The sequence below is a fragment of the Dendrobates tinctorius genome, unplaced genomic scaffold (genome assembly GCF_039654945.1).
Source record: "Dendrobates tinctorius isolate UK_male_01 unplaced genomic scaffold, ASM3965494v1 ptg000021l, whole genome shotgun sequence".
Lineage (NCBI taxonomy): Eukaryota > Metazoa > Chordata > Amphibia > Anura > Dendrobatidae > Dendrobates > Dendrobates tinctorius.
The window spans coordinates 45,289,197-45,433,375 of record NW_027361689.1 but is presented as its reverse complement, the minus strand read 5'-3'; the positions used below and the strand labels follow the sequence as shown (position 1 = coordinate 45,433,375).

The window sequence follows — 144,179 nt, the reverse complement described above, 5'->3', positions numbered from 1 at the left end:
AGTGACTGGTGTGTTGTGCAGGCCAAATCGCTAGCAGCAGAAGCAGTTTTTTGGTCTTCTTCCCTGCCTAACGCTCTCCCTACAGAATCAGCAGCAACCTCTCCCTATACTGAGATCGGCAGAAGTAAGATGGCGGTCGGCGTGCACGCCCTTTTATACCCCCTGTGACGCCCACCAAAGCAAGCCAATCACTTGCATGCCCTTCTGATAGACGGTGGTGACCCATGCCTATCTCCTCACGTTGCCCACAGTGTCCGTGGATCCTGATTGGCTGAAAAAGAGCGCAAAACAAACTTTTGAAACGCGTCTTTGGCGCGTAAGTCGCCGACCTCGTGGCCGACCTCATCCTAGGGTCAGGTTTCGTTTCATGAAACCTGACTTTGCCAAAAGTCGGCGACTTTTGAATTTTTTCGACCCGTTTCGCTCAACTCTACGCAAGAGTACAGAAGGTCCCGAAACACCTCGTTAACGAACTCCTGGAAGACAGCTGGAGCATTGCAGAGACCAAACGGCATGACTAAATACTCATAATGACCATCACGGGTATTGAAGGCCGTCTTCCATTCGTCGCCTGCGCGAATCCGGATCAAATTGTAGGCTCCCCGCAGGTCCAGCTTCGTGAAGATTCGAGCCCCCCTCAGCCGGTCGAAGAGTTCTGGGATAAGTGGAAGTGGGTATCGATTCTTAACTGTAATATTGTTCAGGCCCCGGTAGTCGATACATGGTCTAAGAGATCCGTCTTTCTTCCGAACAAAGAAGAAGCCTGCACCTGCTGGGGACGAGGACTTTCGGATGAACCCCTTCGCCAAGTTCTCCCGGATGTATTCAGTCATGGCCGTGGTCTCTGCTGGAGATAAGGGATACGTCCTCCCCCTGGGCGGAGTGGCTCCGGGAAGCAAGTTGATAGGGCAGTCATAGGCCCGATGCGGAGGCAGAGACTCCGCTTCTTTTTTACTGAAAACGTCGGCGTACGCGTAGTACCGTGCGGGGAGACCCGTGAGATTGGCCGGCGTTGGCAGGAGACGAGGGTGGAGGACGGATTGCAAACAACGAGTGTGACAGGACTGACCCCAGCGGAGGATCTCCCCCGAGCGCCAGTCGACAACTGGCTCGTGCAGCCGAAGCCAGGGTAATCCGAGGAGGACAGCGTGAGACAATTTAGGCAGCACGTAGAAGGCTATCTTTTCAAAATGAAGCGCTCCAATTTGTAAGTCCACTTCGGTCGTGATCCTGGTAACGAGCCCGGGAAGGGGTGTTCCATCGACGGAGGTGATAGCCCGTGGGTCTTTTAGGATAACCACCGGAATCTGAAGTTGGTCCACCTCTTGCTGCCGGATGAAATTGCCAGCCGCACCCGAGTTCACATACGCCTCCACAGATCTGCGCTCCCGTCCTGAAACAATTAAAGCTGAAAGGGTAAGAGGCAAAGAGGAATTATGATCACCTAGGGAGGCCTCTCTTACCTGACCTAGGTGGAGGCGTTTCCCGGCCTCTCAGGACAAGTGCGGATGAAGTGATTAGCCCCTCCACAGTACAGGCAGAGCCCGTTTGTCATCCTCTCTCTGCGACGTTGCTCAGTCAACCTGACCCGATCTACCTGCATGGGCTCGGGGATGCTGCTAGTAGAGGGCGCTGCAGAGCGAGGAATGGGCGCTTGATATAGCCTGAAGGGTCTGCGTTCTCTAACCGATTCCCGCGAGCGCTCCAAGAATCGGAGGTCTATGCGTGTAGCCAGCGCTATAAGGTCCTCCAGAGAGGTGGGGGTATCCCGACCCGCTAGCTCGTCTTTAATCTTGCTGGAAAGGCCTCTCCAGAAGGCACCCACAAGTGCCTCATTATTCCATCCGAGTTCTGACGACAACGTCCGAAAACGGATGGCGTACTGCCCCACAGTAAGCGACCCTTGGCGGAGATTAAAGAGGGCTTCTGTGGTAGAAGCCAAGCGGCCGGGTTCGTCAAACACCTTACGAAATGTTTCCAGGAAGTTCTGGATACTCTCTACGACGGGATCATCCCTCTCCCATAGAGGGTTCACCCAGGACAGGGCTTCTCCCTCGAGGTGGGATACTATGAACGCCACCTTGGCGCGATCCGTGGGATATTGTTGGGGCAACAGCTCGAAGTGCAGTCTGCACTGGTTTAAAAAGCCCCGACAAAGTTTAGGATCTCCACCATATCTGGGAGGCTTACCCAGGCGGGGGGGGGCGGGGAGGAGACGGCGTCCCTGGGAGGGTTAGAGACGACCGCAGCGGACTGCAAGGCAAGCAGTCGGTCATCGATGGACGCCATATACCCCAAAATGTGGGACTGGGCATCGCACTGCTGCGCGAGCTCCTGCTGCAGGCTGGCTAGGAGGAGAGCATGCCCGGGGTCAGAGGTCTGCATAGCGGACAAACGGGTGTCCATGGACTTCATAAAAGACATGATTCGGGCCTGATTTTCACGCAGGAACAACAGTTCCTTCTGCGTGGCAGCCGTGGCACCGGCGGGGTCCATGGCCTGAGTGTACTGTGACGTTTTTCGAAAACGGACGTCCAAGAGTGGACCCTCTGGGTCGCGGATCTGGAGCCCCGGGGGTCGAGCGCTCCAGGTGAAGACCGACCCCTATACAGGGATCGTTTGGGGCAAGACTACCGAGGACAGAACCGCGACAGCCGGTACCAGGAGGGGCGGCTCAAGGACAAGAGGCGCCCGTAGGCAGGAGTACTGGACTGAGAGGTAGAGGACCTTAACAGGACTACAGGATGGGTAGACAGACAGGGAGCAGGTACTAGAGGGGAGAGGACCGGGAGGAAGCACACAAGGGGGTACCAGGAGGGAGAACAGGGCGGTCATGCAGGGTGCGAGAACACTGGGAACAAGGAAGCAGAGCCGGGGGCTGGAAGCCACGGGGAAGACAGACAGGACACAGGCGGCACTATAGGAACCGGAAAGGGGCCAAAGCGCAGCGTGGCGAGCACACAGCAACACTCAGGCGTCCTCTCAATAGAGAGCGCGCCAGAAATACCCTAGGGTCCGGAAGCGGGCGGTACGTGCCGCCCCCGGCGCCACCCCCCGTAGGCGGAAGAGGGGACGCTGGTGCGCGCGTGCGCCCTAAGGAAGGAGCGCGGTGCCGTCACAGGAGGGGAGGCAGAGCGTGGGAGCGCGCCGCGGCGAGGACGCCGGCAGGAGGAGGTGGCGGCGGTTGCCACTGGAGGAGGGGCGGGAGCGGGTGCAGCCGTGACCGCCGACATGACAGAGGCGGTGGTTGGGAAGGTGGAGCAATCGCTGCAGCTTCTGCATACGAATGGAGTGTACAGGCGACCAGCAGATGTGCGCGCACAGTCTTCGCACCTTCTGGAGCAGGGCTGTTAACTCCGGATAATTATTGAGGAAGCACTGCACCACCAGGTACAAGGTATGAGCCAAGCAAGGTATGTGGCTGAGTTTTGAAAGGGCTATGGCTGCCACAAAATTACGGCCGTTATCACTAACTACCTTGCCTGCCTCAAGATGTATACTGCCCAGCCATGACTCAGTTTGTCGCTTCAAGTACTCGGCCAGCACCTCGGCGGTGTGTCTGTCGCCCAAACATATCATCTGCAACACAGCCTGCTGATGCTTTCCACTAGCTGCTCGATAGGGGGACACCTCGTGTGCAACAGTGGCAGCTGCAGATGGAGTGCTTGTACAACTGCGCTCTGTGGACAAGCTTTCGCTTCTGGAGGAGGAGGGTCGAACGCCTACAGCCAACTGTTTCCTATACCGTGAACTAGGCATCACTGTCCCACCACCGCTGTCCCCTGTGGACCCTGCATCCACCACATTAACCCAGTGCGCAGTGATGGACACGTAACGGCCCTGGCCATGCCGACTGGACCATGCATCAGTTGTGAGGTGCACCTTTTCACTCACTGACTGCTTGAGTGCATGGACAATGCGGACTTTCACATGATGGTGGAGGGCTGGGATGGCTTTGTGAGAGAAGAAGTGGCGACTGGGTAGGTCATAGCGTGGTACTGCATAGGCCATGAGTTCGCGGAAAGCTGTGCTTTCCACCAACCGATAGGGCATCATCTCTAACGAGATTAGTTTGGCAATGTGGACGTTCAAACCCAGTGTACGCGGATGAGAGACTGAGTACTTTCTTGACCTACTCATAGTGTCTGGGAGGGTGAGCTGGACTTGAGAGCTGCATATGGTGGAACTAGCGGTGGACAGGGCGGACTGAGAGAGGGTTGATGATGGTGATGGAGTTGGTGTTCTTTCTGATGGCCTAGATTCAGTCCTTCATTGATATAACAGTGGGATTCCCTGACTGCTGTCGCCTTGCAACGACACCTCAACATTTGCTGCTGTGCTAACCGGTGGGCTAACAGTGGGGGAAACAATGCATCGTTGCTGACTACCTTTTTTGTGATCAGTTGCACATGTAGTACTTGAGGTTTGGTGTTGTGTCCACGCTTGCAAGTGCATGCTGGTTAAATGTCTAAGCATGCAACTGGTATTCAAATTTTTCAGATTTTTCCCTCGGCTAAAGGTCTTTGCGCACTTCTTACAGATAACCTTGGCCTGATCATGAGGATTTTGTTCAAAAAAGTGCCACACTGCACTCTTCCTACTTTGGCAGACATTTTGCGGCCTAGCACGCTGTGATATTTTTACCATCTGGACAAGCTGTCCAGCAACTCTTGATTTTTGGAACCTGTCTTTGGAGTGCTCCGGGCCTGCCAGATAACAGCTGTTGCGATGTCGATGTCTGCTGTGGATGCTCCTCCTCCTCATCTGAGCTATTGGAAGCAGCACCCTCTTCCCCCAATGGATGCCAAACTGGGTCAACAACTGGGTCATTCATCACCTCCTCTTCAATGTCATGTGCACCTTCCTCTGTGTCACCGTGTACGGTGGTATAGTATGCGGGAAGGGGCACCTGAGTCTCAGGGTCAGAATCTAGCTCTGTACACTGCGAGGACAATGTAGTGCTCTGAGTGAATGTACCAGCAGAATCATCTATCAGTGGCTGTGCATCAGTGCACTCCATGTCAGATTCATCTTGGCCTGGGTAATTCACCATTTTACTTGAAAATCCAGGCATGGTATGTGAAAACAGCTCCATGGAGTAATCAGTAGTATGGCCTGCATCATCCTTCAATCTTAGGGTGAAGGACACAAGGAAAGGTGTGGTTCATGAACATGAGCCTCCAATGACGACTCAGTGCTTTTATTTTTTACAACTTCAGAAGAGGAGGCGAGAGAGCTGGAGGCTGAGTCAGCAATGTAAGCCAAAACTTTTTCCTGAAGCTCTGGCTTTAAAAGCGGTTTGCCAACTCCTAGAAAACTAAGCCTTCGAGGCCTTGTGGAGCCAGACGATGACGCAGGCTCAACACCTCCTGCATTCGGTCCTACTTTGCTTTTGCCACTACCATCAGATCCACCACCAACACCATCATTACCAGCTGGCAACCCCCGCCCAATTCCACGGCTTCTTCCACCAGCCTTCCTCATTTTTGGTAGAAATGTAGACCAAATCCAGCAAACTATATAGTAATGTAAAACAAGGTACAAGGTGTCTATAGGACAGGGGAGATTTTGAATTTCTGCACACACTTGTGGACACTGGACACTTTTAGACTGTGTGAGGCCCACTGAATATCACAGCGCTATGTCACAGGCTCGATGTCGCAGGTGTGAAAAATGTCACTAGAGGATAACGGAGATTTTGAATATCTGCACACGCTTGTGGACACTTTTGGAATGTGTGAGGCCCACTGAATATCACAGCGCTATGTCACAGGCTCGATGTCGCAGGTGTGAAAAATCTGACTAGAGGATAACGGAGATTTTGAATTTCTGCACACACTTGTGGACACTGGACACTTTTGGATTGTGTGAGGCCCACTGAATATCACAACGCTATGTCACAGGCTCGATGTCGCAGGTGTGAAAAATGTCACTAGAGGATAACGGAGATTTTGAATTTCTGCACACACTTGTGGACACTGGACACTTTTGGATTGTGTGAGGCTCACTGAATATCACGGCGCTATGTCACAGGCTCGATGTCGCAGGTGTGAAAAATGTCACTAGAGGATAACGGAGATTTTGAATTTCAGCACACACTTTTGGACACTGGACACTTTTGGATTGTGTGAGGCCCAGTGAATATCACAGCGCTATGTCACAGGCTCGATGTCGCAGGTGTGAAAAATGTCACTAGAGGATAACGGAGATTTTGAATTTCTGCACACACTTGTGGACACTGGACACTTTTGGATTGTGTGAGGCCCACTGAATATCACATTGCTATGTCACAGGCTCGATGTCGCAGGTGTGAAAAATGTCACAAGAGGATAACGGAGATTTTGAATTTCTGCACACTTGTGGACACTGGACACTTTTGGATTGTGTGAGGCCCACAGAATATCACAGCGCTATGTCACAGGCTTAATGTCGCAGGTGTGAAAAATGTGACTAGAGGATAACGGAGATTTTGAATTTCAGCACACACTTGTGGACACTGGACACTTTTGGATTGTGTGAGGCCCAGTGAATATCACAGCGCTATGTCACAGGCAGAAATTGGCTAGTGTATGACAAACTACAAGGTGTATATAGAATTGGGCAGAATAGGAATCGCCCTAGAGTGTAGGTCTGTAAGAATGGAACAAGTCCTCGACTTATCCTCACAGAGCGACACACAGATTGCTTCACTGTGGCTGTGATAACAGCCGTTACACGGTACTATGTGAGGAGTGTGCACCGCTGTATGGTGTGAAAAAATGCACGCTCAGTACCTCACCAGGGCAAAAAAAAAAATTGGGATTGCTTTTAAAAAAGCAGTTTGCAGAGCAGTGGGTAAACAGCAATGCAGCCGTCAGGAAGCCTTAGAAGGCAGCCTAACAACCAAAACCGCTGATCAAGCAAAATATAGCCTCCACTTGCACTGCACACACAGTGACTGGTGTGTTGTACAGGCAAAATCGCTAGCAGCAGAAGCAGTTTTTGGTGTCTTCTTCCCTGCCTAACGCTCTCCCTACAAAATCATCAGCAGCAGCAGCTCTCCCTATTCTGAGATCAGCATGAGTAACAAGGCGGTCGGCGTGCACGCCCTTTTATACCCCCTGTGACGCCCACCAAAGCAAGCCAATCACTTGCATGCCCTTCTGAAAGATGGTGGTGACCCCTGCCTATGTCATCACATTGCCCACAGTGTCCGTGGATCCTGATTGGCTGAAAAAGAGCGCAAAACAAACTTTTGAAACGCGACTTTGGCGCTTAAGTCGCCGATCTCGTGGCCGACCTCATCCTAGGGTCGGGTTTCGTTTCATGAAACCCGACTTTGCCAAAAGTCGGCGACTTTTGAAATTTTTCGACCCGTTTCGCTCAGCTCTACTAGAAAGGTCAACTCCTGGACAAAAAATGTACACTTTTCCAATTTGACAAACAATTGATTCTCCCTGAGTCTCAGAAGAACAGTTTTCACATGTACCAAATGAGAGTGTTTGTCAGTCGAGTAGATCAAAATATCGTCCAGGTAAATAACAACATAGCGGCCAATCATGTCTGCAATAGTGTTGAGCATTCCGATACCGCAAATATCGGGCATCGACCGATATTCACTGTATCGGAATTCCGATACTGAGTTCCGATACTTTTAGCATATCAAATACCGGAATCGGAAGTTCCCATAATGCTATGAGCCAGTTTGATTTGATTCAGCCAATGACAATCCTCAGAAGTGTGGGCACATCCTGTTAGGCATGTAGGCATGTTAACTAATGGCATGGCTGTGATTGGCTGCTGAAATGATGTTATGAGGCACTATAAAAGTCGCCGCAGCCGCCATTTCTGGTTCACTCTGCTGTGAATTCAGTTAGGGACGGGCTGCTGTTCAAGACTGTGAGGGACAGTTAGAGATAGCGATTTTCACAATCATGGTGTGCTTTACCTAGGCTACATAGTCCACCACTGTCGCTTTCTTTTGCCTTGCAGCAGTGTTCACAGCTGTCTGCAAGGTCTGTGTTAGTGCAGCTCACGCTGAGTAGTGTGTCCTGCAGCCACGTCTGGTTGTAGGCCGCTCAGCGTGTGTCACTGCCTCATACATATTTTTCTTTTTTCGCTGCTCACTTTTCATTCTCCTATTAGTGTGCATCCATCCGTATCCACATACGTTGGTTGCAAATACCATAGGAGTAGACAGCGGAGCCTTTCTGCAGCCTTTCAGTGCTAGTGCATACTTATCTGCACTGTTTACGGCTGTCTGAGAGGTCTCTGTGTGTGAGTGCAGCTCACGCTGTAGTGTGTCCTACAGCTACGTCTGGTTGTAGGCCGCTCAGCGTGCGTCACTGCCTCACACATTTTTCTTTTATTGCAGCTCATTTTTCATTCTCCTATTAGTGTGCATCCATCCATATCCATCTACATTGGTTGGTTGCAAACACTATATAGGAGTAGATAAAGGAGCCTTTTTTCTGTCTTGTGCCCTTCAGCTGCAGCCAGATTAGTATTACCCTATTTTTTGGAGTCTCATCTTTTGCATTGTAGGTTACCTTCCTGCACTGTAATAGTATCACAAACTTTTTAGAGCTATCGCTTTCAAATCTTTGGTCACATCCTTTTAGTTTTTTTTGAAAAAAGCAAAACAAAATAAAGTTCACCAAACACTCCATTTGACAGTTGTGTGGGCCACATTAGCTTATATTAAAGTGTAGTCCACACACACACTTTATAAAATTAGTGTTTCTTATATCTGTTAGCAGCTGTTCAGGAATAAGCACACTAAGCCCCCCCTTTGTACTTTTCTGCCTATCTTTATTAGTCTACCAAGATGAAGAAGGCAGGGAGTAAGGCACGTGGGTGGGGAGTTTCAGCAGGGAGAGGACGTAGGGATTCTGCAGGGAGAGGACGTGGGGATTCTGTGCCTGCTGCGGGCACCAGTGAGTCAGCATCCCCCAGTTTTTCCAGGCAACAGTCCTTTATGTGCAGCTTTGTAGGACCTTGCCGTACCCCACTGCTGTGGGAGGAACAAATTGAAGCCATTGTCGGATGGATGGCAGCTAACGCATCGACTTCAATGACTTCCACGTCCTCTCAAGGCCAGAGCACTGAAGAGCAACCATCTGTCTCTTCACCACCTGCCAAAGTGTCCAGGCAGTCAGAGAGCCCTGGACAGGAGCCATCACAGTCTCTACTTCTGTTCTCTGAATCTGTTGGCTTGGAAAGAGGGGGCCAGCCAAGCAGCATTCAAGAATGTAATGAGGAAGGAGTATGCAGTGATGCGCAACTTCTTTGTCCCTCTGAATCTGAAGAGGCAGGTGGGCCAGTGCCTATGGTCAGCACACCTCAGTACGCATCAGATGATGACGAGACTCAGGTGCCACTTTCTGGTGCGTACAGTGCTGGCGAGACTACCCAGGAGAAGCAGGTGTTTGAAGAGGGGAGTGTAGATGATGAGGTCCTTGACCCATCATGGCGTGAGGAACAGGAAGGTGGTGGGAGCAGCTCTGAGGAAGAGATTCCCCGACCAAAACAGGAGGGAGAGGGAGGTGGCAGACTTGGTTGCCTGTAGCCTCCACTTCGGCACCCGTTAGGAGCATTCCTCTTCCAAAAGCCAAAACGGGCGCTCCCAAGACTTGCAGTGCATGGTCCTTTTTTGACACAGTTGCAGATGACATTTGCTTTGTCAAATGCAAGCTGTGTCATCAGAAAGTCAAAAGAGGGAAAAATGTCAGCAACCTCAATACCACAAATATGTGGAAACATGTGCAGACCAAGCACGAGCTGGAGTTACACAGACACACTGAAGACATAGGCCAACGTACAGCACCCACCTACCACCTCTTCAGCTCGTGTTGGGGCCTCTTCTTCCAGCTCAAAAACAGCTGGTTCGGCTTCTTCACAGTGTTGCCATGGAAGAACCTCTGGCACTGTTGTCCGGAGACCCAGTGACATTCCACCCACAGCACCACGTTCCCAGTCATCCTCACACTCCCAGGCCACTCTACAGCCATCGGTAGCACAGGCATGGGATAAAAGATGGCCATACTCGGCAAACCATACCCGAGCACAGGCTCTGAATGCTGGCATTGCCAAACTACTGGCCCTTGAAATGCTCTCATTCAGGCTGGTGGAGACTGACACCTTCCGGAACTTCATGGCATTGGCAGTCCCACAATACACCATGCCTAGCCGCTTTTATTTCAGCAGGCAAGCCGTCCCTGCCCTGCAAAGCATGTGGAGGGAAAAATAAAACATGCGCTACTAAACGCCGTCAGTAGCAAGGTCCACCTGACCACTGATACGTGGACAAGTAACCATGGACAGGGACGATATGTTTCCCTCACTGCCCAATGTTGTGGAGCCGGGTACAGATCTGGAGAGTGGCACTGTACGTGTTCTGCCAACTCCACGGATTGCAGGAATCCAGTCTGTACACATTGACTCCTCCTCCTACTCAAGTTCCTCAGAATCAGCGCTGCAGGAGCCTGTTACGACCGATATGAGCACAGCCATGGCCAAACATCAACAGGTCATACTGAAATTAATTTCTTTGGGGAATCGAAGCCACACAGCGCAGGAGCTCTGGAATGCCATCAAGCAGGAGAGCGACGTGTGGTTTCTGCCAGCGAATCTCCAGCCAGGCTTGGTAGTGTGTGACAATGGCCGAAATCTGGTGACAGCTCTGGGCCTAGGCAACCTCACTCACATCCCATGTCTGGCACATGTGCTGAACTTGGTCGTGCAGAGCTTTCTGAGGGACTATCCGGATCTTGATGCACTGCTGCATAAGGTCCGCATAGAGTGCGCTCACTTGCGGCGTTCCAGCATGGCAAGATCGCACCATGCAGCTGCGCAGCGCCGATTACGCCTTCCGGAATATCGCATCATATGTGACCTACCCACCAGATGGAATTCAACGTTACATATGTTGGAGCGGTTGTATGAGCAGCAGGCAGCAGTAATGGAGTACCAGCTGCATCAGGCACAAACAAGTCGCACTGTGCGCCGGTCACACTTCAGCACCACTGAGTGGACCTCTATGAAGGACATCTGCCTCGTTTTGCGTGCCTTCGATGATTCCACGCGGATGGCGAGTGCAGATGATGCACTAGTCAGCATGACTGTCCCCCTTATCTGCCTGCTTCAAAAAACACTGCAAGCACTAAGGGAGGAGGTTTTGGAAGAGGTGGAGGATGAGGAGTCACAAATGCCATCTGCTTCTGGACAGTCTGCGCTACGTGGTTCCTCAAAAAGGCCTAGGCAGGGGACACTTTGTGAGGAGGATGAGGAGGAGTCAATGGAAGAGGAAGACATCTCTCCAGAGGAGGGAGGTACACAATGCTCTAGTCAGTATGTACAGCGAGGGTGGGGTGATGCAGAGCAGGCAGAGATGACGCCTCAAGCAGAGGACAGCATTTCTTTGGCAGTTGGGAGTCTGCAGCATATGGTTGATTTCATGCTGCAGTGCCTGAGAAACGATCGCCGCATCGCCCACATTCTTGGGTGCACACCCTCCTAGATCCTCGCTACTGGGACAACTTACAAAGCCTCATACCACTGTTGAACCGGGAGCATAAAATGCGGGAGTATGAAGACACACTGGTGCAGTCCATCATGTTCTCCATTCCACCCGAGAGCAGTGCTGCTAGTGCTTTACAAAGCAGCTCTGTGCGTCACGGCAGTGGAGGAAGCTCTGCGCAAAGAGGGAGCAGAGGCAGCGCCTCAGCACAAGGCAAGACTAGTATGGCCCAAATGTGGCAAAGCTTTGTGTGTCCGCCACAAATGTCTACACCAACACAGTCGGCTCCAGTCAGCAGGAGGCAACGTTTCCGTCAGATGGTGACAGACTACATGTCTTGACCTGTCAGTGTACTCCCAGACGGCTCTTCCCCCTTCAAGTTTTGGGTCTCTAAGCTGGATACATGGCCAGAGCTTAGCCAGTATGCATTGGAGGTGCTGGCTTGCTCTGCTGCCAGTGTATTATCGGAACACTTCTTTAGTGCCGCAGGTGGTGTACTAACAGACCGTCGCACGAGACTATCCTCCGATAACGTTGACCGGCTTACTTTTCTGAAAATGAACAAGGCCTGGATCGCGCCAGAATTTGTCAGTCTTCTTCCAGAATAAATAATTGGCTGGCAACAGTATCCAGGTCTCCTGTTGTGTTCATGTTTCTACCACCTGAACTGTAATCCCTGGGCTTCAACACAGCCAGTTGTTGCTCAGAAGTGCCGTCTGCACAGAGAAAAACACTAGCTCCTGTGTTAGTGGGGTTCAGTAACGCCAGCTGCTCCCCTTCTGTGTGGATGGCAAAGTCTCCTGCTCCCTCCACATTCAAACTACTACTGATTTTTAACCGTGCTCCACTTAGGCCTCTTGCTCCACTGTCTCTAGTATTTCCCCTGGCCTCCAACCCTGCCAGTTTCTGCTCAGAAGTGGCGTCTGCACAATCCACACTTGTTCCTGTGTTACTGGGGCTCAGTCACGCCCGTTGAACCCCTGATGTGTGTCCGGCAATGTCTCCTGCTCTGTCCACATTCCCATTACTAGTAGTGGGAATGTGGACAGAGCAGGAGACATTGCCTGACACACATCAGGGGAACAGCTGACGTTACTGAACCCCAGTAACACAGGAACAAGTGTTGATTGTGCAGACGCCACTTCTGAGCAGCAACTGGCGGGGTTGGAGGCCAGAGGAAATACTAGAGACAGAGTGGAGCCAGAGGTCTAGTTGGAGCATGTTTAAAATCAGTAGTAGTCTACAACAGATATTAAACTTGATGAAATTAGGCCTCAGCCTGCACCCTGATTGACCCTGGGCTCCAACATCGCCAGTTGCTGCTCAGAAGTGTCTTTGGCACGGGTACTCCCTCCTGCCCATCCTGGTTCCAGCACGCCTGCTGTTTCCGGGGAGTGTCAACGTCACTTTGCCACCAATACGTTGTCCTGTCGTGTTGCGGTCGCGTTAGCCAAGTCTATGGTGCCTGCAGTTTAGGTGCTTCCTATGTGGGCTGTGGGTTCTGGTAATAAAGGCTGGTTCTGTAGTGCCAATAGGACAAGCACCCCCTGTAGGACTGTGGGCTTCGGTAACTGCGGCCTGCTCGCGGCCTTGCAACTTTGTTTATCATGGGTACCTTCTGTTACCCATCCGGGTTCCAGCACCGTCAGCTGGTTCTCGGCAGTGCCTTTGGACGAGGTGCCTCCTTCTTGGTATCCGAGTTCCAGCAACGTCTGCTGGTCCTTGGTAGTGCTTTGTAGCACAGGTACCTCCTGCTTAGAAACCGTGTTCCAGCACCGTCAGCTGGTCCACGGTTGTGTCATTGGCTCTTGTTCCTTCTGCTACCCATCCGGGTTCCAGCACCATCAGCTGGTTCTCGGCAGTGCCTTTGGCCGAGGTGCCTCCTTCTCGGTATCCGAGTTCCAGCAACGTCTGCTGGTCCTTGGTAGTGCTTTGTAGCACAGGTACCTCCTGCCTAGAAACTGTGTTCCAGCACCATCAGCTGGTCCACGGTTGCGCTATTGGCTCTTGTTCCTTCTGCTGCCATTCTGAGTTCCAGCACTGTCAGTTGGTTCTCGGTAGTTCCATTGACTCTTGTAGCTTCTGCTACCCATCCGGTTTCCAGCACCATCAGCTGGTTCTTGGCAGTGTCTTTGGCACGGGTACTCCCTCCTGCCCAGCACGCCTGCTGTTTCCGGGTAGTATCAACGTCACTTTGCCACCGACTCGTAGTCCGGTTGTGCTGCGGTCGGGTTAGCCGAGTCTATGATGCCTGCAGTTTAGGTGCTTGCTATGTGGGCTGCAGGTTCTGGTAATAAAGGCTGGTTCCGTAGTGCCAATAGGACAAGCACCCCCCGTAGGACTGTGGGTTTCGGTAGCTGCGGCCTGCTCGCGGCCTTGCTGCTTTTTCTTTATCATGGGTACCTTCGCACCGTTAGCTGGTTCTCGGCAGTGCCTTTGGCTGAGGTGCCTCCTTCTCGGTATCCGAGTTCCAGCAACGTCTGCTGGTCCTTGGTAGCGCTTTGCAGCACAGGTACCTCCTGCTTAGTAACCGTGTTCCAGCACCGTCAGCTGGTCCACGGTTGTGCCATTGGCTCTTGTTCCTTCTGCTGCCCCTCCGGGTTCCAGCACCGTCAGCTGGTCCTCGCTAGTTCTATTTGCTCTTGCAGCTTCTGCTACCCATCCGGGTTCCAGCACCGTCAGCTGGTTCTCGGCAGTGACTTTGGCCTTGGTGCCTCCTTCTCGGTATCCAAGTTCCAGCAACGCCTGCTGGTCCTTGGTAGTGCTTTGTAGCACAGGTACCTCCTGCTTAGTAACCGTGTTCCAGCACCGTCAGCTGGTCCTCGGTTGTGCCATTGGCTCTTGTTCCTTATGCTGCCCCTCAGGGTTCCAGCACCGTCAGCTGGTCCTCGCTAGTTCCATTTGCTCTTGTTCCTTCTGCCAACCATCTTGGTTCCAGTACCGTCAGCTGGTTCTCAGCAGTTCCTCAGCCTTCTTGTACCTGCTGCTACTTTTCCAAGTTCGAGCTTGTGGAAATGGTTTTTGGTTCTCACTCTGGAACTCCCTGATGACGACCCTGAAGACGACGACCCTGAATACCACACCGAAGAAGACCAAAAAGAAGACCCTGAAGAAGATGACCAAGAGGACAAAGAACATGTAGACAACCACCAAGATGCAGAACAACAAGAGACAGAAGACCAAGAAGCAGAAAAACCAAAAGAAGAACATTAAGCATAAGACTAAAAATCAGAGCAAATGATATTATCTAAATTATAAGCAGAAGAAGACTAAGCAGTGTATGGGGGTGAGTCCGTTCCTCCTCGTGGTGCCCCTGGAAAAGGCCTGCTGCTGCAGGCCAAACTGAACGCGGACAAATCCTGTTGTAAATCTTTTGTGACAGGCAGAACGGAAGGTGTAATCTTCAAACTTTTATAGGTAACAACTACAGGAATGCCTGTCACAAATAAGAATATGATGAAGAAGAAGAATAGGAAGAAGATGAAGACGTAGAATAATAGTTGAATAAGAAGAATATGAAAAATGTAAAAAAAAGAATAATGGGAAGAAGGTGAAGAAGAAGAAGATGAATAAGGTGAAGAAGAAGTTGATGAAAAAGATGCTGCTGCTGAGAATGATGAAGGAGAAAGTGTGCGAGAAGTAAAAAAGAAGGTGAAGAGCATGGAAGTAGTGAAACATACATATCTGACAAAATATAAAAGAGGTTAACATAATCAATATCTTTGTAACTCCAAACGTCTTTAAAAAAAAAAAAAAAAAAAAAAATCCTGCTATTCCATTTGATTGGGCTAAACCTCTATGTCTTTAATGTGTCCTACACCTCCCACAATACATTCTACATTATCATTAGTTGTTTTTCTTCATGTAGAATTAACCTACAAGGAAAGAAAGGGTTTTTTATTTTAATTCTGATATTTCTGTCCCATTGACTTGAATGGGACTTCCGGGATCGGAATTGGCCATACCCGATACTTTTTGGATATCGGCCGATCCAATCCGATCCGATATTTTTCAATATCGGATGGTATCACTCAATACTAGCCTGCAAACATCACATTGATGAAGTTCTGAAAAACTGCTGGTGCGTTAGCGAGACCAAACGGCATCACTAGGTTCTCAAATAACCCCTCAGTAGTGAGGAAAGCCGTTTTCCATTCATCCCCCTCTTTGATTCTTATCAAATTTTAAGCCCCCCCGAGATCCAATTTGGAAAACCATTTTGCCCCCGAGAGTTGGTTGCACAAATCTGGGATCAATGGTAAGGGATATGCATTTTTGACGGTAATCTTGTTGAGTTCTCGGAAGTCGAGGCAGGGGCGCAGGCCACCATCTTTCTTTTTGACAAAGAAAAATCCTGCTGCTATCGGAGAGACTGAAGGTCTAATATGCCCCTTACGAAGACTTTCCGTTATATAATCTTTCATAGTCAGACGCTCAGGTCCGGACAAATTAAATAAACGGGCTTGGGCAATTTGGACCCTGGGATCAGGTCAATTATGCAGTCGAATGACCTATGTGGGGGTAAAACCTCGGCCTCGCTTTTGGAGAACACGTCCTCAAACTCCTTCAGGTATTCCGGAATACCCTCCAGACAGACAGAAGACTCAGACAGGTTTTGTGGGTGAAACACAGATTTATAAGAGCAGTCAATACATTTTGGACCCCACATAACGATTACTCTTCTCTCCCAATCAATAACTGGGTTGAGCCGTTGGAGCCACGGCATACCCTTCGGGCAGATTGTCCATAACAAAATATCTCATCTCTTCAATATAGGAGGAACCCACATGTAAAATAAAATTGTTGGTAACATAACGAATCCCTGAACGGGTGAGAGGGGAAGAGTCAATAGCCACGATTTTCAGAGGGGTCTCCAACCTGACTGTCCCTATCTTGACCCTGGAGACAGTACTGGAACTGATCAAGTTAAGGGATGAACCGCAGTCCACCAAGGCTGTAGAAATAAAACAACAGTTGTCTACTACCAGTTCAACATTCAGCAAAAACTTAGAGCATGAGGAAAAAAGTACCTGAGGATCTGGGCAGCCTCCTCAATCACTTCCCAGACCTAGTAGTTTCCCGATGGCTTGGAAGTCGCAGGACAGGATGGGCAGTGTCTTCTCCAGTGTCCTGACTCCCCGCATTAAAAACACAATTGCTTTTCACGACGGTGCCTCCTCTCTTTCTCTCTGATCGAGGTGGTGCCAATTTCCATAGGCATAGGACTGGCCTCCACCTCTTTACTTCCAGAGAACAAGGAAGTTTCAGAATGTATCACTCCTCTGGCTCTCAGCCGGCGATCTATTCGCACCGCTTGGGTCATGGCTTCTTCCAGAGTATCAGCAGGTGGGTGCAGGGCCAGAGCGTCCTGAAGGTGTTCCGACAGGCCCCTACGAAATAGCCCCCTGAGAGCAGCATCATCCCAGGAGACCTCGGCCGACCGCCGTCGAAACTCTGAACAAAACAACTCCGCAGAGTGCCGACCCTAACGTGCACTCATCACCATGTCCTCCCCCAAGCGAACCCTGTCAGGCTCGTCATAAATGCAGCCCAAAGCCTCAAAAAAATGCATCCACAGTCATGCGCTCAGGGGCTGTAGGTGCTAGAGAAAATGCCAAGGCTTGTGGGGCACCCTGCAGCAACTACTCCTACCCTTTGGAATTCTCCCCTGGACGAACGAGGTCTCAGGGAAAAGAATAATTTACATCCCTGTCGAAAGGCCCTGAACTCCCTTTTGTCCCCAGAAAAGGAGTTGGGTAATTTAACCGGAGATTCTGGAGAAGAAAGGGACACATCCCTACTCTCGGGACCTATAGCCCCCTGTACAGTGTTGACCAGCTGTTGCTGGGTATGAGCCTTAGAACGTTGTTCCACATTTAATTTTTGGAACATCTGAGAAAGTTGTTTTACCTGCTCAGATAGAGCCTGCATAGGGTCCATGATTACAGCGGATCCAGCCACACAGACACCACCTTTTGTTCAGAGGGAGCAGAGGAAAAAAAAACTGTATTGGTCGTTTATCATATCAGGCTCCTGACAGCGCCGGCGTGCAGCCTCCGCTGAGCAGGGACTCACCCATACTGTAGGGGCCCCGGGGACAGGAATAGCCGGAAAGTACAGATGCACAGGACCTAAACTCTGAAGCTTTAGCAAGCAGGCACAGGACTTACGGTCATGTGACAGCAAGGGGCGGGGCTTAGCGTCCTGCTTGCAGAGATGGCAGAAAACTCAGAGTCGGGCAAAATGGAGGTCATAAACAGTACGGGCAAACGAGGTACAGAATAGTGAGTCAGAGAATAGCCAGGCGTAGCAGAGGGTCACACACGGGATGGAGGCAGAAGCACCAGAGGAGCGATCACAGGGAGGTCAGGACAAAGCCAGGGGTCATACATGGGACGGACACACAAGTACAAAATCAGAATCCAAGAGACGTAAACCGAGGCCAAACCAGATCATACACCAAACAATCATACCAGGACAGGCGAGAGCACAAATGGAGCACACTCAAACAAGGAGTATAAAAGACAGGGGAGGGTCCTCACCTGAAGCTATAAAAACCCTCCCCAGACCCAGAAGGAGGCTCTAACATTTAACCCCTACACCGCCTGCCGAGCATTCTGAATATACCATGACACCAGCAACACTAAGTCGAATGCTTTGCTGCCATGTGCCTAATAATGCTGGAGGTGGTCAGGCTGGTAGTTTTGCTACCCCTGCTGATGCTGGCATAGCAGGTGGTGCAAATGGCCTGTTTGGTATTATGGCAGTGTCTTTAAAAAGCAACCAGACTCAGGAAGACCTAACAGTTGTACTACCAACTTACATCATGTTGGTGTTACGAGTAGAGTAGAGCGAAACGGGTCAAAAAATTTCAAAAGTCGCCGACTTTTGGTAAAGTCGGGTTTCATGAAACGAAACCCGACCCTAGGGTGAGGTCGGCCACGAGCTCGGCGACTTTAGCACCAAAGTCGCGTTTCAAAAGTTTGTTTTCCGCCCTTTTTCAGCCAATCAGGATCCACTGACACTGTGGGCAACGTGATGACATAGGCAGGGGTCACCACCATCTTTGAGAAGGGCATGCAAGTGATTGGCTTGCTTTGGGGGGCGTCACAGGGGCTATAAAAGGGCATGCACGCCGACCGCCATGTTACTCATGCTGATCTCAGAATAGGGAGAGCTGCTACTGCTGCTACTGATTCTGTAGGGAGAGCATTAGGCAGGGAAGAAGACATCAAAAACTGCTTCTGCTAGTGATTTTGCCTGTACAACACACCAGTCACTGTGTGTGCAGTGCAAGTGGAGGCTGGTGGAGGCAAGTGGAGACTGGATCAGCTGAGTTGGTTGTTAGGCTGCCTTATAAGGCTTCCTGATAGCTGCATTGCTGTTTTCCCACTGCTCTGCAAACTGCTTTTTTATAAGCAATCCAATCTTTTTTTTTGTCCTGGTGAGGTACTGAGCGTGCATTTTTTCACACCATACAGCGGTGTACGCTCCTCATACAGTACCGTGTAACGGCTGTTATCACGGCCACAGTGAAGCTGTGTGTGACTCTGTAAGGATAAGTCAAGGACATGTTCCATTCTTACAGACCTCCACCTTCTAGTTTTGTCTGGTTTTCAAACAGGTAAGTATATCTGCTGTTTGATCACATTCAAAGCTATAGAGAGAAAGCGTGTCAGTCCGTATACTTAAAAAACACGGAGCTTGACAATTTTACGGACACCGGACAGCAGTGTACGTGCACGCTCCTCTCTCAGTACCGTGTAACGGCTGTTATCACGGCCACGGTGAAGCTATCTATGTGTGACTCTGTAAGGATAAGTCGAGGACTTGTTCCGTTCTTACAGACCTACACTCTAGGGATATTCCCATTCTGCCCAATTCTATATACACCTTGTAGTTTGTCATACACTAGCCAATTTCTGCCTGTGACATAGCGGTGTGATATTCACTGGGCCTCGCACAATCCAACAGTGTCCACAAGTGTGTTCAAAAATTCTACAGCTCCCCTTTCCTATAGTGACATTTTTCACACCTACGACATTGAGCCTGTGACATAGCAGTGTGATATTCACTGGGCCTCACACAATCCAACAGTGTCCACAAGTGTGTTCAGAAATTCTACATCTCCCCTGTCCTATATACACCTTGTACCTTGTTTTACATTACTATATAGTTTTTGGGATTTTGTGTACATTTTTCCAAAAATGAGGAAAGCTGGTGGAAGAGGCCGTGGAATTGGGCGGGGGTTGCCAGCTGGTAATGATGGTGTTGGTGGTGGATCTGATGGTAGTGGCAAAAGCAAAATAGGACCGAATGCAGGAGTTGTTGAGCCTGCGTCATCATCTGGCTCCACAAGGCCTCGAAGGCTTAGTTTTCTAGGAGTTGGCAAACCGCTTTTAAAGCCAGAGCTTCAGGAAAAAGTTTTGGCTTACATTGCTGACTCAGCCTCCAGCTCTATCGCCTCCTCTTCTGAAGTTGTAAAAAATAAAATCACTGAGTCGTCATTGGAGGCTTATGTTCATGAACCACACCTTTCCTTGTGTCCTTCACCCCAACCAAGATTGAAGGATGACGCAGGCCATACAACTGATTACTCCATGGAGCTGTTTTCACATACCATGCCTGGGTTATCAAGTGAAATGGTGAATTACCCAGGTCAAGATGAATCTGACATGGAGTGCACTGATGCACAGCCACTGATAGATGATTCTGCTGGTACATTCACTCAGAGCACTACATTGTCCTCGCTGTGTAATGAGCCAGATTCTGACCCTGATGAGACTCAGGTGCCCCTTCCCGCATACTATACCACCATACACGGTGACACAGAGGAAGGTGCACATGACATTGAAGAGGAGGTGATGGATGACCCAGTTGTTGACCCAGATTGGCATCCATTGGGGGAAGAGGGTGCTGCTTCCAATAGCTCAGATGAGGAGGAGGAGCATCCACAGCAGACATCGACATCGCAACAGCTGTTATCTGGCAGGCCCGGAGCACTCCAAAGACAGGTTCCAAAAATCAAAGGAGTTGCTGGACAGCTTGTCCAGATGGTCAAAATAGCACAGCGTGCTAGGCCGCAAAATGTCTTCCAAAGTAGGAAGAGTGCAGTGTGGCACTTTTTTGAACAAAATCCTCATGATCAGGCCAAGGTTATCTGTAAGAAGTGCGCAAAGACCTTTAGCCGAGGGAAAAATCTGAAAAATTTGAATACCAGTTGCATGCTTACACATTTAACCAGCATGCACTTGCAAGCGTGGACACAACACCAAACCTCAAGTACCACATGTGCAACTGATCACAAAAAAGGTAGTCAGCAACGATACATTGTTTCCCCCACTGTTAGCCCACCGGTTAGCACAGCAGCAAATGTTGAGGTGTCGTTGCAAGGCCACAGCAGTCAGGGAATCCCACTGTTATATCAACGAAGGACTGAATCTAGGCCATCAGAAAGAACACCAACTCCATCACCATCATCAACCCTCTCTCAGTCCGCCCTGTCCACCGCTAGTTCCACCATATGTAGCTCTCAAGTCCAGCTCACCCTCACAGAGACTATGAGTTGGTCAAGAAAGTACTCAGTCTCTCATCCGCGTACACTGAGCTTCAACGCCCACATTGCCAAACTAATCTCGTTAGAGATGATGCCCTATCGGTTGGTGGAAAGCGCAGCTTTCCGCGAACTCATGGCCTATGCAGTATCATGCTATGACCAACCCAGTTGCCACTTCTTCTCTTGCAAAGCCATCCCAGCCGTCCACCATCATGTGAAAGACCGCATTGTCCATGCACTCAAGCAGTCAGTGAGTGAAAAGTTGCACCTCACAACAGATGCATGGTCCAGTCAGCATGGCCAGGGCCGTTACGTGTCCATCACTGCGCACTGGGTAAATGTGGAGGATGCAGGGTCCACAGGGGACAGCGGTGGTGGGACAGTGCTGCCTAGCCCACGGTATAGGAAACAGTTGGTTGTAGGCGTTCGACCCGCCTCCTCTTCCTCCTCCTCCTCCAGAAGCGAAAGCTCATCCACAGAGCGCAGTCGTACGAGCACTCCATCTGCAGCTGCCACTGTTGCACACGAGGTGTCCCCCTATCGAGCAGCTAGTGGAAAGCGTCAGCAGGCTGTGTTGAAGATGATGTGTTTGGGCGACAGACACACCACGGAGGTGCTGGCCGAGTACTTTCAGCGACAAACTGAGTCGTGGCTGGGCAGTATACATCTTGAGGCAGGCAAGGTAGTTAGTGATAACGGCCGTAATTTTGTGGCAGCCATAGCCCTTTCAAAACTCAGCCACATACCTTGCTTGGCTCACACCTTGAACCTGGTGGTGCAGTGCTTCCTCAACAATTATCCAGAGTTAACAGCCCTGCTCCAGAAGGTGCGAAGACTGTGTGCGCACATCCGCCTGTCGCCTGTACACTCCATTCGTATGCAGAAACTGCAGCGATTGCTCCACCTTCCCAACCACCGCCTCATTATTGACATTGCAACAAGGTGGAACTCCACCCTGCACATGGTTGAGCGGCTGAGCGAACAGAGGCAGGCCATAATGCACTTGTGGGAGGATACACGGCCATGCACTTTGAGAGCAGACATGGAGTTGACAGGTGTGCAGTGGTCGAAGCTGAAAGACCTCTGTAAAGTCCTTCAGTGTTTTGAGGAATGCACACAGCTGGTAAGCACAGACGACGCCATCCTAAGCATGAGGATCCCACTTATGCGTCTGCTCATGCAAACTTTGACACACCTTAAGGAGCAGGCGTCTGCAGCCAATGTTGACGAGGAGGAAGAGGAGGAGGGAATCCTTGATGACATTCAGCCATTGTCTGTTTAGGGACCTCTCCTGGACGATGTGGAGGAAGAAGAGGAGGAGCAGGATGATAATGGGGATGATTACTTAGGGGAGGAGGATGCATCTCATGGGGCAAGTGAAAATGTTGGCGTGGCAAGGTCTGGTACAGGGGTTGTGCGTGACTGGAGGGATGTGGATTTGCCAGAAAGTGCTCCTCCAGCCAGCACTCGCAGTGCATCATTGACACCAGGAACATTGGCCCACATGTCAGATTATGCCTTGCAGATCCTAAAAAGGGACCCCAGCATTGCCAAAATGATGAACGATGACAACAACTGGTTGGCCAGCATCCTAGATCCACGCTATAAAGGCAAATTACAAAACATCATGCCACACGAGAACCTTGACCTAATATTGGCTAATAAACAAGCAACTCTGGTAAACCGGTTGGTTGAGGCATTCCCAGCACACAGCAGCGGTGATGGTTCTCACACGAGCCGTACGGGCCGGGGGCAGCTTGGCAGAGGTGTTCGTGGTGCACACAGCAGAAGTGGCGTTGGAGACAGGGGTTTCATGACAATGTTGTGGACTGATTTTTCAAGTACCGCTCACACAACTGGTAATACTGCATCGATGGAAAGTGACAGGAGACAGCAGTTGTCAACTATGGTTACAAACTACTTTTCCTCCCATGTCGATGTTCTCCCGCACAGGTCATTCCCCTTTGACTATTGGGCCGCTAAACTGGACACCTGGCTTGAATTGGCACAATATGCCTTACAGGAGCTCGCTTGCCCAGCTGCAAGTGTGCTATCGGAAAGAGTCTTCAGTGCAGCTGGATCAATCCTGACAGAAAAAAGGACCCGTCTGTCAACCCAAAATGTGGATGATCTAACCTTCATTAAAATGAACCATGCATGGGTTTCCAAGGATTTTGTCCCACCTTCCCTTGATGACACATAGGTTGCCAGAAAAATGGCTTGCTTTGGTACTCCTCCTATTCCGCGAACTTGACCTATTTCGCCTTTTGCAGCAGCTGAATGTCCCACATCAACATATGCCACTTTGTAAACCGCCCTAACTGGGCTGTCCCCCCCATGGCCGGGGTCACCACCTAGCGCATGAAACTGTGCGAGTGCCGTTGCCCTGGACAGGTGGGTAGGCCGACTCTTGGGTGCGGGCACTGGCACAGGGTCCCTCATAGTGCAATCAAGTGTCTGACGGTGGTGGTGCACACCTGCCGTCAGACACACCGCCGTACTATGAGGGGCCCAGTGCCAGTACCGACACCCACGAGTGTGCCCCCCTTGCTTGGGCAGGGCCCCAGCATTTGCAATGTTTACCTCTCCCTGCTCCTCCGCTGTGTAGTCTGGGCTGTCAAATCCTTCACTGGGAGTGACACTACAAATTGATTGAACTGAAAGATGATGGTTAAGATGTAGCTTTGCCCTGTCCTGCTGGCCGGGCTCTAGCTCCAGATGATCAATGGCTTGCATTTCTTATGGACGTCGACTCACAATGACATGCAGTGGTGGTTTATCATCAGCTTTCACAGTTTTCCTACTCACAAACGTGTGACATTCCGGCACACATTTTAAAATGTGCCCTCTCATGCCAATCAAATAGAATCGTTTACGGCCTGTGGCTTCTGTCTTTTGCACTCCAAAGTTACGTGACAGATCATGATAGCCAGTGAGCACCATGTTTACATCGCTCCCTGTGATAAAAATTTGATTGAGATGAGTAACAGTGATGGAATCAACGGAAGTGCGATACAGCAAGACTTTATTCACAAAAAAATGTTTTCACTGTCTCAACACACAAATTAATTGAGGGTCAGCATCGCCTATGAGAATTGTGACGGAAGTTTTTCCCGTGAATAGTAATTCCCAGATTACTGCAATCACTAGCCTTTATGTCAGTAATTGTATGCATCTCATTTCCTATTGTGGAGAGGCTGGACTGTATTACTGAGACAGAAATATATAGGAAGATTTAAAAATAACACCAAAAGTATATAGTTGTGTATGCCTCAAATGCATTTCATTTTTTCCACTTTTTAGATTGCTGTGTAATCCATACTGAGAACACGGAGATTTTACATGTTTAAACTATGCTAAATATACCTGCTATCCAGTGATAAAGTACCCTTTCTCAACTTTGTACAATCTGGTCAAATCCATACTGGGCCTGAGAACATCTGAGTCTGCCTCCTGATCTATAGACATATTTTTAATGTGTAAACTAGGCTACATATATACGTGTTATCCGGTGAAATTGTACCCTTTATCAACTTTCTACAATGTTGTTGAATCCATACTGGGCCTGAGAACGGCTGCCGAGTAGAGTTGAGCGACTTTTGCTTTTTTAGGGTCGCGTTTCGTTTCGTGAAACCCGACTTTTCCAAAAGTCGGATCGAGCAAGATCGTCCGATTATAGGGAAAAGTCGGGGTCGTCCCGAAACACGAAACCCAATGTAAGTCAATGGGGAATAAAAGTCGGCAGTGAGAGGAGGACAGGAAACACACCTACAGTGCCCATTTGAATGCCAAAAGCATCAATTCTTCTTACTTAAGCTTGTCAACCTTAATTAACTTCATAATACAAGTTACGCACTGAAAAATGGGGGTTATTTGGCTAAATTTGTGGGGGGGGAGGGCTGGCTGCAGGTTTTCATGTGCCCTGGGCGAAAGAGCGCCCCTTTAACACATACCACAACTCATCATGCTCCGATACGGCAGAGAAATAGCGGTATAGTACAATGAAAAATACCTCACTTTTTACATCTCATGACGAGGCCCATCTATTTCTCCATACAAAATCATTGGTCCCATATAATGTTTGAAACAGTATATGATGAGCTCCACATAATGCTACAGTATATGTTGGTCCCCATGGATGAAGCTCCACTGTCTTATGGGCCCAAATAATGCTCCAAACATAATGGGCCCCATTTCTAATGCTCTAGTGTATAATGGGCCCTGTAAATGCTGCTCCAGTGTCTGATGTCCACCTTTGGAATGTTCCAGTGTATGGTGGGCCCCATCTATCATTCTCCAGAGTATAGTGCTCCCCAAAAATTGCTGTCCCAACATAGAAAACAATCAAATAAGTCTCCTCGCTAGGGAATCCCTGTACTTGTCTGGACAGGTGCTGTAGCTTGCTTAATAGCTTGCCAGCCATTCTCACGCCCAGTATGGATTGCACGTGATTGCACAAAGGTTAGAAAGGGTACCGTATCCCTGGATAACATGTATGGATAGCGTACACATTCAAAATATATGTCTATACAGCATGAGGCAGGCTCAGACGGTGTTAGGCCCAGTATGGATTGCACGTCATTGCACAAAGGTTAGAAGGGGTACCGTATCCCCGGATAACATGTATGGATAGCGTACACATTCAAAATATATGTCTATACAGCATGAGGCAGGCTCAGACGGTGTTAGGCCCAGTATGGATTGCACGTCATTGCACAAAGGTTAGAAAGGGTACCGTATCCCCGGATAACATGTATGGATAGCGTACACATTCAAAATATATGTCTATACAGCATGAGGCAGGCTCAGACGGTGTTAGGCCCAGTATGGTTTGCACGTCATTGCACAAAGGTTAGAAAGGGTACCGTATCCCTGGATAACATGTACTGATAGCGTACACATTCAAAATATATGTCTATACAGCATGAGGCAGGCTCAGACGGTGTTAGGCCCAGTATGGATTGCATGTCATTGCACAAAGGTTAGAAGGGGTACCGTATCCCCGGATAACATGTATGGATAGCGTACACATTCAAAATATATGTCTATACAGCATGAGGCAGGCTCAGACGGTGTTAGGCCCAGTATGGATTGCAAGTCATTGCACAAAGGTTAGAAGGGGTACCGTATCCCCGGATAACATGTATGGATAGCGTACACATTCAAAATATATGTCTATACAGCATGAGGCAGGCTCAGACGGTGTTAGGCCCAGTATGGATTGCACGTCATTGCACAAAGGGTAGAAAGGGTACCGTATCCCTGGATAACATGTATGGATAGCGTACACATTCAAAATATATGTCTATACAGCATGAGGCAGGCTCAGACGGTGTTAGGCCCAGTATGGATTGCACGTCATTGCACAAAGGTTAGAAAGGGTACCGTATCCCTGGATAACATGTATGGATAGCGTACACATTCAAAATATATGTCTATACAGCATGAGGCAGGCTCAGACGGTGTTAGGCCCAGTATGGATTGCACGTCATTGCACAAAGGTTAGAAGGGGTACCGTATCCCCGGATAACATGTATGGATAGCGTACACATTCAAAATATATGTCTATACAGCATGAGGCAGGCTCAGACGGTGTTAGGCCCAGTATGGATTGCACGTCATTGCACAAAGGTTAGAAAGGGTACCGTATCCCCGGATAACATGTATGGATAGCGTACACATTCAAAATATATGTCTATACAGCATGAGGCAGGCTCAGACGGTGTTAGGCCCAGTATGGATTGCACGTCATTGCAGAAAGGTTAGAAGGGTACCGTATCCCCGGATAACATGTATGGATAGCGTACACATTCAAAATATATGTCTATACAGCATGAGGCAGGCTCAGACGGTGTTAGGCCCAGTATGGATTGCACGTCATTGCACAAAGGTTAGAAGGGGTACCGTATCCCCGGATAACATGTATGGATAGCGTACACATTCAAAATATATGTCTATACAGCTTGAGGCAGGCTCAGACGGTGTTAGGCCCAGTATGGATTGCACGTCATTGCACAAAGGTTAGAAGGGGTACCGTATCCCCGGATAACATGTATGGATAGCGTACACATTCAAAATATATGTCTATACAGCATGAGGCAGGCTCAGACGGTGTTAGGCCCAGTATGGATTGCACGTCATTGCACAAAGGTTAGAAAGGGTACCGTATCCCTGGATAACATGTATGGATAGCGTACACATTCAAAATATATATGTCTATACAGCATGAGGCAGGCTCAGACGGTGTTAGGCCCAGTATGGATTGCACGTCATTGCACAAAGGTTAGAAGGGGTACCGTATCCCCGGATAACATGTATGGATAGCGTACACATTCAAAATATATGTCTATACAGCATGAGGCAGGCTCAGACGGTGTTAGGCCCAGTATGGATTGCACGTCATTGCACAAAGGTTAGAAAGGGTACCGTATCCCCGGATAACATGTATGGATAGCGTACACATTCAAAATATATGTCTATACAGCATGAGGCAGGCTCAGACGGTGTTAGGCCCAGTATGAATTGCACGTCATTGCACAAAGGTTAGAAAGGGTACCGTATCCCTGGATAACATGTATGGATAGCGTACACATTCAAAATATATGTCTATACAGCATGAGGCAGGCTCAGACGGTGTTAGGCCCAGTATGGATTGCACGTCATTGCACAAAGGTTAGAAAGGGTACCGTATCCCCGGATAACATGTATGGATAGCGTACACATTCAAAATATATGTCTATACAGCATGAGGCAAGCTCAGATGGTGGTAGGCCCAGTATGGATTGCACGTCATTGCAGAAAGGTTAGAAGGGGTACCGTATCCCCGGATAACATGTATGGATAGCGTACACATTCAAAATATATGTCTATACAGCATGAGGCAGGCTCAGACGGTGTTAGGCCCAGTATGGATTGCACGTCATTGCACAAAGGTTAGAAAGGGTACCGTATCCCTGGATAACATGTATGGATAGCGTACACATTCAAAATATATGTCTATACAGCATGAGGCAGGCTCAGACGGTGTTAGGCCCAGTATGGATTGCACGTCATTGCACAAAGGTTAGAAGGGGTACCGTATCCCCGGATAACATGTATGGATAGCGTACACATTCAAAATATATGTCTATACAGCATGAGGCAGGCTCAGACGGTGTTAGGCCCAGTATGGATTGCACGTCATTGCAGAAAGGTTAGAAGGGGTACCGTATCCCCGGATAACATGTATGGATAGCGTACACATTCAAAATATATGTCTATACAGCATGAGGCAGGCTCAGACGGTGTTAGGCCCAGTATGGATTGCACGTCATTGCACAAAGGTTAGAAGGGGTACCGTATCCCCGGATAACATGTATGGATAGCGTACACATTCAAAATATATGTCTATACAGCATGAGGCAGGCTCAGACGGTGTTAGGCCCAGTATGGATTGCACGTCATTGCACAAAGGTTAGAAAGGGTACCGTATCCCCGGATAACATGTATGGATAGCGTACACATTCAAAATATATATGTCTATACAGCATGAGGCAGGCTCAGACGGTGTTAGGCCCAGTATGGATTGCACGTCATTGCACAAAGGTTAGAAGGGGTACCGTATCCCCGGATAACATGTATGGATAGCGTACACATTCAAAATATATGTCTATACAGCATGAGGCAGGCTCAGACGGTGTTAGGCCCAGTATGGATTGCACGTCATTGCAGAAAGGATAGAAGGGGTACCGTATCCCCGGATAACATGTATGGATAGCGTACACATTCAAAATATATGTCTATACAGCATGAGGCAGGCTCAGACGGTGTTAGGCCCAGTATGGATTGCACGTCATTGCACAAAGGTTAGAAGGGGTACCGTATCCCCGGATAACATGTATGGATAGTGTACACATTCAAAATATATGTCTATACAGCATGAGGCAGGCTCAGACGGTGTTAGGCCCAGTATGGATTGCACGTCATTGCACAAAGGTTAGAAGGGGTACCGTATCCCCGGATAACATGTATGGATAGCGTACACATTCAAAATATATGTCTATACAGCATGAGGCAGGCTAAGACGGTGTTAGGCCCAGTATGGATTGCACGTCATTGCACAAAGGTTAGAAAGGGTACCGTATCCCCGGATAACATGTATGGATAGCGTACACATTCAAAATATATGTCTATACAGCATGAGGCAGGCTCAGACGGTGTTAGGCCCAGTATGGATTGCACGTCATTGCACAAAGGTTAGAAGGGGTACCGTATCCCCGGATAACATGTATGGATAGCGTACACATTCAAAATATATGTCTATACAGCATGAGGCAGGCTCAGACGGTGTTAGGCCCAGTATGGATTGCACGTCATTGCAGAAAGGTTAGAAGGGGTACCGTATCCCCGGATAACATGTATGGATAGCGTACACATTCAAAATATATGTCTATACAGCATGAGGCAGGCTCAGATGGTGTTAGGCCCAGTATGGATTGCACGTCATTGCACAAAGGTTAGAAGGGGTACCGTATCCCCGGATAACATGTATGGATAGCGTACACATTCAAAATATATGTCTATACAGCATGAGGCAGGCTCAGACGGTGTTAGGCCCAGTATGGATTGCACGTCATTGCACAAAGGTTAGAAAGGGTACCGTATCCCCGGATAACATGTATGGATAGCGTACACATTCAAAATATATGTCTATACAGCATGAGGCAGGCTCAGACGGTGTTAGGCCCAGTATGGATTGCACGTCATTGCACAAAGGTTAGAAAGGGTACCGTATCCCTGGATAACATGTATGGATAGCGTACACATTCAAAATATATGTCTATACAGCATGAGGTAGGCTCAGACGGTGTTAGGCCCAGTATGGATTGCACGTCATTGCACAAAGGTTAGAAGGGGTACCGTATCCCCGGATAACATGTATGGATAGCGTACACATTCAAAATATATGTCTATACAGCATGAGACAGGCTCAGACGGTGTCAGGCACAGTATGGATTTGACGGCCCAGATTACACAGCGGAGGAGCAGGGAGAGGTAAAGATTGCAAATGCTGGGGCCCTGGCCAAGCAAGGGGGGCACACTCGTGGGCGTCGGTACTGGCACTGGGCCCCTCATAGTACAGCGGTGTGTCTGACGGCGGGTGTGCACCACCACCGTCAGAGACACTTGATTGCACTATGAGGGACCCTGTGCCAGTGCCCGCGCCCAAGAGTCTGCCTACCCACCTGTCCAGGGCAACGGCACTCGCACGGTGTCGTGCGCTAGGTGGTGACCCCGGCCATGGGGGGGGAGGCAGCACAGTTAGGGAGTTTTAGAAAGTGGCATATGTTGATGTTGGACATTCAACTGATGCAAAAGGCGAAATAGGTGAAGTACCAGGAAGAGGTGGACCAAAGCAAGCCATTTTTCTGTCACCCTATGTGTCATCAGGGGAAGGTGGGACAAAATCCTTGGAAACCCATGAGTGGTTCATTTTAATGAAGGTTAGATCATCCACATTTTGGGTAGACAGACGGGTCCTTTTTTCTGTCAGGATTGATCCAGCTGCACTGAAGACTCTTTCCGATAGCACACTTGCAGCTGGGCAAGCGAGCTCCTGTAAGCCATATTGGGCCAATTCAGGCCAGGTGTCCAGTTTAGCGGCCCAATAGTCAAAGGGGAATGACCTGTGTGGGAGAACATCGATAAGGGAGGAAAAGTAGTTTGTAACCATAGTTGACAACTGCTGTCTCCTGTCACTTTCCATCGATGCAGTATTACCAGTTGTGTGAGCGGTATTTGAAAAATCAGTCCACAACATTGTCATGAAACCCCTGTCTCCAACGCCACTTCTGCTGTGTGCACCACGAACACCTCGTGTGAGAACCATCACCGCTACTGTGTGCTGGGAATGCCTCAAGCAACCGATTTACGAGAGTTGCTTGTTTACTAGCCAATATTAGGTCAAGGTTCTCCTGTGGCATGATGTTTTGTAATTTGCCTTTATAGCGTGGATCCAGGATGCTGGCCAACCAGTAGTCGTCATCGTTCATCATTTTGGCAATGCGGGGGTCCCTTTTTAGGATCCGCAAGGCATAATCTGACATGTGGGCCAATGTTCCCGGTGTCAATGATGCACTGCGAGTGCTGGGTGGAGGAGCACTTTCTGGCAAATCCACATCCCTCCAGTCACGCACAAACCCTGTACCAGACCTTGCCACGCCAACATTTTCACTTGCCCCACGAGATGCATCCTCCTCCCCTAAGTAATCATCCCCATCATTCTCCTCCTCCTCCTCCTCTTCTTCCTCCACCTCGTCCAGGAGAGGTCCCTGAGCAGACAATGGCTGAATGTCATCAAGGATTCCCTCCTCCTCTTCCTCCTCATCAACATTGGCTGCAGACGCCTGCTCCTTAAGGTGCGTCAAAGTTTGCATGAGCAGACGCATAAGTGGGATGCTCATGCTTAGGATGGCGTCGTCTGCGCTTACCAGCCGTGTGCATTCCTCAAAACACTGAAGGACTTTACAAAGGTCTTTCAGCTTCGACCACTGCACGCCTGTCAACTCCATGTCTGCTCTCAAAGTGCCTGGCCGTGTATCCTCCCACAAATGCATTATGGCCTGCCTCTGCTCGCACAGCCGCTCCACCATGTGCAGGGTGGAGTTCCACCTTGTTGCAATGTCGATAATGAGGCGGTGGTTGGGAAGGTGGAGCAATCGCTGCAGCTTCTGCATACGAACGGAGTGTACAGGCGACCGGCGGATGTGCGCGCACAGTCTTCGCACCTTCTGGAGCAGGGCTGTTAACTCCGGATAATTTTTGAGGAAGCACTGCACCACCAGGTTCAAGGTGTGAGCCAAGCAAGGTATGTGGCTGAGTTTTGAAAGGGCTATGGCTGCCACAAAATTACGGCCGTTATCACTAACTACCTTGCCTGCCTCAAGATGTACACTGCCCAGCCATGACTCAGTTTGTCGCTTCAAGTACTCGGCCAGCACCTCGGCGGTGTGTCTGTCGCCCAAACACATCATCTGCAACACAGCCTGCTGACGCTTTCCACTAGCTGCTCGATAGGGGGACACATCGTGTGCAACAGTGGCAGCTGCAGATGGAGTGCTCGTACGACTGCGCTCTGTGGACGAGCTGTCGCTTCTGGAGGAGGAGGAGGAGGAGGAGGGTCGAACGCCTACAGCCAACTGTTTCCTAGACCGTGGGCTAGGCAGCACTGTCCCACCACCGCTGTCCCCTGTGGACCCTGCATCCACCACATTAACCCAGTGCGCAGTGATGGACACGTAACGGCCCTGGCCATGCCGACTGGACCATGCATCAGTTGTGAGGTGCACCTTTCCGCTCACTGACTGCTTGAGTGCATGGACAATGCGGTCTTTCACATGATGGTGGAGGGCTGGGATGGCTTTGCGAGAGAAGAAGTGGCGACTGGGTAGGTCATAGCGTGGTACTGCATAGGCCATGAGTTCGCGGAAAGCTGTGCTTTCCACCAACCGAAAGGGCATCATCTCAAACGAGATTAGTTTGGCAATGTGGGCGTTCAAACCCAGTGTACGCGGATGAGAGACTGAGTACTTTCTTGACCTACTCATAGTGTCTTGGAGGGTGAGCTGGACTTGAGCGCTGCATATGGTGGAAGTAGCGGTGGACAGGGCGGACTGAGAGAGGGTTGATGATGGTGATGGAGTTGGTGTTCTTTCTGATGGCCTAGAATCAGTCTTTCGTTGATATAACAGTGGGATTCCCTGACTGCTGTGGCCTTGCAACGACACCTCAACATTTGCTGCTGTGCTAACCGGTGTGCTTACAGTGGGGGAAACAATGTAGCATTGCTGACTACCTTCGTTGTGATCAGTTGCACATGTGGCACTTGAGGTTTGGTGTTGTGTCCACGCTTGCAAGTGCATGCTGGTTAAATGTCTAAGCATGCAACTGGTATTCAAATTTTTCAGATTTTTCCCTCGGCTAAAGGTCTTTGCGCACTTCTTACAGATAACCTTGGCCTGATCATGAGGATTTTGTTCAAAAAACTGCCACACTGCACTCTTCCTACTTTGGCAGACATTTTGCGGCCTAGCACGCTGTGATCATTTGACCCTCTGGACAAGCTGTCCAGCAACTCTTTTGATGCTTGGAACCTGTCTTTGGAGTGCTCCGGGCCTGCCAGATAACAGCTGTTGCGATGTCGATGTCTGCTGTGGATGCTCCTCATCTGAGCTATTGGAAGCAGCACCCTCTTCCCCCAATGGATGCCAATCTGGGTCAACAACTGGGTCATCCATCACCTTTTCTTCTATGTCATGTGCACCTTTCTCTGTGTCACCGTGTATGGTGGTATAGTGTGCGGGAAGGGGCACCTGAGTCTCATCAGGGTCAAAATCTGGCTCTGTACACTGCGAGGACAATGTAGTGCTCTGAGTGAATGTACCAGCAGAATCATCCATCAGCGGCTGTGCATCAGTGCACTCCATGTCAGATTCATCTTGGCCTGGGTAATTCACCATTTGACTTGATAATCCAGGCATGGTATGTGAAAACAGCTCCATGGAGTAATCAGTAGTATGGCCTGCGTCATCCATCAATCTTGGTTGGGGTGAAGGACACAAGGAAAGGTGTGGTTCATGAACATGAGCCTCCAATGACGACTCAGTGCTTTTACTTTTTACAACTGAAGAAGAGGAGGCGATAGAGCTGGAGGCTGAGTCAGCAATGTAAGACAAAACTTTTTCCTGATGCTCTGCCTTTAAAAGCGGTTTGCCAACTCCTAGAAAACTAAGCGTTCGAGGCCTTATGTAGACAGACGATGACGCAGGGTCAGCACCTCCTGCATTCGGTCCTATTTTGCTCTTGCCACTACCATCAGATCCACCACCAACACCATCATTACCAGCTGCCAACCCCCGCCCAATTCCACGGCCTCTTCCACCAGCCTTCCTCATTTTTGGTAAAAATGTAGACAAAATCCAACAAACTATATAGTAATGTAAAACAAGGTACAAGGTGTCTATAGGACAGGGGAGTTTTAGAATTTCTGCACACACTTGTGGACAGTGGACACTTGTGGATTGTGTGCGGCCCACTGATATCTGAGCGCTATGTGACACGCTCGATGGCACAGCTGCCTGTGACCAAAGTGACGAGAGGATAATGGAGATTTTGAATCTCTGCGTACACTTGTGGACAGTGGACACTTGTGGATTGTGTGGGGCCCACTGATATCTGAGCGCTATGTGACACGCTCGATGGCACAGCTGCCTGTGACCAAAGTGACGAGAGGATAATGGAGATTTTGAATCTCTGCGTACACTTGTGGACAGTGGACACTTGTGGATTGTGTGCGGCCCACTGATATCTGAGCGCTATGTGACACACTCGATGGCACAGCTGCCTGTGACCAAAGTGACGAGAGGATAATGGAGATTTTGAATCTCTGCGTACACTTTTGGACACTGGACACTTGTGGATTGTGTGCGGCCCACTGATATCTGAGCGCTATGTGACACGCTCGATGGCACAGCTGCCTGTGACCAAAGTGACGAGAGGATAATGGAGATTTTGAATCTCTGCGTACACTTTTGGACACTGGACACTTGTGGATTGTGTGCGGCCCACTGATATCTGAGCGCTATGTGACACGCTCGATGGCACAGCTGCCTGTGACCAAAGTGACGAGAGGATAATGGAGATTTTGAATCTCTGCGTACACTTTTGGACACTGGACACTTGTGGATTGTGTGCGGCCCACTGATATCTGAGCGCTATGTGACACGCTCGATGGCACAGCTGCCTGTGACCAAAGTGACGAGAGGATAATGGAGATTTTGAATCTCTGCGTACACTTGTGGACAGTGGACACTTGTGGATTGTGTGCGGCCCACTGATATCTGAGCGCTATGTGACACGCTTGATGGCACAGCTGCCTGTGACCAAAGTGACGAGAGGATAATGGAGATTTTGAATCTCTGCGTACACTTGTGGACAGTGGACACTTGTGGATTGTGTGCGGCCCACTGATATCTGAGCGCTATGTGACACGCTCGATGGCACAGCTGCCTGTGACCAAAGTGACGAGAGGATAATGGAGATTTTGAATCTCTGCGTACACTTTTGGACACAGGACACTTGTGGATTGTGTGCGGCCCACTGATATCTGAGCGCTATGTGACACGCTCGATGGCACAGCTGCCTGTGACCAAAGTGACGAGAGGATAATGGAGATTTTGAATCTCTGCGTACACTTGTGGACAGTGGACACTTGTGGATTGTGTGCGGCCCACTGATATCTGAGCGCTATGTGACACGCTCGATGGCACAGCTGCCTGTGACCAAAGTGACGAGAGGATAATGGAGATTTTGAATCTCTGCGTACACTTTTGGACACTGGACACTTGTGGATTGTGTGCGGCCCACTGATATCTGAGCGCTATGTGACACGCTCGATGGCACAGCTGCCTGTGACCAAAGTGACGAGAGGATAATGGAGATTTTGAATCTCTGCGTACACTTGTGGACAGTGGACACTTGTGGATTGTGTGCGGCCCACTGATATCTGAGCGCTATGTGACACGCTCGATGGCACAGCTGCCTGTGACCAAAGTGACGAGAGGATAATGGAGATTTTGAATCTCTGCGTACACTTGTGGACAGTGGACACTTGTGGATTGTGTGCGGCCCACTGATATCTGAGCGCTATGTGACACGCTCGATGGCACAGCTGCCTGTGACCAAAGTGACGAGAGGATAATGGAGATTTTGAATCTCTGCGTACACTTTTGGACACTGGACACTTGTGGATTGTGTGCGGCCCACTGATATCTGAGCGCTATGTGACACGCTCGATGGCACAGCTGCCTGTGACCAAAGTGACGAGAGGATAAGGGAGATTGGATTGCTTTTAAAAAAGCAGTTTGCAGAGCAGTGGGTAAACAGCAATGCCAGCGTGTCAGGAAGCCTTAGAAGGCAGCCCAACAACCAACACCACTGATACACCACAATATAGCCTCCCCTTGCACTGCACACACAGTGACTTGTGTGTTGTGCAGGCCAAATCGCTAGCAGCAGAAGCAGTTTTTTTGTCTTCTTCCCTGCCTAACGCTCTCCCTACAGAATCAGCAGCAACCTCTCCCTATACTAAGATCGGCAGAAGTAAGATGGCGGTCGGCGTGCACCCCCTTTTATACCCCCTGTGACGCCCACCAAAGCAAGCCAATCACTTGCATGCCCTTCTGAAAGATGGTGGTGACCCGTGCCTATGTCATCACGTTGCCCACAGTGTCCGTGGATCCTGATTGGCTGAAAAAGAGCGCAAAACAAACTTTTGAAACGCGACTTTGGCGCGTAAGTCGCCGACCTCGTGGCCGACCTCATCCTAGGGTCGGGTTTCGTTTCATGAAACCCGACTTTGCCAAAAGTCGGCGACTTTTGAATTTTTTCGACCCGTTTCGCTCAACTCTACTGCCGAGCTGTTAAGCAAGCTACAGCACCTGTGGCTTGGACACGTAATTTTTTCAGGAATGACGGTTAGGCCTAACTCCGGAATTGCGGTTGACCTGAACTTACTGGGAAATCATCATTCGCGGGGAATAATCTGACTCCCAGATCCCCATCACTAACGGAGTTCAGCAGGTTATCTGCACCTGTAAGCGACAAAAGCTGGTCCTTTCAGTGTAGCGTTGCTCGATCTCACATGACAGAGCCTCGCTTATCCCTCTAGTAAGCTTGACGCATACTGCGGGGGCATGCCGGAGTCTCGGTTGTTAACGGAATAAAGCTGAGAAATCGCTAGCACAACTACAAACACACATACCACACCACACACAGAATCGACAAAGCTTTCAAAGTGTGCATCTTTTCTTTAGGTGGCATGGTTGTGGTTTCCCGGGTGGAGTCCAATTAAGCCACATGCTCCACTCCTGGTGGGGCCTTTTTGGACATTCCTTTAAGGTCGAGCTTTGCAATCATACTGCCCCCGGAAACCAAAAACTTTGCCTTCATGGACGCTGCTTGGAGGTTCGTGGGAATAACGCCGCCTGATCAGCAGTCGGCATATGGGTCGCCCTCCCAGGGCTGTGGGGTACTCGGTACCGGGCCGGTGTCAGTGGGATGTGTCACAGCAGCGGTGACCCGGACGGTGGTCCTGGGCGCCCATGTAAACGGTGTGGTATAATGGTAAAGAGTTTATATAGATAGTTTGACACCACCTGTGGTGTTCGGCAACATAGATGTTAGGCCGACGCTGCATGCAGATCCTCTGGGACTGATGGTGTTGTGCAGCAAAGATGGTGAAGCTCCCCACAGGTGGAGCTGGAGTCCCAGGGAAGTGTAGATGTAGTGATGGGGGAAAGGCACAGGTGGTGTAGGTGCTGGTACCCAAATGTAGCGGTGCTGGAATGACTGTAGGACACCAGAGCGTGCAATTCCAAAGCTTTACTCACAGTCTGCAGGTTACACAGATGTCTGCCTCCGTGCTGTGTCCTCCGGGTCAGGACCTCAGCCAACCACCGGGACCAGAATGGTAAGCTCCCTTCCAACACTCCGCCAACATGTACCTTCCTGAACGTCTCCTTTCTAGCGCTTGTGGGGGAAGCACTCACAGGACCGTGGTTCACTGAAGCGCCTCCTGTCTAACAGATGTTCCTCAGACTTTACTTGTATGGCAGACAGCTGTAGCTTTTTCCTTCTGGCTCCCACACGTCGATGCTGGGGCCTCCGAGCTTTAGTTGGGTACAGAGCATTTATAGCTGCTACTTCCCCCGGTTTCTGCTGCAGGAACATCAGTGTCCCTACAAACTCGGAGACCGGAATCCGGACCATGCGCTCCAGCTAGGAGTGAGCCTTAACTCTGCTCATCCTCCAGCTCCCCTTCTCACGTCCACACACTTCCCCTTCCCTGCACAGAGTGCCCTAACTTACCTCCTCCTGACCACAGAGAGCAGCTCCTCAGCAGTCAGGTTCAGAGGTCTCCCTGCTAGCCTGGAGTGGGAAATGTGTTGTGTGTTGGTTTCACTGCTAGAGAGATCCTTCGTTGCTCCCAAGCTTGACAACACACTCCCTAGGAGGAAGGTAATGCCACAGTGGCGACCGTACTCTTGGGGACGCCACAAGTGCACTGAGGCCCAGCAACTGCTGGATGTTGCTGCTGGTATATTGACCCAGACCACTACATTCCCCTCGCACTCTACTGTGCCAGAATCTGACCCAGAGGAAACTCAGGTTCCCCTTCCCACATGCTATACCACCTTACACGGTGACAAAGAGGAAGGTGCAGATGAAAGTGCAGGTTCCTTGAGCAGGTGGGGGGGCATACTCATGGGCGATGGCACTGGCACAGGGCACCGCATAGTATGCAAAAGTTTCTCTGCCGGTGGGAGGGCCTAAACAGCCAAGTGCAGTGAGATGGAAGATGGGGGACGACAAGGAGTTCAGCGTAGTGCAGGGATTCCCTAGCAAGGAGACTTATGTAATTGTTTTCAATGTTGGGACAGCAATTTTTGGGAGCACTATACTCTAGTGAATGATATATGGGGCCCACCATACACTGGAGCATTCCAAAGGTGGACATCTATCACTGGAGCAGCATTTACAGGGCCCATTATTCACTAGAGCAGTAGAAATGGGGCCCATTATATATGGAGCATTATTTCGGCCCATAAGACAGTGGAGCTTCATCCATTGGGACCAACATATACTATAGCATTATGTGGAGCTCATCATATACGGTTTGAAACATTATATGGGATCAATGATTCCATATGGAGAAATATATGGGCCTCATTACTCTGTATAGCGCACTAAGCGCTGGCCATAATACTGTATGGAGTTATATACTGTCCGTTTTTGGAGGTATTGGAGAATTTAAAATGGATATCAGTCATGAGATGTAAGAAGTGAAGTATTTTTCATTGTACTATACTGCTATTTCTCTGCCGTATCGGAGCATCATGAGTTGTGGTATGTGTTAAAGGAGCGCTCTTTGGCCCTGGGCCCACGAAAACCTGGAGCCAGCCCTTCCCCCCCACAACTGTAGCCAAATAACCCCCATTTTTCAGTGCGTAACTAGTATTATGAAGTAAATTAAGGTTGACAAGCTTAAGTAATAAGAATTGATGCTTTTGGCATTCAAATGGTCACTGTAGGTGTGTTTCCTGTCCTCCTCTCACTGCCGACTTTAATTCCCCATTGACTTACATTGGGTTTCGAGTTTCGTTCGGACCCCTGACTTTTCCCTATAGTCGGCCGATTTTGCTCGACCCGACTTTTGGAAAAGTCGGGTTTCATGAAACGAAACTCGACCCTAAAAAAACAAAAGTCGCTCAACTCTAGTTACGAGGAATGGTTGCCCACCTTCTGTCTGCGGCCACCAAACTGCTTCTTCCTGCCTGTTGGTGGTGCTACTCCTCCCTCCCTTTGTGTGCTTCTGTCAACGCTCTGCATGTCCTCCTGCCAGGTTGGGTCAGTTATTATAGCATCCACCACCTAGTCTTCCACTTCAGCACCCTGCCTGACTTTCTGGCAATTGTGACTCATTATCCACCTCTTGTGACATGTTCCCACTGTCGCCTTCCTGTGACCGTGGCTGCTCAAATATTTGGCCATCGCTACATGCGATCTCATATTGCCCCACTTCAAGTGGACTGGGCGAGAGGACCTCATCTATAAATGGAAAAGTAAACAGCTCTTCGGAGTGCCAAACTGTAGGATCAGTTGTCTCCAGGCACTCAGCATGGTGGGAGGAAGGAGAATCAGGGTGAGGATTATGCGGTCCAGACTCACAGCTACTCAGACTTGACCATGTGGAAGACAGGGTGGTAGTAGTAGTGGCAAAGTGACTGGAAGCATTATCTGCTATCCAATCAACAACCTTTTGACAATGCTCTGGCTTCAATAATGCTGTCCTGCGGTCCCCTAGTAGTTCGGACAGGAAGGTCGGGTGAGAAGATGTGGTTATTTATTGTAGCACAATTTCAGCTTGCCCACAGCCTCGGTCTCTACATGCACCATCACCATCATGTCCATTTTACCGTCCCTTGCCACACACTTTGCCTATTTTAAATAGACTACAATATTTTCCATGTTCACTGCAAATAGCTGAATTTGGAGTAAACTTATATGTGATCCGTGTCCGGGAAAGCCACACTTTAAAATATCTGGCCTGTAGGTAACATTTTTTTTTTCAACAAACCGGTGTCAATAACTAGGCTAAGACACAGGAAAGACAGTTGAATGGAGACCTCAAATTCCACAATTTGTAACCCACAGAGAGATGAGGAGTGTCACGCAGATCCTACACTGTAAAATATGTGGCCTGTATTTTTTTTTATTTACAGGAAAATAGTGTTAATAATTGGAGTAACACACAGCAAAAACAATTGAATGGAAGCCACAAATGTCACAATTTGCAGCCCACAGATAGATGAGGCGAGTGACGGAGATACCACATTTTCAAATATCTGGCCTGTATTATTTATTTTTTTTTATCTAGTAACATTGTGTCAATAAGTAGGCTAATACACAATAAAAACAATTCTATGGAGGCTTGAAATGGCACAATTTTGACCGCAATGGTATACGATCCCTATGGCGAACAAAACCCCGTGGAAAATAATCGGCCCTGTAGCAAATTTTTTTTTGGCAGCTAAGTAATTTTTTGGGCAGCAAAATGGTGTCAAGAAATTGTATAAGACATTCCAAAAAAATCTTACAGTAACACAAAAATGGCAAAATTTTCTGCACACTCTGGTTGTATTCTGCAGTGTCAACAACCAAACGCAGAAAAAAAACTGTGTTCTGGACTGTTTTTGAATAAAATAATCAGGATTAAGATGCAAAAAAAAATATTCCTGGCCACTGATACCTGGGGCTATGTACATACGGTCAATATGTGTAATAGGCAGCTGCAGCAGACAGTAATGGAATGAACCTCTTGATGTATGCAATGAAGTATGCCACATACAATGCCTGCCTGACCAGCAGTGATATCTATATACCCACATACACTCCCTGCCTACCTAGCGAGTCAATCTAAATACCCGTAATCTATATACCCCTGATTTAGCTGGATTTGTGTATTCAATTAAGGTATACCCACAGTAATTGTATACCCCACCTATTCTGTCCCTATCGCTGCAGCAATTCACCTTACACTGGTGATTCTGGAGCTGACCGAGACGCGCAGGGTGGCACCAGGTCTAATATAGACCTGATGATGCTATGAGGCCAGCCAATCACTGTAATGCCACCACCAACATGGCTGCAGCATTACAGTGCATGGCAGACAATCCCTGCATGTTGATTGGTGCTCTAAAGAGAGTCAAACATGCAGGGCGGGGACCCAATCTCCCACCAAATAATCCCGGAAATGCTCGGTGCTCACCGAGCACCGCGAGTATAACAATGCTTGGGCGAGTACCAAGCATTACCGAATATGCTCGCTCATCACTACTGGTCACTAAACGGCAGTTTGCAATTTTCACTCAGTAACATCCATTGCTGCCTGTTTATGGAAAACACCCATGGAGTCAAAATCATCACAACATCTGTAGATATATTCCCAAAGGGTCACTTGAGAAGGGATCTGCTTTTCTAGCAATTAGGGGCTCTTTATATGGATTTCGCAAACTATTCTAGGAAAATCTGAGCTCCAGGAGACAGATAGCGCTCCATACCTCCCGAGTCTCTCTGTATGGCAAAGTAGTGCTTACTGTAAAGCAACATATTGGTCATTGCCACGTTTACCTGAAATTTTGGGACAAATTCTAGTGTCGGTTTTACCCATTTCCCAGTGTGAAAATTTAAAACTTGGGGCTAGCACAACCTTGATGGTAAAAATGTAAATTATTTTTTCTTCAATGCCCAATGGTGTAAAAGTCTGTAACATACCTGTGGTATCAATATAATCACTTCACTCCTAGATTAATTCATTGAGAGGTTTACTTGGTAAATTTGGGTCACTTATGGAGGATTCTGCTGTTTTGGCACCTCAGGGGCTCTGCCAATGTAACATGGCACCCTCAAACAAGTGCAGAAAAATCTGCACTGCAATATGGCGCTACACCCCATTTGAGCTTTGCACTGTGTTAGGCGTCGAATTTCTCCTACTGCACAAGTGGAGTCTCGAGCCATGTCTTCTGCGGTCTCCCATTCTTCTGCAGCCACAGAGGTCCTAGCATCTTGCCCAGGCTAATGCTAGGTATCTGGTTGCTCCTCCAGGCTCAGCTTTTCTACCATGCATGAGTCAACGGAAAGCAGACGCTCCTGGGACTAAGTCCTGCTTTTCTCCTACTGAGCATGCCCGTGGGACGACCTCTCATTGGAGGTCAGAGGTCACATGCTCAGGTCCTGTTGCTGCTCCGATTGGACCACCAGAAAGGTCTCGGAAGCCTGCAACTATAAAAGCTAAGCATGGCCACCTGGCCATGCGCTATTATAGAGAAATATATTGACCATGTGGAGTGAGTGTTGTAAGCATGTATGAATGTGTCTGGTGAATGACTCATTATGAAACACCTACCCTTGGTACGCATGTGTTGTGTAGCCTAGCCTGCTAGCACCCAGGCTGAGGTCCAGGTAGAGGCAGAGTCAGAGACTGGCATCAACATCCACCGGTGGCTTTGTCTGTACGCCACGGTGCACGTAGTCTGCACTCCTCGGTGGTCAGCATTCATTAGAGGCTTCTGCAGGTGCGACACCGCACACTCGGTAGGTCTAGAGGGATTCAGACCTCGTGTGTTATGATTGAGTCACCGTAGGAGGCAAAAATAGAAATGCTAGCTAAGTCCAAAAAATCAGAGAAGTTGGCAGCTATCGGATTGCAGACCCCTGAACCTATCAACACAACTAGCAGTAGCCGTGGGGGGCTCCTACGATGCCCTAGGCCCCTCGATCACAGCCGGAGGACTACATAGCCTAAAGACAGAAAGGGAAGTCTAAACTGCCCCAGAGCAGACCCCAAAGCAAAAGGCAGCCCCCACATATAATGACGGTGAAGCGAGAAGAAAGAACAAAACACAGACAGAAAGATAGACTGAGCAAAGATGGGGCCCACGCTAGCTTAGATAGGAAAGGACAGGAAGGCTGCTGTCTGCAATCCATGAAAAACCCTATGAAAATAAGAGACAACCAACTGACAGTAAAAAAGGCCCTGAAGACGCTAGGCTTCCAAAAAAGCTATGTCAGTACTCAGGAATATTCTGAAGACAGAGCAACAGGCAAAAGGAGATTCAGCTCACCCCAGCAGGGAATGGCAGAATCCAGAAAAGCAAGGAAAACAAAACACTAATGCAAAAAGGCAAAGCAGAAATCTTAGCTTTAGATGAGCAGGAATCAGACTGGTTTCCTAGAAGTCCACAGAGAAATCACCCGCAGGCCAGAAGGGCGTCGGCAGCCTTATATCTAGTCATTAACTCCACTCAGCCAGTCATCATCATCAGCCCCAGGTGTTTGACAATCAGGCTCACTACCTTTCTTCACCAGAAGAGGGAGTTCCTCGGGCCTCAGTAGTGAAGGGGAAAATGAACTCACAACACTCGTGTCCTTGGGGCTGAGTTCTGTGACCATAAACTGAGCGCTCTCTTGCCGAGTGCTGTGAGTTTTAACAGGCTCCGGCATTTATGTTCCTCGGTACTGCGGCTCTGTGATGAAAGAGTCCGCTACTGTTCACACCGGGTGACGTTAACCCATGTGTGACCTTTTGTATATCGCTATATACATCCGCCATTGCAAAGCAGCAGTTTACCACCTCTGCACAGTGGACCCGGGCTGCGAACACACCTTACTATCATTTTATTATTTAGAGCGCTCCACCAGCCCTAACAGACTGTGCCTCAAAAGGATTTTTTTAAGACCACTTACGAGGTACAAATGTATTCAGCAGAAATTGCGCAACAAACTTTGGGGTCCATTTTCTCCTTTTGCCCTTGTGAAAATACAAAATTTGTAGCTAAAAAAAGATTTTTGTGGGAAAAATGTGAATTTTTTTTATTTTCACGGCTTAACGTTATGAACTTCTGTGACGCACTTGGGGGTTCAAGGTGGTCAATACACAAGTAGATAAGCTCCCTAGGGGTCTAGTTTCCAAAATGGTGTCATTTATTGGGGTTTTCTACTGTTTTGGAACATCAGGGGCTCTTCAAACGCGACATGGCATCCGTCAATTATTCCTGAAAATTTTGCATTCAAAAAGTCAAATGGTGCTCCTTCCCTTCTTAGCCCTGCCATGCACAGATGTATTCCCCCACATATGGGGCATCGATGTACTCAGGAGAAATTGCACAATAAATTTTATGGAGAAGTTTCTCTGTCTTGTTACCCTTATGAAAATGCAAAATTTGGAGCTGAAAAAGATTTATCTGGGAAAAATTTGATTTTTTTTATTTTCACAGCTTAACGATAAATATGATAAGTTCCTTGGGGGGGTCTAGTTTTCAAAATGGGGTCACTTGTGGGGGGTTCCACAGTTTAGGTACATCAGGGGCTCTGCAAATGTAACATGATGCTTGCAGACCATTCCATCAAAGTCAGCATTTCATAATATCAGTATTTCCCTTCCGAGCCCCGATGTGTGCCCACATATGTGGTAGAAGTGTACTCAGGACAAACTGTACATCAACTTTTGGGGTCCAATTTATCCTGTTACCCTTGTGAAAAAAAAATTGCAGGCCAAATATCTTTTTTTTAGGAAAAAAAATGATTTTTTATTTTCACAGCTCCGCGTTATAAACTGTTGTGAAGCACTTGGGGGTTCAAAGTGCTCACTATGCATCTATTTAAGTTCCTTAGGGGGTCTAGTTTCCAAAATGGGGTCATTTGTGGGGGAGCTCCAATGTTTAGGCACACAGGGGCTCTCCAAACACGACATGGTGTCCGCTAACGATTAGAGGTAATTTTCACTTCAAAAAGTCAAATGGCGCTCCTTCCCTTCTGAGCCCTGTTGTGCACCCAAACAGTGGTTCCTCCCCACATATTGGGTACCAGCGTACTCAGGACAAACTGGACAACAACTTTTGTGGTCCAATTTCTCCTGTTAGCCATGTGAAAATAAAAAATAGCGTGGTAAAAAATCATTTTTGAGGAAAAAAAAATGTTTTTTATTTTCACTGATCTGTGTTATAAACTTTTGTGAAGCACTTGGGGGTTCAAAGTGCTCAATACACATCTAGATAAGTTCCATAAGGGGTCTAGTTTCCAAAATGGTGTCATTTGTTGAGCAATTCCACTGTTTAGGCACATCAGGAGCTCTCCAAACACGACATGGCAACCGCTAATTATTTGTCATGGTTCCACCCCTCAGGGTGTCTGGGATGCAGTTACTGACAGCTCAGCCGTCCAATCTGGTACAGGGGTGTGCTGAAGCTGTCAGTGTGTTGATTGACAGCTCGACTAGCCAATCTGTGAATGGGAGGTGTTGGCTATCTCAGGTGTTCACTATGCCGGGTAATTGCAATGCCTACTTAACTGAGCAGCTTCTCCCAGACCACTGCCAGATGTACATTCATCTTGTGAGGTTTGTGTGCGCGCCTGTGCATTGTGTTCTGTTTGATCTGTTTCCTGACTTTGGATTTCGTTCTGACCATCTGCCTGTTTAACCCCTTCAGTTCTGATCTGTTAACCTCCCGGTACTCTGACCTTGGAATGTTACCTGACTACGCTTTTATCTCTTCCTTCTGTTTATGACATACCCTCCTGGCTTCTGACATTGGACTCCTTGACCACTCTGACTTGACCGTGAGAAGTGACTAGTGTCACATTATTCCAGCAAATTTTAAATTCAAAAAATCAGATGGTGCTCCTTCCCTTCACAGCTCTGCCATGTGCCTATAGAGTAGATTTCCCCCACATATGGGGTATCAACATGCTCAGGAGACATTGCACAACAAAATGTTTAGTCCATTTTCTCCTTTTACCCTTGCAAAAGTAAAAAAAAAAAAAAAAAAAAAAAAGGTCTAAAGGAAAAAAGTAAAATATTTTTCTTTCCACACTTGAAAAACTCCTGTTAAGCACCTGAAGGGTTAATAAACTTCTTGAATGTGGTTTTGAGTACCTTGAGGGGTGCAGTTTTTAGAATAGTGTCACTTTTGGGTATTTTCTGTCATATAGGCCCCTCAAAATTCCTTCAAATGTGAGGTGATGCCTAAAACAAAAAAATGGTTTTGTTGTAAAAATGAAAAATCGCTGGTCAAATTTAACCTTTATAACGTTCTAACAAAAAAAATTGTTTCCAAAATTGTGCTGATGTAAAATAGATGTGGGAAATGTTATTTATTAACTATTTTGTGTGATATGACTCTCTGATTTAAGGGCATAAAAATTAAGTTTGAAAATTGCAAAATTTGCCAAATTTCCAATTTTCACAAATAAATGGAAGTCCTATTGAAGAAATTTTACCAATAACCTGAAGTACAATATGTCATGAGAAAACAATCTCTGAATCACCAGGCTCTATTGACGCATTCCAGAGAACCACTGTGATCGCCTTACTGCGATCTTTGGGAGGCAGAAGGAACAAATCCACGAAAGGTGAAGAATTGGTTTTATCTTTTACACCGTTCCTCATGCGGTATTAGTGATTTGGCGACTTTACTTTTTGGGTTGGTACGACTACAAAGATACCAGATTTATCCTTTTGTGTTTTTTAGCTTCTGTCACACACTAAAAGACACTTTTTGTAAATAACCTTTGCATTGCCGTATTTTGAGAGCTATAATTTTTCCATATTTCGGCCGACAATCATGTGCAGGCTTGATTTTTGCGAGAAGAGCTGATGTTTTTATTGGTACCATTTTCCGGCACATAACACTTTTTTTTTTTTTTTTTTTTTTTTTTATCGCTTTCTATTCCAATTTTTGTGGCAGCACAATGAACAAAAACCAGCAATACAGGAAGTGTGATAAAATTGGTAAGGCAGCTTTATTCTTTGGGTCACTATGATTACAGCGATTAAAGATTATTTTTGCATCACTTTATTCTGAGAGCAATAACTTTTATTTTTCCTCTGATGGAGCTGTATGGCGGCTTGATTTTTGCGGAACAAAGAGCTTTCAGTGATACTATTTTTATTGCCATTCACTTTTTGATCGCGTCTTCCACATTTTCCAAGCAGTTTGGTGATATCACTTGGAAAAAGTATAATTTGCTACTTTTTTTTTTAATTTTTTTTTTTTTTTTATTTACAGCGTTCACTGAAGGGGTTAACTAGGGTGACACTTTTATGGACGCGGCGATACCAAACGTGTGTTTTTGTTTATTACATTTTTTTTACATAAGTGTATTAGGGGAATTTCTTAATTTTTTTACTTTTCTTTTTTTTTTAAATTTTTTACCTTGTCCCTTTATGGGATTTTCACTTTCATTGCAGGTATAATACATTGCAATGCTCCAATGTATTATGCCTATGCTGAAAGCTGCTCAGACCATGCTGTGAGCATGGTCTCAAAGGCTTTCCGTAGTTGGATGACCTGGAGGTTGTCATGACTGAGATGAAGCCCCGCAATGAAATCATGGGGACACCAAGCAGAAGGCAGAGGGAGCCCCCGACCCTCTGCCTCCCCCCCCTGAACGCCGAGATCGTGCTCAATCATAGCAGTCAGGGGGTTACCAGCCAGAGGCGTCACGGCCGCTCCTTGCTATTAGTGCAGGAAGCTCAGCCACTGGCAGTGCTGAGCTCCGGCACTCACCAGGTGGGAGATGCTGAAATTTCAGCATCTCCTGCCTGATCATCCTGTGATTGGTCAGTCAATCACAGCGCTCTGGGTTCAGGGACTGACTGCAATGGTCCCCGCACCTCTTGCCGTGCCTGTCAGCTGTCTGACAGCTGTCGGCACTGAACTGTCACTGCGTGTTTGCAATGCTGTGACAGTTTAAATGCATGACGTGCTTAGCTGGTCATTATGCGGGAACTTGCATCCTGCCATGATGGGCTATGGACGTTAAGGGGCTAAACCCTAACTGATTTGGTAGGTGGGAATATAGGAAGCAGCCATCTCATTGTTTCAATATACCCCAATATATGAACGTTACTTGAATAAGCTGGGAATGAAAACTAATGTAATGTGACCAGTCTAATATACCGGGAAACGGATACCGGTACAACTGTGTAATGTACTAAAGAACGGAGGTCCTCAATATCTGATACTATGTGGAAATCAGCCTTCTCCACTTTCTTATCATTGACCTGTTTCCCATAGATTAGCTATAGAACCCTTACCACTTACTTTGTCTCTACTCCTTTTTAATGACCTCAGGTATTGTTGGCAATGGAGGGGTGTTTGAGTACATTTATAGCCTTAATTATTTAATTATCTTATCTCAGATTACACTTGAAAGGTGAAAACCGTGATCACAATGGACACAGGGTGTAATCCTTCACATGGAGATCACTGCTCAGGACAATGGATGCAGTATCGGAGCCTGGTGTACATGCAACATTCGCTTTGCACCTGGGTCACCTGCAGGCACTGGTCTTGTCACAATTCCTGACCAACAGCCTAATTATCACTAGTTCCTCTCATTAGATGTCATCCATTTGCTTCATATTTTCAGCATTCATAATTCCGTTACCCCGTCCATATTCCTAGCTTTCATTAACTACATATTGCAAAGTATTCATTCCAGCTCTATAATGCAAATGCGATTGGTCACTTCACTGCAGCACTTCGACCATCTAACAGTCAGTGATATGCACATGTGTGCCGTTCCATGGAATATGCACATCCTTAAAGAAGTTCTCCTTCCATGAAAGTTTCTATATATTTAATATATTGCAATCATATTATGTAGCACCGTGTACTTACAATTGCTTATTTTTCCTTTCTACCCAGTAAATTCTTCTCTTTTCTCTGCTCTTTGTGGAAACAGAATGTATCTTTTCACTGCATGAGTCATTCCTCTCTTCAATTCCTGATCCAGCCGCTATGCTCGTCCCTGGTGCCAAGGATATTGCATTCAATTATGAATCATATAAGGAAAATTGATTTCCTGCTTCTACATAGAGCTTAGCATTGAGCTAGTTAATTGTTAATCACATGATGTCATAGGCCTAATGAAAAGGAGAAGAATTAACTATGTAAAAAGGCAAAATGAGCAATAAGTGCTATATAATATGATGACTGCAATATATTAACAGGATACAATCTTTGATAGGAGTTCAAGTTAATAATTTGTAAAAGTACCATTTGAATTGATGACCGATTTTAAGTCATTCTTGGATAGGAGTCTATGAGCATGGCAGATCTAGAATTGGTGATCTTTGCCCACTGTTCTTTTCAGTAGCTCCACATCCGTCAAATTGTGAGAACATCTCCTGTGTTCAGGACTCAGATCTGTGGTCTTGCTGTGACTTTAATTTGCTTCTGATGGGAGAATTCTTTTTTAAAGTCATTGTATTGAACTCTCAGCTCAACTGTATAAAACAAATCAAACTCAGAAAGGTACATTAGATTGTTGTAAAGTCAACATATACAGGACAACTTCATTCAATAGAAAACCATAAATATCATCTGTATAATTATAAAATCAATATTGTAATATCTGTATATCTCCAGCTCAGACCCAACTTCTGTTCAGCATCAGCGATCAGAACTTTGAAAACATATTGGCTCGGATCAGAAGACAGTTGGAGCCTGAGTGTTAGAGGTGTAGGAGGTCATAAGAGATGCACACCATCCACCCCATACTTTAGTAAATTTTTGTGGACATCCTCTATTTTTGTATACCAAACTTTCCTAGAGAATTGTAATATTAATTCAATTCTTACATTGGGGAAAGGGAGGGGTTCTATCCCCCATCCACTTGAGGGCTATCACCTTCTTTGCTAGGAAGAGGGTTTTCTTTAGAAATATACAAATATGACAGGTCCATAAGGACTCTAAGATACCCCAGAAACAGACCTGTGATGGGTATTCCCAAGATGTCTTCCAGCTATTCTGTCACCTCTCCCCAGAACAAAACAAAGGTGAGTGTATCCCCATGCCATGTGGCAAAAGTCTGTGCAAGATAATTTGCACCAATAAGAGCTAGAGTGGCAATGCCTACCCACTTTCTGAAGCCTTTTAGAGGGTAAATAAGATTGGTGTAAGAAGTATAACTGTATCATTTTGTTATTGATCGCAGGAGACACATGAATTAGATATTCCATTGCCTCCTCCCAATCCTCAATTTACATGAGGAAGCCTAGTTCTCCACATCTCTTCAACAGAGTTGTTTTCAGGTTACCTTTGCGCTTAGTAAGTGTGTGTGTGTGTATAACATGCTGAGAATAACATTTTTGAGGTGTAGATGACAAGAGCGAGCCAATGATCGGATATAGGGAGTCTATGAAATATCTGAATCAAGTATAACCCCAAGACAGTGGGCATGTTGCTGGGGGAGTAATGGTAGAACCACACACAAAAATTACAATATCAGTCATAGGTAGGTTATTAGAGGGTGGAAACACGAGTTCAGTTTCAGTTGGAGGGAGGACATGTCAGTGATAGCAGTAAGACAATCACTGGTGACTTGTAGTAATGCAGGTGTGATGTCCAGAGACTGTGTATAATTGGGTGTCATCAGCGTAGAGATGGTACTGAAAACCAAATCTATTGATCACTTTTGCTTTTGTGACTGTTTCAAGGACAGAGTGAGTGATGTGGAAATTTATATGGGTAGATATACCCTTGTGCATGCTATGGCCTGTCCTAATTAGACAGTCTTATTGATCGCTCAAAGGAAAAGAGGAAGCTACACTTGGTTAGCAAGAACTAATTCCAGCAGTACTCTGGAAGCTTTATTCACATTCATGGTTTATCACTACGTACAGAAAGGAGTGGTTATTCTTTAAGATAAAGACTTTACTTCTTATCTAATTGGCCAGTTTAAATACATTAACATATATGGGCGTCCGACCTAAGGTGACTTAAGAATCAGATGATATACTGCCCTTTGTATTCCAATATCAGCAAGACTCCAGTATCGGCTTGGACCATCTGGCTTAAACTTCCTCTTCTGTGTGTGTATCTGAGACAAATGTCACAAGGCAATGCTATCATGAGATGACTGGGTAGCAGGTCAATTTCCACCAACTAGTTTTAAGGTTCAAAACTGTAAATATGTATGTGTGCATATGAGTATATGTGTATATAGCCTATAGCAGGCAAGTGAGATCTAAATGAAATACATATACATATATATTTCCATAACAATCCCCCCTTAAATATCACTTGCCCAAAGCGCTGCAACTCTTTTATGCTGCCAGTGGACTGACATATGCCTAGTGCATACATCCTCCTCTGTACAGACTTTCGTAAATGGGCGGTCAGGAGAGTTAGGAGTACATTTCCTGCCACATATGCTCAAATTATTATTTGAAATAACTGGCCAGATCGTCAGTTCTGAAGTCGGAGGTTGAGGCCTGTACTCTTGGATTGATGATGGAATGAAAAGTGTCAAAAAGGTGTTTAGGATTGTTGGATAGTGAGGTTATTAGGGTGTTGAAATAGGTTTGTCTGGGGAGGTGAAGAGCAGAGTTATGTTATAATTATATACTTATAATGGATGAAATCTTCTGCTAGACTGTATTTTCTCCTCAAATGATCAGCGCACCAGAAGCACTACTGTAGGAAGTGTTTGCAGCATGTGCCAGGGTTGTCACAGTCTATGCAGTGTTCTATGTGTACACTGTGCAGCTTCATTCATGGCACTCTGTAATGTATCATTATAATGTTTCAGTGTCAAGTCAGGACAGGAGAAAGAGATTGGAGTCACTGATGACTTCAAATTCTTCATAAGTTTGTGCACTTATTTCTAGAAGTGTGGGTGTCTTGAGCGAGGGTGACAGTTCTTGATAGAGAATGAAAGAAGTTTGTTGTGAGAGAGGGGAGTTAGTCAAGTCATGCACTGAGCAAAGCCAGGAGAGGACCAGGTCCAGCATATTTCCATCTTCATGTGTGGGAGAGTTAGTGAGCTGTGAGAGAATGAAGGAGGTTGGCAATAAAAGGTTAGTGGAAGAGGGGATCATCAATGGGGATGTTAAAATCTCCCAAGATGAGGGTGGGCACTTCACAGGATAGAAAATGTGGAGGCCAGGTGGCAAAGTGATCCTGGACCTCTTAGTTCCTGAGGACGGTACACAACTGCCACTTGAAGGGAGAAGGGGCTTTAGAGTCTGACAGTGTGGACCTCAAAAGAAGGGAAGATAAGTGAGGGTACTTGGGTGATAACCCGAAAAGTACATTTGGTTTAATTGGAGCAGATCAACACCTCCCCCTTGTCTGCTCTCAGGTCTGGGGGTATGAGAAAAATGTAGGCCACCATATGAACGAGCAGCAGCTGTAGTGGTGTCTGACTGGTGCATTCAGGTTTCATTAAGAGCCAGACGGTTAAGAGAATCATAAAAGAAGTCTCGGATGTGGGAGAGTTTGTTACATGCAGAGCATGAATTTCAGAGGGCACAGTTAAATGTGACTGAAGACATGCAGGGAATATTAATGAGATTTGTAGGGTTTCTGAGTGTAGTCGGAGAGGGGTTCAAATAACTTTTACAAGAAGGGCCAGGGTTGGGAGAGGTATCCTCTTCAACAAGGATGAAGGAGTGAGCAGATGGTTAAGTGATTTGTTAGTATCTTGTGTTGTATGGTGGTATTGAATGGATCTGTGCAGTTTAGGATTGTGAAAATAGCATTAGTGCTGTACATAGGAGAGGGTCAGATATGGATGGAGCGCAAAGAGTTTGTGTAAGGAAGGTGGATGTGAGTGAATGCAGTAGACACACTATTAATAATACAAATACATATGGTGAATATTTGTTGCAATGCAAATGATTTGAAGTAGGTTTCTTTGACTGTCTTAACTGTCTCCTGCCCTGTCCAACTGCCATGTTTAACAGCCAGTCACTTTGAAAAAATGCACTTGGAATTAAATATGTATAAATGCCCTGTTCATGAATGCTTCTCCAAAGCTCTGTCTGAATATATAGGAATTTTGTTCTTAGATCTATAACTAATGTGACTCATTAACAATCAATTGTTAAGACAGCAGGAGACAAATGCAGAGATAAACAAGTTTGCAGACCAACATGGATCATAAAACTCTGAGCAAGTGAGATGACCTTACAGCATCAGAGAACAGCTCAGTAAGATATGATATGAGGTGTGGCAAAGAAGACCCAAGAAAACATACTCAAAAGGAAGGAAAGAAAATTTCTAAAACAATCCACAGGGAGGAGACTGGAGCAAAGAGACGGACAACACCTCAACAAACCTGGGAAACACAAATTCGCCAGAAGACTCGCTACACTCATCAGGAGAGCGTTAAACTAGAAGAAGAGGGGATAGGAAGAAAAACGTTAGACACGAACATGAAACCAGATATTATACTGATGAATGATATGAGGTGTGTGCAAAGAAGATCCAAGACAACATACTCAGAAGGGAGGTAAGAAAATTTCTATAACAATCAACAGGGAGGAGATGGGAACAAAGCAAAATCCTCTAAACTACATACTTGCAAATGCCAGAAGCCTGGCAAACAAGATGGAAGAACTAGAAACAGAAATATCTACAGGTAACTGACATAGTGGGAATAACCCAGACATGGTTAGATGAAAGCTATGACTGGACAGTTAACTTACAGGGTTTGTCTGTTTAGAAAGAATCACAAAAATCTGAGAGGAGAAAGGGTTTTGTCTTTATGTAAACTCTAAATTCCACGTTAAGGGAGGATATAGGCAAAGGGAATGAGGATGTCAAGTCCTTATGGGTTGAAATACATGGATGGAAAAATAATAAAATTCACATTGAGGTCTGTTACAAACCCACAAATATAACAGAAATCATGGAAAGTCTACTACTAAGGCAGATGAAGCTGCAACCCATAATGAGGTCCTTGTTATGAGGAACTTTACCTGGATATTAACTGGGAAACCGAGACCTGTGAAACCCATAAAGGCAAAAGGTTTCTGCTAATAACCAAGGAAAATCATTTTTCTAAATAGGTGCAGAATCCAACCAGAGGAGCAGCACTTTTAGATCTAATAGACTTGACAGAATTACAAATCTGCAGGTCATCGGGCATCTAGGAAATAGCGACCACAATATTGTACAGTTTCACCTGTCTTTCGTTAGGGGGACTTGAAAAGGAGTCACAAAAACACTGAACTTTAGGAAGGCTAAGTTTGACCAGCTTAGAGATGCCCTTAATCTGGCTTACTGGGACAATGTCCTCAGAAATAAGAATACAGATAACAAATGGGAAATGTTTAAGAACAACCTAGACACTGTAAGCGGTTTATACCTTGTGGGAATAAAAGGACAAGAGAGAGAAAAACCCAATGTGGCTAAACAAAGTAGTAAGAGGGGCAATTAACAGTAAAAAGAAAGCATTTAAACTACTAAAGCAGGATAGCACCGTTGAAGCGGTAAAAAACTAAAGGGAGAAAAATACTTTATCTAAAAAATCTAATTAAAGCTGCCAAAAAGAGTAAAACTAATCCCAAACTGTTCTTCCACTATATCAATAGTAAAAAAAATCATTTGTGAAAGTGTAGGCCCCTTAAAAAATTGTAAGGAAAGTATGTTAGTAGATGACGAGGAAAAAGCTAATATATTAAACACCTTCTCCACAGTATTTACGGTGGAAAATGAAATTCTAGGTGAAATGCAGAGAGACAAAGAAAACCCTACATTAAGGGTCACCAATCTAACCCAAGAAGAGGTGCGAAACCGGCTAAATAAGATTAAAATAGATAAATTTCCGGGTCCGGATGGCATACACCCATGAGTACTAAGAACTATGTAATGTAATAGACAAGCCATTATTTCTTATATTTAGGGACTCTATAGTGATGGGGTCTGTTCCACAGGACTGGCGCATAGCAAATACAGTACCAATGCTCTAAAAGTGAACCTGGAAATTATCGGCCAGTAAAGGACACTTTACATTTAGCGATGCACCAGTGATCCCGACCACGATACGACCTGGTCAGGATCGCTGGTGCATCGCTAAATGGTCGCTAGTAAGCTGCCAAACAGGCAGATCTCACTAGCGATGCAGCAGTGGTCGCTCTTACCTTTCAGATGCGGCAAGGGTGACAGGCTTCCGCCTTTGTCCATGGCTCGCTCATCGGCGCCAGCAGGAAGCAGACTATGAGAAATGGACCAGGCCAATCTCGCGCGATCAGCGATAACCAGCAGGGGAGCCGGTCGGAAGTAAGTATCACATGTAGCGATATCGCTAGCAATATTGCTGCTGCGTCACAAAATCGGTGACGCTTTAGCGATATCGCTATGTGTAAAACTCCCTTAAGTCTAACCTCTGCTGTTGGTAAAATATTTGAATGGTTTCTGAGAGATGTTGTTCTAGGTTATCTCAATGAGAATAACTGTTTAACTACTTATCAGCAAGGGTTTATTAGGAATCGCTCCTGTCAAACCAATATAATCAGTTTTTATGAAGAGGTAAGCTATAGATGGGACCAAGGTGAGTCATTGAACATGATATATCTTGATTTCTTTTCCAAAGTGTTTGATACCGTGCCACACAAGGCTGGTACACAAAATGAGAATGCTGAGTCTGAGGGAAAATGTAAGTAACTGGCTTAGTGATAAATATACCATTTATAACCACCCTCTGCTTTCTAACTGGGTCGCTATGACAAGTGGGATACAACAGGGGGTCAGTGTTGGGACCTATTCTCCAAAATATTTATTAACAATCTGGTAGAAAGCTTGCACAGTGAAATATCGATATTTGCCGATGATACCAAACTATGTAAGGCCAGTTTCACATTAGCGTTTGGCTGGTCTGCAAATGGCTGCATACTTCCTCCCTTAAGCTCCACCTATGCTCTGCCTACTTCTGCATGTGTCCTGTGCACCTATCTTTAACACTGGGTATGTAGGGACATGCAGGACGCATGCTGAAGTAGGCAGAGCTTAAGGGAAGAAGTACACAGACCAGCCAAATGCTAATGTGAACCCAGCCTCAAGCAGTCAATACAAGAGAAGATGGTATTCGGCTACAGATGGATCTGGATAAGTTGGGAACTTGGGCCGAAAGGTGGCAGATGCAGTTTAACAATGACAAATGTAAGGTTATACACATGGGAAGAAGGAATCAATATCACCATTACACACTGAACAGGGAAACCACTGGGTAAATCTGACATGGAGAAGGACTTGGGTATCCTAGTTAATGATAAACTTACCTGGAGCAGTCAGTGCCAGGCAGCGGCTGCCAAGGCAAACCATATCATGGGGTGCATTAAAAGAGGTCTGGGATGCACTTGATGAGAGCATTATACTGCCTCTGCACAAATCCCTGGTTAGACCGCACATGGAGTACTGTGTACAGTTTGGGGCATCGTTGCTCAGGAAGGATATAATGGAACTAGAGCGGGTACAAAGGAGGGCAAAAAAATTAATAAAGGTTATGGGGGAACTACAATACCCAGAGAGATTAGCAAAATTAGGATTATTTAGTCTAGCAGATAGATGACTGAGGGGCGATCTAATAACCCATGTATAAAGCATATAAGGGGACAATGCATATGTCTCCGAGTTTCTGTTTATACCAAAGAATGACACGGTCACAAGGGGGCATTCTCTGCGTTTGGAGGAGAGAAGAGTTTTTTACTAACATAGAAGAGGATTCTTTATTGTTAGGGCAGTGAGAATCTGCAATTCCTTTCCTGAGGAGGTGGTGATGGTGAACTCAGTCAAGGGGTTCAAGAGGCCTGGATGTCTTCCTGGAGCGTAACAATATTGTATCTTAGTTATTAGGTTATTTAGAAGGACGTAGATCTGGGGATTAATTCTGACAGAATATAGGCTGAAATGGATGGACAAATGTGTTTTTTTTGGCCTTCCTAACTATGTTACTAATGAAATATATACCATTAAAACATGCTTCCATAGAAGGAAAAGAGGTTGCAGACTTTAACTTATCTGGTAAGCATCTATGCGGAGTTGCATTCTAAACTGACACTAAAGGGGGTTTTACACATAGCGATATCGCTATAACGTCACCGATTTTGTGACGTGCTAGCGATATCGCTATGTGTGATACTTGCCTCCGACCGGCTGTCCATCGCTGATCGCGCGAGAATGTCCGGCTCCATTTCTTGTCGGGCGCTTCCTGCTGAGCTTCATGCTGGTGCCGATGAGCGACGTGTGGAGGCGGGCGGGAGGACGTCAGGATCGCTGTGTGAAAGGTGAGTATCGTGCACTGCGTCGCTGCTGCATCGCTGTGAGATCTGCCTGTGTGACAGCTCACTAGCGATCATTTAGCGATGCACCAGCGATCCTGACCGGGTTGGATTGCTGGTCGGCTCACTGGTGCATCTCTAAATGTAAAGGGGCCTTAAGGCTCTGGATGTTGTCTAACTGGATTTTAAAAACACATTCAATATGATGCCACATAAAAGGTGGGTATATAAAGTGACAACTATGGTTCTAGGGGAAAATGTGTAATTCAATTAACTTTGTTATACAAAACAGAGGGTTATTAATGGTATACAGTCTCAGTGGTTCACAGAAAACAGTGGGGATTTCACAGGGGTCAGTATTGGGCCAGATTCTTTCTAAAATATTTAATTACCTTGTGGAGATAGAGTAGAATATCAATATCTGCAGGTGATACTAAACTCTGCAGGTAATCAACAGAGGAAAATAATTTCATATTGCATAGAGACTTTTGGAAGCTGGAGGCTTGGGCTGAGAAATTGTACACTAAACTTTAGTAGCCAATGTCAGAAAGCTGCTGCAAAGCAAATGTAATCATGGGCTGTATATAAAGAGGCATTGATGCTCATGATGGAAACATTGTTTTGCTCTATACAAGTCACTAACTGAACTAGAGTGGGCGCAGAAGAGCAATCAATGTTATTAAAGGGAACCTGTCAGCAGGATTTTGCTCAGTAAGCTACAGACAGTGTCAGGTTGGCGCCATTATAATGACTAAAATGATACCTGGGTTGATGAAATCCGCCTTGGGGCTGTTGTTGAATCTTTATTGGTAGTTTTCAGTTAATGTGATTCTTGTGCTTCAGGATGGCATGTGGGTGGGGCTTTGTGGTGCTCTGCTTATATATTCATCCTTATGGGCCTATGACAGGTCAATGATCCTGCTGTCACGTTCAGGATGGGAAAGTCCAGCGGACAGCACAAAGTACACAAACAACTGGATGGAAAAGGAGAGGAAGGCCCTAACAGTAGGGAACGAATGTTGGGGCACCTCCTAACAATCTTAGCCTCTCTCTCAGCTCCCCTAACGCACTATGCGTGTCCTTCCCTCCGCCGCCATCATGTGCCTAGTCCTAAGCTGTTACCTGACTATACACTGGCTAGTGCACTGGCCAGCAAGGACGCTAGTGTTAGCATTTGCCTTTTGAATTGTTTTTTTTTTTTTTCTTTTGTTTGTTTTTTTTTCTTACTTCCTATAGATGAACTTGTTAGGTTATAGGTTGAGCAATATAAAATGGGTAAGGAAAAAAATTTGAAGAAAGAAATATAACTTTTACTGACGCACATGTTAAACTAATTCATTTAAGTACTCTTATTAAATAAATTACACTGTAACTTGACCATAAATGAAGGTAAAGCTGCCTGACCTCTTGTAGTATCCTAATTTAATGAATGTAGTTAAATGCCCGGACAAAAAAAAAATGGTGTCTGGTTTTTTTTTTTTGTTTTTTTTTTTTTTTTTTATCAATTAATTGCTGCCGGATCCATTTCAATAGATTACAGAGATTGTGCTGCAGAAAACAATGTTAGCTATTAAAGCTGTCTGAAGCACAGGACCGGTGACCGTGATAGCTGAACCTTATTGCCGACAGGTAACAGGGATATTTAATTTTTGGTAAATAATAACGGATCACCGAGCAAATGCTGAGAGAATAATGTATACTCACACAATGAACGAGTCGGTATGGAGCGCACTCAGTAGTGAATGCAAATATTCATCCGTTTGGATAGCAAAGCTGACGAAATAATTATAAGAAATTAGATTTGAGAAAATATCTGAAAAATGGCGAGGTGCTAATGAGGGAATCTGTATACTCACAGGTTCATGCAGAAATCCATGAAAAAGGGAGATCTCCCTGAAAAAAGTGCTGAGTACTGATTTTGACAGAGCAGCTAGAACCAGGGTGCTTGCTGGCTATGCGCTTTTTCAGTAAAGAAGCAGAGTGCTTTAGTTACGCACCGCATTTAGCCTCAGATGAGATCATTTATAATGGTCACCATCATCTATCTAGCGCATCTATCTAGCGCACACCACCAGTGTCTCCATCAATTGAGTCGATACCGCTTTTGAACCCCTGGTTGCTACTCCTGCTCATACCGGAGTAAGTGTCCTACATGCGAGTTGGCGTCTATATCACTAACGAGGGCAATATACCATATATACTCGTGTACAAGCAGAGATTTTCAGCCCATTTTTTGGGGCTGAAAGTCCCCCTCTCAGCTTATACACGGGTCATATACCTGGGGGTCAGCAGGGGAGGGGGAGCAGGGGTGTCAGATCATACTTACCTGTTACTCATGCGCATATTCATGTGTAATGAGCGGTACCACTTGACCGCTAAAGGGAGACAGTGGAGAAGCGAGGCTGCAGAGACCGCAGCAGGATGGGTGAGTATAGCGATATTCACCTGTCCCCGGTCCATCGCTGCTCACCGCTGTCTCTGCTGCATCCTGTGTCAGTGACGATTAGGCAGCAGGGGGCGCGGTGACGTGATTAGTGCGCGCCGGCCTTCTGCTGGCTGAACAGTCACTGACACAAGAAACGGCAGACAGCGGCGATGGACCCAGGAGAGGCGAGTATGGCTTTTTTTTTTTTTTTTTTTTTTTTTTTTTTTTTTTGCAGCATATGGGGGCATATTATATGGGCGCATATTCTATGGGGAAGCATATGGGGTCTTATTCTATGGAGCAGCATATGGGGGCATATTCTATGGGGCAGCATATGGGGGGGCATAAACTATGGAGAAGCATATGGGGGCATAGTCTATGGATTCCACCCTCAGCTTATACACGAGTCAATACGTTTTCCCAGTGTTTTTTGTGGCAAAATTAGGGGGGTCGGCTTATACATGAGTATATACGGGTACTCTCCAACCAGCATCTTTCTGTTATTCCCTAAAGCACTCAGCTTCTTTATTGAAAAAGTGTATAGCCAGCAAGCACCCTGGTTTTAGCTGCTCTGTCAAAATCCGTACTCGGCACTATATTCAGGGAGATCTCCCTTTTTCATGGATTTCTGCATGAACCAGTGAGTATACAGATACCTCATTAACATCTTGCCATTTTTCAGATATTTTCTCAAATCTAATATAATTTCTTCGCCAGAAGACTTGTCACACTCATCAGGAGGGCTTTAATCTAGAAGAAGAGGGGATGGGAGGAAAAACAGCAGACAAGAACATGCAGCAGTAGGACAAACTAATCAAGGATACTAGATGTGATAAAGAGGACCAAAGACAGGGTACTCACAAGGAAGCTAAGAAAAATGAAGCAAAAATTCTTTCCTGCATGCTGACCAAAGCAAGAAGCCTGACCAATAAGATTGAAGATCTGGAGTTGGTAATGTATGAGGAAAAATACGACATAGTAGGAATAACTGAGACATGGTTAGACGACAGCTATGACTGGGCGGCTAAGGCTAGTTTCACATTTGCGTTTAAGGCCACAGCGGCGGCCTGCACACGGCCGCTGCTAAGCCCCACCCCCTGCAGTGCCTCCACCAGTAGCTCCGCCTACGGACGCATGACGCTGCATGTGTCCCCTATCTTTAGCACTGGGGATGCAGGCCGTGCACAGGTATGCATTTGGCGGAGCATGCATCCTTTTGACGATGCGCCGACCAGCGCCAAACGCAACAGGTTGCAATTTGGTGCGCTCGGCGCAGCATCAAAAGGACGCATGCGCCGCCAAACGCATACCTGCGCACGGCCTGCATCCCCAGTGCTAAAGATAGGGGACGCATGCATCCATAGGCGGAGCTACCGGCAGAGGCGCAGCAGGGGGCTGGGCTAAGCGGCGGCCGTGTGCAGCCCAACGCTGTGGCCGTAAACGCTAATGTGAAACTAGCCTAACTTGCAAGGATATGATTTGTTTAGGAGGGATCGTAAAAAAAGGAAAGGGGGTGGAGTCTATATATAAAGTCCACTTTAAAGCCCACACTAAGAGAAGATCTACAAGAGGGAAATGAAGAGGTGGAATCTCTATGGGTGGAGATACAAGGAGAGAAAAATAATAAAATCCTCATAAGGGTTTGTTATAAGCCACCAAATATAACAGAAACCACTGAAAATGTATTATTGAAACAGACAAAGCAGCAAATCACAATGAGGTGATTATTATGGGGGACTTCAACTACCCCGACATAGACTGGGAAACTGAAACCTGCGTATCTCAGAAAGGAAACCAATTTCTGTCAGTGACCAAGGATAATTATCTGTCACAACTTGTGCAGGGCCCAACTAGAGGGACAGCCCTTCTGGACTTAATTTTAAGCAACAGGCCAGATAGAATAACAGAAGTACAAGTCGATGGGCACCTAGGGAACAGTGACCACAATATAATACAATTCCACTTGTCCTTCAGTAAGGTGCCCTGGAAGGGGGTAACAAAAACGCTGAATTTCAGGAAAGCAAAGTTTGATCAGCTTAGAGAGGACCTTCGCCGAATTGATTGGGACAATGTCCTCAAAAATAGGAGCACAGAAAATAAATGGGAAATATTTAAATCAATTTTACACACCCACTGCGAGCTAGCCATACCGTACAGAAATAAAAGGGCTAGGAACAGGAGAACACCAATGTGGCTAAATAATCATGTAAAAAGGGCAATAAATAACAAGAACAAGGTATTTAGGAAGCTAAAACAAGAAGGCAATGAAGAAGCATTAAAAAGTTATAGAGAAAATAAAATAAAATGTGTTTAAAAAAAAAAAACCTTAGCAAAAGTGGAAACTGAGAGACGCATTGCTAAGGAAAGTAAAACAAACCCCAAACTATTCTTTAATTATATAAATAGTAAAAAGATTAAAATTGATGGTGTCAGCCCTTTAAAGAACAATGAGGGTGAAATCATAGAGAGCGATGTGGGAAAAGCAAATGTTTTAAATACTTTTTTTCTCAACAGTGTTCACACAGGAAAAGGATTTGCCGGGGGAAATGCAGAGTGATAATGTAAACTCCCCATTAAGTATTACCTGCCTAACCCAGGAAGAAGTGCAGAACCGCCTTAGATTAAAATTGACAAATCACCAGGCCCTGATGGCATTCACCCTCGGGTATTAAGGGAGTTAAGTAATGTGATAGACAGGCCTCTATTCCTTATATTTAAAGACTCTATAGAAACGGGGTCTGTTCCTTTTGTCAGATATTATTCTTAAATAAACTGGTGCTTCCAAGAAATACATACCAAAACCGAAGAAAAAATTGGAAGCTTAAATACCATAAAAAATGGATTTTATTTAGTGCATACAACAATGCAAATCTTTTTACATTTTTTCATCATGAAAAGTAGATTTTTATTTAGTATAATAAATGCAACAATGCCAATAACAAGCGGGGAAACACCAATACAAAAAAATTGCTGCAAAAAAGTCCTATGGTATAGATAGAAAATGCATGCCTTGCATAAGTGCATATACATACATATAGCGGCCAAAAAAGGGGAACAATGTTTAAAGTATAAAATGCGAGAAAGCATCGTAACAAAGTCTTCAAAAAGATGGCCTAAAAAAACCAAATCATTGTAGCAAAGATTTCTACTAATAGAATAATATGTAAAATGCTAGTGCAAATATTAGAAAGGAAATCTACTGATAGGGCAATGTCAACACAGTAATTATAGAAAGAAAGGTAAACTGTCTGTGTAACAATGAACCATTTTCAGACAGATAAGTCTGTTACAAGGATAATTCCATGGTTCTTAAAGCATAATACTAAATCACTGTGTTAGCATTGCCCAAAGTTGTGCAAATACCTGAGACACAAAGTCCCATTAGCATGTATAAATGCTACAAGGAAACAGTAATTATGCAAAAGGTGCTCATGTAAAGAATCTATGTCTTTACCTGCTAGCAGCAACCACCCCAACGCACGTTTCGCACTTGATTTTATGCAGGGGATTGTTATTGGCATTGTTGCATTTATTATACTAAATAAAATCTACTTTTTATGACGAAAAAATGTAAAGATTTGCATTGTTGTATGCACTAAATAAAATCCATTTTTTATGGTAATTAAGCTTCCAATTTTTTCTTCGGTTTTTGTCTGTTGCTTTTGATTGGCGACAAGCAAATGTGGTTCCAATATTCAAAAAGGGGTGTAAAAGGGAACCTGGAAACTATAGGCCGGTAAGCTTAACATCTGTTGTGGGTAAAATTTTTGAAGGGTTTCTAAGGGATACCATTATGGAATATCTCATTGTTAATAAATGTTTAACTCCATATCAACATGGATTTATGAAGGATCGCTCCTGTCAAACTAACCTGATCAGCTTCTATGAGGCTGTAAGCTCTCAAATGGACCAAGGAGAATCATTGGATGTCATTTATCTCTACTTCTCTAAAGCATTTGACACTGTCCCACATAAAAGATTGGTAAGTTAGATGAGAAAGCTTGGGCTAGGGGAAAATGTGTGTAGATGGGTAGGTAGCTGGCTTAGTGATAGAAAACAAAGAGTGGTTATTAATGGTGCATACTCAGATTGGGCCAGGGTTACTAGAGGGGGACCACAGGGTTCTGTATTGGGGCCCCCTACTATTTAATATATTTATGAATGATCTAGTGGATGGCTTACACAGTAAAATATCAGTATTTGCAGATGATACAAAACTATGTAATGTAGTTAACACAAAGGAGGACAGTTTGCAACTACAGACAGATTTGAGTAAATTGGAGAATTGGGCTGAAAAGTGGCAAATGAGGTTTAACACAGATAAGTGTAAGGTTATGCACATGGGAAGGAGAAACAGATGCTACAATTACTTACTAAATGGGAAACTGCTGGGGAAATCAGACATGGAAAAAGACTTGGGCATCTTAGTCAATAAGAAGCTAAATTGTAGTGCCCAGTGTCAGGCAGCTGCCACCAAAGCAAATAGGGTCATGGGATGCATTATAAGAGGTCTGGGGACACGAGATGAAAGCATAATTCTCCCTCTGTACAAATCACTCGTCAACCACACCTGGAGTATTGTGTGCATTTTTGGACGCCGGTGCTCAAGAAAGACATTACTGAACTTGAAAGGAAATTAGGCCAAAAAAAGTGCAACAATTTTTATGTATTAACCAAGCTCAGGTATAGCATAAAGTAACCTGACCCTGATACAAAATACACTAATCAAAAAAAAAAAATAAAGGGAACACTTAAACAGAATATAACTTCAAGTAAATCAAACTTCTGTGAAATCAAACTGTCCACTTAGGAAGCAACACTGTTTGACAATCAATTTCTCATGCTGTTGTGCAAATGGAATAGACAACAGATGGAAATTGTGTGCAAATATCAAGACACCCTCAATAAAGGAGTGGTTCTGCCGGTGGGGACCACAGTCCACATCTCAGTACCAGTGCTTTCTGGCTGATGTTTTAGTCACTTTTGAATGTTGATTGTGCTTTCACACTCGTGGTAGCATGAGACGGACTCTACAACCCAGAGAAGTGGCTCAGGTAGTGCAGCTCATCCAGGATCGCACATCAATGCAAGCTTTGGCAAGAAGGTGTCATGTCGGACACTGTTCGCACCAGGGTGTCCGGCAGACAGCGGTAATACCCCATCCTACCACATGGTTCTCAGCGGCGCTGGTTGGTCTTCTGATCCGGCTTGGATTGGGTTAACCAGGCTGTCATTCTGGCTGAGGGCTTAGCCACGCCCTCTGTCTTTAAATTGCTCTGTGTGACTATGGGCATCGCCGACTATAGCTCTTGCCTTGTGCTAAGCGATACCGGTCTGGAGTGGTGGTCTAAGGAGCATACGGTTGCTGGTGTAGTATATTCCATTGTTGCCATTTTGCCTCCCTGTGTTGTATTATTTGGTTGCCCTTGCACATTACTGTATTCCCCTGTGTGTACGCGGTGTGGTGCATTTCTGTTATCCCTGTCCATACTTATTTGTGGGGTCTGGTGCTTGGTCTCCTCACTGGGTGGAGGGTGGTGGGTTCAGCTTAGGGCTGGACAGGAGACAAGGACAGGGTGGAGGCCCAGGCAGGCACTCCTTCAGTGAAAACCCTGGGTTGAGGGATAGACAGGGTTTCCCCTAGTCTGAGGGACACCGCAGGGGCCCCGGGGTTTCAGCCTAAAGTTACCTAGGCTTCCCATGACAGTCGGCCCAAAAAAAAAAAAAAAATTATTTACCATGGATCCTATAGTCTCCATAACCAAGCAGCTGGAGGCTCTCTCCATACAGGTCACTGAACTGAGGGGGGCGGTCCAGCAACAAGGCCTCTCAGTTCCTGCTGTGCAAACTGAGGCAGCAGTCAGGGCAGCTGAACCCAAGTTGCCTCTCCCTGAACGATTTTCTGGTGATCGCTGTAAGTTCGTTGTATTTTGTGAATCCTGCAAATTGTATTTTCGCATGCGTCCACTCTCCTCAGGAAATGAGGCTCAGCGTGTGGGCTTGGTAGTTTCCTTGCTGGGTGACCCACAAGCATGGGCGTTTTCACTACCTTCTGATTCACCTGCATTTGAGTCCGTAGACTTTTTTTTTTTTTTTTTTCTGCTCTGGGTTTAATCTGACGATCCTGTTGACTGGCGTTAGCCGAATCTAAAATACGCTCTCTACTCCAGGGTGAGCGACTGGCGGAGGATTACTGTACTGAATTTCGTCGCTGGCCTGTGGACACGCAATGGAATGACCCTGCACTAAGGAGTCAATTTTTGCATGGGGTTTCTGAAAGGGTTAAACAAGCTCTGCTAATGTATGAGACTCCCGCTTCTCTGGAGGCTGCTATGGTGCTTGTAGTACGCATTGATCTCCGTTTTCGTCAGAGGTCGCAGGAGACATTGCCTGTGGGGGGAGAGGCAGTCTCTGGTTAGGTCGCCTCAGGTGAATCCGTGGAACCTATGCAGATCGCTGGTATATCACATACACATAATAACAAGCATAAACGTCCCTTGCCCAGAAAGCAAGGGGTCTGTCTTTTTTGTGGCAAAAAAGGACATTTTATTAATGCTTGCCCCCTGGTACCTAAGACATGCCGGCGGAAAACTGCTAGGCTCAGAGGGTTTGGAGGAGTCTAGTCTGAGCCTTTGCATATCCTCCGTGGTGATCTCCCAGTGTATGCTCCCTGCCAAGGTAGTTATCGGGGGGCCAAGAGCTGTCAATTACTGTATTTGTAGATAGTGGTTCAGCCGCTAATCTCATTGATGAAAAGTTTGCGCGTACTGCGGGATTTAAGGTGGTGACGCTGCCTAATCCTCTCCGGGTGGTTACCATCAATGCCTCCCCTCTCTCACAAGGGGAGATAAAAGAGTTTGTGGCTGATTGTAAAACTCCACATTGGGGTCCTACACTCTGAGCAGGTAACATGTAAGGTGCTCAGTAATTTACCTGCTCAGGTAGTTCTGGTGTTTCCATGGTTGTCTATACACAATCCGGTGATTGATTGGAAAACCCAGGACATAATTCAGAGGAGCAGATACTGCCAGGAGAGTTGTCTGGCCACGTGTATCTCCGCTGTGACTCCTAGCATCCCGGAGCCACTGCTGGACTTTGCTGATGTATTTTCTGAAAGAGGTTGTTCAGAGCTGCCACCGCACCGACCCTATGACTGTGCTATTAGGTTAAAACCGGGGGCCAAGTTACCAAAAGCCAGGATGTTTAATATCTCAGGTCCTGAGAGGCAAGCTCTCAAAGAATACATTGCAGAAAGTCTAAGCAAAGGGCACATCAGGCCTTCACCTCCACTGGCGGCGGGGTTCTTTGTCAAGAAGAAAGATGGCAGATTACGCCCGTGTCTGGATTTCAGGGAACTCAACCAGATTACGGTTCGTGACCCCTACCCGATGCCACTGATACCCGATTTGTTCAACCAGGTGTCTGGTGCCAAATGGTTTTCCAAGCTTGACCTCAGGGGGGCGTACAATCTCATAAGAGTCCGTCAAGGGGATGAATGGAAGATGGCATTTAATACCCCTGAGGGTCATTTTGAGAATTTGGTGATGCCATTTGGGTTGACGAGCATGCCAGCAGTATTTCAACATTTCATAAATGATGTCTTTTCTCATCTCTTGGGGAAATTTGTTATTATATACCTTGATGACATTCTTATTTACTCACGCGACCGTGATGCACACATAGAGCATGTTAGGCAGGTGTTGCAGTTGCTCAGGGAAAACAAGCTCTCTGCCAAGCTTGAGAAATGTGTATTTGTCGTCCAAGAATTACCTTTTTTGGGTTATGTAATTTCCGCCTCAGGGTTTAAAATGGACACCGCTTAGGTGCAAGCGGTGCTGCAGTGGGATCGGCCTGATAATCTCAAGGCGCTTCAGCGATTCCTGGGCTTTTCAAACTATTATAGGAAATTTATTAAGAATTTTTCTATGATTGCTAAGCCGCTCACCGACATGACTAAAAAAAGGTGCCAATTTTTCTGACTGGTCTGAGGCTGCTGTGCGTGCATTTAAATTCCTCAAAAACAGTTTTGCTTCAGCTCCCATCCTGGTTCAGCCTGATGTCTCGCTACCATTTACCGTGGAGGTGGATGCATCTGAGGTTGGAGTGGGGGCGGTACTGTCTCAGGGTCCATCCTTGGGCGAATTGCATCCGTGTGCCTACTTCTCCAAGAAACTGTCGCCGGCCGAGCGTAATTACGATATTGGTAACAGGGAATTGTTGGCCATCAAGTTGGCATTTGAGGAATGGCGACACTACTTGGAGGGGGCTGTCCATCAGGTTACTGTTATAACAGACCATAAGAATCTGCTTTATTTAGAGTCTGCTAAACGCCTGTCCCCCAGACAGGCTCGCTGGGCGTTATTCTTCACCCGGTTCAATTTTTTTTGTGACATACCGACCAGGTTCTAAGAATACTAAGGCGGACGCCTTATCCAGATGTTTTCCGGGTGGAGAGCCACTTGAGGATCCGGTGCCTATCCTCCAAAAGGGAGTTGTGGTCTCGGCTCTCACGACAGAGGTTGAGGCAGAGATTGCTGATGCCCAGGAGGCGGTACCGCCGGATCTGCCTCCTAATAAATCATTTGTGCCACTACACCTACGCTTAAAAGTGTTAGGGGAACATCACGATACTGTCCTGGCGGGTCACCCAGGAGTTAAGGGCACTCTGGAACTTGTATCGCGTCGTTTTTGGTGGCCCAAAATCCGGCAGGACGTGGCCTCATATGTGTCAGCCTGTACCACGTGCGCACGGGCCAAGACACCACGCTCCCGTCCTGCTGGCACATTGCATCCTCTGTGTGCCCAGTAAGCCATGGACTGAGAGTTCCATGGATTTCATTACAGATTTGCCCTCCTCGGCTGGGAACACGGTCATTCTGGTAATAGTTGATCGGTTCTCAAAAATGTCGCATTTCGTTGCTTTGCCATCTTTGCCCAATGCGAAGACCCTTGCTCAGGTATTCGTGAGGTGGTCAGACTTCATGGTGTCCCGTCTGACATTGTATCTGATAGAGGTACACAATTTGCTGCAAAATTTTGGAAAGCTTTTTGTTCACGCCTAGGGATTAAATTGTCTCATTCATCGGCTTTCCATCCTCAGTCGAATGGGCAGACTGAGCGTATGAACCAAAACCTGGAACAATACTTATGGTGTTTTGTGTCTGACAATCAGGAAGAGTGGTCGGCGTTTCTTCCTCTGGCTGAATTCGCGATAAACAATCATTATCAGGAATCATCTGGGGAATCCCCTTTCTTTTGTGTTTATGGTCAACATCCCCAATTCTGTACCTTGCGCCAAGAGATCTCTGCGGGCGTCCCTGAGGAGCACCAGTTGGGAGCACAATTGTCATCCGTTTGGAGGAGAGTAAAGCAGCGCTTGCTGAATGTAGGTTCTAGGTATAAACGTGTGGCTGACGGTAGACGTGTGGGTGATTGGGTGTGGTTGTCTACAAGGAACATCAAACTCAAAATACCATCGCTTAAGTTGGGGCCCAGGTTCATTGGTCCATTTAGGATCTCCGCAATTATCAACCCTGTGGCTTTTCGTTTAGAGTTACCTGCCGTATACAAGATACAAAATGTGTTTCACAAGGCGTTACTTAAGAAAGTCGTGGGTGCTGTTGATGATTCTCCCGTGCCACCACCTCCCATCTTGGTGGATGGCACGTTGGAGTTTGAGGTGTCCAAGGTGGTTGACTCTCGGGTAGTGCGTCGCACTCTACAGTACCTGGTCCACTGGGGTGGCTATGGTCCTGAGGATAGGACTTGGGTGCCGGCCTCGGACATACATGCGGACCGACTGATTACAGTGTTTCATCACCGCCATCCGGACAAGCCGGGTCCTCGACATTGTGAGGTTCCTGGGGTCCCTCGTAGAAGGCGGGGTACTGTCATGTCGGACACAGTTCACACCAGGGTGTCCGGCAGACAGCGGTAATACCCCATCCTACCACATGGTTCTCAGCGGCGCTGGTTGGTCTTCTGATCCGGCTTGGATTGGGTTAACCAGGCTGTCATTCTGGCTGAGGGCTTAGCCACGCCCTCTGTCTTTAAATTGCTCTGTGTGACTATGGGCATCGCCGACTATAGCTCTTGCCTTGTGCTAAGCGATACCGGTCTGGAGTGGTGGTCTAAGGAGCATACGGTTGCTGGTGTAGTATATTCCATTGTTGCCATTTTGCCTCCCTGTGTTGTATTATTTGGTTGCCCTTGCACATTACTGTATTCCCCTGTGTGTACGCGGTGTGGTGCATTTCTGTTATCCCTGTCCATATTTGTGGGGTCTGGTGTTTGGTCTGCTCACTGGGTGGAGGGTGGTGGGTTCAGCTTAGGGCTGGACAGGAGACAAGGACAGGGTGGAGGCCCAGGCAGGCACACCTTCAGTGTAAACCCTGGGTTGAGGGATAGACAGGGTTTCCCCTAGTCTGAGGGACACCGCAGGGGCCCCGGGGTTTCAGCCTAAAGTTACCTAGGCTTCCCATGACAGGTTTGCTGTGTCTGTCAGCATAGTGTCCAGAGGCTGGAGATGCTGCCAGGAGGCAGACCAGTACACCTCGAGACATGGAGGGGGCCGTAGCAGGGCAACAACTCAGCAGCAGGACCGCTACCTCAGCCTTTGTGCAAGGAGGAACAGGAGGAGCACTGTCAGAACCCTGAAAAATGACCTCCAGCAGGCCACAAATGTGCATGTGTCTGCACAAACTGTTAGAAACAGACTCCATGAGGATGGTCTGAGTGCCTGACGTCCACAGATGGGGTTTGTGCTCACAGCCCAACACCGTGCAGACCGCTTGGCATTTGCCACAGAACACCAAGATTGGTAAATTCGCCGCTGGCGCCCTGTGCTCTTCACAGGTGAAAGCAGGTTCACACTGAGCACATGTGACAGTCTGGAGACGCCGTGGCGAGTCATCTGCTGCCTGCAACATCCTTCAGCATGACCGGTTTGCCAGTGGGTCAGTAATGGTGTGGAGTGGCATTTCTTTGGAGGGCCGCACAGCCCTCTATGTGCTCACCAGAGGTAGCCTGACTGCTTTAGGTACTGAGATGAGATCCTCAGACCCACTTTGAGACCATATTCTGGTGCGGTTGACCCTGGGTTCCTCCTAATGCAGGACAATGCCAGACCTCATGTGGCTGGAGTGTGTCAGCAGTTCCTGCAAGGTGAAGGCATTGACCCTATGGACTGGCCCTCCCATTCCCCAGACCTGAATCCGGTTAAACACATCTGGGACATCTTGTCTCGCTCAATCCATCAATGTCACGTTACACCACAGGCTGTCCAGGAGTTGGCAGATGCTTTAGTCAAGGTCTGGGAGGAGATCCTTCATGACAAAATCCACCGACTCATCAGGAGCATGCCCAGGTGTTGTAGGGGAGTCAAACAGGCACGTGGAGGCCACACTCACTACTGGGCATCATTTCCTTGTCTTGAGGCATTTCCTCTGAAGTTGGATCAGCCTGTAATTTGATTTTCCACTTTGATTTTGAGTATCCTTCAAAATCCAGACCTCCATGGGATATTAATTTTGATTTACATTGAACATTTTTGTTTTCTTGTTCTCAACGCATGCCACTATGTAATGAATAAAGATTTGCAGTGGCAATATTTCATTCAGTAATATCTATGATGTGATATCTTGGTGTTCCCTTTATTTTTGAGCAGTGTAAATAGCAAGAACATAGCAGTGCTAGAAGTAGCACCTAAGGGCTAAGTTCAGACATGATGGAAGGACCCCCCCTCAGGCACCTTATGTGATTCCTGAATATATAATTAGAGTAATCAGCATGTAAGGAAGGGGTCAGAGAACCATCACAACCACCTATGGTGAAGGGTCTGATCTCATCCTCTGGAGGGGTTTATATATAGCAACTATTCAGCATCTGTTACAGGTGTCTCAGCTGTCACTAAATACAAAATACAAGACCATGGAGCTGATGAACGTGGCCTTCTTGTGGGGTTTGACTGGCCAGGTTCTCCCCAGACTAAGTCATAATCCACTTGCTCGTTTTCCCTATGACTTTGGGGTGCTAGAACTTATGCAATGCTTGTACATACCACATTGAAATGCTTGGGTCCATGCTGGGATCAATTTCTGAAAAGTCTTCAACTTTCTTCTAAGAATTAATGGTCACTTTTTTGCTTCTTCTCACAGAGGTATGAACCTCGTATTCTAGGTAAGTTCTCCACATTTTCAGAATATTAATGTCAATGTATAATATCTCCCACAGATGAAGATATGAATTTGTAATTTACCTAGACTATGTATGTGTGCACCCTTCTCAGAAATTCCTTCTGAGACCACCACTTTAAGATAAGATAATTGTCTAGACCTTTAGATGGCACATCATGATCTGCATAGCCAATGTTATTGGAAGACATGGGATGCCATGCTCGTAATTTGTCTTCATGCATACAGAAATCATGTGGATAATTTAATTCAGGTTGCCAGTCTAGTAGAAAGGGGGCTCCTTAAAAAATGGGAGCCTTTTATAAAAAAAAAAAAAAAAAAAAAAAAAATATTCCTGAAAACCTAACTAATTTGTGCTTATGACCAGATCTGCTCCTCGATATGCGGTACATTACTGGTACATTTCTATATTTGGCAAGAAATATTCACCTTATCAGATGGTGATCCCGCATCTATACAGACTCATTACATTATCCTGTCTTCATAGAGATGGCGCCTTGTCCTCATGTCTTTTATCTCTACAGATGACCGTACCTCCGGCACAGACCGCACTGTATTTGAAGTCATCCAGGCTGCAAAGATTCACTTTTCAAAAAGTTGACTTTTTGCTTCTGTTTTCCGAGGAGGCTCAAAAAGTGTAATTTGCAAGATGCAGAGATATGTAACTAGTCCTCAGTAGATTTAGAGATCATTAAAAATAGATTGCACAATATTGAATGGGCTTCTCATAAAGATCCCTCTTTTCTGAAACCTCAACAATTGTGCCGAGCTGTGGCTGGTCATCGATTTCCCCCTGCAGTGGCCATTGTAGGTAAAATATAGTATTGCATGGCAGTAATTCAAATATATGGACCGGTCCTCCTCCTTAATATCTCTTTAGTCTAGTTCATTAAGCAGGTAAGTTGTCTATGTTTGGTATAATGACTAAGGAGAGGCTTAGATTTTGTGCTACATCTCGATGGAGACATATTTGGCTGGTGGAACAGGAGACAAATGGAAGAGAGTATGACTTTAAATTCAGACTGCATAGCTTGTATAACCATAGAGACACTGTTACTATTTATTTATCAGCCTTTGGCTTGATCTTGAGCCATGTCAACTTGGTAGATGAAGGATATGGAGGAAGATCATTCTTGTGCAAGCCTAGATGGGTCTTCTCTGCTGTTATCTTGATAGTATTAAACCATCAGGTTGCTGGTCATAGAGACACATCAGTTTGTACATGAGCTGTATGCACAAAACTGTACTTTTTTTTTTTTTTTTCCATCAAGATCTATTGCAAAAACATCAGAAATAGTAATAAGTTACTATGTAATATCCATTTCTCCATCTTAGATGTTCGCGTTTTGCTGAAAGAAAGTGATGTAGCCTTTGTCATTAACCGTAATGCCAGAAAATTCACCTCATGCAAATGGGAGAAGAACGCCAATAGAGTCGTCCCAGTACCATATACCATAGCTCCACAGTACTGTAAGTGCCTCCTATTTGTTTTCTCATTGTCTCAAGTAACAAATGAATAATAATTTCCATGACTATTATTGGACTATCTCTAGGATAGTCAGTTACCAAAGTCACAGCAGTGCCTACTATATTATGTACTCAGACAGCACCATCCATACAGTTGTGGCTGTAGCTGGTACTGCAGTTAAATGCAATTCCTATCCAAGTGAAGGGCATGTAGTTGCAGTACCAGACAGTCACATCTGCATATACTGTATAGTGCCATGACTGGGAAAAGAGTGCATGTCACACCAAAAACAATCAGACGTTATTCACTGTTACACCAGACGTCCTTACCCGTGTGTGGCAAGAACTTGACTATCGTTTGGATGTGTGAAGGGCAACAAATGGAGCCCACATCAAACTGCACTGAATAGGTATGAAACTGGGAGAGGTTTTCTTCAATTCGGAGCAGATTTCACTTTTCTATCATCTCTTGCTGCTTTCCAGTGACTGGTCAAAAGTGCACCATGACTTTACGGATACACTGTATATCCCAAAATGTGCAATAAAGTCATCAATGACAAAAATAAAATGTCTTTTATTGGCAAGATAATGTAAGATCCAATATGTCTTGACATGTTAGGACTGAGTATTAACAGACATGTCTGTATATTCTTGATCAATAGGTTCTAGATCCTTCTTACCCAGAGAAATCATAGAATGTTAGAGTTGGAAGGGACCTCCTGGGTCATCTGGTCCAAACCCCTGCTTAAAGCAGGATTCACTAAATCATCCCAGACAGATGTCTGTCCAGCCTCTGTTTGAAGACTTTCATTGAAGGAGAATGTCTATATATACACTTTGAAAAAAAGGCCTTCGTGCCTCCTTGGCCACAGAGATTCCTATATATACTTGATAAACAGACCCTTAGTGTCTCATTGTCCAGGGACATGTCTTTGAATACTTGATAAAAAGAGGCTCTAGAACCTCAAAACGCATAGTATCTTTTGAGACTGTTTCTTCATGCCCATGAACAGGGCTGCCACTAGGAATTTCAGGGCCCCATACTGGTAAAATTTTCGGTGCCCCCTTGACTCTGCCCAGGCTCCACCCCAGCCCCGCCTCCACCCCTCAAACTGTCCAAAGTCCCACCGCTCTCTCTTGGAATAACTCCAATGTTTTGGCCAAAAAAAATTTAAGCCGCCACCATAACAGGGTAGACTCTTTTGGCCGAGCTCTATTCCACTGTAACCTATTAAATATTTGTTAAAATATGTGATACAATTTAGGTTTTTTCAATTTTTAAAATGACCAATAATATCACATACAAGGGAAAAATACCACCGCACCATGACCAGACCACATAGTGACCTATAATACCACACACGGAACAAATACCGCCAGACCATGACCAGACCACATATTACCACCACAGTGACTGAATACTACAATACTGATCAGTAATAAAAAAAAAAACAACACAATACTATCACCATAAGTGCCATTATACACAGGAGATCTGTACTTAGTATGCAGTGTCTGTGTACAGGTAATACAGTGATCAATGACATTATACACAGGGCCTCTATACAGTGTATAGTGTTGGTGTATAGGTGACAAACTAACTCACCAGTGACTTCTCTAGGTGAAGTCCTTAATCTTTGCTTTTCATCTTTCATGCAGCCATCACGTCTTCCAGCCAGGGCTCATCTCTGCAGGAAATAAGTTACCTAGAGCTCCGCTTGCAGAACATATTACTTATATTTCCCAACTTCTACATTACATGAAGGAAAAAAAGGCAACATAGTGTCACAATACACAGTAACAGGACCGCCCTCCCCCCCTTTAAAACAGTATACTAAAAAAATAAAATAAATACATCACTGCAGTAATAATAGCCCCCGTGTCTCTCATTCCTGGATTCAGCCATCCGTTCTCCCATCCCGCCCTCATAAGTATCCATTCTGCCCAATATGATCGCCCCATCTGTCTCCACCGTATCCATCCTGCCCCCAGTGTCTCCAGCCATGCCCCCATGTCTTTGATCCTGCCCCCTGTGTCTCCAATCATGCCCCGTATCTTATTCTGCCCCGTCCTGTGTCTTACTGTCACATTCTGCCCCTTCCTGTGCCTCACTGTCACATTCTGCCCCTGTGCCTCACATTCTGCCCCTTCCTGTGCCTCACTGTCACATTCTGCCCCCGTGCCTCACATTCTGCCCCTTCCTGTGTCTCACTGTCACATTCTGCCCCGTGTCCATTCAGCCCCCTCCTGTGTCTCACTGTCACATTCTGCCCCCATCGTGTCCAGCGTTCTGCCCCTGTACAGCATTCTGCCCCCATGTCTCAGTCTCCCCCAGGCCCCCCGGATTGCCGCTCTTAAAAATTAAAAAAATAAAATTCTTTTACCTGGCCGCTGTCCAGCGGCGGGCGACGCTCGCGCTCCCTCCACACTGCAGCGCGTCCCAGCCGGCGACTGACAGTGACGTCAGACGCCAGCGAGGTGCGTGCTGCAGCTGACATCAGCTGCCGGCCTCCTATTGGCTGGTGGCTGTTAACTATTGACGTGCGGGCCCGCATTGTCAATAGCGTTCAGCCGCGGCAACGCCGAGGGCCCGGTTTACCTACCGGTAGGGGCCCGATGACCAGAGGAGACCGGGCCTTATGCTCTCCTCTTCACCACACAACACTATTTGGATCCCCCAGACCCGTAAACTCCAGTATTTTTATTTTATATTCTATTAGAGGTAGTAGTTTTACTATTATGACACATTCTTATTTCACTCTAATACCATTTTGCATGCACACAGCAGTATTAGGACTCTATTTACGGCAGAACCATCATCAGCTTTCGCAATACAAATGGCATTTGTTGCCAAATAGATCTTACACTTGTTGAAACTACTTTACTTAATATGAAAAATCCAAGTCAGAATGGCTGTTTAATCCTTGGTTGAATAATAATAATTATTATTATTATATAGCGCTAACATATTCCGCAGCGCTTTACAGTTTGCACACATTTCATCACTGTCCCCGATGGGGCTCACAATCTAAATTCCCTATCAGTATGTCTTTGGGAGGAAACCGGAGTGCCCGGAGGAAACCCACGCAAACACGGGGAGAACATACAAACTCCTTGCAGATGTTGTCCTTGGTGGGATTCGAACCCAGGACCCCAGCGCTGCAAGGCTGCAGCGCTAACCACTGAGCCACCGTGCTGCCCTGTTAAGGTTAAACTCAGTTCTCACCCACGTAGCCTGTTTGAAGGCTCCTCAATGTCCCTCTTCCCAATCACGACTCACCTAGCCTGATAGACAGCTCCTCAGCATCCCTCTTGCCTGCTGCTGTGGAGATCTCCCACTTTTCTTTACAAGCTGCATAAGTCTGACTGGGTGGGCAGAGGCTGAACACTTTTGGACTCTTGAGCTCTTTCTAAAGCTGGACTCAAAGAAAAGCTCATTTTACTATTAGAATTTTTTTTTTTTTTGCCATTCTGACAGATTTTTAAAGCAGGCACACAAGTCTCCTCAGGCATAAGTGAACTATTTACTAATGTTTCCAATTTATATTGAAAAATCTGCTGACAAATCCACTTAAAGCACCCTTGCAATTGACCCTAAAGACATAAGGGCCATGAAAATGTCTGAAAAATAAAGAAATCCGGAAAAGCAGATATGCTGCGCTGCTGGCGTCTCAATAAATATACATGGCCAGAAAAAAACTTGATAGTAAAACGGGTAATGCGGTTTTATTAATGCATTTTGAAATATACTCAGTTCTTCATTAGGAGAACCACAAATCACAACCACACTTGTGGATCTCCTGATGAAAAAGTGAACGCATTTGGAAATACATTAATATAGATGTCCAGAAGAAAATTGATAGTTGAACAGGTAATACGTTATCAACGTGTTTCCAAGTACACTCACTACTTCATCAGGAGAAGCAGAAGTCACAACCATGGTTGTGGGTCTCCTGAAGAATAACTGAGCGCACTTGGAAACGCGTTGATAAAACCACTTTGCCTGTACTACTATTTCATTTATTGAGATGCTAGCAGTGCAGCATATCTGCTTTTCCATATTTAATCATTTTGTCACTAGATTTGCCAACCTATGTACCAGCAGCAGCTGGAACTCTTATCTCTGAGCACGTTTAGGAGTTTCCACATTTAGAAGTGCTCATTGTCTGGATAACACCTTATTTTGCGCTCATTTGCCATTTTGGTTTTACTCAAATTCTAAAAAAATCAGACTATTGCTTTAGATGCCTCTATAATGCAGAGTACCCATATAAGAGCACCAAGGGAACCAACCAGTAGGCGCTGTGTACACGGATCTTCCTGATTTTCCTGATTCTAAACTGACACTGAACTCTTCTCATCTTCAGCGGCTTCAGATGTATCTCTGATTAACAAAGCTCTGAAATAGTTTGAAGTGATGACCTATGTGCAGTTTGTGAACCGGAACTCGGAACCGGACTATCTTGGCATAGAACCTGGATTGGGGTAAGTACTAACATTCACTTAAAAGGGCATCTATAACTCATAAATGAATGTTAAATAGTTAATTTTCCCCTTTTGTAAATTGGACAAAGAACGACTCTTTCAATACAGTGGAGAAAATTGGTATTTGATACGATGACTATTTTGCAATTTTTCCACCTACAAAGAATGGAGAGGTCTGTAATTTTTATGGTAGTTACACTTCAACTGTGAGAGACTGAATCTAAAAAAAAAAAAAACAGAATTGCATGATTTTTTTAAATTAAATTGCATTTTATTGCATGAAATGAGTATTTTATACAATAGAAAAACAGAACTTTAAAGGTTTCTGTACCAAATATTGTTTGCAATTACAGAGGTCAGATGTTTCATGTAGTTCTTGACTATGGTTGCGCACACTGCAGCAGGGATTTTGGCCTACTCCTCCATGCAGTTCTCTATGGTAAGAAATGGTAAGACAGGATGTTGAGAAGGCCGAACTTTTTAAATTCCTATTTTGCATCTGTTTTCTCTCAGAAAGGAAATGTAACATCAAATGGTCTTCACTGTCCTATTAAGGGAATAGAAAAATCCAGGATATCTATAAACAGAAAGATAGTGAGGAAACGCTTAGCTAACCTAAATGAATTCAAGTCTCCAGGTCCAGATGAATTACACCCCAGAGTACTGAAGGAGATGGCAGAATAAATTTTTGAACCCCTCTCCATAATCTTTGAAAATTCTTGGAGAACAGGAGAAGTCCCAGAAGACTGGAGAAGAGCAAATGTTGTTCCTATCTTCAAAAAGGGGAAGAAGGTGGACCCAGGCAACTATAGGCCGGTGAGTGACTTCTATACCAGGAAAGATCTTTGAACAAATTATTAAACAACATGTATGTCAGTACCTGGATAAGAATGAAGTGATTAAACAGAGTCAGCATGGGTTTGTAACTAATAAGTCATGTCAGACTAACTTAATTTCCTTCTTTGATGGAATCACTGATTGGGTGGATCAAGGAAATGCTGTAGATATACTATATCTTGACTTCAGCAAAGCATTTGACAAAGTATCTCATACAATCCTTATTGAAAAAATGACTGAGTATGGAATGGACAAGGCAACTGTTAGGTGGATTCATAACTGGCTTAGTGATCGGACCCAAAGAGTGGTCGTAAATGGCTGCACATCCAGTTGGAAGAATGTCTCAAGTGGGGTACCACAGGGCTCTGTCCTGGGCCCTGTATTCAACATCTTTATCAACGATTTAGATGAAGAAATTGAGGGTAAACTGATTAAATTTGCTGATGACACAAAGCTAGGAGGGATAGCTAATACTAGAGAAGAGAGAGGATTCAAAAAGATATAAATAAACTGGAGAAGTGGGCAGCAACTAACAGAATGGTCTTTAACAGGGAAAAATGCAAAGTACTACATCTGGGCAATAAAAATGAAAAAGCATATACAGAATGGGAGGAATAGGGCTAAGCAACAGCACATGTGAAAAAGATTTGGGTATACTAATAGATCACAGACTGAATATGAGTCAACAGTGTGATGCAGCAGCAAAAAAGGCAAATGCAATTCTAGGATGTATTAACAGAAGCATACAGTCTAGATCACGTGAAGTCATTATTTCCCTCTACTCCTCTTTGGTCAGACCTCATCTGGAATATTGTGTCCAGTTTTGGGCACCACATTTTAAAAAGACATCAACAAACTGGAGCAAGTTCAGAAAAGAGCAACCAGAATGGTGACCGGTCTGCAAACCCTGTCTTATGAGAAAGGTTGCAGGATTTGGGATTGTTTAGTTTGCAAAAGAGAAGACTGAGAGGAGACTTAATAGCTGTCTACAAATATCTAAAGGGCTGTCACATTGTAGAAGGATCAACTTTATTCTCATTTGCACAAGGAAAGACTAGAAGCAATGGGATGAAACTGAATGGGAAGAGACACAGATTAGATATTAGAAAAAACTTTGACAAAGTGATCAATGAGTGGAACAAGCTGCCACGAGAAGTGGTGAGTTCTCCTTCAATGGAAGTCTTCAAACAGAGGCTGGACAGACATCTGACGGGGATGATTTAGCGAATCCTGCTTTGAGCAGGGGGTTGGAACAGATGGCCCAGGAGGTCCCTTCCAACTCTACGATTCTATGATATCTTTCAGGTTTTGGGGCAGTACCTGGGCAACATTGAGTTTCAGCTCCCACCAAAGATTTCCTGTTGGGGTCAGGTCTGGAGACTCACTAGGTCACTCCAGGACCTTGAAATGCTTTTTATGGAGCCATTCCTTAGTTGCCCTGGCTGTGTATTTCAGGTCATTGTCATGTTGGAAGACACTGCCATGACCCATCTCCAATGCTTTTACTGAGGGAGCTTGTTGGCCAAAATCACTCAATACATGACCCCATCCATCCTCCCTTCAATGCGGTGCAGTCATCCTGTCCTCTTTGCTGAAAAGCACTTTTTTTTTTTTTTTCCTTCGATCACAGCTGCGCGCTTACGTAGTCCTTTGAGAGCATGGGAACAGCAGCTGTATGACCGGCAGTGATGATTTTTACCACCGATCAGAAGCAATGTTTGACATTCTGTCATGTGCATGACAGCGCGGCAAATGCTATGTTCGGGCCCCCCATTCAAGTGAATAATGTCCGGGTATTATTCTGGTACTCAAACTTTTTGTAACAGTTCAGCCAAACCCGCCGGACCCAAAATCCAGGTGTCCACCTACAGTTGTGGCCAAAAGTATTGACACCCCTGCAATTCTGCCAGATAATACTCAGTTTTACTCTTCGCCACGACAGCACCCACTGGAGGTATCGGATCCGCCCATTTGGAACAGGAAACCCTACAGGAAAGATAAAAGGGGCGGTCCGCCTTTCCTCCTCAGTTTTGGTTTCCTGTTCCAAATGGAGCAGGATCCTGCAGGATCTTACCTGGCCCATGCATCCGCCTGTGCGGTCTCTTCGGGAACGGCAGGGGCTGCGGTCCGGAGGCAGCGTCGGGGGAGACTCCGTTTGACGGCTCCCCCCTCGTCTGGTGGCATAGTGGTAATGGCCGGGTCCGGGGAGGGCCGCCCGGTCTTACCAGGGAGCGCGCCGGTCTGGCATCCGGGAGATTTCCCCCCCCCCCCCATTCCCATCGGTGGGGGTATAGCGTGGATGGTGAGGCCATGTGCGCGCGAGCCGCGTGTGTTAATAGCGGTGGCGCGGGAGCAGGCCGGCGCCCGACGCTCCCATACCCCGGAAGTAATGGTTGAACTTCCGGGGTAAGATGGCGATGACGCGGCGCATGCGCCCTGTGACAGGGCGACTTCCGGGGCAACGATACAGATAAAACAGCGCTGCAACATTGGAACATGTCATCCCCCGCAGAGTCGCAAACCCCAGCAGGGGATTCAGCTGGGGGCAACTCCACCAGGGACCGCAGCGCCAGGACGGAGACTGCCCGCAGGAGCGAGGCAGCAGAAACCCGATCCAAACCGTCTCAGCCATCTGAACCGGTATTAAGCTTCACTGGGTGAGTGTGCAAAGCATATGCTCTACCTATTAAGCTAACCTCCTCCCCCCTCTCTTTACCTTTGACCTCCCGTTTCAGTCAAAGAAAAAAGGAAAAACAAAACATAAAGAATGCGCATTATGTTCAGAGCCTCTCCCTGACTCCTACCCCAAAAAACTCTGCAAACAATGCATGAAAGAGACCAGGCAGGGGCCGACGATATCTTCTCAGGATATCCGAGCCATAATTAGGGAGGAAATACAAGCCATCAACCGCGCCAGCACTCCCGCAGAGTCCAGGCATAGAAAACAGGTTATTGTTAGTTCAGAGTCAGAGGAAGAACAGGGGTTAAACTCAGGCTCCGCATCCACGTCCTCATCATCATCCTCGGAGGTGGAAGGACGCGCATGTTTTCCTCTGGACAGCGTAGATAACCTGGTAAAAGCGGTTAGGAATACTATGGGGTGTGAAGAGGAAAGGGGAGCCCAGACCGCGCAGGACATTATGTTTGCGGGATTGGCAGAAAAAAAGAGGAGATCATTTCCAGTAATACCGGCAATTAAAGATCTCATCAAAAGGGAATGGGAAAAACACGACCAGAGGGGTTTTCTCCCATCCGCTTCAAAACGGAAGTACCCGTTCACTGATGAAGATCTATTAAAATGGTCTAAAATACCAAAGGTGGACGCTGTCATATCCTCCACTTCCAAACAAACCTCGATCCCGGTCGAGGACGCAGGATTGTTAGCAGACCCATTGGACCGAAAGGCTGAATCCTCGCTCAAAAGGTCCTGGGAGTCCACCACCGGGGTATTCAAACCCGCAATAGCCAGCACATGTACTGCTAGGTCAATGCTGGTATGGCTAGATCAATTAGACCAGCAGATTGAGCAAAGAGTGTCAAGGGAGAAACTGCGTGCAGCCATCCCGTTGATAAGAGGGGCAGCTGCCTTTATGGCAGACGCTTCAGCGGACACCCTAAGACTTGCAGCAAGGTCGGCAGCCCTGGTGAATAACGCCAGACGCGCGCTTTGGATAAAAAGCTGGAAAGGGGATGCACAATCAAAATCCAAAATTAGTGCAACCCCATGCGAGGGTGAGTTCCTCTTCGGAAAAGCCTTAGACGAAATTCTCGCCAAGGCAAAAGAAAGAAAAAAGGCCTTCAGTGATTCTCCCATTCCGTTTTATAGGAAAACCTTTAAAAGACGGCCATTCGGGAGAAGAAGACAATCGGACAGAACGAGATGGGCCACGAAAGACGAAAAGCAGAAGGGTACCATCTTCAGAGGGCCAACATATAGGAGAGAAAAAAATTAAAAGTTTAGACCCACCGGTTGGGGGCAGATTAAAATTTTTTTTTACCAAATGGGAACAAATTACGTTAAACCCATGGATTTTGAATATAATCAAGGAAGGAATAAAGATTGAATTCCTTCGAATCCCCTATGAGTTCTTTGTTATAACTCGCCTTAATTCCTCACTTCAGCAAAAGGCTCTCGAAGACGAGATTCGAGTCCTGCTAGCTAAAAAAGTTTTAGTTGACGTCCCTGAGGAACAACAGGGTAGAGGCTTTTACTCTCCCCTGTTTTTGGTGTCTAAACCAGACGGTACATTTAGAACCATTATTAATTTAAAGAAGCTAAATTCATTTATAAAAAATTATAAGTTCAAAATGGAATCGATTAGATCCACTATAAAGCTTCTTTTCCCAAATTGCGTAATGGCAGGGATTGATTTAAAAGATGCTTATTATCATCTCCCTATACACAACAGATTCCAGAAATACCTAAGAGTCGCAGTGGAAGTCGAGGGCAGGATTCGTCATTTCCAATACGCGGCCATGCCCTTCGGGCTTTCCACGGCACCAAGAATATTTACCAAGGTGATGGCAGAAGTGATGGCCTACCTTCGCCAAAAGGACACACTAATTGTACCATATCTAGACGACTTCCTAGTAATTGGGAATTCAGTCAAACAATGTACTGAACGCGTGACTGACGCAGTCTCCTCTTTTCAGAGCCTTGGCTGGATCATCAATATCCAAAAGTCCAGACTCGATCCGCAATCTCTCCAGACATTTCTAGGATTTCAACTAGATTCCTTGACCCAGAGATGTCTACTACCCCAGGTAAAAATCATCCTCACAAAACAAAAAATACAAGCAGCTATAGATAAACCACGTGTATCCTTAAGAGGAGCAATGTCACTATTAGGATCACTAAATTCTTGCAGTCCGGTGGGCCCAGTACCATGTCCGTACACTACAACACCAGATCCTCCAGGAGGATAAGCGACATAGTGGTCGTTTACAGAGCAAAATAACCCTGTCACAAGAAGTCTTGACTTCCCTAGAGTGGTGGTTAGACGATGACCATTTATGTTCAGGAGTCCCATGGGTTATAGTTCCATCCTGTATTGTAACCACCGATGCCAGTCCCCAGGGCTGGGGAGCCCACATGGAGAATGGGTTTTATCAGGGAAGGTGGAGTAAAGAGGAATGTGATTACTCATCTAATTTAAAAGAACTGACTGCAGTGTTCTATGCTCTATACAACTTCCTTCCGCAGCTCCAACAGAAGCTTGTAAGGATCCTGTCGGACAATACCACCACAGTGGCATATATAAACAGACAAGGAGGAACTCGATCAGAGACTCTGATGTCTTCAGCGGCAAAAATTTTAAACTTAGCAGAAAACTATTTTTTGTCCCTCTCGGCCCTTCATATAAGAGGCGAGAGCAATCAAAAGGCAGACTTCCTAAGCCGTCACACTCTACGACAAGGAGAGTGGTGCCTCAATCGGAAGGTCTTCAGGGACATAGTAGCCGCATGGGGACAACCCAAGGTGGATCTTTTTGCCACAAGGGAGAACAGGCAAATAAAAACCTTTGCCTCCCTATCTCCGTCAGATCACCCAAACATACTGGACGCCTTTCTAGTTCCATGGAATTTCAACCTAGCGTATGCGTTCCCTCCATTGATCCTCCTACCTCAAGTAATTCGGAAGATCAGAGACGACAAAGCAAGAATAATCTTAATAGCACCGTTCTGGCCAAAAAGACCGTGGTTTTCGTGGCTGCAGATTATGTCGATAACAGATCCTTGGGTCCTTCCGACTGCCAATCTACTCTCCCAAGGCCCCTTTTTCCACCCTCAAGTGCTCAGCTTGCACTTGACGGCGTGGAATTTGAGAGGCAGTTATTGAGGACAAGAGGATTCTCGGAGTCCTTAATTGCTACACTACTACAAAGTAGAAAACAGTCCACGACCCAGATTTACATTAGAATATGGAAAAAATTTCTTCAATTCCATACAGTACCTCATACAACAGAAGTTCCGATAATCCCAATCTTGGAATTTCTGCAGAAGGGGAAAGACTTAGGCTTAGCAGTAAATACACTGAGAGTACAAATATCGGCATTAGGAGCACTATATGGCCATAATATAGCAGGCAACAAATGGATAACTCGTTTTATTACAGCATGTGAACGAATAACTCCAATCCACATACCCTCCGTCCCTACATGGGATCTAAATCTGGTCTTAGACGCCCTAACGGTAGACCCCTTTGAGCCGATCGACACAATACCCTTCAAATACTTAGCACTTAAAATGGCCCTCTTAGTATCACTAACCTCAGCTAGAAGAGTGGGTGATATTCAGGCCTTGTCAATAGATCCACCTTTTTTTTCAAGAATACCAAGACAGATTGGTATTAAAACCAGACCCTGCCTACCTGCCAAAAGTGGCAACAAAATACCATAGATCTCAGGAGATACTCCTCCCAACCTTCTATAAAAATCCCTCTACTCCGGAAGAGCAGAGGTTCCATACTCTGGACGTCAAAAGAACTGTCCTAAAATGTATTGAGAGGTCCAACAGTTGGAGGCAGAGTAGGGCCCTATTTGTTTCATTTCAGGGCTGTAAGAAGGGGTATGGAGTCACGAAGAGCACCATTTCCCGGTGGATCAGAGAGGCCATTCGTTTAGCCTACTCCGCAAAAAACGAAGATCCTCCAGGGAACATCAGGGCGCATTCCACCAGGGCAATGGCAACCTCTTGGGCGGAAAAGGGAGATGTTCCGATTGAAACTATATGTAAGGCGGCAGTTTGGTCATCCCCTTCTACCTTCTATAACCACTACAGACTTGATCTTTCATCAACCTCTGACTTAAGCTTTGGCAGGACTATCCTTGGCACGGTGGTCCCACCCAGGTGATGGTCTCTGGAATCTCTCCAGTGGGTGCTGTCGTGGCGAAGAGTAAAAAGCCGGATTACTTACCGGTAATGCTCTTTTAATGAGTCCACGACAGCACCCGTTCACTTCCCCCCCTAAAGATATCAATAGTTAAAGTATTACCAAATAATGGATAAGAAAGATGTTAAAATAAGAGAACATTGCCTAATCCTTGGCGGTCCTTCTGGTACTCTGAAACGTAAAACTGAGGAGGAAAGGCGGACCGCCCCTTTTATCTTTCCTGTAGGGTTTCCTGTTCCAAATGGGCGGATCCGATACCTCCAGTGGGTGCTGTCGTGGACTCATTAAAAGAGCATTACCGGTAAGTAATCCGGCTTTTCTTCCTGAAAATGATTGCAATACCCAAATTCTTTGTTATTATTATCTTCATTTAATTTGTCTTAAATGAAAAAACACAAAAAGAATTGACCTAAAGCCAAATTGGATATAATTCCACACCAAACATAAAAAAGAGGGTGGACAAAAGTATTGGTACTGGTAGAAAAATCATGTGATGCTTCTCTAATTTGTGTAATTAACAGCACCTGTAACTTACCTGTGGCACCTAACCAGTGTTGGCAATAAATAAATCACACTTGCAGCCAGTTGACATGGATTAAAGTTGACTCAACCTCTGTCCTGTGTCCTTGTGTGTACCACATTGAGCATGGAGAAAAGAAAGAAGACCAAAGAACTGTCTGAGGACTTGAGAAACCAAATTGTGAGGAAGCATGAGCAATCTCAAGGCTACAAGTCCATGTCCAAAGACCTGAATGTTCCTGTGTCTACCGTGCGCAGTGTCATCAAGAAGTTTAAAGCCCATGGCACTGTGGCTAACCTCCCTAGATGTGGACGGAAAAGAAAAATTGACAAGAGATTTCAACGCAAGATTGTGCGGATGTTGGATAAAGAACCTTGACTAACATCCAAACAAGTTCAAGCTGCCCTGCAGTCCGAGGGTACAACAGTGTCAACCCGTACTATCCATCAGCGTCTGAATGAAAAGGGACTGTATGGTAGGAGACCCAGGAAGACCCCCACTTCTTAACCCGAGACATAAAAAAAAAGGCCAGGCTGGAGTTTGCCAAAACTTACCTGAAAAAGCCTAAAACGTTTTAGAAGAATGTTCTCTGGTCAGATGAGACAAAAGTAGAGCTTTTTGGGCAAAGGCATCAACATAGAGTTTACAGGAGAAAAAAAGAGGCATTCAAAGAAAAGAACACTGTCCCTACAGTCAAACATGGCGGAGGTTCCCTGATGTTTTGGGGTTGCTTTGCTGCCTCTGGCACTGGACTGCTTGGCCATGTGCAAGGCATTATGAAGTCAGAAGACTACCAACATTTTCAGCATAATGTAGGGCCCAGTGTGAGAAAGCTGGGTCTCCCTCAGAGGTCATGGGTCTTCCAACAGGACAATGACCCAAAACACACATCAAAAAGCACTAGAAAATGGTTTGAGAGAAAGCACTGGAGACTTCTAAGGTGGCCAGCAATGAGTCCAGACCTGAATCCCATAGAGCACCTGTGGAGAGATCTAAAAATGGCAGTTTGTAGAAGGCACCCTTCAAATATCAGGGACCTGGAGCAGTTTGCCAAAGAAGAATGGTCTAAAATTCCAGCAGAGCATTGTAAGAAACTCATTGATTGTTACCGGAAGCGGTTGGTCGCAGTTATTTTGGCTAAAGGTTGTGCAACCAAGTATTAGGCTGAGGGTGCCAATACTTTTGTCTGGCCCATTTTTGGAGTTTTGTGTGAAATGATCAATGTTTTGCTTCATTATTTTGTGTTTTCATTTAAGACAAATTACATGAAGAGAATACCAAAGAATTTGTGTTTGCAATCGTTTTCAGGAAGAAACTGAGTATTGTCTGACAGAATTGCAGGGGTGTCAATACTTTTGGCCACAACTGTATCTATCCATGATAGCATATTGTGTTACTATTGGTAATGTACTGAACCCTCTATTGGGATGTTTAGCCTGACCATCTTGTTTTATCCTTCCATTCCACACATTGGTTTCACACAGAAAGTTCTCTTTTAACTGTAGTATTCTCTTCAAGCTTCTGACACTTCCTTAAAGCTCGTGTTAGCGCCATCTAGAGTCTCTTTATAATACTACAACCCCCCCTTTTTTTACATTGTTACCATGTTTTTATGATTTAATATATTTAATATTAAAACACTACTGCACTTTATTTCAAATTTTTTATTTCTTTTTTACAATCTGCATTATTTTTTTTTTAAATATAAGTGCCCTTAATCAATTTATTTATTTATTTATTTATTTATTTTTTTTTTTTTTAATCCGTTATTCAGGGTACATCTCTTTGGATTTACTCTTTATTCTGGAAGTGAATAGATTGATCTTAACATTGATCTGAAAAATCATACCCCATTCCTCACTAGTCACCATGGTCATGTGGATTAAAACACCATACAGATTGTATATAAACTCTTGCATTGCATGCTTGTATCATGCCCTGATGAAGTGAGCTTGGACAGCTCAGGAAACATGTAGGCACCAATAAATTTCCTTGAATTATACCTACAGTAGCGCAGTGTATCATTGCACCTTAAAGCCATCTTCACTTACTACTCCCAGAAAAGGGAGCCTTACTGGCCTTCATGAGCTACACCATAACGCAAGCTCAACACCTCCTGCCCTAGCTGCTATTGTGTTTTTGGCACTACCAGCAGATGCACCACCATCACTAACAGGAGGCCCCCAACACCCACATCCTCTTCCACCATACTTCCTCATGTTTTGAAAAATGGACCCAAAATACTAGCAGATATAAGGCACTGTATCAGAATCATACAGCTCTATACAGTCTAGGGATAACAGTAAATCTCCATATATATTTCATGAGGCACACAGACACTCACAGGCTCAGTATGGATTACACAATAAAATAAAAAGTTGAAAAAGGGTTCAATATCACCAGATACAAGGGGTGTGTGTGTGTGTGTGTGTGTGTGTGTATGTATATATATATATATATAGTATAGTGTAAACATTCTGAATATATTTCAGGAGGCAGACACAAACGCTCTCTGGCCCAGTAAGGATTGCACGAGAATATGAAAAGCTGTAAATGGGTAATGTAACACAAGCGTACAGCTGTATACAGTGTTGGGGTAATCTTAAATCTCCAAATATATTTCCGGAGTAACAGACAGACATTCACAGGCTCATTATGGATTACACCTTAATCTAAATAGCAAAAAAGGTTACTGTATCAGAAGCGTACTGCTGAAATCAGTGTTGGCCAAATTTGAAATCTCCGTATATATTTCCGGAGTCATGCTCACTCAGTCTGGGTTTGACCATAATAAAAGATGTTGTTAAAAAGGTACGGGATAACAAGATAGCATCCATATATATTTTAGGGTACAATAAAAATCTCCATATACATAGTCCCGTAGTCACTCTCAGGCACTTACTCAGTATGGATGTGACCGTAACACTAAATGTCGACTAAAGGTATTGTATAACAAGATACAAGCTGTATAGAGTAAAAATTGCTATCTCCGATTCACAGTCTATATAGAAGGCGGAAACCACACACGCTCACTCACTATGGATGATGCCTTAATAAAAAATTTTTGAACAAAGGTACTGTATCAGCACATACCAGGTATATCCAGTCTAGGGGTAATTGTAAATTTCCGTCTACACTTCCGGAGTCAGAGACACACTCACAGGCTCAGTGTGTATTACACCAGAATTTAAAAAGTAGAAAAAGGGAAAAGTGTTCGAGGCGTACACCAGTATACAGTGTTGTGGTACTTTTAAATCTTCGTATATATTTCAATCTCAGTAAGCCAGTCCAGACTCTCCGCTACTGCAAACTACATGGATAAAAGTACAGACGGAAATTCATGAGTTTGCAGAAATTTGGGAATTACTCATTGTGGGAAAACCTCCCGGTAGATGTTGCAAAGGCGATGCAGACCCTCAATTACTGTGCCTGTTGAGACAGCGAAAATGGTTCTTTGTGAAGAAAGGATAGCTTTATCGCAATAGCATGGATCACATCACCGTTACTCGTCTCCATCAAATTGTGATCACAGGGAGAGATGTAGACATGGTCCTCACTGCCTATCATGATGTGTCTGGGCATTTTGGAGGGCGAAAGACAGAAGCCACAGGCCGTAGGCGATTCTATTGGATTGGCATGAGAGTAGACATTAAAAAATGGTGGCAGGAATGTCACACGTCTGTGACTATCACAACAGTGAGGGGTGATCATAAAGCACCACTGCATCCGCTTGTAAGTTGATGTCCATTACAAATGGTATCCATTGATCATCTGAAGGTAGAGGCCAGCAGGACAGGCCATAGCTACATCTTAACAATCATCGATCAATACACCAATTTTCTAGTGGCTGTCCCTGTGAAGGATTTAACTGCTCAGACTACACAGCGGTGGAGCACAGAGAGGTAAGTATTGCAACTTGCAAGTGCTGTGGCCACGACCAAGCGGGGGGGCACATTCGTGGGCAATGGTACTGGCACAGGGGCCCTCATAGTACGCTGGTGTCTGACGGTGAGTGGGCCCCCGACTGTCAGACACTGAGTTGTACTATGAGGGGCCCTGTGCCAGTGCTGTCGGCCATCAGTGGGCCCATCCACCTGTTCAGAGCAACGGAACTTGCCCAGGTGTTGACCCCAGCCCTTGGGGGGGGGGGGGGGGCCCAGTTAGGGAGGCTTAAAAAATGGCATGTGCTTATGTGTAGGCTGGACATTCAGCAGCTGTAAATGGCGGAATTGGGCAAGTCAGAAGAAGAGGAGAACAAAAGCGAGGCAGTTTTCTGGCAACCTGTGTCATCAGGGGAAGGTGGGACAAAATCCTTGGAAACCCATGGTTCATTTTAACCCCTTCATGACCCAGCCTATTTTGACCATAATGACCTAGCCATTTTTTGCAATTCTGACCAGTGTCTCTTTATGAGGTAACTCAGGAACGCTTCAACGGATCCTAGCGATTCTGAGATTTTTTTTTCGTGACCTATTGGGCTTCATGTTAGTGATAAATTTAGGTCGATAATTTTTGTGTTTATTTGTGGAAAAAAATGGAAGTTTGGCGGAAATTTTGCAATTTTCAAATTTTGAATTTTTATTCTGTTTAAACCAGAGAGGTATGTGACAAAATAGCTACTAAATAACATTTTCCACATGTCTACTTTACATCAGCACAATTTTGGAAACATTTTTTTTTTGTTAGGGAGTTATAAGGGTTAAAATTTGACCAGCGATTTCTCATTTTTACAACATAAATTAACAAAACCATTTTTCCAGGACGTCCACCTGACAGCACCATGGAGGACGTCCTCCTCCTCCTTACAGGGACAGGAAAGCACACGAGAGGTTAAAAGGTCATGTCCCACCCCCTCTCCCTCAGTGTTTTTCCTGTCCCTGCACGGAGGGACACACGAGAACTTACCGGAGGGGCTCGGGGGGATCGTACGGCCAGTCCAAGCCTTCCCCTGTCAAGAGGTCCCGGGGCCGAAACTCTCCGATGGGGAGTCCCTCTGCTCCAAAGGCCAGGAGCAGGACGACGCTCCTGGAGGGAGCAGTTCCTCCCTATGGGAGGCTCTCGGCTCCAGGACTCACCGCCATAGCAGGCGAGGGTTGGCTCCCCGCAGGCGGCTGGCCGAGCGGGCACCGGCAGAAGGATGACGCAGTCGGCGCTGGGCTCCAGCAGCGCCATGACAGGTGGAGGTCGGGCCCCCGCAGGCGGCGGGACGAGCGCCCGCAGGATGGCTCCAACGACTACTAGGTCAGCGCCGGGAGATGGCTCCAACAGACCGCCATAGCAGGCGGGGGGCGGTTCCCTGCAAGCGGCCGGCTGATCGGGCACCAGGGATAGAAGCAGAGCGTGGTCGCGCGCAGGAGCAGCCGGGAGGAAGTGGAGGAGGCGGCCTATCGCGAGAGGTCGCGCGTCACATCCGGTGACGTCACACGCCGGTTTTGAATCCCGGGCGCGCTCTCCAGAGCTCCACAGCACTCTGCAGAATCGTGCCAGGATGGAAGGCAACGCTCCAGCAGGTGGAGGGGTAAGTGCGCATAGCGCAGACCACCCTCCCCCACCCATCCTCACAGCCCAGGTCTGAGTAGGTGCCCCTTCTGTATTAGGAGAAGGGAACCCTGGCAGAATCCCCCTCGGGGGTGAAGGACCCGGCAAAAGCCACCTCCAAAATTGGTCCGATGTCCCGTATGCAGGGTAAAGCTGCCAGACAACTATAACAAGACCTTATGCGGACCCTGTACCTCAAGGGTCATAGGCGAGGAACAGCCATCCCTTCTTGCCGAAATGAGATCCCTAATAAGGGAGGAAGTTCAGGCCTCTACAGCCAGCCTCACATGGCGCCAGTCCCCCAGCCCAGGACCAAGTCGCAAGCGTCCAAGATGGGAAGCAGACCCAGTGTCGGAAGCAAGCCCTAGCGAGGACTCCGACTTCTGGGATTCAGATCAGGAGGAAGAAGGAGAGATCCTGGGGGATAGACAGGATCAGAGCAGGAAGTACCTGTTCAGACTGGAGGACACGGACGAGTTGGTCCAGGCAGTCAGAAATACTATGCAGATAGAGGAAGTCCCTAAACCACAGTCCAGACAGGACTTAATGTTTGGAGGACTAGTGGCCCGGAAACAGGTAGTGTTCCCCGTAAGTGAACACATCAAAACAATGGTCCAGGAGGAGTGGAAAGAGGCAGAGCGTCGGTTGATACTCTCCCGAGACTTTAAAAATAGACTGCCTTTTGATCCCGAGGAAACACGGGCATGGGAGGAAGTCCCTAAAATAGATGTCCCAGTCGCCAAGGTTACCAAAAAGACTGCCATCCCTTTCGAGGACTCATCAGGTCTCCGAGACCCGATGGATAGGAAGGCGGACGTCTTGTTAAAGAGAACATGGGAGACGTCGGCGGCTCTTATTAGGGCCAACATATCAGCCACCTCGGTGGCCAGGTCTATGTTTTTGTGGATGGGGCAGTTGGAGGAACACCTAACCAACAAGACCCCTAGATCAGAGATCCTAGCATTACTTCCTCTCATGAAATCAGCCACGGCGTTCCTGTCGGATACGTCGGCTGAATCAGTAAGGTTTGCAGCCAGAAACGGCTCCCTCTCTAATGCGGCCCGGAGAGCAGTCTGGCTTAAATCCTGGTCGGGGTATAACTCTTCTAAAACAAAGCTGTGCGCCATCCCTTTCTCGGTCCTGAGGGTATTTGGTCCAGCCCTAGATAACATTCTAGAGCTAGTGTCCGATAAAAATAAAGGATTCCTGGAGGAAAAACCCAGGCGGCCCCAGTCCTTTCGGAGAGGCTCCTTCTCCAGGAGACACAGACTTCAGGGGTCGGGTAAGGGCTCCTTCAGCCAAGGTGGGAGGAACAGGGGTCCCTTATTCACAGCAACATCTAGATCGAGGAGGCAATGACGCCATAGGTATTGGGGGGAGCCTTCGCCACTTCGCAGCAAACTGGTCCCGAGTCACCCACAATCCGTGGGTCCTCAGAACCATCGCGGAAGGCTACAGTATAGAGCTTTATTCACCTCCCCCCGACAGATATATTGCCCCCACTGTCGTCCTGGAGGACTCCGCAATGTGGACGGATCTACAGGACATGGTAAACTCAAAAGGTCATAATACCAGGTCCCCCGACGGAAAGAGGCACTACTCTTCCCTGTTTTTGATCACAAAACCATCCGGCGAGGCCCGTACCATCATAAACTTGAAACCACTAAATTCCTGGGTCAGGTTCAAGAGATTCCGGATGGAATCTATCTGATCCGCAATCCTCCTAATAGACAGGGACGCCGTCATGTGCACCCTAGACCTAAAAAAGGCATACTACCAGGTCCCTATCCATCCCTCATCCCAGAGCCTACTAAGATTCGCGGTCAGTTTACCCGCACGGATCTGCCACTTCCAGTTCCAGTGTCTTCCATTCGGGTAGGCCTCAGCTCCCAGAATCTTAATCACCCAAAACTGGTGGTAGAGGTGGTGGCCTACCTGAGAGATCAGGGTATTGTGATCATTCCATTCCTGGACGACTTCCTACTGGTGGCAAGATCCAAAGAAGCTCTCATTCGAGACAGGATCCGAGCAAATACCGTATTGGAGTTCCTCGGCTGGGTGATCAATTGGGAGAAATCGGACCTCAGGCCAGACACTGGAAAAGTATTCCTCGGAGTCCTTCTAGACTCAGCCGACAGAATATCCTGGCTACCCGAGCAGAAGCAGAGGACTATTCAGGCCAGAACCAGAGACCTGTTGAGGCGTCAATGCTCCATAAGAGAGGCAATGGAGGTTTTGGGCCTCATGACAGCCTGCATCCAGTGTGTCCGATGGGCCCAATTCCACTCGAGATTATTACAGAGAGAGATCCTCGCAAAGTGGGACAGAAGTCAGGCGTCGCTAGACAAACCCCTAAGGCTGCCAGAACGAGTGAAGGAGTCCCTTCGGTGGTGGACACAGTCCAGAAACCTTCAAGTGGGCGTACAATGGACAACCTCTCCATACGTGGTAGTCACCACAGACGCCAGTGCGTGGGGATGGGGAGCCCACATAGAAGGGAAGATCTTCCAAGGGAAATGGCCAGTAGGCATCAGGACCAGATCCTCCAATTTCAGAGAGCTCTTCGTGGTCTGGGAAGCGTTGTGGAGAAACCAGTCGGTACTAAATCGTCACGTCCGCATATTATCCGACAATATAAAGGCAGTGGCATTCCTGAAGCACCAGGGAGGGACCAGACATCAACCACTACAGGCCCTAACGGAAAAAATATTCGCTTGGGCGGAACGAACAGTCCAATCTGTGACCGCAGTACACCTAGAAGGTTCTCAGAACGAAGTAGCCGACTACTTGAGCAGACAACGGATCCACTCGACAGAGTGGGAATTGAACGTAGAGATCTTCGACCATCTTTGTCAGCGTTGGGGGACCCACAGTATAGATCTTTTTGCAAGCCGAAAGAACTCGAAGGTCCCCAGATTCTACTCCCTGAATCCAGCGGACCACCCAGAAGGCGTAGACGCCCTGAGCCAGACTTGGAGCGAGTCCCTCTCTTATGCGTTCCCACCACTGGCTCTCATACCAGCAGTGCTCAGGAAGATACGCGAGAGTAATGTTGATCGTTCCATACTGGCCGAAGAGAAGCTGGTTTCCCCTTCTATGAGCCATGGCGGTGGGAAATCCAGCCGAACTACCCCCGTGGAAGGACATCATCCACCAGGGCCCGATCCACCACCCGAACCCAGCAAGACTCCACCTATCGGCTTGGATCCTGAGAGGGACATCCTGAAGGCAAAGGGATTGCCGGATCAGGTCATATCCACCCTACAGGCCAGTAGGAAACCGGTGACATCCGCAATCTATCGAAAGATATGGAAAAGATTCTGTCTGGAGGGTGGCAGGTCCGATCTTGTAGCAGGCACCCCTGACCTCCCTAGCATACTAAGCTTTTTGCAGGCAGGGTTTAATAAAGGCCTTAAGCCCAGCACTCTAAAGGTCCAGATTTCAGCCTTGATTACCAGTTAGCTTCGCATCCCTGGGTAATAAGATTTATAAGATTTTATAAGAGCCACACAGCACCTGCACCCCACAATTAGGCAGCTCACCCCGCCTTGGGGCCTAGGCCTGGTACTTGGGTTTCTCTGTACAGACCCCTACACTCTCGGTGAGAAAATAACCATCTCTGCTCTCACTCGTAAAACGGCCTTCCTAGTAGCCATTACCACGGCCAAAAGAATAGGGGAGATCCAGGCCCTGTCCACTAAGGACCCATATCACCAGATAAGAGATGACTGTATAATCTTAAGGTTAGACCCGGCATTTACCCCAAAGGTAGCCTCTCCAAAAAATCTAAACCAAGAGGTAGTGTTACCATCTTTCTGTGATAATCCCCGTAATCAAAAGGAGCAGCGTCTTCACTCGCTGGATGTGAGGCGCGCAGTTCTAGACTATCTAGAGGCCACCAATAGCTGGCGCATCGACCCAAACCTGTTCATCCTTTTTGGGGTAGAAATAAGGGGAAGAGGGCCTCTAAAGCGTCCATCGCGCGCTGGATTACCTCAGTAATCTCGGACGCTTACCAAGCTGAAGGCGCCAACCCGCCAGATTCCATTAAGGCCCACTCTAAGAGGGCGGTATCGGCCTCATGGGCTGAACGGGCGGGGGCGTCGGTTGATCAAATCTGTAGAGCAGCAACCTGGACCAGTCTTAATACATTCTGTAGGCACTACAAGCTTGATGTGTTAGCTGGTCAACAGACCGCATTCGGGAGAAAGGTTCTCCAGGCGGTAATCCCACCCTGAGGAGGTGCTTTGGTACTCTCCATGGTGCTGTCAGGTGGTCGTCCTGGAAAATAGGTATTAGACCTACCGGTAATGGTTTCCAGGAGTCCATCCTGACAGCACGGGTAGTTCCCTCCCGGTTGTGTTATACTATGTATTATGTTATGTCATATGCTGTAATATGATTGTTTCATTAAACTGTTACTAGAATCATCCACCTTGTGGTACTTTTTAAATCACTGAGGGAGAGGGGGTGGGACATGACCTTTTAACCTCTCGTGTGCTTTCCTGTCCCTGTAAGGAGGAGGAGGACGTCCTCCATGGTGCTGTCAGGATGGACTCCTGGAAACATCATTACCGGTAGGTCTAATACTTATTTTTTTTTTTTAGGGACCACCTCACACTTGAAGTCACTTTGAGGTGTCTATATGGCAGAAAATACCAAAAAGTGACACCATTCTAAAAACTGCACCCATCAAGCTACTCAAAACTACATTCAAGAAGATTATTAACCCTTCAGGTGTTTCACAGGAACTAAAGCAACGTGGAAAGAAAAAATGGACATTTTAATTTTTACAACACAAATTTTATTTTAGCAACAATTTTTTTCATTTTCACATGGGCAACAGGAAAAATTGGATCCTAAAATTTGTTGGGCAATTTCTGCTGAGTACACCGATGCCTCATATGTGGTCATAAACCACTGTTTGGGCACATGGCAGGGTTCAGAAGGGAAGGAGCGCTATTTGACTTTTTGAATGGAAAATTAGCTCCAATCGTTATCGGACACCATGTCGCGATTGGAGAGCCCCTGTGTGCCTAAACAGTGAAATTCCCCCACAAGTAACACCATTTTGGAAACTAGACCCCTTATGGAACTTATCTAGATGTGTGAAAAGCACTTTGAACCCCCAGGTGCTTCACAGAAGTTTATAACGCAGAGCAGTGAAAATAAAAAAATCATTTTTTTTCCTCAAAAATGATTTTTTTAGCACGCTATCTTTTATTTTCACAAGGGTAACAGGAGAAATTGGACCACAAAAGTTGTTGTGCAATTTTTTTCTGAGTACACCGATACCCCAAATGTGGGGGGGAACCAATGTTTGGGCGCACGGCAGGGCTCAGAAGGGAAGTAGCGCCATTTGACTTCTTGAAATGAAAATTACCTCTAATCGTTAGCGGACACCATGTCGTGTTTGGAGAGCCCCTGTGTGCCTAAACATTGGAGCACCCCCACAAATGACCCCATTTTGGAAACTGGACCCCCTAAGGAACTTATCTAGATGCATAGTGAGCACTTTGAACCCCCAAGTGCTTCACAAAAGATTATAACGCAGTGTTGTGAAAATAAAAAAATTTTTCCTCAAAAAAATTTTTAGTGCGCAATTTTTTTATTTTCACAAGGTTACCAGGAGAAACTGGACCCCAAAAGTTGTTGTCCAGTTTGTCCTGAGTACGCTGGTACCCCATATGTTGGGGGGCCACTGTTTGGGCACACGTCGGGGCTCAGAAGAGAAGTAGTGACATTTTGAAATGTTGACTTTGATGGAATGGTCTGCGGGCATGATGTTACATTTGCCGAGCCCCTGATGCACCTAAACTGTGGAAACTGCCCACAAATGACCCCATTTTGGAAACTAGACCCCCTAAGGAACTTATCTAGATGTGTGGTGAGCACTTTGAACCCCCCAAGTGCTTCACAGAAGTTTATAACGCAGAGCCGTGAAGACAAAAAAACATTTTTTTCCTCAAAAAATGATTTTTAGCTTGCAAATTTTTGTTTTCACAAGGCTAACAGGAGAAATTGGACCCCAAAAGTTGTTGTCCAGTTTGTCTTGAGTACGCTGATACCCCATATGTGGGGGGGGGACTACTCTTTGGGTGCACGTAAGGGCTGAGAATGGAAGTAGTGACGTCTTGAAATGCAGACTTTGATGGAAAGGTCTGCGGTCGTCGTTACGTTTGCAGAGCCCCTGATGTGCCTAAACAGTAGAAACCCCCCACAAGTGACCCCATTTTGGAAACTAGACCTTCCAAGGAACTTATCTAGATGTCTGGTGAGCACTTTGAACCCCCAAGTGCTTCACAGAAGTTTATAACGCTGAAACGTGAAAATAAATCACTTTTTTTTTTTTTCCACAAAAATTTTTTTTAGCCCCCAATTTTTTACTTTCCCAAGGGTAACAGGAGAAATTAGACCACCAAAGTTGTTGTGCAGTTTTTCCTGAGTATGCTGATACCCCATATGTTGGAGTAAACCACTGTTTGGGCACACGTCGGGGCTTGGAAGGGAGGGAGCACAGTTTGACTTTTTGAACGCAAAATTGGCTGGAATCAATTTTTGCACCATGTCACGTTTCAAGACCCCCTGATATGCCTAAACGGTGGAAACCCCTCAATTCTAACTCCAGCCCTAACCCCAACACATCCATAACACTAATCCCAACACACCCCTAACCCTAATTCCAACCCTAACCCTCTTTCCAACCCTAACCCTAATGGAAAAATAAAAATAATTTCTTTATTTTATTAGTTGTTCCTGCCTATGGGGTTGATAAACGGGGGGTTTATTTACTTTTCATTCTATTTTGATCACTGTGATAAACTCTCAGTGATCAAAATAGAAAGAATGAATCTGCAGCATCGGCCATGGCTGGATTGTAATATTTCATCAATTTTCATTTATGAAATATTACTATTGCTCTGATTGGCTGTTTTACTTTTAACAGCCAATCAGAGCGATCGTAGCCACGTGGGGGTGAAGCTATGCCCTCTATGGTGAAGAACAAAGCCCCCTGTATCTGCGGGTCGGGTGACCTTTCAGTGACCTAGGTCACCCGACCCGCAGGGGGGCTTTAAAGTCATGACGCTACATAGGCGTCATGGGTCGTTTTGGCACGACTTTTCATGACGCCTATATGGCGTCAAAGGTCGTGAAGGGGTTAATGAAGGTAAGATCATCAACATTTTGGGTCAACAGATGGGTCCTTTTTTCTGTCAGGATTGATCCAGCAGCACTGAAGACTCTTTCAGATAATACACTAGCAGCAGGGCAAGCGAGCTCCTTTAGGCATATTGTGCCAATTCAGGCCAGGTGTCCAGTTTAGAGGCCCAATAGTCAAAGGGGAATGACCTGTGAGGGAGAAAATCGATATGGGAGGATAAGTAGTTTGTAACCATAGTTGACAACTGCTGTCTCCTGTCACTTTTAATCGATGCAGTATTAGCAGTCGTGTGAGCGGTACTTGAGAAATCAGTCCACAACATGGTCATGAAAGCCCTGTCTCCAACGCCACTTCGGCTGTGTGCACCACGAACACCTTTTCTGTTGTTCCCACTACGGCTCGTGGGAGAAACAGCACCGCTGCTGTGTGCTGGGAAAGCCTCAAACAAACGGTTTAACAGAGTTGCTTGTTAGCCAATATTAGCTCTAGGTTCTCCTGTGGAATGATGTTGTGCAATTTGCCTTTGTAGCATGGATCGAGGATGCTGGCCGGCCAGTAGTCATGATCCTTGAACATTTTGGCAATGCGGGGGTCCCTTTTTTGGATCCGCAAGGCATAATCGCACATGTGGGCCAATGTTCCAGGTGTCAATAATGCACTGCCACTGCTGGGTGGAGGAGCACTTTCTGGAAAATCCATATCCCTACAGTCACGAACAAACCCTGTACCTGACCTTGGAACGCCAACATTTTCTCTTGCCCCCTGAGAAGCATTGTCCTGCCCAAAATAATCATCCCCTTCATCTTCCTCCTCTTCCTCTTTTTCCTCTACCTCATCCAGGACCGTTCCCTGACCAGACAATGGCTGACTGTCAGCAAGGCTTCCCTCCTCCTACTCCTGTTCCTCCTCCGCTGCAGATGCCTGTTCCTTAATGTGCATCAAACTTTGCATGAGCAGACGCATAAGTGGGATGCTCATATTAATGATGGCTTCATCTGCGCTTACAGCCATGTGCATTCCTCAAAACACTGAAGAACTTTACAGAGGTCTTTCAGCTTTGACCACTGCACACCCGACAATTCCATGTCTGCCCTCAAACTGGCTGCCTGTGTATCCTGCCACAAATGCATTACAGCCTGCCTCTGTTCGCACAGCCTCTCAACCATGTGCAGGGTGGAGTTCCACCTTGTTGCAACGTCTATAATTAGGCGTTGCTTGTGGAGGTGGAGCAATCGCTGCAGCTTCTGCACATGACTGGAGTGTACGGTTGAGCGACGGATGTGCGTGCACAGTCTTCGCACCTTATGGAGCATGGATTTTAACTCTGGATAATTATTAAGGAAGCACTGCACCACCAGGTTCAAAGTGTGAGCCAGACAAGGTATGTGTGTGAGTTTTGCAAGGCCTATGGCTGCCACAAAATTATGGCCGTTATCACTGACTACCTTGCCTGGCTCAAGATGTAGACTGCCCAGCCATGACTCAGCTTGTTGCTGCAAGTAGTCGGCCAGTACCTCCGCAGTGTGTCTGTCTCCCAAAGACAATCTTTAACACAGTCTGACGCTTACCACTAGCTGTTCGATAGTGGGACACCTCGTGTGCAACACTGACAGCTGCGGATGGAGTACTCGAGCGACTGTGCTCTGTGGACGAGCTTTCTCTTATAGAGGAGGAGGCTCAAAAGCCTACAGGCAACTGTTTTCTATACCGTGGGCTAGGCAGCACTGTTCCACCGCCGGTTTGCCCTGTGGAGCCTGCATCCACCACATTAACCCAGTGCGCAGTGATGGACACGTAACTGCCCTGGCCATGCCTACTGGACCATGCATCTGTTGTGAGGTGCACCTTTCCACTCACTGATTGCTTGAGTGCATGGACAATGCAGTCTTTCACATGCAGGTGGATGGGTGGGATGGCTTTTCGAGAAAAGTGCCGACTGGGTAGGTCATAGCATGGGACTGAGTAGGCCATGAGCTCATGGAAAGCTTCGCTTTCAACCAAATGGTAGGGCATCATCTCTAATGAGATTAGTTTGGCAATGTAGGTGTTCAAGCAGTGTACGCGGATGAGAGGATGAGTACTTTCTTGTCATACTCAGAGTGTCTAGTAGGGTGAGCTGTACTGGAGAGCTGCATATGGGGGGAAGTAGCGGTGGACCGGACAGAGTGAAAGGGGGTTGGTGATGGCAAAACCATTATGATTCCCTGAGTGCTTTGGCCTTGCGACGACACCTCAACATTTAGTGCTGGTGGTGTTACAGTGGGGGAAGTGATGGAGCGTTGCTGGCTACCTTCAGTCGGAGCAGGTGCACATGTGCTACCTGACGTTTTGTAGTCCGTCCATGCTTGCAAGTGCATGTTCGCTAAATGTCTAAGCATGCAACTGGTATTCAAATTACTAAGTTGTTTACCTTGGCTAAAGGTCCTTCCGCACTGCCTATAGGTAACCTTTGCCTCATCAGTAGGATTTTGGACAAAAGTGCCATACTGCACTCTTCCTACTATGGTAGACATTTTCTGGAACTGCACGCTGTGCTAACATGACCGTCTGGCTAAGCTGTCCTGCAACTTTTATTTTTTGGACAGCTACGGGTCTGCCAGATAACCGCTGCTGCGATGTCAATGCCTGCTGCGGATTCTTCTCCTTATCTGAACTATTGCCAGCGCCACCCTCCTCCCTAATGGATGCCAATCAGGGTCAAGAACTGGGTCATCCATCACCTTCTCTTCAAAGTCGTCTGCACCTTCCTCGTTACCTTCCTCCGTGTCACCATGTAAGGTGGTATAGTATGAGGGAAGAGGCACCTGAGTTTCATCTGTGTCAGATTCTGGCTCATGAGACTACGAGGGCAATGTAGTGTTCTGGGTCAATGTACCAGCAGAATCATCTAGCAGTGGCTGTGCATCAGTGCACTCAATGTCAATTCATCTTGGACTGGGGAATTCAGGATTTGACTGGATAACCCAGGCATGGTATGTGAAAAGAGCTCCATAGAGTAATCTGAAGTGTCGGCTGCCTCATCCTTCACTTTTGGTGGGGGTGAAGGGCACAAAGAAAGGTGTTTTTCCTGACCAGAACTCTGCACTGACGACTCCGTGCTTGCAGGTTTGGAACATTCAGAAGAGGCGGCAATAGAGCTGGTGGCTGTTTTGGCAATGTACGCCGAAACCTGTTCCTGATGCTCCGGCTTTAAAAGCGGTTTTCCTACTCCAAGAAAAGGGAACCTTACAGGCCTTCTTTGGCCAGACGATGACGCAGGCTCAACACCTCCTGCCTTAGCTGCTATTGTGCTTTTGCCAGAACCAGCCGATGCACCACCACCATCAGTACCAGCCGCGCCCCCCCCCTGCCCATGTCCGCGGCCTCTTCCACCATACTTCCTCATGTTTGGGAAAATGTACCCAAAATACCAGCAGAGAGATGGTACTGTATGAGGAGCGTCCAGCTGTGTAAGGTGTATTAAAAAAATTAAATCTACATATATTTTGTTAGTCACAGACGCTCTCCCAGTATGTATTTGACCGCAATCAAACAAGCAGATATACGGTACTGTATCAGAAGTGTACAGCTGGATACTTTTTTTGTGCAACTAACAATCTCCGTATATGTTTTTACAGAGTGTCACACACACGCTGACTCTGCGTAGATGTGACTGTAATGCGAGCAGTAGATATGCAATTCTGTTTGTGAATCGGACAGCTCAATACGGTGTAGGTCTGGAAAAATGGAAAATCTCCTCAGTTTGTTTTTCCAGAAAAACACACAAATAGCTTCACTGTTTGAAAAGCCGACAGCTCTATATGGTGTAGGTCTGGAAAAATGGAGAATCTCCTCGTTTTTTTTTTTCCAGTGTCACTCTCAGCTTGTATTTGTCCGTGATACCAGCCGGTACACGGTAGTGTGAGGAGCGTGCACTGCTATACGGTGTGTGAAAAAATGAACGCTCGGTAACTGAGCAGAACAAAATAATAAAAGTTGGAGTGCTTTGAAAAAAGCAGTTTGAACAGCAGTGTGCACACAGCAATGCAGCTATCAGGTAGCTTTAAAAGGCAGCCTAATCACCACCATCGCTGCTGCACACAACTAGAATCATCCACTTTCACTGCACACAAACTGTACAGTGAAAAGCACTAGCAGCAGAAGCAATTTGTTTTTCTTCTTCCCTGCCTATCGCTCTCCCTATTCAGAATCTGCATCAGTCACAGCCTTTTATAGCCCTTGTGACTCCACATAAAGCCAGCCAATCACTTCAATGCCCTTTTCTAAGATGGTGTTGGCCGCTGCCCATGTCATCGCGTTGCCTACAGTGTGCGTCTGCCATCATTGGCTGAAAAAAGGCGCTGGAAGCATCATTTGAAATGCGACTTTGGCGCGCGGTTCGGCGACCTCATGGCCGACCTTACGCTATGGTCGGGTTTCGTTTCATTAATCCCGATATTGGTGAAAGTCGGCTTTTTTTTTTATTTGACCGACCCATTTCGCTCAACTCTAGTTGCAAATAATACAGGTAATGAGTGCAGAGTATGAGGGCTTCTCAAAGAAAGACGGTCATGTGTCAGAACCAGAATTCTTGCTGGTTGGTAGGTGATCAAATACTTCTACAATAATTTATACAATACAGTTTAATTATGTAAAAATCATACAATGATTTTCTGCTTTTTATTTTTAGATTCCGTCTCTCACAGTTGAAGTGTACCCATGATAAAAATTAGACCTCTACATACCTTGTAGGTGGGAAAACTTGCAGAATCGCCAGTATATCAAAACTTTTTATCCACACTGTACCTGACATTTTTCATTGACATTGCTGTGAAAGTGTGTTCTTGTGTGTGAATTTTAAGCTATAAAAAATAATGTAAGTACAATTCACAAAAAATCCTGTGGTTTTTTTAATGTTTCCCAAAACTCAATTATTTTAATTCATTGTTCTAATTACTGTATATACTCTTGTATAAGCCGACCCCCCCCCCCCTCCCCCAAGTTTGCCACAAAAAACTGGAAAACTTATTGTCTCGCGTATAACCCTAGGGTGGAAAATGCAGCAGCTACTAATAAATTTCAAAAATAAAAATGGATACCAATAAAAGTAAAATTAATTGAGACATCAGTAGGCTAAATGTTTTTGAATATCCATATTGAATCAGGAGCCCCATATAATGCTCCATACAGTCCAAGATGACCCCATAAGATGCTCCAATGCTCCATACAAAATACACCCCATATAATGCTGCACAAAGGTTAATAAAGCCCCATATGCTGCCCCATAAAGTTTATGGCCCCATAAGATATTCCATAGATTATGCCCCTATAAAATGCTCCATAGATTATGGCCCATATGCTGCCCCATAAGATGCTCCATAATCATGCCCCCATATGCTGCTCCATAGTTTGTCCCCATATATTGCTGCTGATGCTGCAAATAAAAAAAAAAAAAAAGACTCCCCTCTCATCGCTGGGGGCCTGGTGTCGGTGTCCTGAGCAGGTGGTGACAGGTTCTGATGTCACCGCTGGCTCAGGACCCCGGAACTGGTGATATCTACTGATCCCCTCTCCATGGCTGCGTGCTGCTCTGTCCTCTCCTCCGCATCCTGTCAGTGACATTCAGGCAGAGGACGCAGTGAGCACTAACTTCATCACCGCGCCCTCTGATCAGATAGAGGATGCAGAGGAGAGGACAGTAGCGTGCAGCGATGGACCCGGGACAGGTGAATATAGCTTATACTTACTCTCTCCTGGCGCGGTCTCTGCAGCCCCCCTGCTTCTCCCGGTCTCAGGCTCCTTCCTTCAGCGGTCTCGTGGTACCGCCCATTAGTCATAAATATGCGCATATTCATGACTTTAATAAGTGGTACCATGTGACCGCTGAGGGAAGGAGCCTGAGACCGGGAGAAGCATGGGGGCTGCAGAGACTGTGCCAGGAGGAGGTAGGTATGACATGACACCCCCGCCGACCCCCTGGTATATGACTCGCATATAAGCTGAGAGGGGGACCATCAGCCCCAAAAAATGGGCTGAAAATCTCGGTTTATATGCTAGTGTATATGCGGTAAATTTCTTTATTCTTGTTTTATTAAAATAGATTTTTATTTACATCTTATTTTTTAAACTTAAATAAGATTTGTTTTTAAATATTCCACTTTTCCCTTGCACCAATATTTTTTAAAAAATCTACTAAAAAAAATCCCCAAAAATGATAGCAAAAGCTTGAGTAAAGGATTAGATGTGTAACATCTTCCAAGACAAGTGTACATTTTACCAAGATTCTTATATGAAATGTATTTAATATCATCCTATTCATATCTTATACCTAGCTGCTGGTCTTGCATCGGGAAAATTTCAGGCAAGCAGACTGTAGGCCTGGCTAGACCAAGCTGTATGATGTACCGTGTGATACAGCATGAAGGTATGCACAATCTTGGCTTCTACCATGAGCATACCAGAAGGGACAGGAATGACTACATTGACATCTTGTGGCAGAACATGGATCAAGGTGAGAAGCTGTATAAATGTTGGTGGTCAGTTCTCTGTAGATATTGGTTGCATAAACTTCACTCATTGTCTCTAGAGAGAAGCTGCTAAATCCTTCCATTCGGTAGTATTAAAATGTAATATCATTTTCATCTCTTACAGCTAGCTTTGGTAATTTCGACATTGTTGATAGAAACGCCTTTAATCTTCCGTATGATTTTATACCTCAGTGATGCATTACCACAAGTCAGTGCAGATGATGTACCTTGTTCCATTTCCCATTACATTGCCACAAGTGTTTTGGACAAGAAATATTTGGCTTTTAGAAAGTCAAGTTTGCATTATTGTAGGTATTCCCCAAGACATTGGTCCTTAACCGTCAAGAGCCATATTCAGTTCTGAGATGGTTGCAATCCATGATCTGTGAGAAGAAATATCAGCTATATTGCGACCAATACACCAGTGTGGCCTGTAAATCAGACCATACTACAGTATGGTGTGATTTCTTTCACAGCACATAGTATACCAGCGTGTGACGTCACACAGTCCACAGACCGTGAAATCCAGTGCAATCCATCAGTCCTTTTCTAACGTATTTTGGGAAAACTTTCGGTCTTCAGAAGTTTAGTCACCCCTGAAGAAGGAAACTGAGTTTCAGAAATGTGTTATGACAAGGACAGGCGGCTTGTACTGGCTTTTCACAGTCTGTTGACCGTGTGACGTCACACGTTGCTGTACCTGTGGCTGCATTGCCTTGTTTTTTTGTGTTCAGGCACCAGATGGGGCTGCCTGTTCGCTATATTGTAGCTCTATTTGCTTTTTTTACTTAGTCAAGGACCTCCACACACCCACCGAAAGCGGCTCTTTAAAGTTGATGCAACTAAGTATTTGACAGCACATAGCATAACATTTGACAATGCATGGATAAGAAAATAAGTTTGTTTAAACGTATCTTAATGGTGGAGACAGGATCTGATGGTTCCCTGCTCCCCTATTATATTCAACTAGATGGTGGCCCGATTCTATCGCATCAGGTATTCTAGAGTCTCTGTTAAAATAAAAAATAGTTACTGTATATACTCACCTTCCGACGGCCACCGGACTCTTTCTCTCCTCCCCACGCTCCCGGCATCTTCCGGTTCCAGTAATGCTTTGTGTGAAACACTGCTGATGATGTCGCGCTCTCGCATGAGTGACGTCATCATCAGCCCTTCCCTCTAAGCATTGCTGGAACCGGAAGATGCCGGGCGCGTGGTGAGAGGAGGGACAAAATCCGGGGGCTGTCGGAAGGGGAGTATATAATTATTTTTTATTTTAACAGAAACTCTAATATACCCGATGCGATAGAATCGGGCCTACCATCTAGTGTATTATACTCCTGTTACACCCGGAGCTGCTGTCACTGTTCTACTGTTACCTAATGTATTGTATTGTACTCCAGTTGCACCCAGATCTGCAGTCACTGTTCTGCTGTTACCTAATATACTCCTGTTACACCCAGAGCTGTAGTCACTGTTCTGCTCTTACCTAATGTATTGTATATGTACAGGACTGTCCCTGTGTAATGAGCGATGTAGCGGTGATGCCTTTAATGGCTGTAATGTGCCTGTACAATAAGCAATGCGGCAATTTTGCCGCGACGACTAAGCGACTAGTCACAGCCTAACTACCACAACCAATCAGCGACGCAGGATTTCGGTTACAGACAGACATAAGACAATTATATAGATAGATTGTATGTGTGCCCTGAGATGTCACACTGCTGAGGTCAAGACATGGCCTCAAGCTCCTAACCATTTTGGATTAAGTAGGACTATCCTGATTTTTGAGGAGCTGTCATAGTGGACATGAGAGTTTGAAAGTATGGTGAATAAATGAGGCTCTCAAGTTTGGGTCAGGAGACCTGTGGACATTCCATACTCAAAACATGATACATGGAGGTACGAATTCAGACTCAGACTGTTCTGAAATATGGCCCCGTGAGAGAAGAGAGCCATACATTCATCAGCTCTCTCCACTTGAGTGAAGCTCACAATTCATATACTATGTGCAGACACAGGAGGAGAGACAGTTACCTCTCTGAACCAATGGAGGAACTGGGGTGCTTATGTCCTACCATAACCACCTTGGGCCAATATATAGTTATTCCTATGGAAGCATGATTGTAAAAGTTGCTTCAACTAAAATTACTGATATCGATGGACCAACAGTATTAAATAGGTCTCATTCTAATGGGTGATATCGACAATGTCAAGCATGGCTAGACCATGTTATGTCATGGTCCTTAAACCTGGATAATAGAGAGGTGTCCTAAGGAGCGAAATCCCAACTCTTTCACTTAATGTAGTCCACCCCTTCTAATAATTGTGTATTTATGTCAATTTTGTTGTATCACTTGGATATGTATTTATAGGACTGACTGGCTGCAGTTTTCCATGGCAAAATAAAGCTGCAAACTCGAAGGAATTTACTCTAATGCAGCAAATTTCTACATGGTGAAAATAAGGATGATGACTAATGACTAGAGTTGAGCGAAACGGGTCGAACAATTTCAAAAGTCGCCGACTTTTGGCAAAGTCGGGTTTCATGAAACGAAACCCGACCCTAGGATGAGGTCGGCCACGAGGTCGGTGACTTGCGCGCCAAAGTCGCGTTTCAAAAGTTTGTTTTGCGCTCTTTTTCAGCCAATCAGGATCCACGGACACTGTGGGCAACGTGATGACATAGGCAGGGGTCACCACCATCTTTCAGAAGGGCATGCAAGTGATTGGCTTGCTTTGGTGGGCGTCACAGGGGGTAATAAAAGGGCGTGCACGCCGACCGCCATCTTAATTCTGCCGATCTCAGTATAGGGAGAGGTTGCTGATTCTGTAGGGAGAGCGTTAGGCAGGGAAGAAGACAAAAAAACTGCTTCTGCTGCTAGCGGTTTGGCCTGCACAACACACCAGTCACTGTGTGTGCAGTGCAAGGGGAGGCTATATAGTGGTGTATCAGTGGTGTTGGTTGTTGGGCTGCCTTCTAAGGCTTCCTGACATTCCTGCATTGCTGTTTACCCACTGCTCCGCAAACTGCTTTTTTAAAAGCAATCCAATCTCCCTTATCCTCTAGTCACTTTTGTCACAGCTGTGCCATCGAGCCTGTCACATAGCGCTCAGATATCAGTGGGCCTCACACAATCCAAAAGTGTCCAGTGTCCAAAAGTATGTGCAGAGATTCAAAATCTCCCTTATCCTCTTGTCACTTTGGTCACAGCTGTGCCATCGAGCCTGTCACATAGCGCTCAGATATTCATTGGGCCTCACACAATCCAAAAGTGTCCAGTGTCCAAAAGTGTGTGCAGAGATTCAAAATCTCCCTTATCCTCTAGTCACTTTGGTCACAGCTGTGCCATCGAGCCTGTCACATAGCGCTCAGATATCAGTGGGCCTCACACAATCCAAAAGTGTCCAGTGTCCAAAAGTGTGTGCAGAGATTCAAAATCTCCCTTATCCTCTAGTCACTTTGGTCACAGCTGTGCCATCGAGCCTGTCACATAGCGCTCAGATATCAGTGGGCCTCACACAATCCAAAAGTGTCCAGTGTCCAAAAGTGTGTGCAGAGATTCAAAATCTCCCTTATCCTCTAGTCACTTTGGTCACAGCTGTGCCATCGAGCCTGTCACATAGCGCTCAGATATTCATTGGGCCTCACACAATCCAAAAGTGTCCAGTGTCCAAAAGTGTGTGCAGAGATTCAAAATCTCCCTTATCCTCTAGTCACTTTGGTCACACCTGTGCCATCGAGCCTGTCACATAGCGCTGAGATATCAGTGGGCCTCACACAATCCAAAAGTGTCCAGTGTCCACAAGTGTCTGCAGAAATTTAAAATCTCCCCTGTCCTATAGACACCTTGTACCTTGTTTTACATTACTATATAGTTTGTTGGATTTTGTCTACATTTCTACCAAAAATGAGGAAGGCTGGTGGAAGAGGCTGTGGAATTGGGCGGGGGTTGGCAGCTGGTAATGATGGTGTTGGTGGTGGATCTGATGGTAGTGGCAAGAGCAAAATAGGACCGAATGCAGGAGGTGTTGAGCCTGCGTCATCATCTGGCTACATAAGGCCTCGAACGCTTAGTTTTCTAGGAGTTGGCAAACTGCTTTTAAAGCCAGAGCATCAGGAAAAAGTTTTGTCTTACATTGCTGACTCAGCCTCCAGCTCTATCGCCTCCTCTTCTTCAGTTGTAAAAAGTAAAAGCACTGAGTCGTCATTGGAGGCTCATGTTCATGAACCACACCTTTCCTTGTGTCCTTCACCCCAACCAAGATTGAAGGATGACGCAGGCCATACTACTGATTACTCCATGGAGCTGTTTTCACATACCATGCCTGGATTATCAAGTGAAATGGTGAATTACCCAGGCCAAGATGAATCTGACATGGAGTGCACTGATGCACAGCCGCTGATGGATGATTCTGCTGGTACATTCACTCAGAGCACTACATTGTCCTCGCAGTGTACAGAGCCAGATTCTGACCCTGATGAGACTCAGGTGCCCCTTCCCGCACACTATACCACCATACACGGTGACACAGAGGAAGGTGCACATGACATAGAAGAGGAGGTGATGGATGACCCAGTTGTTGACCCAGATTGGCATCCATTGGGGGAAGAGGGTGCTGCTTCCAATAGCTCAGATGAGGAGCATCCACAGCAGACATCGACATCGCAACAGCTGTTATCTGGCAGGCCCGTAGCACTCCAGGTTCCAAACATCAAAAAAGAGTTGCTGGACAGCTTGTCCAGAGGGTCAAAAGATCACAGCGTGCTAGGCTGCAAAATGTCTGCCAAAGTAGGAAGAGTGCAGTGTGGCACTTTTTTGAACAAAATCCTCATGATCAGGCCAAGGTTATCTGTAAGAAGTGCGCAAAGACCTTTAGCCGAGGGAAAAATCTGGAAAATTTGAATACCAGTTGCATGCTTAGACATTTTAACCAGCATGCACTTGCAAGCGTGGACACAACACCAAACCTCAAGTGCCACATGTGCAACTGATCACAACGAAGGTAGTCAGCAACGCTACATTGTTTCCCCCACTGTAAGCCCACCGGTTAGCACAGCAGCAAATGTTGAGGTGTCGTTGCAAGGCCACAGCAGTCAGGGAATCCCACTGTTATATCAACGAAAGACTGATTCTAGGCCATCAGAAAGAACACCAACTCCATCACCATCATCAACCCTCTCTGTCTGCCCTGTCCACCTCTACGTCCACCATATGCAGCTCTCAAGTCCAGCTCACCCTCCCAGACACTATGAGTAGGTCAAGAAAGTACTCAGTCTCTCATCCGCGTACACTGGGTTTGAACGCCCACATTGCCAAACTAATCTCGTTTGAGAGGATACCCTTTCGGTTGGTGGAAAGCACAGCTTTCTGCGAACTCATGGCCTATGCAGTACCACGCTATGACCTACCCAGTTGCCACTTCTCTCGCAAAGCCATCCCAGCCCTCCACCATCATGTGAAAGACCGCATTGTCCATGCACTCAAGCAGTCAGTGAGCGGAAAGGTGCACCTCACAACTGATGCATGGTCCAGTCGGCATGGCCAGGGCCGTTACGTGTCCATCACTGAGCACTGGGTTAATGTGGTGGATGCAGGGTCCACAGGGGACAGCGGTGGTGGGACAGTGCTGCCTAGCCCACGGTATAGGAAACAGTTGGCTGTAGGCGTTCGACCCTCCTCCTCCTCCTCCAGAAGCGAAAGCTCGTCCACAGAGCGCAGTCGTACGAGCACTCCATCTGCAGCTGCCACTGTTGCACACGATGTGTCCCACTATCGAGCAGCTAGTGGAAAGCATCAGCAGGCTGTGTTGCAGATGATGTGTTTGGGCAACAGACACACCGCCGAGGTGCTGGCCGAGTACTTGAAGCGACAAACTGAGTCATGGCTGGGCAGTGTACATCTTGAGGCAGGCAAGGTAGTTAGTGATAACGGCCGTAATTTTGTGGCAGCCATAGCCCTTTCAAAACTCAGCCACATACCTTGCTTGGCTCACACCTTGAACCTGGTGGTGCAGTGCTTCCTCAAAAATTATCCGGAGTTAACAGCCCTGCTCCAGAAGGTGCGAAGACTGTGCGCGCACATCCGCCGGTCGCCTGTACACTCCGTTCGTATGCAGAAGCTGCAGCGATTGCTCCACCTTCCCAACCACCGCCTCATTATCGACATTGCAACAAGGTGGAACTCCACCCTGCACATGGTGGAGCGGCTGTGCGAGCAGAGGCAGGCCATAATGCATTTGTGGGAGGATACACGGCCAGGCACTTTGAGAGCAGACATGGAGTTGACAGGTGTGCAGTGGTCGAAGCTGAAAGACCTCTGTAAAGTCCTTCAGTGTTTTGAGGAATGCACACGGCTGGTAAGCGCAGACGCCATCCTAAGCATGAGCATCCCACTTATGCGTCTGCTCATGCAAACTTTGACGCACCTTAAGGAGCAGGCGTCTGCAGCCAATGTTGATGAGGAGAAAGAGGAGGAGGGAATCCTTGATGACATTCAGCCATTGTCTGCTCAGGGACCTCTCCTGGATGAGGTGGAGGAAGAAGAGGAGGAGGAGGATGATGATGGGGATGATTACTTAAGGGAGGAGAATGCATCTCGTGGGGCAAGTGAAAATGTTGGCGTGGCAAGGTCTGGTACAGGGTTTGTGCGTGACTGGAGGGATGTGGATTTGCCAGAAAGTGCTCCTCCACCCAGTACTCGCAGTGCATCATTGACACCGGGAACATTGGCCCACATGTCAGATTATGCCTTGCAGATCCTAAAAAGGGACCCCCGCATTGCCAAAATGATGAACGATGACGACTACTGGTTGGCCAGCATCCTGGATCCACGCTATAAAGGCAAATTACAAAACATCATGCCACAGGAGAACCTTGACCTAATATTGGCTAATAAACAAGCAACTCTGGTAAATCGGTTGCTTGAGGCATTCCCAGCACACAGCAGCGGTGATGGTTCTCACACGAGCCGTACGGGCCGGGGGCAGCTTGGCAGAGGTGTTCGTGGTGCACACAGCAGAAGTGGCGTTGGAGACAGGGGTTTCATGACAATGTTGTGGACTGATTTTTCAAATACCGCTCACACAACTGGTAATACTGCATCGATGGAAAGTGACAGGAGACAGCAGTTGTCAACTATGGTTACAAACTACTTTTCCTCCCATATCGATGTTCTCCCACACAGGTCATTCCCCTTTGACTATTGGGCCGCTAAACTGGACACCTGGCCTGAATTGGCCCAATATGCCTTACAGGAGCTCGCTTGCCCAGCTGCAAGTGTGCTATCGGAAAGAGTCTTCAGTGCAGCTGGATCAATCCTGACAGAAAAAAGGACCCGTCTGTCAACCCAAAATGTGGATGATCTAACCTTCATTAAAATGAACCATGCATGGGTTTCCAAGGATTTTGTCCCACCTTCCCCTGATGACACATAGGGTGACAGAAAAATGGCTTGCTTTGGTCCACCTCTTCCTGGGACTTCACCTATTTCGCCTTTTGCATCAGCTGAATGTCCAACATCAACATATGCCACTTTCTAAAACTCCCTAACTGTGCTGCCTCCCCCCCATGGCCGGGGTCACCACCTAGCGCACGACACCGTGCGAGTGCCGTTGCCCTGGACAGGTGGGTAGGCCGACTCTTGGGCGCGGGCACTGGCACAGGGTCCCTCATAGTGCAATCAAGTGTCTCTGACGGTGGTGGTGCACACCCGCCGTCAGACACACCGCTGTACTATGAGGGGCCCAGTGCCAGTACCGACGTCCACGAGTGGGCCCCCCTTGCTTGGGCAGGGCCCAAGCATTTGCAATCTTTACCTCTACCTGCTCCTCCGCTGTGTAATCTGGGCCGTCAAATCCATACTGTGCCTGACACCGTCTGAGCCTGCCTCCTGATGTATAGACATATATTTTGAATGTGTACGCTATCCATACATGTTATCTGGGGATACGGTACCCTTTCTAACCTTTGTGCAATCCATACTGGGCCTAACACAGTCTGAGCCTGCCTCCTGAGACATATATTTTGAATGTGTACGCTATCCATACATGTTATCCAGGGATACGGTACCCTTTCTAACCTTTGTGCAATCCATACTGGGCCTAACACCGTCTGAGCCTGCCTCCTGATGTATAGACATATATTTTGAATGTGTACTCTATCCATACATGTTATCCGGGGATACGGTACCCCTTCTAACCTTTGTGCAATCACGTGTAATCCATACTGGGCATGAGAACGGCTGGCGAGCTGTTAAGCAAGCTACAGCACCTGTGGTTTGCACACGTAAGTTTTTCAGGAATGACTGTTAGGCCTAATTCCGGAACTGCGGTTGACCTGCACTTACTGGGAAATCATTGTTCGCGGGTAATAATTGTAATCAGTGATCCCCATCACTAACGTTGTTCAGTGGGTTATCTGCACCTGTAAGCGACAAACGCTGGCCTTTTCAGTGTAGCGCACATTCAGCCACGGACATGTAAGGGCATGACACACCAGTTATTGGCCAATCTCATGTGCCAGAGCCTCACGTGTCCCTCTAGTAAGCCGGACTCGGACCACGGGGCATGACGGAGTCTCGTTCATTAACGGAATTAAGCTTGCAATGTGTGCATCTGTTCTGTAGCTGGCATGGTTGAGGTTTCCCAGGTGGAGTCGAATTTAACCGTAGGCTCCACTCCTGGTGGTGCCCTTCTGGACATTCCTTTAAGGTTCAGCTTTGCAACCATACTGCCCACGTAAAACAAACACTTTGCCTTCATGAACGCTGTTTGGAGGGTCATGACTCGTGGGAATAACGCCGCCCAATCAGTTAACCTGCTAGAGAGATCCTTCGTTGCTCCCAAGCATGACATCACACTCCCTAGGAAGAAGGTAATGCCACTGTGGTGACCGTACTCCTGGGGGCGACACAAGTGCACTGATGCCCAGCCACTGCTCGATGAATCTGCTGGTACATTGACCCAGACCACTACATTCCCCTCGCACGCTACCCGGCCTGAATCTGACCCTGATGAAACTCAGGTTACCCTTCCCATATACAGTTCCATCTTACACGGTGACAAAGAGGAAGCTGCAGATGAAAGTGCAGGTTCGGCCCACCCGCCATCAGACACACCACCGTACTATCAGGGGCCCTGTGCCAGTGCCGTCGCCAACGAGTGGGCCCCCCCTGCTTGCCCAGGATCACAGCACTTGCAAAGTTGAAATACTGTGCAGTGAGATAGAAGATGGGGACGACGAGGAGTCTAGACTAGTACAGGGATTCCCTAGCGAGGAGACTTATTTGATTGTTTTCAATGTTGGGACAGCAATTTTTGGGGAGCACTATACTCTGGAGAATGATAGATGGGGCCCACCATACACTGGAACATTCCAAAGGTGAACATCAGACACTGAAGCAGCATTTACAGGGCCCATTATACACTAGAGCATTAGAAATGGGGCCATTATGTTTGGAGCATTATTTGGGCCCATAAGACAGTGGAGCTTCATCCATGGGGACCAACATATACTGTAGCATTATGTGGAGCTCATCATATACTGTTTCAAACATTATATGGGACCAATGATTCTGTATGGAGAAATAGATGGGCCTCGTCATGAGATGTAAAAAGTGAGGTATTTTTCATTGTACTATACCGCTATTTCTCTGCCGTATCAGAGCATGATGAGTTGTGGTATGTGTTAAAGGGGCGCTCTTTCGCCCAGGGCACATGAAAACCTGCAGCCAGCCCTCCCCCCCCACAACTTTAGCCAAATAACCCCCATTTTTCAGTGCGTAACTTGTATTATGAAGTTAATTAAGGTTGACAAGCTTAAGTAAGAAGAATTGATGCTTTTGGCATTCAAATGGGCACTGTAGGTGTGTTTCCTGTCCTCCTCTCACTGCCGACTTTTATTCCCCATTGACTTACATTGGGTTTCGTGTTTCGGGACGACCCCGACTTTTCCCTATAATCGGACGATCTTGCTCGACCCGACTTTTGGAAAAGTCGGGTTTCACGAAACGAAACGCGACCCTAAAAAACCAAAAGTCGCTCAACTCTACTAATGACTATATGTATCAGGTCGACTTTACAGCAGCCATTAAACACATCTTTTTTACAGCCATTAAAAGTCTACAATATCATGACTAGGGCAAATACATCTTCATCCATTCTCTTTATAGGTTTGCCTTTTCCCTAAGGGGCACTTTGTCTACTATTGTCCCGAAGCCTGATCCTAATGTGCCCATAGGACAGAGATTGGGAATGAGTAGTGTGGACGTGATGAAAATTAATGCCAACTATGGCTGCAGTAAGTTTTCTTTGCCTGGTGTCTTCTCTGAATTCCTAGTTCTTATCTCTGTGATTTGATGTTAACTTACACTCCTCGCTAACATTATCCATATATATCGCCACAAAAAGACCTTTGCAGGAAAAAGCTGGTGACGGCCTCAGGATCTCTATCTGAAAGCAGCTTTTCAGCAAATCAAGGTGGTGGAAACTGCCTCTGGCTTATTCAAGTCCCATACATGAAGGTAAAATGAATATAGCAAAAAAATCATTGAGCATAAAAATTAGATCTTTGTGGATTTTTTTTTTTTTAATTGATCCAAATTAATAACACTCTTTGGTTTTTGTTCCAGATTTTATTGCAGTTTAACTTTCTTAACATTGCGACTACTGACTATGTGACAGTCTATGATGGTGCTACTAAATAGTCACCTGTCCTATTGGGGAAAACCTTTGGGTCTGGACAAATCTCACCTCTGTTTTTTTTCTGGGTGAATCATGCTCGTAGAGTGTGACCAAAGCCAATTCCATGTCAAGTGCATTTACTTCCTCTTATGTCACTGGTAAGTGTTTGACATTCATCCTAAGACGGCCAAAAATATTCATCCAATGGAAGATGCATAACCGCAACGTTTGGCTCAGCCTAACCCATTCTTAAGCATCTTCTGTTTAACGAAATGTTCCGATTAATTCAGAGGGCGGCCGATCACCTCTAATAAATTTAAATGGTCGATCTTTGTGGCGATCAGCTTGACAATATTAAAGGACTCTTTGCCAGGTGCCATAGAAATGAAATGGGATCAACTAATAATGTATTGTCTATGGTCAGTTTTGCTTTTTTTCCCCCTGTTGACCATAGAAATTAGATCATTGTTGTCTTGATCCAAAGTCTTTAGTCTATGTGCACACAATTCTAAAAGCATTCGGAAATCCCTGTCGGTTCTCCATTTTCCTCATTCTATAGCCATCACTATCTTATGTTTGTTACCTGTTTTAGTCACTTTGGCCTTGATTCATCAAGGCCAGTGACTTTCTCGCTGATCTTGATGAGGGGCGTGTTGAAATCAGACACTCCTCATTCATTAAAAGATGCACAACTCTTAATTAACCAGGAACATCTAATGTGTGGTGTGCACCTCCCTGCACCACAACAGAAACCTAACTCCAGTCCCCAACTGGAGGATTTCTGATGTAAAGAATGCCACAGCTCATCATGAATTAGGTGTCATGCCCTTGTTGCACCCGTGTCCTACCTCAACTCCACCCAATTAACAGCTGGGAGAAACTTGTGAAAATATCAATAGTCTCAAAATGTAATCACAGCACCAAGTTATGCAAAAATGTTGAGACTTTTCAAAGCAATTGACACCAGAATTCAGTATAGATGGAGGGTTGTTCTCAGAATCAGTTCTTCTGGTGGATGTAAGAAGCCTCACAATAACATTAGAATCACCGCATAGATGTCTACAAATCCACCAGAGATAAGTGGACAATAACACTATAATCACTTAAGAATAGGATCAGAAAAAGGACAAGATTGGATTCTACCCAATGACCACAAAAAAGAAAAAAAAAAGTGTCCTGTAGTAATTCCTTGTTTCTAATCATTAATTTTCTTTACTTTTCAGTGCTTGCAAACTATAGGAAATAAAATGATCCGTGAGAAGATGCCAGCAGATGGCAGGAAGCATAAATTATTTTGTTCCCTCCATTTCAATCCTTTATTTTTCCCATGGTACATGACGGCACCACGAGAGAGGGGATCTGCCCTACGAGGACAGGAAACCTTCAAGATAAAAGGGGGCGGCTCCTCTCTCCGCATCAGTTGGTTTCCTGTCCTCGACGGGGAACCCTCAAGATGAAAGCCTCTTTGAAGATTCCGAAGAGGATGCCTGGGCCTGGGTCGGGTGATTAGTGGCAGGCACTGGTCGGCTACACCCGTCACCAGGTACCGGTAGTCGCCTCGGGGGCCATATATTCCTATGTCCCCCCTGAGCGAGTGCATGGCCACAGCCCGTGAGGCAGTTGCCCGGGTGAAGTAATGATGCCTCGGAGACCATAGTTCGTGTACCCTCCAAGATGACCAAAACTTGCCCCATAGAAGTCCACGGAGGCCACTTTCCGTGCTCCCTCCCTGTCGACATATAGTGGCCATGCAGCCCAGGAGACACATCAGTGCCCGGGCAGAAGAGCTCCTCGGAGGCCACGGACAGTGACCCTCCCTGTCGAAGGCCAGACACCGGACCCCGCAGCGTACCTGCAGTCAGAAGGTGCTCTGCAGCATGGGAGTCCAGGCCCACCATGGATGACATCAGCGGAGTGCGGCAGGTATGGCTGATCCGTGGTCCAGGTCCATCGGGGGTAAGGGGTGTCTGGGGGCCCCGAAATAGGGGGCCCAAGCGCTCACCCGGCCCGCACAGCAGGTCGTCTGGCCGCACCGGGGGCAGCACGCACTCGGAGCGCGCATGATGGCCGCCGAACCGGAAGCGGTTGCGTGCGACCCAGAAGTGGAGGGGGCGCACAGCACCGCGGGGCCTGGGAGTGACAGGAAGAGTGCGTGGTCCCGGGGGGGGCACGGGCGCGCACGGGGGCGCGCGCGCGCGTCCGCACACAGGTGCGAGACCAGCTGGTCCAGAGGAAAAAAAAAAAAAGGTACTATTTAAATCGCCAGGAAAGGCGAACGGGCGTCACAGCACCAATTCTGAGTGGGGTGACTGCTTGCAGCCATATGCAGCATAATGGAGAGCCCTTCGCCAGAGCATATACAACCGCGCCAGGAAGCGAAGGAGAGGCGGTCGTGCTCAGACGAAAAAGCAAAAGCACGCCGCAGCAGTAGTGAGCCACTCGGGCAGCACACGGGCGGATCGTCACCGCAAAAAAGAGGGGTTCGTAGTCTCGTTGGGAGACAGTGAGAGGACCAGCCAACCTCCAGATCCGGTACCCATTCTATGAAGCGTCCGAGTGGTGAGTGAACCTCGAGAAAGTCCAGTAATCTAATGTCTGTTCTCTTTCTCTGTTTTGCCTCTCTTTTTCCTCTCCTCCTCCTTATATATATATATATATATATATATATATATATATATATATATATATATATATATATAATATATATATATATACGGGGTGGAGTATAGGAGGTCCCTAAGAAATATAGAGGAAAGTCAAAAAATAAAGAATGTGCTTTATGTAAAAGTCCCGTAGAAACAGCCTGGAACAAAAAATTATGCCAGGAGTGCATTAACAAGACCATAGCGGAGGAGACACCCTCATTTTCGGATAGTTTGAGGGCCATAATTCAGACAGAAGTTTCCAAGTCAGTAAGAGCATTACAAACGGTAGATACGGAAAGAAAAGCTAGGAGATTAAGCCCCTCAGGGGTCTCTCAACAGGACTCTACAGGGTCAGAAGACGACTCAAATAAGTCGCAGTATTCAGGAAGTAGCTCGGACGGCGAAGATACGTTTCCAGTAGAAGCTACGGATGAACTCATTAAAGCAGTTAGATCTACCATGGGGCTAGTAGAAGAGCGGACAAAAAAGACAGCCCAAGATCTCATGTTTAGTGGACTGCAAAAGAGAAAACGTAGAACCTTCCCTGTTAATGAGCAACTGAAAGCACTCATAAATCGCGAGTGGGAAAAACCAGAAAGGAAGTCCCAGAATACAAATTCCCTGAAGAGGAGATACCCATTTGAGGAAGAGGCATCCTCATCCTGGGATAGGGCCCCCAAAATTGATGTGGCGATATCAAAGGTCGCCAGAAAATCCTCCCTACCCTTTGAAGACTTGGGGTTTCTAAAAGAGCCACTGGACCGAAAGGCGGATAGTTGCCTTAAGGCAGCCTGGGAAACCTCGGCTGGCGCACTAAGACCCGCCATCGCTGCCACTTGTGTGGCTAGGTCCTTAAAGATATGGACAGACAACTTGGAGGATCAATTGGAGCAAGGGGTTCCCAGAGAGACGATTCTGGAATCATTGCCGGCTATTAGGGCAGCGGCGAACTTTCTCGCAGAGGCATCAGCAGATTCGGCCAGACTAGCCTCAAAATCAGCAGCCTTAACCAATGTAGGACGGCGGGCGGTATGGCTCAAATGCTGGCCGGGGGACACCCAGGCGAAAATGAAACTTTGCTCTCTACCATGTGAAGGAAATTTCTTGTTCAGCCCGGCATTGGATGAAGTGCTGGAGAAAGCGAGTGATACCAAAAAGAATTTTCCGAAACGACCATTTCAGGCCTTTCAGCGCTCCTTTCAGAGGGGCCGAAAGTTCAGGAGACAACAATTTAAAGATCGTGACAGGAGCAATTCCGACAGACGATACAGAGGAGGGAGAGGCTTCCTCCCAGCCTGGGAAAGGATCTCATCCAGCACCTGGATCCGACAGATAGTAGGGTCAGGTCTGGAGTTAAAATTCCACCATTGGCCACCACAAAAATTCATTCAAACTCCGGTACAATCATCTCATTAAAGACAAAAGAGTTTGGAAGAGGAGGTATTATCGCTTGTACAAAAACTCGTACTGGAAGAAGTTCCAGAAAAAGAAAAGAAGAAAGGCTTTTACTCCCCCCTGTTTCTGATAAAGAAACCAGACGATTCCTGGAGGACGATTGTAAACCTGAAAGGCCTCAACAAATATCTAGTAGTCCCATCATTCAAGATGGAGACAATAAGATCTACAGTAAAACTCCTCTTCCCTCGGTGTTACATGGCGGTCCTGGATCTCAAGGATGCTTACTATCATGTCCCGATTCGGCAGCAAGACCGCAAATATCTCAGGGTGGCAGTCCAGATAAACTCTCAGTGGCATCATTTTAAATACAAGGCTCTGCCCTTTGGGGTAGCAACAGCCCCCCGGGTCTTTACGAAGTTAATTGCGGAGGTCACGGCACATCTCAGAGAAAAAGATGCTCTAGTAATACCATATCTGGACGACTTCTTGATAGTGGGGAAAGATTTCGCTCACTGTCAGGAACAAGTCAAGACAGTGATAGAGACTCTTCAGACTCTGGGTTGGCAACTGAACTTCAAAAAATCCAGGTTGGAGCCAACAATGGTCCAGAATTTTTTGGCCTAACAATAGACTCGGTAATACAGGAGTGTCGCCTCCCAAAGGAAAAAGAGAAAATCAAAAACCTAATCAGAACAACATTAGGAAAGCCAACAATGACTCTGAGGAAAGCCATGTCAGTGCTGGGGTCCCTAACCTCCTGCATACCAGTGATAAAATGGGCACAATTTCACGCAAGGGAACTTCAGTGGTGTGTGTTACAAAGCGATCTGACGCTTCAGGGGCTGTTAGAACAGAAGCTCACCATCCCGGATCCTGTACTCCAGTCGCTAAAATGGTGGTTACAGATAGAGGCCGCTCCGAGGAGAGTACCCTGGACATATGCAGCCTCCAGAGTAGTCACGACAGATGCCAGTCCCTGGGGCTGGGGAGCCCATCTAGACACCCTATGGCTCCAAGATACTTGGGCTCAGGGGGAAAAAGATCTATCCTCAAACGAGTGGGAACTGCTAGCCATCGAAAGAGCGCGGGAAGGATTACTGACACACCTGAGAGGACATCATGTGAAAGTCCTATCAGACAATCGTACAGCGGTTGCATACGTGAACCATCAAGGGGGCACTCGTTCTCAGTCATTGATGGAAATAGCAAAAAGAATCCTGACTCTGGCGGAACATCAGTTCCTTTCATTATCGGCCCTGCATATCCGAGGCGCGGACAACCTGAGGGCAGACTTTCTGAGCAGGAACCACTTAAAGCAAGGAGAATGGTGCCTAAAAGAGTCCATTTTTCAGCAAATTGTGCAGAGGTGGGGAAAACCCATAATAGATCTCTTCGCCTCAAAAACCAACAGAAAAGTTCAAAAATTCTGCTCCCTAAGACCAGCAGACATGCCACTGGCGGTAGACTCCTTCAGAATAAAATGGACATCAGGTCTCCTGTACGCATTCCCTCCGATATGCCTCATTCCATTAGTCCTGAAAAAGATCAGGGAGGACCAAGCCAGAGTAATTATGATAGCTCCCTTTTGGCCAAAAAGGCCGTGGTTCTATTGGCTGAGAGTAATGTCAGTGACAGACCCATGGGTGCTCCCAGAGGATCACGACCTCCTAACACAGGGTCCCTTCAATCATCCTCCGAATTCCAGGCTGCATTTGACAGCCTGGAATTTGAAAGGTCACTATTAGAAAAGAAAGGGTTTTCAGCGAGATTGATTTCCACCTTAATCAGCAGCAGAAAACCAGTGACTACAAAAATATATGGGAGGATATGGAGGAAGTTCTTATCCACCTCAGGCCCAATACAGGAAGGGGAAGTACCGGTAAGGGCAGTGCTAGAGTTTCTGCAAAGGGGCTTAGACTTGGGCTTAGCGGTCAGCACCCTGAAAGTACACGTTTCAGCCCTGGCAGCATTATTCAACTATGATCTGGCAAGCGATAGATGGGTCGCCAGATTTATCCGGGCCTGTACTAGAGCTGACTCTGTCCCATCGCCTAAACCTCCTCCCTGGGATCTAAATTTAGTCCTATCATCCCTAACGGAAAGTCCATTTGAACCAATAGACGCAATATCAGACAAAGTGTTAACCTTAAAAACAGCCTTATTAGTGGCACTCGCATCGGCACGTAGGGTTGGGGACTTACACGCACTATCAGCAGACCCGCCATACACTCAGGTTATGGACGATAGAGTCGTGTTAAGATTAGATCCAGCATACCTCCCTAAGGTAGTGTCGAAATTCCACAGAGCTCAGGAAATAATCTTGCCATCCTTCTGTCCTAACCCTGGTAACAAAAAGGAAGAGAGGTTACATTGTCTAGACGTTAGGAGATGTATCCTACAGTATTTAGAGGTGACAAAACCATGGAGGAAACAGAGGGCCTTGTTTATCTCATACCAGGGGGCAAGGAAAGGCCTTAAAGCCTCTAAGCAAACTATAGCTAGATGGGTGAGAGAGGCCATCATACTAGCATATAGTAGTGCAGGCAGGGCTGTTCCAGAGGGCCTAAAAGCCCACTCCACGAGAGCCATGGCAACATCCTGGGCGGAGAGAGCGGACGCCTCCATCGACCAAATATGTAAGGCGGCCACTTGGTCCTCTCCATCTACCTTTTTCAGACATTACAGATTAGACCTATCTGCTACCTCTGATCTCACATTTGGGAGAAGAGTGTTGCAGGCAGTGATCCCCCCCTAAAAGAGAATACAAATCTCTGTAACTCTCTCGTGGTGCCGTCATGTACCATGGGAAAACACGGGTATTACATACCTGGTAATGTGTTTTTCCAGGGGACATGACGGCACCCTTATATTCCCGCCCTATTTGATCACGTCATTAGTTGGGTGTTTTTTGTTAGTATTATACACTCCCTTGGTGTGGGAAATTTAGCAGTGTAAAATAGGTATTATTTATGTGTGCACTAACTGGCGGAGTTCCTCTTGTGCTCTGTAAAACAACTGATGCGGAGAGAGGAGCCGCCCCCTTTTATCTTGAAGGTTTCCTGTCCTCGTAGGGCGGATCCCCTCTCTCGTGGTGCCGTCACGTCCCCTGGAAAAACACATTACCAGGTATGTAATACCCGTGTTTCTATATTGTAATTAAGATAATGTTTTCTATAGCATCTCCCCATATTGCCTGTTATTCCATAGTTATTTATGCTGTAATACTGTATTTCGAAAGAAGACTCTTGAATCCGTTAGATTGCAAGCAAGACCCTCGCTCCTCTATTTGAATTGTCAAATGTCTGTCTGTACGATTCCCTTCTGAATTGTTAAGTGCTGTGAAATATGGTGATGGTATGTAAATAAATGATTTTTTTGTATTATATCATAATACATGACAGCTTAAAATAGAAGTCAATGCAAAAAAATCCAAAAATATAAAAATAAGGGTCAGAAAAATAACATGCACACTTTACATATAAATGGAGTATAATATGATGACTAGTGTTGAGCATTCCGATACCGCAAGTATCGGGTATCGGCCGATACTTGCTGTATCGGAATTCCGATACCAACTTCCGATATTTTTTCAATATCGGAAGTCGGAATCGGAAGTTCAAAGTTGATTGACAGCCGAAATGACGTCATCATGATGCGCGGTGTGTGCGCATCATGATGCGCCGTCATTTCGGGCCTGCCGGGGGTCTCTGCCGGCCTGCCGGGGGGCTGTGTGGACTGCCCGGGGTCTGTACCGGCCTGCCGGGGGGCTGTGTGGACTGCCCGGGGTCTGTACCGGCCTGCCGGGGGGCTGTGCCGGCCTGCCGGTGGTCTGTGCACCCTGTGGGGGTCTGTACCGGCCTGCCGGGGGGCTGTGCTGATGTCCGGGGGTCTGTGCAAGCATCGTCCGATGGGACTACAAGTCCCATCGGGCGATGCCTGCTACCATGACAGTGATTGACACATTAGCCAATGATGGGACAGTAGTAGTCCCATCATCCGGCTAATGTGTTAAATGTTTAAAGAAAAAAAAAAATATATATATATACTACATGCATGCTACATACATACCACATATATACTACATGCATGCTACATACATACTACATATATACTACATACATACTACATATATACTACATGCATGCTACATACATACTACATATATACTACATGCATGCTACATACATACTACATACATACTACATATATACTACATGCATGCTACATACATACTACATGCATACCACATATATACTACATGCATGCTACATACATACTACATGCTACATACATACTACATATATACTACATGCATGCTACATACATACTGCATGCTACATACATACTACATACATACTACATACATACTACATACATACTACATGCTACATACATACCACATATATACTACATATATACTACATATATACTACATACATACTACATACATACTACATACATACCACATATATACTACATGCATGCTACATACAATACATACATAGACATACAGTACATATAACATAGAGTAACATATTTACCAATACTTGTCACATTGTTCCCCGAAGCCATTGTCTTTTACGGAATAAATATTAACATAACAAACCACAAAAATACTCACCCATGATCCGAAGCAGTCCACGAGTGTGTCCCATGACGATCTTGGGTAGAGAACTGCAGCATCAGCTGATGCTGCCGCTCTCTACGGGCTGCAGGAATCCAATGACGGAAGGTAGGTATCCTTCTGCACTGTATTCCTCCGCCACTTAAAAAAAAAAAGTCCCTCGTCTCACTTTATGCCATTGCTGCGTGGGAAATTCCCACACAGCAATGGCATAAAGTGAGACGAGGGACTTTTTTTTTTTTTTAAGTGGCGGAGGAATACAGTGCGGAAGGATACCTACCTTCCGTCATTGGATTCCTGCAGCCCGTAGAGAGCGGCAGCATCAGCTGATGCTGCAGTTCTCTACCCAAGATCGTCGTGGGACACACTCGTGGACTGCTTCGGATCATGGGTGAGTATTTTTGTGGTTTGTTATGTTAATATTTATTCCGTAAAAGACAATGGCTTTGGGGAACAATGTGACAAGTATTGGTAAGTATGTTACTCTGTTATATGTACTGTATGTCTATGAATGTGTAGTATGAATGTGTAGTATGAATGTGTAGTATGAATGTGTAGTATGAATGTGTAGTATGCATGTTGCATGTAGTATATATGTAGTATGCATGTTGCATGTAGTATATATGTAGTATGCATGTTGCATGTATGTAGCACGTAATTTTTTTTTTTTTTTTTTTTTTTTTTACATTCAACACATTAGCCGGATGATGGGACTACTACTGTCCCATCATTGGCTAATGTGTCAATCACTGTCATGGTAGCAGGCATCGCCCGATGGGACTTGTCCCATCGGACGATGCCTGCACAGCCCCCCCGGCAGGCCGGCACAGCCCCCCCGGCAGGCCGGCACAGCCCCCCCGGAGCCTGCACAGACCACCGGCAGGCCGGCACAGCCCCCCGGCAGGCCGGCACAGCCCACCGGAGCCTGCACAGACCACCGGCAGGCCGTCACAGCCCCTCGGCAGGCCGGCACAGACCACCGGAGCCTGCACAGACCCCCTGGCAGGCCGGCACAGCCCCCCGAAAGGCCAGTACAGACCCCAGAGAGGCTGTACAAGGCAAAAATAGGGTTTTTCTTATTCCGATACCGGAAGTCCCATAGACTTGAATGGGACTTCCGGTATCGGAATCGGCAATACAGATACTTTTTTTTTAAGATCGGCCGATCCATTCCGATCCGATACTTTGAAGTATCGGACGGTATCGCTCAACTCTAATGATGACACAAGAAAAAGGTTAACTTAAAGAAGATGTCCAACTTTGGGGAAAATTTTTTTTAACTTAAATACTCCCACCAATGTTTTTATCCTCTTAATATATTGAAGTCATCATGTTACAGTGGGTACAGAAAGTATTCAGACCCCTTTACATTTCACTATTTGTTTCATTGCAGCCATTTGGTAAATTCAAAAAAGTTCAATATTCTCATTAACGTACACTCTGCACCCCATCTTGACTGGAAAAAGCAAATGTAGAAATTTTTGCAAATTTATTAGAAAAGAAAAACTGAAATATCACATGGTCATGAGTATTCAATCCCTTTGCTCAGTATTGAGTAGAAGCACCTTTTGAGCTAGTACAGCCATGAGTCTTCTTGGGAATGATGCAACAAGTTATTCACACCTGGATTTGGAGATCCTCTGTCATTCTTCCTTGCAGATCCTCTCCAGTTCCGTCAGGTTGGATGGTGAACGTTGGTGGACAGCCATTTTCAGGTCTCTCCAAAGATGCTCAATTGGTTTTAGGTCAGGGCTTTGGCTGAGCCAGTCAAGAATGGTCACAGTTGTTCTGAAGCCACTCCTTTGTTATTTTGGCTCTGTGGAAGGTGAACCTTTAGCTAAGTCTGAGGTCCGGAGCACTGTGGAAGAGGTTTTCATCCAGGATATCTCTGTACTTGGCCGCATTCATGTTTCCTTCAATTGCAACCAGTCGTCCTGTCACTGCAGCTGAAAAACACCCCCATAGCATGATGCTGGCACCACCGTGTTTCACTGTTGGGATTGTATTTGGTAGGTGATGAGCAGTGTCTGTCTCCACACATATTGCTTAGAATCAATCACCAAAAAGTTCTATCTTCGTCTCATCAGACCAGAGAATCTTACACTGCTCAAAAAAAAAAATATAGGGAACACTAAGATACATTGTAAATATCACTGAATGAAATATTGCAGATGCAAATCTTTATTCATTACATAGTGGCATGCATTGAGAACAAGAAATAATAAAAATGATCAAAATTAGCATCCCATGGAGGTCTGGATTTGAAAGGATACTCAAAATCAAAGTGGAAAATTAAGTTACAGGCTGATCCAACTTCAGTGGAAATGACTCAAGACAAAGAAACTTAAGAGCCTGTCACACTAAGCAATATCGCTATAACTTGTGACGTTATAGCAATATTGCTAGCGATATCGCTGTGTCTGATACTTGCCTCCGACCCGCTCCCCCGCTGGTTATCGCTGATCGCGCGAGAACGTCCAGGACTGTTTCTCGTCATCAGCTTCCTGCGGCGCTTCCTGTGGAGCGACGAGCGTGGACGCGGGCGGGAGGACGCAGGATCGCCTAGTGTGACAGGTAAGTAGCAACCCCCGTCCCCAGCGATGTCATTGGTGAGATCTGCCTGTGTGGCAGCTCACTAGCGACCACTTAGCGATGTACCAGCGATTCTGACCGCGTCATATCGCTGGTTGGGATCGCTGGTACATCGATAAGTGTGACAGTACCTTAAGGCGTCGGGTTCCTGCCACTGCACAGCAGGAATCCAGAGCCTTGCACCCAGCGGTCTCCAATTCTTCTTTGGCTGCAGTGGAGCCTGCTCAGCAGATTCGTCGGTCCCGGCGCTCAGCCCAGGCCAACTCCGTGGGTTTGTTTGCTGCCACCTCTGGCACAGCTATGACAATGCATGCTGATCAGCAGCGAGATCCTCCAGGGACTAAGTCCTCATGTTGGGCCACTGAGCATGCCTGTGGAGTGATCTCCCATTGGAGATCGAGGGTCACGTGCTCAGGTCCTGCTTGTGTTCGGATTGGCCCATCCGAGAAGCCAGGAAGGTCCCGGATACCCATGGCTATAAAAGATTCGCATGGCCGCTCACCCAGGCACTAGGATAGACTGTATTTACAGACTATATGGTGTGACAGATGTAAGCACGTATGAATGTATCTGGTGATCGACTCATTATGAAACCCCTACCCTTGGTACGCATGTGTTGTGCAGCCTAGCCTGCTAGCGCCCAGGCTTAGGTGTAGGTAGGTTAGGGTTTGAGTCAGACATTGGTCCTCACCAGCGATCCAGCACGCCTCAGTGCACGTGCTCCACACTCCTCTGCCAGCGTCTTTAGTGGCGCTTGTGGCAGCGACGCCGCGTGCTCAGTGGGCCTAGAGGGACTCTAACCCCGTGTCCTTGGGGTAGCGTTCTGTGGCCGTACACTGTGCGCTCTTTTAGCCGAGCTCTGTGAGCACAAACAGGCTCCGTCAATTATGTTAAGCGATAGTGCGGCTCTGTGAAGCCACAGAGTCCGACCCGGTACACACGGTGATGATAACCCGCATGCACTTGCAAGCGTGGACGGACTACCAAACCTCACGTACCACATGTGCACCTGCTCCGAATGAAGGTAGTCAGCAACGTTACATCGCTTCCCCCACTGTAAGCCCACCGGTTAGCACACCACCAGCAGCAAATGTCGAAGTGTCATCGCAAGGGCAAAGCAGTCATGGAATCACAATGTTTTTGCTATGAAAGACTGAATCTAGGCCATCAGCAAGACCACCAACACCATCACCAACCCTCTCTCAGTCCGCCATGTTCTCCGCTTGTTCCACCATATGCAGCTCTCACGTCCAGCTCACCCTACCAGAGACTCTGAGTAGGACAAGAAAGTACTCCTGCTCTCATCCGCGTACACTGGCTTTGAACGCCCACATTGCCAAACTAATCTCGTTAGAGATGATGCCCTACCGGTTGTTTGAAAGTAAAGCTTTCCGCGAGCTCAAGGCCTACGCAGTACCACGCTATGACCTACCCAGTCAGCACTTCTTTTCGCAAAAAGCCATCCTAGCCCTCCATGTGCATGTGAAAGACCGCATTGTCCATGCACTCAAGCAATCAGTGAGTGGAAAGGTGCACCTCACAACAGATGCATGGTCCAGTAGGCATGGCCAGGGCCATTACGTGTCCATCACTGTGCACTGGGTTAATGTGGTGGATGCAGGGTCCACAGGGGACAGGGGCGGTGGGACAGTGCTGCCTAGCCCACGGTATAGGAAAGAGTTGACTGTAGGCGTTCGACCCTCCTCCTCCTCCAGAAGCGAAAGCTCGTCCACAGAGCGCAGTTGTACGAGGACTCCATCCGCATCTGCCAGTGTTGCACACGAGTTGTCCCACTATCGAACAGCTAGTGGTAAGCGTCAGCAGGCTGTGTTGAAGATGATGTGTTTGGGCGACAACAGACACACCGCAGAGGTACTGGCCGACTACTTGCAGCGACAAACTGAGTCATGGCTGGGCAGTCTACATCTTGAGGCAGGCAAGGTACTTAGTGATAATAGCCGGAATTTTGTGGCAGCCATAGCCCTTTCAAAACTCAGACACATACCTTGCCTGGCTCACACATTGAACCTGGTGGTGCAGTGCTTCCTCAATAATTATCCGGAGTTAACACCCCTGCTCCATAAGGTGCGAAGATTGTGCTCGCACATCCGCCGGTCACCCGTACACTCCAGTCGTATGCAGAGGCTGCAGCGATTGCTCCACCTTCCCAAGCACCGCCTAATTATCGACGTAGCAACAAGGTGGAACTCCACCCTGCACATGGTTCAGAGGCTGTGCGAACAGAGGCAGGCTGTAATTCATTTGAGGGAGGATACACGGGCAGGCAGTTTGCAGGCACACATGGAGTTGTCTGGTGTGCAGTGGTCGAAGCTGAAAGACCTCTGTAAAGTCCTTCAGTGTTTTGAGGAATGCAAACGGCTGGTAAGCACAGACGACGCCATCATAGGCATGAGCATCCCACTTATGCGTCTGCTCATGCAAACTTTGACGCACATTAAGGTGCAGGCGTTTGCAGCCGAGGAGGAGGGAAGACTTGATGAGTCAGCCATTGTCTGCTCAGGGAAGTCTTGTGGACGAGGTGGAGGGAGAAGAAGAGGAGGAGGAGGATGATGGGGATGATTATTTTGGGGAGGAGGAGACTTCTCAGGGGGCAAGAAAAAATGTTGGCATGGCAAGGTCAGGTACAGGGTTTGTGCGTGACTGGAGGGATGTTGATTTGCCAGAAAGTGCTCCTCCACCCAGCACTCGCAGTGCATCATTGACACCTGGAACATTGGCCCACGTGTCAGATTATGCCTTTCAGATCCTAAAAAGGGACCCCGCATTGCCAAAATGATGAACGATGATGACTACAGGTTGGCCAGCATCCTGGATCCACGCTATAAAGGCAAATTCCAAAACATCATGCCACAGGAGAACCTAGAGCTAATATTGGCTAACAAACAAGCAACTCTGGTAAACCGTTTGTTTGAGGCATTCCCAGCACACAGCGGCGGTGATGTTTTTCCAACAAGCCATAGGGGGCAACATGGAAGAGGTGTTCGTGATGCACACAGCCGAAGTGACGTTGGACACAGGGGTTTCATGACCATGTTGTGGACCGATTTTTCAAATATCGCTCACACGACTGGTAATACTGCATCGATCGAAAGTGACAGGAGACAGCAGTTATCAACTATGGTAACAAACTACTTCTCCTCCCATATCGATGTTCTCCCTCACCGGTCATTCCCCTTTGACTATTGGGCCAGTAAACTTGACACCTGGCCTGAATTGGCACAATATGCCTTACAGGAGCTCGCTTGTCTTGCTGCTAGTGTGTTATCTGAACGAGTCTTCAGTGCTGCTGGATCAATCCTGGCAAAAAAAAGGACCCGTCTGTTGACCCAAAATGTTGATGATCTAACCTTCATTAAAATGAACCATGCATGGGTTTCAAGGATTTTGTCCCACCCTCCCCTGCTGACACGTAGGTTGCCCGAAAAATGGCTTGCTTTTGTCCTCCTCTTCTGCGGATTTCTCCAATTACTCCATTTGCAGCTGCTGAATGTCCAACATCAACATATGCCATTTTTTCCACCTCCCTAACTGGGCTGCCTCCCCCCACGGTGCCGGGGTCACCACCTGGCGCATGCACCCGTGCGAGTGCCGTCGCCCTGAACAGGCGGGTGGACAGACTCTTTGGCAACGGCACTGGCACAAGGTCCCTCATAGTAGAATCAAGTGTCTCTGACGGTGGGGGTGCACACACGCCGTCAGACACACTGGCGTACTATGAGTGGCCCGGAGCCAGTACCGCCACCCATGAGTGGGCCCCCCTGCTTGCTCAGGGCACCAGCACTTGCAATACTTACCTCTCCCTGCTCCACCACTGTGTAGTCTGGCGTGTTAAATACTTCACTGGGACTGCCAATACAAATTTGGTGAAATGATAGATGATTGTTAAGACTTAGAGTCCAGCAGGACAGGGCATAGCTATCTTCAGATGATCAATGGCTTCCATTTGTTATGGACGTCGACTCACAATGAGATGCAGTGGTGGTTTATCATCAGCTTTCATGGTTTTCCGACTCACAGATGTGTGACATTCCTGCCAACATTTTTAAATGTGTCCTTTCATGCCAATCCAATAGAATCGCCTACGGCCTGTGACTTGTGTCTTTTGCACTCCAAAGCTACCTGACAGATCATGATAGGAAGTGAGGACAATGTCTACATCTGTCCCTGTGATCACAATTTGATGGAGATTAGTAATGGTGATGGGTTCCACTGTACTGCGATACAGAAAACCTTTCTTCACAAGAGCTGTTTTCGCTGTCTCCACAGACAAAGTAATTGAGGGTCAGCATTGCCTCTGAGAATTCTCCCGGGAGTTTTTACCGTGATTAGTAATTCTAAAATTTCTGCAATCAGTCGACTTTCCGTCTGTACTTGTATCCATCTTGTGTCCTCTTGCGGAGAGTCTGGACTGTCTTACTGAGACTGAAATATATATGAAGATTGAAAAATACCCCAACAGTGTATACTGGTGTACGCTTCAAATACATAACCCTTTTTCTACTTTTTAGATTCTTGTCTAATCCATACTGAGGCTGTGAGTGTCTTTGTCGGACTCCGGAAATATACACGCAGATTTTTAATATTTAACCTATGCTATATATACCTGCTATCCAGTGATACTTTACCCTTTCTCAACTTTCTACAATCACGTCAAATTCATGCTGGGCCTGAGACCGTCTGAGTCTGCCTCCTGATATATAGACATAGGTTTTTAATGTTTAAACTATGCTATATATACCTGTTATCCGGTGATACTGTACCCTTTCTCAACTTTGTGCAATCACGTCAAATCCATACTGGGCCTGAGACCCTCTGAGTCTGTCTCCTGATATATAGGCATAGATTTTTCATGTGTAAACTATGCTACATATATACCTGTTATCGGGTGATACTGTACCCTTTTTCAACTTTCTACAATCTTGTCGAATCCATACTGGGCCTGAGAACATCGGAGTCTGCCTCCTGATTAGAGATGAGCAGTGTTCGAGTCGACCTGTTCGCCAAGTTAAAATTCCAGCTGTTTTGGACGGTGTTCGAGCCGTTCGTCAAACTCGAACACTTTGCTTAAAATTCGGCTGTTCAAGGTTCCGTTCGAGAACGGTTCGTTCACCAAAAGTGTAACTTCATTTTCACATTAATAATGGTTTTCAATGTTAATAGATAGAGTTGAGCGACTTTTGTTTTTTTAGGGTTGCGTTTCATTTCGTGAAACCCGACTTTTCCAAAAGTCGGGTCGAGCAAGATCGTCCGATTATAGGGAAAAGTCGGGGTCGTCCCGAAACACGAAACCCAATGTAAGTCAATGGGGATTAAAAGTTGGCAGTGAGAGGAGGACAGGAAACACACCTACAGTGCCCATTTGAATGCCAAAAGCATCAATTCTTCTTACTTAAGCTTGTCAACCTTAATTAACTTCATAATACAAGTTACGCACTGAAAAATGGGGGTTATTTGGCTAAAGTTGTGGGGGGGAGGGCTGGCTGCAGGTTTTCATGTGCCCTGGGCGAAAGAGCGCCCCTTTAACACATACCACAACTCATCATGCTCCGATACGGCAGATAAATAGCGGTATAGTACAATGAAAAATACCTCACTTTTTACATCTCATGACGAGGCCCATCTATTTCTCCATACAGAATCATTGGTCCCATATAATGTTTGAAACAGTATATGATGAGCTCCACATAATGCTACAGTATATGTTGGTCCCCATGGATGAAGCTCCACTGTCTTATGGGCCCAAATAATGCTCCAAACATAATGGGCCCCATTTCTAATGCTCTAGTGTATAATGGGCCCTGTAAATGCTGCTCCAGTGTCTGATGTCCACCTTTGGAATGTTCCAGTGTATGGTGGGCCCCATCTATCATTCTCCAGAGTATAGTGCTCCCCAAAAATTGCTGTCCCAACATTGAAAACAATCAAATAAGTCTCCTCGCTAGGGAATCCCTGTACTTGTCTGGACAGGTGCTGTAGCTTGCTTAACAGCTCGCCAGCCGTTCTCACGCCCAGTATGGATTACACGTGATTGCACAAAGGTGAGAAAGGGTACCGTATCCCCAGATAACATGTATGGATAGCGTACACATTCAAAATATATGTCTCAGGAGGCAGGCTCAGACGGTGTTAGGCCCAGTATGGATTGCACGTGATTGCACAAAGGTTAGAAAGGGTACCATATCCCCGGATAACATGTATGGATAGCGTACACATTCAAAATATATGTCTATACAGCATGAGGCAGGCTCAGATGGTGTTAGGCCCAGTATGGATTGCACTTGATTGCACAAAGGTTAGAAAGGGTACCGTATCCCCGGATAACATGTATGGATAGCGTACACATTCAAAATATGTCTCAGGAGGCAGGCTCAGACGGTGTCAGGCACAGTATGGATTGGACGGCCCAGATTACACAGCGGAGGAGCAGGGAGAGGTAAAGATTGCAAATGCTGGGGCCCTGCTCAAGCAAGGGGGGCCCACTCGTGGGCGTCGGTACTGGCACTGGGCCCCTCATAGTACAGCGGTGTGTCTGACGGCGGGTGTGCACCACCACCATCAGAGACACTTGATTGCACTATGAGGGACCCTGTGCCAGTGCCCAAGAGTCGGCCTACCCACCTGTCCAGGGCAACGGCACTCGCACGGTGTCGTGCGGTAGGTGGTGACCCCGGCCATGGGGGGGGAGGCAGCACAGTTAGGGAGTTTTAGAAAGTGGCATATGTTGATGTTGGACATTCGGCTGATGCAAAAGGCGAAATAGGTGAAGTACCAGGAAGAGGTGGACCAAAGCAAGCCATTTTTCTGTCACCCTATGTGTCATCAGGGGAAGGTGGGACAAAATCCTTGGAAACCCATGCGTGGTTCATTTTAATGAAGGTTAGATCATCCACATTTTGGGTTGACAGACGGGTCCTTTTTTCTGTCAGGATTGATCCAGCTGCACTGAAGACTCTTTCCGATAGCACACTTGCAGCTGGGCAAGCGAGCTCCTGTAAGGCATATTGGGCCAATTCAGGCCAGGTGTCTAGTTTAGCGGCCCAATAGTCAAAGGGAATGACCTGTGTGGGAGAACATCGATATGGGAGGAAAAGTAGTTTGTAACCATAGTTGACAACTGCTGTCTCCTGTCACTTTCCATCGATGCAGTATTACCAGTTGTGTGAGCGGTATTTGAAAAATCAGTCCACAACATTGTCATGAAACCCCTGTCTCCAACGCCACTTCTGCTGTGTGCACCACGAACACCTCTGCCAAGCTGCCCCCGGCCCGTACGGCTCGTGTGAGAACCATCACCGCTGCTGTGTGCTGGGAATGCCTCAAGCAACCGATTTACCAGAGTTGCTTGTTTATTAGCCAATATTAGGTCAAGGTTCTCCTGTGGCATGATGTTTTGTAATTTGCCTTTATAGCGTGGATCCAGGATGCTGGCCAACCAGTAGTAGTCATCGTGCATCATTTTGGCAATGCGGGGGTCCCTTTTTAGGATCCGCAAGGCATAATCTGACATGTGGGCCAATGTTCCCGGTGTCAATGATGCACTGCGAGTGCTGGGTGGAGGAGCACTTTCTGTCAAATCCACATCCCTCCAGTCACGCACAAACCCTGTACCAGACCTTGCCACGCCAACATTTTCACTTGCCCCACGAGATGCATTCTCCTCCCCTAAGTAATCATCCCCATCATCCTCCTCCTCCTCCTCCTCCTCTTCTTCCTCCACCTCGTCCAGGAGAGGTCCCTGAGCAGACAATGGCTGAATGTCATCAAGGATTCCCTCCTCCTCTTCCTCCTCATCAACATTGGCTGCAGACGCCTGCTCCTTAAGGTGCGTCAAAGTTTGCATGAGCAGACGCATAAGTGGGATGCTCATGCTTAGGATGGCGTCGTCTGCGCTTACCAGCCGTGTGCATTCCTCAAAACACTGAAGGACTTTACAGAGGTCTTTCAGCTTCGACCACTGCACACCTGTCAACTCCATGTCTGCTCTCAAAGTGCCTGGCCGTGTATCCTCCCACAAATGCATTATGGCCTGCCTCTGCTCGCACAGCCGCTCCACCATGTGCAGGGTGGAGTTCCACCTTGTTGCAATGTCGATAATGAGGCGGTGGTTGGGAAGGTGGAGCAATCGCTGCAGCTTCTGCATACGAACGGAGTGTACAGGCGACCGGCGGATGTGCGCGCACAGTCTTCGCACCTTCTGGAGCAGGGCTGTTAACTCCGGATAATTATTGAGGAAGCACTGCACCACCAAGTTCAAGGTGTGAGCCAAGCAAGGTATGTGGCTGAGTTTTGAAAGGGCTATGGCTGCCACAAAATTACGGCCGTTATCACTAACTACCTTGCCTGCCTCAAGATGTACACTGCCCAGCCATGACTCAGTTTGTCGCTTCAAGTACTCGGCCAGCACCTCGGCGGTGTGTCTGTCGCCCAAACACATCATCTGCAACACAGCCTGCTGACGCTTTCCACTAGCTGCTCGATAGGGGGACACATCGTGTGCAACAGTGGCAGCTACAGTTGGAGTGCTCGTACGACTGCGCTCTGTGGACGAGCTTTCACTTCTGGAGGAGGAGGAGGAGGAGGAGGGTCGAACGCCTACAGCCAACTGTTTACTATACCGTGGGCTAGGCAGCACTGTCCCACCACCGCTGTCCCCTGTGGACCCTGCATCCACCACATTAACCCAGTACGCCGTGATGGACATGTAACGGCCCTGGCCATGCCGACTGGACCATGCATCAGTTGTGAGGTGCACCTTTCCGCTCACTGACTGCTTGAGTGCATGGACAATGCGGTCTTTCACATGATGGTGGAGGGCTGGGATGGCTTTGCGAGAGAAGAAGTGGCGACTGGGTAGGTCATAGCATGGTACTGCATAGGCCATGAGTTCGCGGAAAGCTGTGCTTTCCACCAACCGAAAGGGCATCATCTCAAACGAGATTAGTTTGGCAATGTGGGCGTTCAAACCCAGTGTACGCGGATGAGAGACTGAGTACTTTCTTGACCTACTAATAGTGTCTGGGAGGGTGAGCTGGACTTGAGAGCTGCATATGGTGGAAGTAGCGGTGGACAGGGCGGACTGAGAGAGGGTTGATGATGGTGATGGAGTTGGTGTTCTTTCTGATGGCCTACAATCAGTCTTTCGTTGATATAACAGTGGGATTCCCTGACTGCTGTGGTCTTGCAACGACACCTCAACATTTGCTGCTGTGCTAACCGGTGGGCTTACAGTGGGGGAAACAATGTAGCGTTGCTGACTACCTTCGTTGTGATCAGTTGCACATGTGGCACTTGAGGTTTGGTGTTGTCCACGCTTGCAAGTGCATGCTGGTTAAATGTCTAAGCATGCAACTGGTATTCAAATTTTTCAGATTTTCCCCTCGGCTAAAGGTCTTTGCGCACTTCTTACAGATAACCTTGGCCTGATCATGAGGATTTTGTTCAAAAAAGTGCCACACTGCACTCTTCCTACTTTGGCAGACATTTTGCGGCCTAGCACGCTGTGATCTTTTGACCCTCTGGACAAGCTGTCCAGCAACTCTTTTGATGTTTGGAACCTGTCTTTGGAGTGCTCCGGGCCTGCCAGATAACAGCTGTTGCGATGTCGATGTCTGCTGTGGATGCTCCTCATCTGAGCTATTGGAAGCAGCACCCTCTTCCCCCAATGGATGTATGGTGGTATAGTGTGCGGGAAGGGGCACCTGAGTCTCATCAGGGTCAGAATCTGGCTCTGTACACTGCGAGGACAATGTAGTGCTCTGAGTGAATGTACCAGCAGAATCATCCATCAGCGGCTGTGCATCAGTGCACTCCATGTCAGATTCATCTTGGCCTGGGTAATTCACCATTTCACTTGATAATCCAGGCATGGTATGTGAAAACAGCTCCATGGAGTAATCAGTAGTATGGCCTGCGTCATCCTTCAATCTTGGTTGGGGTGAAGGACACAAGGAAAGGTGTGGTTCATGAACATGAGCCTCCAATGACGACTCAGTGCTTTTACTTTTTACAACTGAAGAAGAGGAGGCGATAGAGCTGGAGGCTGAGTCAGCAATGTAAGACAAAACTTTTTCCTGATGCTCTGGCTTTAAAAGCGGTTTGCCAACTCCTAGAAAACTAAGTGTTCGAGGCCTTATGTAGCCAGACGATGACGCAGGGTCAGCACCTCCTGCATTCGGTCCTATTTTGCTCTTGCCACTACCATCAGATCCACCACCAACACCATCATTACCAGCTGCCAACCCCCGCCCAATTCCACGGCCTCTTCCACCAGCCTTCCTCATTTTTGGTAGAAATGTAGACAAAATCCAACAAACTATATAGTAATGTAAAACATGGTACAAGGTGTCTATAGGACAGGGGAGATTTTGAATTTCTGCACACACTTTTGGACACTGGACACTTTTGGATTGTGTGAGGCCCACTGATATCTGAGCGCTATGTGACAGGCTCGATGGCACAGCTGTGACAAAAGTGACTAGAGGATAAGGGAGATTTTGAATCTCTGCACACACTTTTGGACACTGGACACTTTTGGATTGTGTGAGGCCCACTGATATCTGAGCGCTATGTGACAGGCTCGATGGCACTGCTGTGACAAAAGTGACTAGAGGATAAGGGAGATTTTGAATTTCTGCACACACTTGTGGACAGTGGACACTTTTGGATTGTGTGAGGCCCACTGATATCTGAGCGCTATGTGACAGGCTCGATGGCACAGCTGTGGCAAAAGTGACTAGAGGATAAGGGAGATTTTGAATCTCTGCACACACTTTTGGACACTTTTGGATTGTGTGAGGCCCACTGATATCTGAGCGCTATGTGACAGGCTTGATGGCACTGCTGTGACAAAAGTGACTAGAGGATAAGGGAGATTTTGAATTTCTGCACACACTTGTGGACAGTGGACACTTTTGGATTGTGTGAGGCCCACTGATATCTGAGCGCTATGTGACAGGCTCGATGGCACAGCTGTGACAAAAGTGACTAGAGGATAAGGGAGATTTTGAATCTCTGAACACACTTGTGGACACTGGACACTTTTGGATTGTGTGAGGCCCACTGATATCTGAGCGCTATGTGACAGGCTTGATGGCACTGCTGTGACAAAAGTGACTAGAGGATAAGGGAGATTTTGAATTTCTGCACACACTTGTGGACAGTGGACACTTTTGGAGTGTGAGGCCCACTGATATCTGAGCGCTATGTGACAGGCTCGATGGCACAGCTGTGACAAAAGTGACTAGAGGATAAGGGAGATTTTGAATCTCTGCACACACTTGTGGACACTGGACACTTTTGGATTGTGTGAGGCCCACTGATATCTGAGCGCTATGTGACAGGCTCGATGGCACAGCTGTGACAAAAGTGACTAGAGGATAAGGGAGATTTTGAATCTCTGCACACACTTGTGGACACTGGACACTTTTGGATTGTGTGAGGCCCACTGATATCTGAGCGCTATGTGACAGGCTCGATGGCACAGCTGTGACAAAAGTGACTAGAGGTTAAGGGAGATTGGATTGCTTTTAAAAAAGCAGTTTGCGGAGCAGTGGGTAAACAGCAATGCTAGCCTGTCAGGAAGCCTTAAAAGGCAGCCCAACAACCAACACCACTGATACACCACTATATAGCCTCCCCTTGCACTGCACACACAGTGACTGGTGTGTTGTGCAGGCCAAATTGCTAGCAGCAGAAGCAGTTTTTTTTTCTTCTCAGCAGGACAAAAAAGAAAAATTGGGATTGCTTTTAAAAAAGCAGTTTGCGGAGCAGTGGGTAAACAGCAATGCCAGCCTGTCAGGAAGCCTTAAAAGGCAGCCCAACAACCAACACCACTGATACACCACAATATAGCCTCCCCTTGCACTGCACACACAGTGACTGGTGTGTTGTGCAGGCCAAATCGCTAGCAGCAGAAGCAGTTTTTTGTCTTCTTCCCTGCCTAACGCTCTCCCTACAGATCAGCAGCAACCTCTCCCTATACTAAGATCGGCAGAAGTAAGATGGCGGTCGGCGTGCACGCCCTTTTATACCCCCTGTGACGCCCACCAAAGCAAGCCAATCACTTGCATGCCCTTCTGAAAGATGGTGGTGACCCGTGCCTATGTCATCACGTTGCCCACAGTGTCCGTGGATCCTGATTGGCTGAAACAGCGCAAAACAAACTTTTGAAACGCGACTTTGGCGCGTAAGTCGCCGACCTCGTGGCCGACCTCATCCTAGGGTCGGGTTTCGTTTCATGAAACCCGACTTTGCCAAAAGTCGGCGACTTTTGAATTTTTTCGACCCGTTTCGCTCAACTCTATTAATAGACTGTTTCATGGCATAGTAGCGGTGTGTGGTAGCAAGCGGTGTAGTACACCTGTCAAGGAGCTACACCGTGTGTTTCTAATCATTTTTTACCGCATCTTGTCCAGAAAATCCTTTTGGGCCTTGTAGCACCGTCTGCTACTCAGCCGTGGAGGCCACCAGTGAACCAAGCTATGCCACCTGTTTATGTAAGAACTGCGTGCTACTCAGCATAGGAGCCCAGCTGGTAAGCAAGCTACAGCACTTGTGGTTGGGACACTTAATTTTTCCACTTTTTCTGGAATGCCGGTTAGACCTAATTCCGGTTGACCTGCACTTACTGGGAAATCTTTGTTCGCGGGAAGAATTGTAATCCCAGATCCCCATCACTAACGGGGTTCAGCGGGTTATCTGCACCTGTAAGCGACACACGCTGGACCTTTCAGTGTAGTGCGCATGCAGCCCCGGACATGTAAGGGCATGACAGACCTGTTATTGATCCATCTTGCGTGCCAGAGCCTCGTGTGTCCCTCTAGTAAGCTTGACGCGTACCTCAGGGGCATGCTGGAGTCTCGTTCGTTAACGGAATAAAGCTGACAAATCGCTAGCACAAGTAAAAACTGACATCCACCCACAGAATCAACAAAGCTTGCAATCTGTCAATCTTTTCTGTAGCTGGCATGGTTGAGGTTTCCCGGGTGGAGTCTAATTAAGCCGCAGGCTCCACTCTTGGTGGTGCCCTTCTGGACATTCCTTTAAGGTTCAGCTTTGCAACCATACTGCCCCCGGAAACCAAACACTTTGCCTTCATGGACGCTGTTCGGAGGTTAGTGGAAATAACACCGCCCGATCAGCAGTTGGCCTAATTTATGGTGGGAAGTCCGATGGTATATGATAGTCTTCGATTTCAGATTTTTACTGTTTTTTGGCATTTTACATTTTTATTCCAGCCTTTCTTGACTTCATAAGGGCATGACATGCCTTTATCTGTGTCTCCTCCTCCTTCTTTTACTCCTCCACCTTTTTTCTATATGTTGTTGCCCTTTTCCATATGTTATTTTTGTATTCTGAGCATTTTGCCTGCTTTGGGACACCTTTTAAGGTGTTTTTTAATTGTTTTTTATGTGTTTGTATGTGTTTGTCTGCCATTGTTTTCAATGGTGTTCAACGAACTTGCTTCGTGTTCGACGAACCAAAACGAACTGGAACACTAGCGGAGTGGCTCAACACTACTCCTGAATATACAGACGTACATTTTTAATGTTTAAACTATGCTATATATACCTGGTATCTGGTGATACTGTACCCTTTCTGCCAGGAAGTCCTCCTCCACCCACCACTCTAAGTGTATCATTGACACCTGGAACATTGTCCCACATGTGTGATTATTTCTTGCGGATCTTCTTGTTATATTGTGGTGTGATCCATCCTGAGCGTGTGACAGTCTGTGGGTTGCTCCTGCAATTTAGATGTACATTTAAAAATTACCCCAACACTAGTGTATACAGCTCTACGCTTGTGATACATTACCCATTTACTGCTTTTTATATTCTGGTCTAATCCAAACTGACCTAGTGAGAGTTATTTTCTGACTATGGAAATAAATACTGAGATGGACAACAATGACCCCTACACTGTGTACAGCTGTACTCTTCAGATCCATTACCGTTTTACGGCTTTTTATATTGTGTTGTAATCCATACTGAGCCTGAGGGCGTCTGTGTCTGCCTCCTGAAATATCTACGGAGATTTAGAATGTTTAAACTATACTATATATACCTGCTATCTGATGATACTGTACACTTTTTCTACTTTTTATATTCTTGTCTAATCCTTACTGAGCCTGTGAGCGTCTCTGTGTGACTGATGGTATATATAGGGAGATTGACAATCATCCTTTGACTGTATAGAGCTGTATGCTTCTGATACAGTACCATATATCTGATGCTATTTTGGGTTCATGTTCTGCAACATTTTGAAGTTTCGTGGAAGAGGTCGCGGACGTGGGTGTGGGGGGGCCAGCTGGTGCTGGTGGTGCATCTGCTGGTAGTGGCAAAAGCACAATAGCAGCTAGGGCAGGAGGTGTTGAGCCTGCGCCATGGTCTGGCTCCAGAACGCCTGGAAGGCTACTTTTTCTGGGAGTAGGTTAACCGCTTTTAAAGCCGGAGCATCAGGAGCTGGTTTTGGCTTACATTGCCGAAACAGCCTCCAGCAAATATGCCCTCCTCTTCTGAAGTTTTAAAAAATGCAAGCACTGAGTCGTCAAGTGCTGGCTCTTGGTCAGGAAGAACCCCTTTCCTTGTGTACTTCACCCCCACCAAAAGTGAATGAGGCAGCAGGCCACACTTCACATTAGTCCATGTAGCTCTTTCTCACATACCATGCCTGGGTTATCAAGTCAAATCGTGAATTCCCCAGTCCAAGATGAATCTGGCATGGAGTGTGGGTGGCCAGCCAGGGCAGTAGGGTTAATCGGTACCGGGCCGGTGACTCAGAGGGATGTGTCACGTTGGTGGTGATGACCCGTTCTGTGGCCCTGGGTATCCATGCAAAGGGGTGAATTACGTTTATAGGTGAATGATACGTGACGATACCTGTGGTTTCTGATCAGATTGACCTGCGCTGCAGTGTCGCTTCTCTGGTGCAGATATTGTGGTGCAGCTAAGATGTAGAAACCCTGCACAGGTAGGGCCGTAGTCGCAGGGCAGATGAAAGAGTTGGTAGATGGTGTGCAGTGCAGGATGTAGCAGAGCCGTGCGCCAGGTACAGGAGAAAGATGACAGACACAGTCGTGCAGTTCCTTTACCTGTACTTGGTAAGTGCCATCCAGGACCAAGAGTACAGATGGAGAAGGAGTTGGTCAGCCTGGAAGCAAATTTGGAATTCGCTCTCTGCTGGTTGGTAGTGTGGCCTCCGTTCTAGCGCTTAGCTGAGGTACTTACAGTACTGAGTTCACTGAAGTTCCCCCTGTTGACTCTTTTGGAACTTTCTCGTATGGCAGGCAGCCATAGCCTTTTCCTTCTGGCTCACACACGTCGCTGCTGGGGCCTCCGAGTCTTAGTTGGGAACAGAGCATTTACAGCTGCTACTTCCTCCGGTTTCTGCTGCAGGACCATCAGTGTCCCTACAAACTCCGAGACTGGATTCCCGACCATGCACTCCAGCTAGGAGTGAGCCTTAACTCTGCTCATCCTCCAGCTCCCCTTCACTACATTCCTCTCGTAATCTACACAGCCAGAATCTGACCCTGATGAAACGCAAGTTCCCGTTCCCGCATACTATACCACATTAGGCCGGTTTCACATTTGCGCTTTATAGCGCAGCGATGGCATGCGCACGGCCGCTAAGCCCCGCCCCCTCCCTGCACACCCCATCCGGTCATCGCCGCCTACTAGCGCACATGGACGCTTGCTATCTGCGCACCCTATCTTTAGCATAGGGTGCGCAGATCGTGCGCTGCGCACTTTTGAAGGTGCGCCCGTGTGCGCCAAACGCAGCATCTTGCATTTCGGCATGCACCTTCAAAAGTGCGCAGCGCACCCTATGCTAAAGATAGGGTGCGTAAATCTCATGCGTCCATGTGCGCTAGTAGGCGGCAATGACCGGACGGGGCGGGCAGGGAACCAGGAGGGGGCGGGGCTTAGCGGCAGCCGTGCACAGGCTGTCACTGCGCTATAAAGCGCAAATGTGAAACCGGCCTTACACGGTGACAAGAGGAAGGTGCAGATGAAAGTGCAGGTTCCTTGAGCAGGTGGAGGGGGCATGCTCATGGGCGACGACACTGGCACAGGGCCCCTCATAGTACGCAAAAGTGTCTCTGCCGGTGGGAGGGGGAGGAGGGCCCACCCGCCGTCAAACACCACCGTACTATGAGGGGCCCTAGGCCAGTGCCGTCGCCAACAAGTGGGGGCCCCCCCTTCTTGCTCAGGATCACAGCACTTGCAGAGTTGAAATACTTACCTCTCCCTGCTCCTCCGCCGTGAAGTCTTCCGCGTTTCCTGACTGACATTCTGGTCAGAGAGCGCGATGACATCACATTTGTACCCCCTCTGCCTAAATAGTCCAAGTGCAGTGAGATGGAAGATGGGGACGATGAGGAGTCCAAACTAGTACAGGGATTCCCTAGTGAGGAGACTTATTTAATTGTTTTCAATGTTGGGACAGCTATTTTTGGGGAGCACTATACTCTGGAGAATATGAGGCCCACCATACACTAGAACATTCCAAAGGTAGACATCAGTGCATAATGGGCCCTGTAAATGCTGCTCCAGTGTCTGGAGCATTAGAAATGGTGCCCATTATATATGGAGCATTATTTGGGCCCATAACACAGTGGAGCTTCATCCATGGGGACCAGCATATACTGTAGCATTATGTGGAGCTCATCATCTACTGCTTCAAACATTATATGGGACCAATGATTCTGTATGGATTAATATATGGGCCTCATTACTCTGTGTAGCGCACTATGCGGTGGCCATAATACTGCATGGAGTAATATGCTGTCCGTTTTTGGAGCTATTGGAGAATTTAAAATGGATATCAGTCATGAGATGCAAGACGTGAAGTATTTTTCTTTGATACGGCAGAGAAATAGCGGTATAGTACAGAGGATCATGAATTGTGGCATATGTTAAAAGAGCCCAGTGACACTCTTTGGCCCAGGGACCACGAATATCTGGGGCCAGC

The 144,179-nt window shown here is 46.8% G+C and overlaps 1 pseudogene; it reads left to right on the top strand.

The window, feature by feature from the left end:
- The first annotated feature begins 49,947 nt into the window (after nt 1–49,947).
- On the top strand, nt 49,948–116,035 carry LOC141083868 (hatching enzyme 1.2-like; annotated as a pseudogene).
- Nucleotides 116,036–144,179: the final 28,144 nt, after the last annotated feature.